Here is a 144,179-nt window from a genome sequence, read left to right as displayed (position 1 = left end):
AGGTTTTGCAGCCGTTTGAGCTAAGATTTTAAAATTATTCACATAATGAAAACCTATACTTTGTTTCAGGCGAGTTTCCCATTCAAATGCATGTAACAGTGAGAAGCGCATTGTCTTGGCGAAATAAAGCGTTTTTGAACAACTTCATATAAATCGCTGTAACTTTTGATAGAAGACTCAGACAAACATGTTTATGGCTTTATCTTATAGAACTCAATATCCCCGTGCTGGGCAAACAGAACAGGTTTTGCAGCCGTTTGAGCTAAGATTTTAAAATTATTCACATAATGAAAACCTATACTTTGTCTCAGGCGAGTTTCCCATTCAAATGCATGTAACAGTGAGAAACGCACTGTCTTGGCGAAATAAAGCGTTTTTGAACAACTTCATATAAATCGCTGTAACTTTTGATAGAAGACTCAGACAAACATGTTTATGGCTTTATCTTATAGAACTCAATATCCCTGTGCTGGGCAAACAGGTTTTGCAGCCGTTTGAGCTAAGATTTTAAAATTATTCACATAATGAAAACCTATACTTTGTTTCAGGCGAGTTTCCCATTCAAATGCATGTAACAGTGAGAAGCGCATTGTCTTGGCGAAATAAAGCGTTTTTGAACAACTTCATATAAATCGCTGTAACTTTTGATAGAAGACTCAGACAAACATGTTTATGGCTTTATCTTATAGAACTCAATATCCCCGTGCTGGGCAAACAGAACAGGTTTTGCAGCCGTTTGAGCTAAGATTTTAAAATTATTCACATAATGAAAACCTATACTTTGTCTCAGGCGAGTTTCCCATTCAAATGCATGTAACAGTGAGAAACGCATTGTCTTGGCGAAATAAAGCGTTTTTGAACAACTTCATATAAATCGCTGTAACTTTTGATAGAAGACTCAGACAAACATGTTTATGGCTTTATCTTATAGAACTCAATATCCCTGTGCTGGGCAAACAGGTTTTGCAGCCGTTTGAGCTAAGATTTTAAAATTATTCACATAATGAAAACCTATACTTTGTCTCAGGCGAGTTTCCCATTCAAATGCATGTAACAGTGAGAAACGCACTGTCTTGGCGAAATAAAGCGTTTTTGAACAACTTCATATAAATCGCTGTAACTTTTGATAGAAGACTCAGACAAACATGTTTATGGCTTTATCTTATAGAACTCAATATCCCTGTGCTGGGCAAACAGGTTTTGCAGCCGTTTGAGCTAAGATTTTAAAATTATTCACATAATGAAAACCTATACTTTGTTTCAGGCGAGTTCCCCATTCAAATGCATGCAACAGTGAGAAACGCACTGTCTTGGTGAAATAAAGCGTTTTTGAACAACTTCATATAAATCGCTGTAACTTTTGATAGAAGACTCAGACAAACATGTTTATGGCTTTATCTTATAGAACTCAATATCCCCGTGCTGGGCAAACAGGTTTTGCAGCCGTTTGAGCTAAGATTTTAAAATTATTCACATAATGAAAACCTATACTTTGTTTCAGGCGAGTTTCCCATTCAAATGCATGTAACAGTGAGAAGCGCATTGTCTTGGCGAAATAAAGCGTTTTTGAACAACTTCATATAAATCGCTGTAACTTTTGATAGAAGACTCAGACAAACATGTTTATGGCTTTATCTTATAGAACTCAATATCCCTGTGCTGGGCAAACAGGTTTTGCAGCCGTTTGAGCTAAGATTTTAAAATTATTCACATAATGAAAACCTATACTTTGTCTCAGGCGAGTTTCCCATTCAAATGCATGTAACAGTGAGAAACGCATTGTCTTGGCGAAATAAAGCGTTTTTGAACAACTTCATATAAATCGCTGTAACTTTTGATAGAAGACTCAGACAAACATGTTTATGGCTTTATCTTATAGAACTCAATATCCCTGTGCTGGGCAAACAGGTTTTGCAGCCGTTTGAGCTAAGATTTTAAAATTATTCACATAATGAAAACCTATACTTTGTTTCAGGCGAGTTCCCCATTCAAATGCATGTAACAGTGAGAAACGCACTGTCTTGGCGAAATAAAGCGTTTTTGAACAACTTCATATAAATCGCTGTAACTTTTGATAGAAGACTCAGACAAACATGTTTATGGCTTTATCTTATAGAACTCAATATCCCTGTGCTGGGCAAACAGGTTTTGCAGCCGTTTGAGCTAAGATTTTAAAATTATTCACATAATGAAAACCTATACTTTGTTTCAGGCGAGTTTCCCATTCAAATGCATGTAACAGTGAGAAACGCATTGTCTTGGCGAAATAAAGCGTTTTTGAACAACTTCATATAAATCGCTGTAACTTTTGATAGAAGACTCAGACAGACATGTTTATGGCTTTATCTTATAGAACTCAATATCCCTGTGCTGGGCAAACAGGTTTTGCAGCTGTTTGAGCTAAGATTTTAAAATTATTCACATAATGAAAACCTATACTTTGTCTCAGGCGAGTTTCCCATTCAAATGCATGTAACAGTGAGAAACGCAGTGTCTTGGCGAAATAAAGCGTTTTTGAACAACTTCATATAAATCGCTGTAACTTTTGATAGAAGACTCAGACAAACATGTTTATGGCTTTATCTTATAGAACTCAATATCCCCGTGCTGGGCAAACAGAACAGGTTTTGCAGCCGTTTGAGCTAAGATTTTAAAATTATTCACATAATGAAAACCTATACTTTGTTTCAGGCGAGTTTCCCATTCAAATGCATGTAACAGTGAGAAACGCATTGTCTTGGCGAAATAAAGCGTTTTTGAACAACTTCATATAAATCGCTGTAACTTTTGATAGAAGACTCAGACAAACATGTTTATGGCTTTATCTTATAGAACTCAATATCCCCGTGCTGGGCAAACAGGTTTTGCAGCCGTTTGAGCTAAGATTTTAAAATTATTCACATAATGAAAACCTATACTTTGTTTCAGGCGAGTTTCCCATTCAAATGCATGTAACAGTGAGAAACGCATTGTCTTGGCGAAATAAAGCGTTTTTGAACAACTTCATATAAATCGCTGTAACTTTTGATAGAAGACTCAGACAGACATGTTTATGGCTTTATCTTATAGAACTCAATATCCCCGTGCTGGGCAAACAGAACAGGTTTTGCAGCCGTTTGAGCTAAGATTTTAAAATTATTCACATAATGAAAACCTATACTTTGTCTGAGGCGAGTTTCCCATTCAAATGCATGTAACAGTGAGAAACACACTGTCTTGGCGAAAGAAAGCATTTTCGTACAACTTCATATAAATCGCTGTAACTTTTGATAGAAGACTCAGACAAACATGTTTATGGCTTTATCTTATAGAACTCAATATCCCCGTGCTGGGCAAACAGGTTTTGCAGCCGTTTGAGCTAAGATTTTAAAATTATTCACATAATGAAAACCTATACTTTGTTTCAGGCGAGTTTCCCATTCAAATGCATGTAACAGTGAGAAACGCATTGTCTTGGCGAAATAAAGCGTTTTTGAACAACTTCATATAAATCGCTGTAACTTTTGATAGAAGACTCAGACAGACATGTTTATGGCTTTATCTTATAGAACTCAATATCCCCATGCTGGGCAAACAGGTTTTGCAGCCGTTTGAGCTAAGATTTTAAAATTATTCACATAATGAAAACCTATACTTTGTTTCAGGCGAGTTTCCCATTCAAATGCATGTAACAGTGAGAAACGCATTGTCTTGGCGAAATAAAGCGTTTTTGAACAACTTCATATAAATCGCTGTAACTTTTGATAGAAGACTCAGACAGACATGTTTATGGCTTTATCTTATAGAACTCAATATCCCCGTGCTGGGCAAACAGGTTTTGCAGCTGTTTGAGCTAAGATTTTAAAATTATTCACATAATGAAAACCTATACTTTGTCTCAGGCGAGTTTCCCATTCAAATGCATGTAACAGTGAGAAACGCATTGTCTTGGCGAAATAAAGCGTTTTTGAACAACTTCATATAAATCGCTGTAACTTTTGATAGAAGACTCAGACAAACATGTTTATGGCTTTATCTTATAGAACTCAATATCCCCGTGCTGGGCAAACAGAACAGGTTTTGCAGCCGTTTGAGCTAAGATTTTAAAATTATTCACATAATGAAAACCTATACTTTGTTTCAGGCGAGTTCCCCATTCAAATGCAGGCAACAGTGAGAAACGCACTGTCTTGGCGAAATAAAGCGTTTTTGAACAACTTCATATAAATCGCTGTAACTTTTGATAGAAGACTCAGATAAACATGTTTATGGCTTTATCTTATAGAACTCAATATCCCCGTGCTGGGCAAACAGGTTTTGCAGCCGTTTGAGCTAAGATTTTAAAATTATTCACATAATGAAAACCTATACTTTGTTTCAGGCGAGTTTCCCATTCAAATGCATGTAACAGTGAGAAACGCATTGTCTTGGCGAAATAAAGCGTTTTTGAACAACTTCATATAAATCGCTGTAACTTTTGATAGAAGACTCAGACAAACATGTTTATGGCTTTATCTTATAGAACTCAATATCCCCGTGCTGGGCAAACAGAACAGGTTTTGCAGCCGTTTGAGCTAAGATTTTAAAATTATTCACATAATGAAAACCTATACTTTGTCTCAGGCGAGTTTCCCATTCAAATGCATGTAACAGTGAGAAACGCATTGTCTTGGCGAAATAAAGCGTTTTTGAACAACTTCATATAAATCGCTGTAACTTTTGATAGAAGACTCAGGCAAACATGTTTATGGCTTTATCTTATAGAACTCAATATCCCCGTGCTGGGCAAACAGAACAGGTTTTGCAGCCGTTTGAGCTAAGATTTTAAAATTAGTCACATAATGAAAACCTATACTTTGTCTCAGGCGAGTTTCCCATTCAAATGCATGTAACAGTGAGAAACGCACTGTCTTGGCGAAATAAAGCGTTTTTGAACAACTTCATATAAATCGCTGTAACTTTTGATAGAAGACTCAGACAAACATGTTTATGGCTTTATCTTATAGAACTCAATATCCCCGTGCTGGGCAAACAGAACAGGTTTTGCAGCCGTTTGAGCTAAGATTTTAAAATTAGTCACATAATGAAAACCTATACTTTGTTTCAGGCGAGTTTCCCATTCAAATGCATGTAACAGTGAGAAACGCACTGTCTTGGCGAAATAAAGCGTTTTTGAACAACTTCATATAAATCGCTGTAACTTTTGATAGAAGACTCAGACAAACATGTTTATGGCTTTATCTTATAGAACTCAATATCCCTGTGCTGGGCAAACAGGTTTTGCAGCCGTTTGAGCTAAGATTTTAAAGTTATTCACATAATGAAAACCTATACTTTGTTTCAGGCGAGTTCCCCATTCAAATGCATGTAACAGTGAGAAACGCACTGTCTTGGCGAAATAAAGCGTTTTTGAACAACTTCATATAAATCGCTGTAACTTTTGATAGAAGACTCAGACAAACATGTTTATGGCTTTATCTTATAGAACTCAATATCCCTGTGCTGGGCAAACAGGTTTTGCAGCCGTTTGAGCTAAGATTTTAAAATTATTCACATAATGAAAACCTATACTTTGTCTCAGGCGAGTTTCCCATTCAAATGCATGTAACAGTGAGAAACGCATTGTCTTGGCGAAATAAAGCGTTTTTGAACAACTTCATATAAATCGCTGTAACTTTTGATAGAAGACTCAGACAAACATGTTTATGGCTTTATCTTATAGAACTCAATATCCCCGTGCTGGGCAAACAGGTTTTGCAGCCGTTTGAGCTAAGATTTTAAAATTATTCACATAATGAAAACCTATACTTTGTTTCAGGCGAGTTTCCCATTCAAATGCATGTAACAGTGAGAAACGCATTGTCTTGGCGAAATAAAGCGTTTTTGAACAACTTCATATAAATCGCTGTAACTTTTGATAGAAGACTCAGACAAACATGTTTATGGCTTTATCTTATAGAACTCAATATCCCCGTGCTGGGCAAACAGGTTTTGCAGCCGTTTGAGCTAAGATTTTAAAATTATTCACATAATGAAAACCTATACTTTGTTTCAGGCGAGTTTCCCATTCAAATGCATGTAACAGTGAGAAACGCATTGTCTTGGCGAAATAAAGCGTTTTTGAACAACTTCATATAAATCGCTGTAACTTTTGATAGAAGACTCAGACAAACATGTTTATGGCTTTATCTTATAGAACTCAATATCCCCGTGCTGGGCAAACAGAACAGGTTTTGCAGCCGTTTGAGCTAAGATTTTAAAATTATTCACATAATGAAAACCTATACTTTGTCTCAGGCGAGTTTCCCATTCAAATGCATGTAACAGTGAGAAACGCATTGTCTTGGCGAAATAAAGCGTTTTTGAACAACTTCATATAAATCGCTGTAACTTTTGATAGAAGACTCAGACAAACATGTTTATGGCTTTATCTTATAGAACTCAATATCCCTGTGCTGGGCAAACAGGTTTTGCAGCCGTTTGAGCTAAGATTTTAAAATTATTCACATAATGAAAACCTATACTTTGTCTCAGGCGAGTTTCCCATTCAAATGCATGTAACAGTGAGAAACGCATTGTCTTGGCGAAATAAAGCGTTTTTGAACAACTTCATATAAATCGCTGTAACTTTTGATAGAAGACTCAGGCAAACATGTTTATGGCTTTATCTTATAGAACTCAATATCCCCGTGCTGGGCAAACAGAACAGGTTTTGCAGCCGTTTGAGCTAAGATTTTAAAATTAGTCACATAATGAAAACCTATACTTTGTCTCAGGCGAGTTTCCCATTCAAATGCATGTAACAGTGAGAAACGCACTGTCTTGGCGAAATAAAGCGTTTTTGAACAACTTCATATAAATCGCTGTAACTTTTGATAGAAGACTCAGACAAACATGTTTATGGCTTTATCTTATAGAACTCAATATCCCCGTGCTGGGCAAACAGAACAGGTTTTGCAGCCGTTTGAGCTAAGATTTTAAAATTAGTCACATAATGAAAACCTATACTTTGTTTCAGGCGAGTTTCCCATTCAAATGCATGTAACAGTGAGAAACGCACTGTCTTGGCGAAATAAAGCGTTTTTGAACAACTTCATATAAATCGCTGTAACTTTTGATAGAAGACTCAGACAAACATGTTTATGGCTTTATCTTATAGAACTCAATATCCCCGTGCTGGGCAAACAGAACAGGTTTTGCAGCCGTTTGAGCTAAGATTTTAAAATTATTCACATAATGAAAACCTATACTTTGTCTCAGGCGAGTTTCCCATTCAAATGCATGTAACAGTGAGAAACGCATTGTCTTGGCGAAATAAAGCGTTTTTGAACAACTTCATATAAATCGCTGTAACTTTTGATAGAAGACTCAGACAAACATGTTTATGGCTTTATCTTATAGAACTCAATATCCCTGTGCTGGGCAAACAGGTTTTGCAGCCGTTTGAGCTAAGATTTTAAAATTATTCACATAATGAAAACCTATACTTTGTCTCAGGCGAGTTTCCCATTCAAATGCATGTAACAGTGAGAAACGCATTGTCTTGGCGAAATAAAGCGTTTTTGAACAACTTCATATAAATCGCTGTAACTTTTGATAGAAGACTCAGGCAAACATGTTTATGGCTTTATCTTATAGAACTCAATATCCCCGTGCTGGGCAAACAGAACAGGTTTTGCAGCCGTTTGAGCTAAGATTTTAAAATTAGTCACATAATGAAAACCTATACTTTGTCTCAGGCGAGTTTCCCATTCAAATGCATGTAACAGTGAGAAACGCACTGTCTTGGCGAAATAAAGCGTTTTTGAACAACTTCATATAAATCGCTGTAACTTTTGATAGAAGACTCAGACAAACATGTTTATGGCTTTATCTTATAGAACTCAATATCCCCGTGCTGGGCAAACAGAACAGGTTTTGCAGCCGTTTGAGCTAAGATTTTAAAATTAGTCACATAATGAAAACCTATACTTTGTTTCAGGCGAGTTTCCCATTCAAATGCATGTAACAGTGAGAAACGCATTGTCTTGGCGAAATAAAGCGTTTTTGAACAACTTCATATAAATCGCTGTAACTTTTGATAGAAGACTCAGACAGACATGTTTATGGCTTTATCTTATAGAACTCAATATCCCCATGCTGGGCAAACAGGTTTTGCAGCCGTTTGAGCTAAGATTTTAAAATTATTCACATAATGAAAACCTATACTTTGTTTCAGGCGAGTTTCCCATTCAAATGCATGTAACAGTGAGAAACGCATTGTCTTGGCGAAATAAAGCGTTTTTGAACAACTTCATATAAATCGCTGTAACTTTTGATAGAAGACTCAGACAGACATGTTTATGGCTTTATCTTATAGAACTCAATATCCCCGTGCTGGGCAAACAGGTTTTGCAGCTGTTTGAGCTAAGATTTTAAAATTATTCACATAATGAAAACCTATACTTTGTCTCAGGCGAGTTTCCCATTCAAATGCATGTAACAGTGAGAAACGCATTGTCTTGGCGAAATAAAGCGTTTTTGAACAACTTCATATAAATCGCTGTAACTTTTGATAGAAGACTCAGACAAACATGTTTATGGCTTTATCTTATAGAACTCAATATCCCCGTGCTGGGCAAACAGAACAGGTTTTGCAGCCGTTTGAGCTAAGATTTTAAAATTAGTCACATAATGAAAACCTATACTTTGTCTCAGGCGAGTTTCCCATTCAAATGCATGTAACAGTGAGAAACGCACTGTCTTGGCGAAATAAAGCGTTTTTGAACAACTTCATATAAATCGCTGTAACTTTTGATAGAAGACTCAGACAAACATGTTTATGGCTTTATCTTATAGAACTCAATATCCCCGTGCTGGGCAAACAGAACAGGTTTTGCAGCCGTTTGAGCTAAGATTTTAAAATTATTCACATAATGAAAACCTATACTTTGTTTCAGGCGAGTTTCCCATTCAAATGCATGTAACAGTGAGAAACGCATTGTCTTGGCGAAATAAAGCGTTTTTGAACAACTTCATATAAATCGCTGTAACTTTTGATAGAAGACTCAGACAGACATGTTTATGGCTTTATCTTATAGAACTCAATATCCCCGTGCTGGGCAAACAGGTTTTGCAGCTGTTTGAGCTAAGATTTTAAAATTATTCACATAATGAAAACCTATACTTTGTCTCAGGCGAGTTTCCCATTCAAATGCATGTAACAGTGAGAAACGCATTGTCTTGGCGAAATAAAGCGTTTTTGAACAACTTCATATAAATCGCTGTAACTTTTGATAGAAGACTCAGACAAACATGTTTATGGCTTTATCTTATAGAACTCAATATCCCCGTGCTGGGCAAACAGAACAGGTTTTGCAGCCGTTTGAGCTAAGATTTTAAAATTATTCACATAATGAAAACCTATACTTTGTTTCAGGCGAGTTCCCCATTCAAATGCATGCAACAGTGAGAAACGCACTGTCTTGGCGAAATAAAGCGTTTTTGAACAACTTCATATAAATCGCTGTAACTTTTGATAGAAGACTCAGATAAACATGTTTATGGCTTTATCTTATAGAACTCAATATCCCCGTGCTGGGCAAACAGAACAGGTTTTGCAGCCGTTTGAGCTAAGATTTTAAAATTAGTCACATAATGAAAACCTATACTTTGTCTCAGGCGAGTTTCCCATTCAAATGCATGTAACAGTGAGAAACGCACTGTCTTGGCGAAATAAAGCGTTTTTGAACAACTTCATATAAATCGCTGTAACTTTTGATAGAAGACTCAGACAAACATGTTTATGGCTTTATCTTATAGAACTCAATATCCCCGTGCTGGGCAAACAGAACAGGTTTTGCAGCCGTTTGAGCTAAGATTTTAAAATTAGTCACATAATGAAAACCTATACTTTGTTTCAGGCGAGTTTCCCATTCAAATGCATGTAACAGTGAGAAACGCACTGTCTTGGCGAAATAAAGCGTTTTTGAACAACTTCATATAAATCGCTGTAACTTTTGATAGAAGACTCAGACAAACATGTTTATGGCTTTATCTTATAGAACTCAATATCCCTGTGCTGGGCAAACAGGTTTTGCAGCCGTTTGAGCTAAGATTTTAAAGTTATTCACATAATGAAAACCTATACTTTGTTTCAGGCGAGTTCCCCATTCAAATGCATGTAACAGTGAGAAACGCACTGTCTTGGCGAAATAAAGCGTTTTTGAACAACTTCATATAAATCGCTGTAACTTTTGATAGAAGACTCAGACAAACATGTTTATGGCTTTATCTTATAGAACTCAATATCCCTGTGCTGGGCAAACAGGTTTTGCAGCCGTTTGAGCTAAGATTTTAAAATTATTCACATAATGAAAACCTATACTTTGTCTCAGGCGAGTTTCCCATTCAAATGCATGTAACAGTGAGAAACGCATTGTCTTGGCGAAATAAAGCGTTTTTGAACAACTTCATATAAATCGCTGTAACTTTTGATAGAAGACTCAGACAAACATGTTTATGGCTTTATCTTATAGAACTCAATATCCCCGTGCTGGGCAAACAGGTTTTGCAGCCGTTTGAGCTAAGATTTTAAAATTATTCACATAATGAAAACCTATACTTTGTTTCAGGCGAGTTTCCCATTCAAATGCATGTAACAGTGAGAAACGCATTGTCTTGGCGAAATAAAGCGTTTTTGAACAACTTCATATAAATCGCTGTAACTTTTGATAGAAGACTCAGACAAACATGTTTATGGCTTTATCTTATAGAACTCAATATCCCCGTGCTGGGCAAACAGGTTTTGCAGCCGTTTGAGCTAAGATTTTAAAATTATTCACATAATGAAAACCTATACTTTGTTTCAGGCGAGTTCCCCATTCAAATGCATGCAACAGTGAGAAACGCACTGTCTTGGCGAAATAAAGCGTTTTTGAACAACTTCATATAAATCGCTGTAACTTTTGATAGAAGACTCAGATAAACATGTTTATGGCTTTATCTTATAGAACTCAATATCCCCGTGCTGGGCAAACAGAACAGGTTTTGCAGCCGTTTGAGCTAAGATTTTAAAATTATTCACATAATGAAAACCTATACTTTGTCTCAGGCGAGTTTCCCATTCAAATGCATGTAACAGTGAGAAACGCATTGTCTTGGCGAAATAAAGCGTTTTTGAACAACTTCATATAAATCGCTGTAACTTTTGATAGAAGACTCAGACAAACATGTTTATGGCTTTATCTTATAGAACTCAATATCCCTGTGCTGGGCAAACAGGTTTTGCAGCCGTTTGAGCTAAGATTTTAAAATTATTCACATAATGAAAACCTATACTTTGTCTCAGGCGAGTTTCCCATTCAAATGCATGTAACAGTGAGAAACGCATTGTCTTGGCGAAATAAAGCGTTTTTGAACAACTTCATATAAATCGCTGTAACTTTTGATAGAAGACTCAGGCAAACATGTTTATGGCTTTATCTTATAGAACTCAATATCCCCGTGCTGGGCAAACAGAACAGGTTTTGCAGCCGTTTGAGCTAAGATTTTAAAATTAGTCACATAATGAAAACCTATACTTTGTCTCAGGCGAGTTTCCCATTCAAATGCATGTAACAGTGAGAAACGCACTGTCTTGGCGAAATAAAGCGTTTTTGAACAACTTCATATAAATCGCTGTAACTTTTGATAGAAGACTCAGACAAACATGTTTATGGCTTTATCTTATAGAACTCAATATCCCCGTGCTGGGCAAACAGAACAGGTTTTGCAGCCGTTTGAGCTAAGATTTTAAAATTAGTCACATAATGAAAACCTATACTTTGTTTCAGGCGAGTTTCCCATTCAAATGCATGTAACAGTGAGAAACGCACTGTCTTGGCGAAATAAAGCGTTTTTGAACAACTTCATATAAATCGCTGTAACTTTTGATAGAAGACTCAGACAAACATGTTTATGGCTTTATCTTATAGAACTCAATATCCCTGTGCTGGGCAAACAGGTTTTGCAGCCGTTTGAGCTAAGATTTTAAAATTATTCACATAATGAAAACCTATACTTTGTTTCAGGCGAGTTCCCCATTCAAATGCATGTAACAGTGAGAAACGCACTGTCTTGGCGAAATAAAGCGTTTTTGAACAACTTCATATAAATCGCTGTAACTTTTGATAGAAGACTCAGACAAACATGTTTATGGCTTTATCTTATAGAACTCAATATCCCCGTGCTGGGCAAACAGAACAGGTTTTGCAGCCGTTTGAGCTAAGATTTTAAAATTAGTCACATAATGAAAACCTATACTTTGTCTCAGGCGAGTTTCCCATTCAAATGCATGTAACAGTGAGAAACGCACTGTCTTGGCGAAATAAAGCGTTTTTGAACAACTTCATATAAATCGCTGTAACTTTTGATAGAAGACTCAGACAAACATGTTTATGGCTTTATCTTATAGAACTCAATATCCCTGTGCTGGGCAAACAGGTTTTGCAGCCGTTTGAGCTAAGATTTTAAAATTATTCACATAATGAAAACCTATACTTTGTCTCAGGCGAGTTTCCCATTCAAATGCATGTAACAGTGAGAAACGCATTGTCTTGGCGAAATAAAGCGTTTTTGAACAACTTCATATAAATCGCTGTAACTTTTGATAGAAGACTCAGGCAAACATGTTTATGGCTTTATCTTATAGAACTCAATATCCCCGTGCTGGGCAAACAGAACAGGTTTTGCAGCCGTTTGAGCTAAGATTTTAAAATTAGTCACATAATGAAAACCTATACTTTGTCTCAGGCGAGTTTCCCATTCAAATGCATGTAACAGTGAGAAACGCACTGTCTTGGCGAAATAAAGCGTTTTTGAACAACTTCATATAAATCGCTGTAACTTTTGATAGAAGACTCAGACAAACATGTTTATGGCTTTATCTTATAGAACTCAATATCCCTGTGCTGGGCAAACAGGTTTTGCAGCCGTTTGAGCTAAGATTTTAAAGTTATTCACATAATGAAAACCTATACTTTGTTTCAGGCGAGTTCCCCATTCAAATGCATGTAACAGTGAGAAACGCACTGTCTTGGCGAAATAAAGCGTTTTTGAACAACTTCATATAAATCGCTGTAACTTTTGATAGAAGACTCAGACAAACATGTTTATGGCTTTATCTTATAGAACTCAATATCCCTGTGCTGGGCAAACAGGTTTTGCAGCCGTTTGAGCTAAGATTTTAAAATTATTCACATAATGAAAACCTATACTTTGTCTCAGGCGAGTTTCCCATTCAAATGCATGTAACAGTGAGAAACGCATTGTCTTGGCGAAATAAAGCGTTTTTGAACAACTTCATATAAATCGCTGTAACTTTTGATAGAAGACTCAGACAAACATGTTTATGGCTTTATCTTATAGAACTCAATATCCCCGTGCTGGGCAAACAGGTTTTGCAGCCGTTTGAGCTAAGATTTTAAAATTATTCACATAATGAAAACCTATACTTTGTTTCAGGCGAGTTTCCCATTCAAATGCATGTAACAGTGAGAAACGCATTGTCTTGGCGAAATAAAGCGTTTTTGAACAACTTCATATAAATCGCTGTAACTTTTGATAGAAGACTCAGACAAACATGTTTATGGCTTTATCTTATAGAACTCAATATCCCCGTGCTGGGCAAACAGGTTTTGCAGCCGTTTGAGCTAAGATTTTAAAATTATTCACATAATGAAAACCTATACTTTGTTTCAGGCGAGTTCCCCATTCAAATGCATGCAACAGTGAGAAACGCACTGTCTTGGCGAAATAAAGCGTTTTTGAACAACTTCATATAAATCGCTGTAACTTTTGATAGAAGACTCAGATAAACATGTTTATGGCTTTATCTTATAGAACTCAATATCCCCGTGCTGGGCAAACAGGTTTTGCAGCTGTTTGAGCTAAGATTTTAAAATTATTCACATAATGAAAACCTATACTTTGTTTCAGGCGAGTTTCCCATTCAAATGCATGTAACAGTGAGAAACGCATTGTCTTGGCGAAATAAAGCGTTTTTGAACAACTTCATATAAATCGCTGTAACTTTTGATAGAAGACTCAGACAAACATGTTTATGGCTTTATCTTATAGAACTCAATATCCCCGTGCTGGGCAAACAGAACAGGTTTTGCAGCCGTTTGAGCTAAGATTTTAAAATTATTCACATAATGAAAACCTATACTTTGTCTCAGGCGAGTTTCCCATTCAAATGCATGTAACAGTGAGAAACGCATTGTCTTGGCGAAATAAAGCGTTTTTGAACAACTTCATATAAATCGCTGTAACTTTTGATAGAAGACTCAGACAAACATGTTTATGGCTTTATCTTATAGAACTCAATATCCCTGTGCTGGGCAAACAGGTTTTGCAGCCGTTTGAGCTAAGATTTTAAAATTATTCACATAATGAAAACCTATACTTTGTTTCAGGCGAGTTTCCCATTCAAATGCATGTAACAGTGAGAAACGCATTGTCTTGGCGAAATAAAGCGTTTTTGAACAACTTCATATAAATCGCTGTAACTTTTGATAGAAGACTCAGACAAACATGTTTATGGCTTTATCTTATAGAACTCAATATCCCCGTGCTGGGCAAACAGGTTTTGCAGCCGTTTGAGCTAAGATTTTAAAATTATTCACATAATGAAAACCTATACTTTGTTTCAGGCGAGTTCCCCATTCAAATGCATGCAACAGTGAGAAACGCACTGTCTTGGCGAAATAAAGCGTTTTTGAACAACTTCATATAAATCGCTGTAACTTTTGATAGAAGACTCAGATAAACATGTTTATGGCTTTATCTTATAGAACTCAATATCCCCGTGCTGGGCAAACAGGTTTTGCAGCTGTTTGAGCTAAGATTTTAAAATTATTCACATAATGAAAACCTATACTTTGTTTCAGGCGAGTTTCCCATTCAAATGCATGTAACAGTGAGAAACGCATTGTCTTGGCGAAATAAAGCGTTTTTGAACAACTTCATATAAATCGCTGTAACTTTTGATAGAAGACTCAGGCAAACATGTTTATGGCTTTATCTTATAGAACTCAATATCCCCGTGCTGGGCAAACAGAACAGGTTTTGCAGCCGTTTGAGCTAAGATTTTAAAATTAGTCACATAATGAAAACCTATACTTTGTCTCAGGCGAGTTTCCCATTCAAATGCATGTAACAGTGAGAAACGCACTGTCTTGGCGAAATAAAGCGTTTTTGAACAACTTCATATAAATCGCTGTAACTTTTGATAGAAGACTCAGACAAACATGTTTATGGCTTTATCTTATAGAACTCAATATCCCCGTGCTGGGCAAACAGAACAGGTTTTGCAGCCGTTTGAGCTAAGATTTTAAAATTAGTCACATAATGAAAACCTATACTTTGTTTCAGGCGAGTTTCCCATTCAAATGCATGTAACAGTGAGAAACGCACTGTCTTGGCGAAATAAAGCGTTTTTGAACAACTTCATATAAATCGCTGTAACTTTTGATAGAAGACTCAGACAAACATGTTTATGGCTTTATCTTATAGAACTCAATATCCCTGTGCTGGGCAAACAGGTTTTGCAGCCGTTTGAGCTAAGATTTTAAAATTATTCACATAATGAAAACCTATACTTTGTTTCAGGCGAGTTCCCCATTCAAATGCATGTAACAGTGAGAAACGCACTGTCTTGGCGAAATAAAGCGTTTTTGAACAACTTCATATAAATCGCTGTAACTTTTGATAGAAGACTCAGACAAACATGTTTATGGCTTTATCTTATAGAACTCAATATCCCCGTGCTGGGCAAACAGAACAGGTTTTGCAGCCGTTTGAGCTAAGATTTTAAAATTAGTCACATAATGAAAACCTATACTTTGTCTCAGGCGAGTTTCCCATTCAAATGCATGTAACAGTGAGAAACGCACTGTCTTGGCGAAATAAAGCGTTTTTGAACAACTTCATATAAATCGCTGTAACTTTTGATAGAAGACTCAGACAAACATGTTTATGGCTTTATCTTATAGAACTCAATATCCCTGTGCTGGGCAAACAGGTTTTGCAGCCGTTTGAGCTAAGATTGTAAAATTATTCACATAATGAAAACCTATACTTTGTTTCAGGCGAGTTCCCCATTCAAATGCATGCAACAGTGAGAAACGCACTGTCTTGGCGAAATAAAGCGTTTTTGAACAACTTCATATAAATCGCTGTAACTTTTGATAGAAGACTCAGACAAACATGTTTATGGCTTTATCTTATAGAACTCAATATCCCCGTGCTGGGCAAACAGGTTTTGCAGCCGTTTGAGCTAAGATTTTAAAATTATTCACATAATGAAAACCTATACTTTGTTTCAGGCGAGTTCCCCATTCAAATGCATGCAACAGTGAGAAACGCACTGTCTTGGCGAAATAAAGCGTTTTTGAACAACTTCATATAAATCGCTGTAACTTTTGATAGAAGACTCAGATAAACATGTTTATGGCTTTATCTTATAGAACTCAATATCCCCGTGCTGGGCAAACAGGTTTTGCAGCTGTTTGAGCTAAGATTTTAAAATTATTCACATAATGAAAACCTATACTTTGTTTCAGGCGAGTTTCCCATTCAAATGCATGTAACAGTGAGAAACGCATTGTCTTGGCGAAATAAAGCGTTTTTGAACAACTTCATATAAATCGCTGTAACTTTTGATAGAAGACTCAGACAAACATGTTTATGGCTTTATCTTATAGAACTCAATATCCCCGTGCTGGGCAAACAGAACAGGTTTTGCAGCCGTTTGAGCTAAGATTTTAAAATTATTCACATAATGAAAACCTATACTTTGTCTCAGGCGAGTTTCCCATTCAAATGCATGTAACAGTGAGAAACGCATTGTCTTGGCGAAATAAAGCGTTTTTGAACAACTTCATATAAATCGCTGTAACTTTTGATAGAAGACTCAGACAAACATGTTTATGGCTTTATCTTATAGAACTCAATATCCCTGTGCTGGGCAAACAGGTTTTGCAGCCGTTTGAGCTAAGATTTTAAAATTATTCACATAATGAAAACCTATACTTTGTTTCAGGCGAGTTTCCCATTCAAATGCATGTAACAGTGAGAAACGCATTGTCTTGGCGAAATAAAGCGTTTTTGAACAACTTCATATAAATCGCTGTAACTTTTGATAGAAGACTCAGACAAACATGTTTATGGCTTTATCTTATAGAACTCAATATCCCCGTGCTGGGCAAACAGGTTTTGCAGCCGTTTGAGCTAAGATTTTAAAATTATTCACATAATGAAAACCTATACTTTGTTTCAGGCGAGTTCCCCATTCAAATGCATGCAACAGTGAGAAACGCACTGTCTTGGCGAAATAAAGCGTTTTTGAACAACTTCATATAAATCGCTGTAACTTTTGATAGAAGACTCAGATAAACATGTTTATGGCTTTATCTTATAGAACTCAATATCCCCGTGCTGGGCAAACAGGTTTTGCAGCTGTTTGAGCTAAGATTTTAAAATTATTCACATAATGAAAACCTATACTTTGTTTCAGGCGAGTTTCCCATTCAAATGCATGTAACAGTGAGAAACGCATTGTCTTGGCGAAATAAAGCGTTTTTGAACAACTTCATATAAATCGCTGTAACTTTTGATAGAAGACTCAGGCAAACATGTTTATGGCTTTATCTTATAGAACTCAATATCCCCGTGCTGGGCAAACAGAACAGGTTTTGCAGCCGTTTGAGCTAAGATTTTAAAATTAGTCACATAATGAAAACCTATACTTTGTCTCAGGCGAGTTTCCCATTCAAATGCATGTAACAGTGAGAAACGCACTGTCTTGGCGAAATAAAGCGTTTTTGAACAACTTCATATAAATCGCTGTAACTTTTGATAGAAGACTCAGACAAACATGTTTATGGCTTTATCTTATAGAACTCAATATCCCCGTGCTGGGCAAACAGAACAGGTTTTGCAGCCGTTTGAGCTAAGATTTTAAAATTAGTCACATAATGAAAACCTATACTTTGTTTCAGGCGAGTTTCCCATTCAAATGCATGTAACAGTGAGAAACGCACTGTCTTGGCGAAATAAAGCGTTTTTGAACAACTTCATATAAATCGCTGTAACTTTTGATAGAAGACTCAGACAAACATGTTTATGGCTTTATCTTATAGAACTCAATATCCCTGTGCTGGGCAAACAGGTTTTGCAGCCGTTTGAGCTAAGATTTTAAAATTATTCACATAATGAAAACCTATACTTTGTTTCAGGCGAGTTCCCCATTCAAATGCATGTAACAGTGAGAAACGCACTGTCTTGGCGAAATAAAGCGTTTTTGAACAACTTCATATAAATCGCTGTAACTTTTGATAGAAGACTCAGACAAACATGTTTATGGCTTTATCTTATAGAACTCAATATCCCCGTGCTGGGCAAACAGAACAGGTTTTGCAGCCGTTTGAGCTAAGATTTTAAAATTAGTCACATAATGAAAACCTATACTTTGTCTCAGGCGAGTTTCCCATTCAAATGCATGTAACAGTGAGAAACGCACTGTCTTGGCGAAATAAAGCGTTTTTGAACAACTTCATATAAATCGCTGTAACTTTTGATAGAAGACTCAGACAAACATGTTTATGGCTTTATCTTATAGAACTCAATATCCCTGTGCTGGGCAAACAGGTTTTGCAGCCGTTTGAGCTAAGATTGTAAAATTATTCACATAATGAAAACCTATACTTTGTTTCAGGCGAGTTCCCCATTCAAATGCATGCAACAGTGAGAAACGCACTGTCTTGGCGAAATAAAGCGTTTTTGAACAACTTCATATAAATCGCTGTAACTTTTGATAGAAGACTCAGACAAACATGTTTATGGCTTTATCTTATAGAACTCAATATCCCCGTGCTGGGCAAACAGGTTTTGCAGCCGTTTGAGCTAAGATTTTAAAATTATTCACATAATGAAAACCTATACTTTGTTTCAGGCGAGTTTCCCATTCAAATGCATGTAACAGTGAGAAACACACTGTCTTGGCGAAATAAAGCGTTTTTGAACAACTTCATATAAATCGCTGTAACTTTTGATAGAAGACTCAGACAAACATGTTTATGGCTTTATCTTATAGAACTCAATATCCCCGTGCTGGGCAAACAGGTTTTGCAGCCGTTTGAGCTAAGATTTTAAAATTATTCACATAATGAAAACCTATACTTTGTTTCAGGCGAGTTCCCCATTCAAATGCATGCAACAGTGAGAAACGCACTGTCTTGGCGAAATAAAGCGTTTTTGAACAACTTCATATAAATCGCTGTAACTTTTGATAGAAGACTCAGACAAACATGTTTATGGCTTTATCTTATAGAACTCAATATCCCCGTGCTGGGCAAACAGGTTTTGCAGCCGTTTGAGCTAAGATTTTAAAATTATTCACATAATGAAAACCTATACTTTGTTTCAGGCGAGTTTCCCATTCAAATGCATGTAACAGTGAGAAACACACTGTCTTGGCGAAATAAAGCGTTTTTGTACAACTTCATATAAATCGCTGTAACTTTTGATAGAAGACTCAGACAAACATGTTTATGGCTTTATCTTATAGAACTCAATATCCCCGTGCTGGGCAAACAGGTTTTGCAGCCGTTTGAGCTAAGATTTTAAAATTATTCACATAATGAAAACCTATACTTTGTTTCAGGCGAGTTCCCCATTCAAATGCATGCAACAGTGAGAAACGCACTGTCTTGGCGAAATAAAGCGTTTTTGAACAACTTCATATAAATCGCTGTAACTTTTGATAGAAGACTCAGACAAACATGTTTATGGCTTTATCTTATAGAACTCAATATCCCCGTGCTGGGCAAACAGAACAGGTTTTGCAGCCGTTTGAGCTAAGATTTTAAAATTATTCACATAATGAAAACCTATACTTTGTCTCAGGCGAGTTTCCCATTCAAATGCATGTAACAGTGAGAAACGCATTGTCTTGGCGAAATAAAGCGTTTTTGAACAACTTCATATAAATCGCTGTAACTTTTGATAGAAGACTCAGACAAACATGTTTATGGCTTTATCTTATAGAACTCAATATCCCTGTGCTGGGCAAACAGGTTTTGCAGCCGTTTGAGCTAAGATTTTAAAATTATTCACATAATGAAAACCTATACTTTGTCTCAGGCGAGTTTCCCATTCAAATGCATGTAACAGTGAGAAACGCATTGTCTTGGCGAAATAAAGCGTTTTTGAACAACTTCATATAAATCGCTGTAACTTTTGATAGAAGACTCAGGCAAACATGTTTATGGCTTTATCTTATAGAACTCAATATCCCCGTGCTGGGCAAACAGGTTTTGCAGCCGTTTGAGCTAAGATTTTAAAATTAGTCACATAATGAAAACCTATACTTTGTCTCAGGCGAGTTTCCCATTCAAATGCATGTAACAGTGAGAAACGCACTGTCTTGGCGAAATAAAGCGTTTTTGAACAACTTCATATAAATCGCTGTAACTTTTGATAGAAGACTCAGACAAACATGTTTATGGCTTTATCTTATAGAACTCAATATCCCCGTGCTGGGCAAACAGAACAGGTTTTGCAGCCGTTTGAGCTAAGATTTTAAAATTAGTCACATAATGAAAACCTATACTTTGTCTCAGGCGAGTTTCCCATTCAAATGCATGTAACAGTGAGAAACACACTGTCTTGGCGAAATAAAGCGTTTTTGTACAACTTCATATAAATCGCTGTAACTTTTGATAGAAGACTCAGACAAACATGTTTATGGCTTTATCTTATAGAACTCAATATCCCCGTGCTGGGCAAACAGGTTTTGCAGCCGTTTGAGCTAAGATTTTAAAATTATTCACATAATGAAAACCTATACTTTGTTTCAGGCGAGTTCCCCATTCAAATGCATGCAACAGTGAGAAACGCATTGTCTTGGCGAAATAAAGCGTTTTTGAACAACTTCATATAAATCGCTGTAACTTTTGATAGAAGACTCAGACAAACATGTTTATGGCTTTATCTTATAGAACTCAATATCCCCGTGCTGGGCAAACAGAACAGGTTTTGCAGCCGTTTGAGCTAAGATTTTAAAATTATTCACATAATGAAAACCTATACTTTGTCTCAGGCGAGTTTCCCATTCAAATGCATGTAACAGTGAGAAACACACTGTCTTGGCGAAATAAAGCGTTTTTGTACAACTTCATATAAATCGCTGTAACTTTTGATAGAAGACTCAGACAAACATGTTTATGGCTTTATCTTATAGAACTCAATATCCCTGTGCTGGGCAAACAGGTTTTGCAGCCGTTTGAGCTAAGATTTTAAAATTATTCACATAATGAAAACCTATACTTTGTCTCAGGCGAGTTTCCCATTCAAATGCATGTAACAGTGAGAAACGCATTGTCTTGGCGAAATAAAGCGTTTTTGAACAACTTCATATAAATCGCTGTAACTTTTGATAGAAGACTCAGGCAAACATGTTTATGGCTTTATCTTATAGAACTCAATATCCCCGTGCTGGGCAAACAGAACAGGTTTTGCAGCCGTTTGAGCTAAGATTTTAAAATTAGTCACATAATGAAAACCTATACTTTGTCTCAGGCGAGTTTCCCATTCAAATGCATGTAACAGTGAGAAACGCACTGTCTTGGCGAAATAAAGCGTTTTTGAACAACTTCATATAAATCGCTGTAACTTTTGATAGAAGACTCAGACAAACATGTTTATGGCTTTATCTTATAGAACTCAATATCCCCGTGCTGGGCAAACAGGTTTTGCAGCCGTTTGAGCTAAGATTTTAAAATTATTCACATAATGAAAACCTATACTTTGTTTCAGGCGAGTTCCCCATTCAAATGCATGCAACAGTGAGAAACGCACTGTCTTGGCGAAATAAAGCGTTTTTGAACAACTTCATATAAATCGCTGTAACTTTTGATAGAAGACTCAGACAAACATGTTTATGGCTTTATCTTATAGAACTCAATATCCCCGTGCTGGGCAAACAGAACAGGTTTTGCAGCCGTTTGAGCTAAGATTTTAAAATTATTCACATAATGAAAACCTATACTTTGTCTCAGGCGAGTTTCCCATTCAAATGCATGTAACAGTGAGAAACGCATTGTCTTGGCGAAATAAAGCGTTTTTGAACAACTTCATATAAATCGCTGTAACTTTTGATAGAAGACTCAGACAAACATGTTTATGGCTTTATCTTATAGAACTCAATATCCCTGTGCTGGGCAAACAGGTTTTGCAGCCGTTTGAGCTAAGATTTTAAAATTATTCACATAATGAAAACCTATACTTTGTCTCAGGCGAGTTTCCCATTCAAATGCATGTAACAGTGAGAAACGCATTGTCTTGGCGAAATAAAGCGTTTTTGAACAACTTCATATAAATCGCTGTAACTTTTGATAGAAGACTCAGACAAACATGTTTATGGCTTTATCTTATAGAACTCAATATCCCCGTGCTGGGCAAACAGAACAGGTTTTGCAGCCGTTTGAGCTAAGATTTTAAAATTATTCACATAATGAAAACCTATACTTTGTCTCAGGCGAGTTTCCCATTCAAATGCATGTAACAGTGAGAAACGCACTGTCTTGGCGAAATAAAGCGTTTTTGAACAACTTCATATAAATCGCTGTAACTTTTGATAGAAGACTCAGACAAACATGTTTATGGCTTTATCTTATAGAACTCAATATCCCCGTGCTGGGCAAACAGAACAGGTTTTGCAGCCGTTTGAGCTAAGATTTTAAAATTATTCACATAATGAAAACCTATACTTTGTCTCAGGCGAGTTTCCCATTCAAATGCATGTAACAGTGAGAAACGCACTGTCTTGGCGAAATAAAGCGTTTTTGAACAACTTCATATAAATCACTGTAACTTTTGATAGAAGACTCAGACAAACATGTTTATGGCTTTATCTTATAGAACTCAATATCCCTGTGCTGGGCAAACAGGTTTTGCAGCCGTTTGAGCTAAGATTTTAAAATTATTCACATAATGAAAACCTATACTTTGTTTCAGGCGAGTTTCCCATTCAAATGCATGTAACAGTGAGAAACGCACTGTCTTGGCGAAATAAAGCGTTTTTGAACAACTTCATATAAATCGCTGTAACTTTTGATAGAAGACTCAGACAAACATGTTTATGGCTTTATCTTATAGAACTCAATATCCCTGTGCTGGGCAAACAGGTTTTGCAGCCGTTTGAGCTAAGATTTTAAAATTATTCACATAATGAAAACCTATACTTTGTTTCAGGCGAGTTTCCCATTCAAATGCATGTAACAGTGAGAAACGCACTGTCTTGGCGAAATAAAGCGTTTTTGAACAACTTCATATAAATCGCTGTAACTTTTGATAGAAGACTCAGACAAACATGTTTATGGCTTTATCTTATAGAACTCAATATCCCCGTGCTGGGCAAACAGAACAGGTTTTGCAGCCGTTTGAGCTAAGATTTTAAAATTATTCACATAATGAAAACCTATACTTTGTCTCAGGCGAGTTTCCCATTCAAATGCATGTAACAGTGAGAAACGCACTGTCTTGGCGAAATAAAGCGTTTTTGTACAACTTCATATAAATCGCTGTAACTTTTGATAGAAGACTCAGACAAACATGTTTATGGCTTTATCTTATAGAACTCAATATCCCCGTGCTGGGCAAACAGGTTTTGCAGCCGTTTGAGCTAAGATTTTAAAATTATTCACATAATGAAAACCTATACTTTGTTTCAGGCGAGTTTCCCATTCAAATGCATGTAACAGTGAGAAACGCACTGTCTTGGCGAAATAAAGCGTTTTTGAACAACTTCATATAAATCGCTGTAACTTTTGATAGAAGACTCAGACAAACATGTTTATGGCTTTATCTTATAGAACTCAATATCCCTGTGCTGGGCAAACAGGTTTTGCAGCCGTTTGAGCTAAGATTTTAAAATTATTCACATAATGAAAACCTATACTTTGTCTCAGGCGAGTTTCCCATTCAAATGCATGTAACAGTGAGAAACGCATTGTCTTGGCGAAATAAAGCGTTTTTGAACAACTTCATATAAATCGCTGTAACTTTTGATAGAAGACTCAGACAAACATGTTTATGGCTTTATCTTATAGAACTCAATATCCCCGTGCTGGGCAAACAGAACAGGTTTTGCAGCCGTTTGAGCTAAGATTTTAAAATTATTCACATAATGAAAACCTATACTTTGTTTCAGGCGAGTTTCCCATTCAAATGCATGTAACAGTGAGAAACGCACTGTCTTGGCGAAATAAAGCGTTTTTGAACAACTTCATATAAATCGCTGTAACTTTTGATAGAAGACTCAGACAAACATGTTTATGGCTTTATCTTATAGAACTCAATATCCCTGTGCTGGGCAAACAGGTTTTGCAGCCGTTTGAGCTAAGATTTTAAAATTATTCACATAATGAAAACCTATACTTTGTTTCAGGCGAGTTCCCCATTCAAATGCATGTAACAGTGAGAAACGCACTGTCTTGGCGAAATAAAGCGTTTTTGAACAACTTCATATAAATCGCTGTAACTTTTGATAGAAGACTCAGACAAACATGTTTATGGCTTTATCTTATAGAACTCAATATCCCCGTGCTGGGCAAACAGGTTTTGCAGCCGTTTGAGCTAAGATTTTAAAATTATTCACATAATGAAAACCTATACTTTGTTTCAGGCGAGTTTCCCATTCAAATGCATGTAACAGTGAGAAACGCACTGTCTTGGCGAAATAAAGCGTTTTTGTACAACTTCATATAAATCGCTGTAACTTTTGATAGAAGACTCAGACAAACATGTTTATGGCTTTATCTTATAGAACTCAATATCCCCGTGCTGGGCAAACAGGTTTTGCAGCCGTTTGAGCTAAGATTTTAAAATTATTCACATAATGAAAACCTATACTTTGTTTCAGGCGAGTTTCCCATTCAAATGCATGTAACAGTGAGAAACGCACTGTCTTGGCGAAATAAAGCGTTTTTGTACAACTTCATATAAATCGCTGTAACTTTTGATAGAAGACTCAGACAAACATGTTTATGGCTTTATCTTATAGAACTCAATATCCCTGTGCTGGGCAAACAGAACAGGTTTTGCAGCCGTTTGAGCTAAGATTTTAAAATTATTCACATAATGAAAACCTATACTTTGTTTCAGGCGAGTTTCCCATTCAAATGCATGTAACAGTGAGAAACGCATTGTCTTGGCGAAATAAAGCGTTTTTGAACAACTTCATATAAATCGCTGTAACTTTTGATAGAAGACTCAGACAAACATGTTTATGGCTTTATCTTATAGAACTCAATATCCCCGTGCTGGGCAAACAGAACAGGTTTTGCAGCCGTTTGAGCTAAGATTTTAAAATTATTCACATAATGAAAACCTATACTTTGTTTCAGGCGAGTTTCCCATTCAAATGCATGTAACAGTGAGAAGCGCATTGTCTTGGCGAAATAAAGCGTTTTTGTACAACTTCATATAAATCGCTGTAACTTTTGATAGAAGACTCAGACAAACATGTTTATGGCTTTATCTTATAGAACTCAATATCCCTGTGCTGGGCAAACAGGTTTTGCAGCCGTTTGAGCTAAGATTTTAAAATTATTCACATAATGAAAACCTATACTTTGTTTCAGGCGAGTTTCCCATTCAAATGCATGTAACAGTGAGAAACGCACTGTCTTGGCGAAATAAAGCGTTTTTGAACAACTTCATATAAATCGCTGTAACTTTTGATAGAAGACTCAGACAAACATGTTTATGGCTTTATCTTATAGAACTCAATATCCCCGTGCTGGGCAAACAGAACAGGTTTTGCAGCCGTTTGAGCTAAGATTTTAAAATTATTCACATAATGAAAACCTATACTTTGTTTCAGGCGAGTTTCCCATTCAAATGCATGTAACAGTGAGAAACGCATTGTCTTGGCGAAATAAAGCGTTTTTGAACAACTTCATATAAATCGCTGTAACTTTTGATAGAAGACTCAGACAAACATGTTTATGGCTTTATCTTATAGAACTCAATATCCCTGTGCTGGGCAAACAGGTTTTGCAGCCGTTTGAGCTAAGATTTTAAAATTATTCACATAATGAAAACCTATACTTTGTCTCAGGCGAGTTTCCCATTCAAATGCATGTAACAGTGAGAAACGCATTGTCTTGGCGAAATAAAGCGTTTTTGAACAACTTCATATAAATCGCTGTAACTTTTGATAGAAGACTCAGACAAACATGTTTATGGCTTTATCTTATAGAACTCAATATCCCCGTGCTGGGCAAACAGAACAGGTTTTGCAGCCGTTTGAGCTAAGATTTTAAAATTATTCACATAATGAAAACCTATACTTTGTTTCAGGCGAGTTTCCCATTCAAATGCATGTAACAGTGAGAAACGCACTGTCTTGGCGAAATAAAGCGTTTTTGAACAACTTCATATAAATCGCTGTAACTTTTGATAGAAGACTCAGACAAACATGTTTATGGCTTTATCTTATAGAACTCAATATCCCTGTGCTGGGCAAACAGAACAGGTTTTGCAGCCGTTTGAGCTAAGATTTTAAAATTATTCACATAATGAAAACCTATACTTTGTCTCAGGCGAGTTTCCCATTCAAATGCATGTAACAGTGAGAAACGCACTGTCTTGGCGAAATAAAGCGTTTTTGAACAACTTCATATAAATCGCTGTAACTTTTGATAGAAGACTCAGACAAACATGTTTATGGCTTTATCTTATAGAACTCAATATCCCTGTGCTGGGCAAACAGGTTTTGCAGCCGTTTGAGCTAAGATTTTAAAATTATTCACATAATGAAAACCTATACTTTGTTTCAGGCGAGTTCCCCATTCAAATGCATGTAACAGTGAGAAACGCACTGTCTTGGCGAAATAAAGCGTTTTTGAACAACTTCATATAAATCGCTGTAACTTTTGATAGAAGACTCAGACAAACATGTTTATGGCTTTATCTTATAGAACTCAATATCCCTGTGCTGGGCAAACAGGTTTTGCAGCCGTTTGAGCTAAGATTTTAAAATTATTCACATAATGAAAACCTATACTTTGTCTCAGGCGAGTTTCCCATTCAAATGCATGTAACAGTGAGAAACGCATTGTCTTGGCGAAATAAAGCGTTTTTGAACAACTTCATATAAATCGCTGTAACTTTTGATAGAAGACTCAGACAAACATGTTTATGGCTTTATCTTATAGAACTCAATATCCCCGTGCTGGGCAAACAGAACAGGTTTTGCAGCCGTTTGAGCTAAGATTTTAAAATTATTCACATAATGAAAACCTATACTTTGTTTCAGGCGAGTTTCCCATTCAAATGCATGTAACAGTGAGAAACGCACTGTCTTGGCGAAATAAAGCGTTTTTGAACAACTTCATATAAATCGCTGTAACTTTTGATAGAAGACTCAGACAAACATGTTTATGGCTTTATCTTATAGAACTCAATATCCCTGTGCTGGGCAAACAGGTTTTGCAGCCGTTTGAGCTAAGATTTTAAAATTATTCACATAATGAAAACCTATACTTTGTTTCAGGCGAGTTTCCCATTCAAATGCATGTAACAGTGAGAAACGCACTGTCTTGGCGAAATAAAGCGTTTTTGAACAACTTCATATAAATCGCTGTAACTTTTGATAGAAGACTCAGACAAACATGTTTATGGCTTTATCTTATAGAACTCAATATCCCCGTGCTGGGCAAACAGGTTTTGCAGCCGTTTGAGCTAAGATTTTAAAATTATTCACATAATGAAAACCTATACTTTGTTTCAGGCGAGTTTCCCATTCAAATGCATGTAACAGTGAGAAACGCACTGTCTTGGCGAAATAAAGCGTTTTTGAACAACTTCATATAAATCGCTGTAACTTTTGATAGAAGACTCAGACAAACATGTTTATGGCTTTATCTTATAGAACTCAATATCCCTGTGCTGGGCAAACAGGTTTTGCAGCCGTTTGAGCTAAGATTTTAAAATTATTCACATAATGAAAACCTATACTTTGTCTCAGGCGAGTTTCCCATTCAAATGCATGTAACAGTGAGAAACGCATTGTCTTGGCGAAATAAAGCGTTTTTGAACAACTTCATATAAATCGCTGTAACTTTTGATAGAAGACTCAGACAAACATGTTTATGGCTTTATCTTATAGAACTCAATATCCCCGTGCTGGGCAAACAGAACAGGTTTTGCAGCCGTTTGAGCTAAGATTTTAAAATTATTCACATAATGAAAACCTATACTTTGTTTCAGGCGAGTTTCCCATTCAAATGCATGTAACAGTGAGAAACGCACTGTCTTGGCGAAATAAAGCGTTTTTGAACAACTTCATATAAATCGCTGTAACTTTTGATAGAAGACTCAGACAAACATGTTTATGGCTTTATCTTATAGAACTCAATATCCCTGTGCTGGGCAAACAGGTTTTGCAGCCGTTTGAGCTAAGATTTTAAAATTATTCACATAATGAAAACCTATACTTTGTTTCAGGCGAGTTTCCCATTCAAATGCATGTAACAGTGAGAAACGCACTGTCTTGGCGAAATAAAGCGTTTTTGAACAACTTCATATAAATCGCTGTAACTTTTGATAGAAGACTCAGACAAACATGTTTATGGCTTTATCTTATAGAACTCAATATCCCTGTGCTGGGCAAACAGGTTTTGCAGCCGTTTGAGCTAAGATTTTAAAATTATTCACATAATGAAAACCTATACTTTGTTTCAGGCGAGTTCCCCATTCAAATGCATGTAACAGTGAGAAACGCACTGTCTTGGCGAAATAAAGCGTTTTTGAACAACTTCATATAAATCGCTGTAACTTTTGATAGAAGACTCAGACAAACATGTTTATGGCTTTATCTTATAGAACTCAATATCCCTGTGCTGGGCAAACAGGTTTTGCAGCCGTTTGAGCTAAGATTTTAAAATTATTCACATAATGAAAACCTATACTTTGTCTCAGGCGAGTTTCCCATTCAAATGCATGTAACAGTGAGAAACGCATTGTCTTGGCGAAATAAAGCGTTTTTGAACAACTTCATATAAATCGCTGTAACTTTTGATAGAAGACTCAGACAAACATGTTTATGGCTTTATCTTATAGAACTCAATATCCCCGTGCTGGGCAAACAGAACAGGTTTTGCAGCCGTTTGAGCTAAGATTTTAAAATTATTCACATAATGAAAACCTATACTTTGTTTCAGGCGAGTTTCCCATTCAAATGCATGTAACAGTGAGAAACGCACTGTCTTGGCGAAATAAAGCGTTTTTGAACAACTTCATATAAATCGCTGTAACTTTTGATAGAAGACTCAGACAAACATGTTTATGGCTTTATCTTATAGAACTCAATATCCCTGTGCTGGGCAAACAGGTTTTGCAGCCGTTTGAGCTAAGATTTTAAAATTATTCACATAATGAAAACCTATACTTTGTTTCAGGCGAGTTCCCCATTCAAATGCATGTAACAGTGAGAAACGCACTGTCTTGGCGAAATAAAGCGTTTTTGAACAACTTCATATAAATCGCTGTAACTTTTGATAGAAGACTCAGACAAACATGTTTATGGCTTTATCTTATAGAACTCAATATCCCCGTGCTGGGCAAACAGGTTTTGCAGCCGTTTGAGCTAAGATTTTAAAATTATTCACATAATGAAAACCTATACTTTGTTTCAGGCGAGTTTCCCATTCAAATGCATGTAACAGTGAGAAACGCACTGTCTTGGCGAAATAAAGCGTTTTTGTACAACTTCATATAAATCGCTGTAACTTTTGATAGAAGACTCAGACAAACATGTTTATGGCTTTATCTTATAGAACTCAATATCCCCGTGCTGGGCAAACAGGTTTTGCAGCCGTTTGAGCTAAGATTTTAAAATTATTCACATAATGAAAACCTATACTTTGTTTCAGGCGAGTTCCCCATTCAAATGCATGCAACAGTGAGAAACGCACTGTCTTGGCGAAATAAAGCGTTTTTGAACAACTTCATATAAATCGCTGTAACTTTTGATAGAAGACTCAGACAAACATGTTTATGGCTTTATCTTATAGAACTCAATATCCCCGTGCTGGGCAAACAGAACAGGTTTTGCAGCCGTTTGAGCTAAGATTTTAAAATTATTCACATAATGAAAACCTATACTTTGTTTCAGGCGAGTTCCCCATTCAAATGCATGCAACAGTGAGAAAGGCATTGTCTTGGCGAAATAAAGCGTTTTTGAACAACTTCATATAAATCGCTGTAACTTTTGATAGAAGACTCAGACAAACATGTTTATGGCTTTATCTTATAGAACTCAATATCCCTGTGCTGGGCAAACAGGTTTTGCAGCCGTTTGAGCTAAGATTTTAAAATTATTCACATAATGAAAACCTATACTTTGTTTCAGGCGAGTTTCCCATTCAAATGCATGTAACAGTGAGAAGCGCATTGTCTTGGCGAAATAAAGCGTTTTTGAACAACTTCATATAAATCGCTGTAACTTTTGATAGAAGACTCAGACAAACATGTTTATGGCTTTATCTTATAGAACTCAATATCCCCGTGCTGGGCAAACAGGTTTTGCAGCCGTTTGAGCTAAGATTTTAAAATTATTCACATAATGAAAACCTATACTTTGTTTCAGGCGAGTTTCCCATTCAAATGCATGTAACAGTGAGAAACGCACTGTCTTGGCGAAATAAAGCGTTTTTGTACAACTTCATATAAATCGCTGTAACTTTTGATAGAAGACTCAGACAAACATGTTTATGGCTTTATCTTATAGAACTCAATATCCCTGTGCTGGGCAAACAGAACAGGTTTTGCAGCCGTTTGAGCTAAGATTTTAAAATTATTCACATAATGAAAACCTATACTTTGTTTCAGGCGAGTTTCCCATTCAAATGCATGTAACAGTGAGAAACGCATTGTCTTGGCGAAATAAAGCGTTTTTGAACAACTTCATATAAATCGCTGTAACTTTTGATAGAAGACTCAGACAAACATGTTTATGGCTTTATCTTATAGAACTCAATATCCCCGTGCTGGGCAAACAGAACAGGTTTTGCAGCCGTTTGAGCTAAGATTTTAAAATTATTCACATAATGAAAACCTATACTTTGTTTCAGGCGAGTTTCCCATTCAAATGCATGTAACAGTGAGAAACGCATTGTCTTGGCGAAATAAAGCGTTTTTGAACAACTTCATATAAATCGCTGTAACTTTTGATAGAAGACTCAGACAAACATGTTTATGGCTTTATCTTATAGAACTCAATATCCCTGTGCTGGGCAAACAGGTTTTGCAGCCGTTTGAGCTAAGATTTTAAAATTATTCACATAATGAAAACCTATACTTTGTTTCAGGCGAGTTTCCCATTCAAATGCATGTAACAGTGAGAAACGCATTGTCTTGGCGAAATAAAGCGTTTTTGAACAACTTCATATAAATCGCTGTAACTTTTGATAGAAGACTCAGACAAACATGTTTATGGCTTTATATTATAGAACTCAATATCCCTGTGCTGGGCAAACAGGTTTTGCAGCCGTTTGAGCTAAGATTTTAAAATTATTCACATAATGAAAACCTATACTTTGTTTCAGGCGAGTTCCCCATTCAAATGCATGCAACAGTGAGAAACGCACTGTCTTGGCGAAATAAAGCGTTTTTGAACAACTTCATATAAATCGCTGTAACTTTTGATAGAAGACTCAGACAAACATGTTTATGGCTTTATCTTATAGAACTCAATATCCCTGTGCTGGGCAAACAGGTTTTGCAGCCGTTTGAGCTAAGATTTTAAAATTATTCACATAATGAAAACCTATACTTTGTTTCAGGCGAGTTTCCCATTCAAATGCATGTAACAGTGAGAAACGCACTGTCTTGGCGAAATAAAGCGTTTTTGTACAACTTCATATAAATCGCTGTAACTTTTGATAGAAGACTCAGACAAACATGTTTATGGCTTTATCTTATAGAACTCAATATCCCCGTGCTGGGCAAACAGAACAGGTTTTGCAGCCGTTTGAGCTAAGATTTTAAAATTATTCACATAATGAAAACCTATACTTTGTTTCAGGCGAGTTTCCCATTCAAATGCATGTAACAGTGAGAAACGCATTGTCTTGGCGAAATAAAGCGTTTTTGAACAACTTCATATAAATCGCTGTAACTTTTGATAGAAGACTCAGACAAACATGTTTATGGCTTTATCTTATAGAACTCAATATCCCTGTGCTGGGCAAACAGGTTTTGCAGCCGTTTGAGCTAAGATTTTAAAATTATTCACATAATGAAAACCTATACTTTGTTTCAGGCGAGTTCCCCATTCAAATGCATGCAACAGTGAGAAACGCACTGTCTTGGCGAAATAAAGCGTTTTTGAACAACTTCATATAAATCGCTGTAACTTTTGATAGAAGACTCAGACAAACATGTTTATGGCTTTATCTTATAGAACTCAATATCCCTGTGCTGGGCAAACAGAACAGGTTTTGCAGCCGTTTGAGCTAAGATTTTAAAATTATTCACATAATGAAAACCTATACTTTGTTTCAGGCGAGTTTCCCATTCAAATGCATGTAACAGTGAGAAACGCATTGTCTTGGCGAAATAAAGCGTTTTTGAACAACTTCATATAAATCGCTGTAACTTTTGATAGAAGACTCAGACAAACATGTTTATGGCTTTATCTTATAGAACTCAATATCCCTGTGCTGGGCAAACAGGTTTTGCAGCCGTTTGAGCTAAGATTTTAAAATTATTCACATAATGAAAACCTATACTTTGTTTCAGGCGAGTTTCCCATTCAAATGCATGTAACAGTGAGAAGCGCATTGTCTTGGCGAAATAAAGCGTTTTTGAACAACTTCATATAAATCGCTGTAACTTTTGATAGAAGACTCAGACAAACATGTTTATGGCTTTATCTTATAGAACTCAATATCCCTGTGCTGGGCAAACAGGTTTTGCAGCCGTTTGAGCTAAGATTTTAAAATTATTCACATAATGAAAACCTATACTTTGTTTCAGGCGAGTTCCCCATTCAAATGCATGCAACAGTGAGAAACGCACTGTCTTGGCGAAATAAAGCGTTTTTGAACAACTTCATATAAATCGCTGTAACTTTTGATAGAAGACTCAGACAAACATGTTTATGGCTTTATCTTATAGAACTCAATATCCCCGTGCTGGGCAAACAGAACAGGTTTTGCAGCCGTTTGAGCTAAGATTTTAAAATTATTCACATAATGAAAACCTATACTTTGTTTCAGGCGAGTTTCCCATTCAAATGCATGTAACAGTGAGAAGCGCATTGTCTTGGCGAAATAAAGCGTTTTTGAACAACTTCATATAAATCGCTGTAACTTTTGATAGAAGACTCAGACAAACATGTTTATGGCTTTATCTTATAGAACTCAATATCCCTGTGCTGGGCAAACAGGTTTTGCAGCCGTTTGAGCTAAGATTTTAAAATTATTCACATAATGAAAACCTATACTTTGTTTCAGGCGAGTTCCCCATTCAAATGCATGCAACAGTGAGAAACGCACTGTCTTGGCGAAATAAAGCGTTTTTGAACAACTTCATATAAATCGCTGTAACTTTTGATAGAAGACTCAGACAAACATGTTTATGGCTTTATCTTATAGAACTCAATATCCCTGTGCTGGGCAAACAGAACAGGTTTTGCAGCCGTTTGAGCTAAGATTTTAAAATTATTCACATAATGAAAACCTATACTTTGTTTCAGGCGAGTTTCCCATTCAAATGCATGTAACAGTGAGAAACGCATTGTCTTGGCGAAATAAAGCGTTTTTGAACAACTTCATATAAATCGCTGTAACTTTTGATAGAAGACTCAGACAAACATGTTTATGGCTTTATCTTATAGAACTCAATATCCCTGTGCTGGGCAAACAGGTTTTGCAGCCGTTTGAGCTAAGATTTTAAAATTATTCACATAATGAAAACCTATACTTTGTTTCAGGCGAGTTTCCCATTCAAATGCATGTAACAGTGAGAAGCGCATTGTCTTGGCGAAATAAAGCGTTTTTGAACAACTTCATATAAATCGCTGTAACTTTTGATAGAAGACTCAGACAAACATGTTTATGGCTTTATCTTATAGAACTCAATATCCCTGTGCTGGGCAAACAGGTTTTGCAGCCGTTTGAGCTAAGATTTTAAAATTATTCACATAATGAAAACCTATACTTTGTTTCAGGCGAGTTTCCCATTCAAATGCATGCAACAGTGAGAAACGCACTGTCTTGGCGAAATAAAGCGTTTTTGAACAACTTCATATAAATCGCTGTAACTTTTGATAGAAGACTCAGACAAACATGTTTATGGCTTTATCTTATAGAACTCAATATCCCCGTGCTGGGCAAACAGGTTTTGCAGCCGTTTGAGCTAAGATTTTAAAATTATTCACATAATGAAAACCTATACTTTGTTTCAGGCGAGTTTCCCATTCAAATGCATGTAACAGTGAGAAACGCATTGTCTTGGCGAAATAAAGCGTTTTTGAACAACTTCATATAAATCGCTGTAACTTTTGATAGAAGACTCAGACAAACATGTTTATGGCTTTATCTTATAGAACTCAATATCCCCGTGCTGGGCAAACAGGTTTTGCAGCCGTTTGAGCTAAGATTTTAAAATTATTCACATAATGAAAACCTATACTTTGTTTCAGGCGAGTTTCCCATTCAAATGCATGTAACAGTGAGAAACGCACTGTCTTGGCGAAATAAAGCGTTTTTGTACAACTTCATATAAATCGCTGTAACTTTTGATAGAAGACTCAGACAAACATGTTTATGGCTTTATCTTATAGAACTCAATATCCCCGTGCTGGGCAAACAGAACAGGTTTTGCAGCCGTTTGAGCTAAGATTTTAAAATTATTCACATAATGAAAACCTATACTTTGTCTCAGGCGAGTTTCCCATTCAAATGCATGTAACAGTGAGAAACGCATTGTCTTGGCGAAATAAAGCGTTTTTGAACAACTTCATATAAATCGCTGTAACTTTTGATAGAAGACTCAGACAAACATGTTTATGGCTTTATCTTATAGAACTCAATATCCCTGTGCTGGGCAAACAGAACAGGTTTTGCAGCCGTTTGAGCTAAGATTTTAAAATTATTCACATAATGAAAACCTATACTTTGTTTCAGGCGAGTTTCCCATTCAAATGCATGTAACAGTGAGAAACGCACTGTCTTGGCGAAATAAAGCGTTTTTGTACAACTTCATATAAATCGCTGTAACTTTTGATAGAAGACTCAGACAAACATGTTTATGGCTTTATCTTATAGAACTCAATATCCCCGTGCTGGGCAAACAGAACAGGTTTTGCAGCCGTTTGAGCTAAGATTTTAAAATTATTCACATAATGAAAACCTATACTTTGTCTCAGGCGAGTTTCCCATTCAAATGCATGTAACAGTGAGAAACGCATTGTCTTGGCGAAATAAAGCGTTTTTGAACAACTTCATATAAATCGCTGTAACTTTTGATAGAAGACTCAGACAAACATGTTTATGGCTTTATCTTATAGAACTCAATATCCCCGTGCTGGGCAAACAGAACAGGTTTTGCAGCCGTTTGAGCTAAGATTTTAAAATTATTCACATAATGAAAACCTATACTTTGTTTCAGGCGAGTTTCCCATTCAAATGCATGTAACAGTGAGAAACGCATTGTCTTGGCGAAATAAAGCGTTTTTGAACAACTTCATATAAATCGCTGTAACTTTTGATAGAAGACTCAGACAAACATGTTTATGGCTTTATCTTATAGAACTCAATATCCCTGTGCTGGGCAAACAGGTTTTGCAGCCGTTTGAGCTAAGATTTTAAAATTATTCACATAATGAAAACCTATACTTTGTTTCAGGCGAGTTTCCCATTCAAATGCATGTAACAGTGAGAAACGCATTGTCTTGGCGAAATAAAGCGTTTTTGAACAACTTCATATAAATCGCTGTAACTTTTGATAGAAGACTCAGACAAACATGTTTATGGCTTTATCTTATAGAACTCAATATCCCCGTGCTGGGCAAACAGAACAGGTTTTGCAGCCGTTTGAGCTAAGATTTTAAAATTATTCACATAATGAAAACCTATACTTTGTTTCAGGCGAGTTTCCCATTCAAATGCATGTAACAGTGAGAAGCGCATTGTCTTGGCGAAATAAAGCGTTTTTGAACAACTTCATATAAATCGCTGTAACTTTTGATAGAAGACTCAGACAAACATGTTTATGGCTTTATCTTATAGAACTCAATATCCCCGTGCTGGGCAAACAGAACAGGTTTTGCAGCCGTTTGAGCTAAGATTTTAAAATTATTCACATAATGAAAACCTATACTTTGTTTCAGGCGAGTTTCCCATTCAAATGCATGTAACAGTGAGAAACGCACTGTCTTGGCGAAATAAAGCGTTTTTGAACAACTTCATATAAATCGCTGTAACTTTTGATAGAAGACTCAGACAAACATGTTTATGGCTTTATCTTATAGAACTCAATATCCCTGTGCTGGGCAAACAGAACAGGTTTTGCAGCCGTTTGAGCTAAGATTTTAAAATTATTCACATAATGAAAACCTATACTTTGTTTCAGGCGAGTTTCCCATTCAAATGCATGTAACAGTGAGAAACGCATTGTCTTGGCGAAATAAAGCGTTTTTGAACAACTTCATATAAATCGCTGTAACTTTTGATAGAAGACTCAGACAAACATGTTTATGGCTTTATCTTATAGAACTCAATATCCCCGTGCTGGGCAAACAGAACAGGTTTTGCAGCCGTTTGAGCTAAGATTTTAAAATTATTCACATAATGAAAACCTATACTTTGTTTCAGGCGAGTTTCCCATTCAAATGCATGTAACAGTGAGAAGCGCATTGTCTTGGCGAAATAAAGCGTTTTTGAACAACTTCATATAAATCGCTGTAACTTTTGATAGAAGACTCAGACAAACATGTTTATGGCTTTATCTTATAGAACTCAATATCCCTGTGCTGGGCAAACAGGTTTTGCAGCCGTTTGAGCTAAGATTTTAAAATTATTCACATAATGAAAACCTATACTTTGTTTCAGGCGAGTTTCCCATTCAAATGCATGTAACAGTGAGAAACGCACTGTCTTGGCGAAATAAAGCGTTTTTGAACAACTTCATATAAATCGCTGTAACTTTTGATAGAAGACTCAGACAAACATGTTTATGGCTTTATCTTATAGAACTCAATATCCCCGTGCTGGGCAAACAGAACAGGTTTTGCAGCCGTTTGAGCTAAGATTTTAAAATTATTCACATAATGAAAACCTATACTTTGTCTCAGGCGAGTTTCCCATTCAAATGCATGTAACAGTGAGAAACGCATTGTCTTGGCGAAATAAAGCGTTTTTGAACAACTTCATATAAATCGCTGTAACTTTTGATAGAAGACTCAGACAAACATGTTTATGGCTTTATCTTATAGAACTCAATATCCCCGTGCTGGGCATACAGAACAGGTTTTGCAGCCGTTTGAGCTAAGATTTTAAAATTAGTCACATAATGAAAACCTATACTTTGTCTCAGGCGAGTTTCCCATTCAAATGCATGTAACAGTGAGAAACGCATTGTCTTGGCGAAATAAAGCGTTTTTGAACAACTTCATATAAATCGCTGTAACTTTTGATAGAAGACTCAGACAAACATGTTTATGGCTTTATCTTATAGAACTCAATATCCCCGTGCTGGGCAAACAGGTTTTGCAGCCGTTTGAGCTAAGATTTTAAAATTATTCACATAATGAAAACCTATACTTTGTTTCAGGCGAGTTCCCCATTCAAATGCATGCAACAGTGAGAAAGGCATTGTCTTGGCGAAATAAAGCGTTTTTGAACAACTTCATATAAATCGCTGTAACTTTTGATAGAAGACTCAGACAAACATGTTTATGGCTTTATCTTATAGAACTCAATATCCCTGTGCTGGGCAAACAGGTTTTGCAGCCGTTTGAGCTAAGATTTTAAAATTATTCACATAATGAAAACCTATACTTTGTTTCAGGCGAGTTTCCCATTCAAATGCATGTAACAGTGAGAAACCCATTGTCTTGGCGAAATAAAGCGTTTTTGAACAACTTCATATAAATCGCTGTAACTTTTGATAGAAGACTCAGACAAACATGTTTATGGCTTTATCTTATAGAACTCAATATCCCCGTGCTGGGCAAACAGAACAGGTTTTGCAGCCGTTTGAGCTAAGATTTTAAAATTATTCACATAATGAAAACCTATACTTTGTCTCAGGCGAGTTTCCCATTCAAATGCATGTAACAGTGAGAAACGCATTGTCTTGGCGAAATAAAGCGTTTTTGAACAACTTCATATAAATCGCTGTAACTTTTGATAGAAGACTCAGACAAACATGTTTATGGCTTTATCTTATAGAACTCAATATCCCTGTGCTGGGCAAACAGAACAGGTTTTGCAGCCGTTTGAGCTAAGATTTTAAAATTATTCACATAATGAAAACCTATACTTTGTTTCAGGCGAGTTTCCCATTCAAATGCATGTAACAGTGAGAAACGCACTGTCTTGGCGAAATAAAGCGTTTTTGTACAACTTCATATAAATCGCTGTAACTTTTGATAGAAGACTCAGACAAACATGTTTATGGCTTTATCTTATAGAACTCAATATCCCTGTGCTGGGCAAACAGGTTTTGCAGCCGTTTGAGCTAAGATTTTAAAATTATTCACATAATGAAAACCTATACTTTGTTTCAGGCGAGTTCCCCATTCAAATGCATGCAACAGTGAGAAACGCACTGTCTTGGCGAAATAAAGCGTTTTTGAACAACTTCATATAAATCGCTGTAACTTTTGATAGAAGACTCAGACAAACATGTTTATGGCTTTATCTTATAGAACTCAATATCCCCGTGCTGGGCAAACAGGTTTTGCAGCCGTTTGAGCTAAGATTTTAAAATTATTCACATAATGAAAACCTATACTTTGTTTCAGGCGAGTTTCCCATTCAAATGCATGTAACAGTGAGAAACACACTGTCTTGGCGAAATAAAGCGTTTTTGTACAACTTCATATAAATCGCTGTAACTTTTGATAGAAGACTCAGACAAACATGTTTATGGCTTTATCTTATAGAACTCAATATCCCCGTGCTGGGCAAACAGAACAGGTTTTGCAGCCGTTTGAGCTAAGATTTTAAAATTATTCACATAATGAAAACCTATACTTTGTCTCAGGCGAGTTTCCCATTCAAATGCATGCAACAGTGAGAAACGCACTGTCTTGGCGAAATAAAGCGTTTTTGAACAACTTCATATAAATCGCTGTAACTTTTGATAGAAGACTCAGACAAACATGTTTATGGCTTTATCTTATAGAACTCAATATCCCCGTGCTGGGCAAACAGGTTTTGCAGCCGTTTGAGCTAAGATTTTAAAATTATTCACATAATGAAAACCTATACTTTGTTTCAGGCGAGTTTCCCATTCAAATGCATGTAACAGTGAGAAACACACTGTCTTGGCGAAATAAAGCGTTTTTGTACAACTTCATATAAATCGCTGTAACTTTTGATAGAAGACTCAGACAAACATGTTTATGGCTTTATCTTATAGAACTCAATATCCCCGTGCTGGGCAAACAGAACAGGTTTTGCAGCCGTTTGAGCTAAGATTTTAAAATTATTCACATAATGAAAACCTATACTTTGTTTCAGGCGAGTTTCCCATTCAAATGCATGTAACAGTGAGAAACGCATTGTCTTGGCGAAATAAAGCGTTTTTGAACAACTTCATATAAATCGCTGTAACTTTTGATAGAAGACTCAGACAAACATGTTTATGGCTTTATCTTATAGAACTCAATATCCCTGTGCTGGGCAAACAGAACAGGTTTTGCAGCCGTTTGAGCTAAGATTTTAAAATTATTCACATAATGAAAACCTATACTTTGTTTCAGGCGAGTTTCCCATTCAAATGCATGTAACAGTGAGAAACACACTGTCTTGGCGAAATAAAGCGTTTTTGTACAACTTCATATAAATCGCTGTAACTTTTGATAGAAGACTCAGACAAACATGTTTATGGCTTTATCTTATAGAACTCAATATCCCCGTGCTGGGCAAACAGAACAGGTTTTGCAGCCGTTTGAGCTAAGATTTTAAAATTATTCACATAATGAAAACCTATACTTTGTCTCAGGCGAGTTTCCCATTCAAATGCATGTAACAGTGAGAAGCGCATTGTCTTGGCGAAATAAAGCGTTTTTGAACAACTTCATATAAATCGCTGTAACTTTTGATAGAAGACTCAGACAAACATGTTTATGGCTTTATCTTATAGAACTCAATATCCCCGTGCTGGGCAAACAGAACAGGTTTTGCAGCCGTTTGAGCTAAGATTTTAAAATTATTCACATAATGAAAACCTATACTTTGTTTCAGCCGAGTTCCCCATTCAAATGCATGCAACAGTGAGAAACGCACTGTCTTGGCGAAATAAAGCGTTTTTGAACAACTTCATATAAATCGCTGTAACTTTTGATAGAAGACTCAGACAAACATGTTTATGGCTTTATCTTATAGAACTCAATATCCCTGTGCTGGGCAAACAGAACAGGTTTTGCAGCCGTTTGAGCTAAGATTTTAAAATTATTCACATAATGAAAACCTATACTTTGTTTCAGGCGAGTTTCCCATTCAAATGCATGTAACAGTGAGAAACGCATTGTCTTGGCGAAATAAAGCGTTTTTGAACAACTTCATATAAATCGCTGTAACTTTTGATAGAAGACTCAGACAAACATGTTTATGGCTTTATCTTATAGAACTCAATATCCCCGTGCTGGGCAAACAGAACAGGTTTTGCAGCCGTTTGAGCTAAGATTTTAAAATTATTCACATAATGAAAACCTATACTTTGTTTCAGGCGAGTTTCCCATTCAAATGCATGTAACAGTGAGAAACGCATTGTCTTGGCGAAATAAAGCGTTTTTGAACAACTTCATATAAATCGCTGTAACTTTTGATAGAAGACTCAGACAAACATGTTTATGGCTTTATCTTATAGAACTCAATATCCCCGTGCTGGGCATACAGAACAGGTTTTGCAGCCGTTTGAGCTAAGATTTTAAAATTAGTCACATAATGAAAACCTATACTTTGTTTCAGGCGAGTTCCCCATTCAAATGCATGCAACAGTGAGAAAGGCATTGTCTTGGCGAAATAAAGCGTTTTTGAACAACTTCATATAAATCGCTGTAACTTTTGATAGAAGACTCAGACAAACATGTTTATGGCTTTATCTTATAGAACTCAATATCCCCGTGCTGGGCAAACAGAACAGGTTTTGCAGCCGTTTGAGCTAAGATTTTAAAATTATTCACATAATGAAAACCTATACTTTGTCTCAGGCGAGTTTCCCATTCAAATGCATGTAACAGTGAGAAACGCATTGTCTTGGCGAAATAAAGCGTTTTTGAACAACTTCATATAAATCGCTGTAACTTTTGATAGAAGACTCAGACAAACATGTTTATGGCTTTATCTTATAGAACTCAATATCCCTGTGCTGGGCAAACAGAACAGGTTTTGCAGCCGTTTGAGCTAAGATTTTAAAATTATTCACATAATGAAAACCTATACTTTGTTTCAGGCGAGTTTCCCATTCAAATGCATGTAACAGTGAGAAACACACTGTCTTTGCGAAATAAAGCGTTTTTGTACAACTTCATATAAATCGCTGTAACTTTTGATAGAAGACTCAGACAAACATGTTTATGGCTTTATCTTATAGAACTCAATATCCCTGTGCTGGGCAAACAGGTTTTGCAGCCGTTTGAGCTAAGATTTTAAAATTATTCACATAATGAAAACCTATACTTTGTTTCAGGCGAGTTCCCCATTCAAATGCATGCAACAGTGAGAAACGCACTGTCTTGGCGAAATAAAGCGTTTTTGAACAACTTCATATAAATCGCTGTAACTTTTGATAGAAGACTCAGACAAACATGTTTATGGCTTTATCTTATAGAACTCAATATCCCCGTGCTGGGCAAACAGGTTTTGCAGCCGTTTGAGCTAAGATTTTAAAATTATTCACATAATGAAAACCTATACTTTGTTTCAGGCGAGTTTCCCATTCAAATGCATGTAACAGTGAGAAACACACTGTCTTGGCGAAATAAAGCGTTTTTGTACAACTTCATATAAATCGCTGTAACTTTTGATAGAAGACTCAGACAAACATGTTTATGGCTTTATCTTATAGAACTCAATATCCCCGTGCTGGGCAAACAGAACAGGTTTTGCAGCCGTTTGAGCTAAGATTTTAAAATTATTCACATAATGAAAACCTATACTTTGTCTCAGGCGAGTTTCCCATTCAAATGCATGCAACAGTGAGAAACGCACTGTCTTGGCGAAATAAAGCGTTTTTGAACAACTTCATATAAATCGCTGTAACTTTTGATAGAAGACTCAGACAAACATGTTTATGGCTTTATCTTATAGAACTCAATATCCCCGTGCTGGGCAAACAGAACAGGTTTTGCAGCCGTTTGAGCTAAGATTTTAAAATTATTCACATAATGAAAACCTATACTTTGTTTCAGGCGAGTTCCCCATTCAAATGCATGCAACAGTGAGAAAGGCATTGTCTTGGCGAAATAAAGCGTTTTTGAACAACTTCATATAAATCGCTGTAACTTTTGATAGAAGACTCAGACAAACATGTTTATGGCTTTATCTTATAGAACTCAATATCCCCGTGCTGGGCAAACAGGTTTTGCAGCCGTTTGAGCTAAGATTTTAAAATTATTCACATAATGAAAACCTATACTTTGTTTCAGGCGAGTTCCCCATTCAAATGCATGCAACAGTGAGAAACGCACTGTCTTGGCGAAATAAAGCGTTTTTGAACAACTTCATATAAATCGCTGTAACTTTTGATAGAAGACTCAGACAAACATGTTTATGGCTTTATCTTATAGAACTCAATATCCCCGTGCTGGGCAAACAGAACAGGTTTTGCAGCCGTTTGAGCTAAGATTTTAAAATTATTCACATAATGAAAACCTATACTTTGTTTCAGCCGAGTTCCCCATTCAAATGCATGCAACAGTGAGAAACGCACTGTCTTGGCGAAATAAAGCGTTTTTGAACAACTTCATATAAATCGCTGTAACTTTTGATAGAAGACTCAGACAAACATGTTTATGGCTTTATCTTATAGAACTCAATATCCCCGTGCTGGGCAAACAGGTTTTGCAGCCGTTTGAGCTAAGATTTTAAAATTATTCACATAATGAAAACCTATACTTTGTCTCAGGCGAGTTTCCCATTCAAATGCATGTAACAGTGAGAAACGCACTGTCTTGGCGAAATAAAGCGTTTTTGAACAACTTCATATAAATCGCTGTAACTTTTGATAGAAGACTCAGACAAACATGTTTATGGCTTTATCTTATAGAACTCAATATCCCCGTGCTGGGCAAACAGGTTTTGCAGCCGTTTGAGCTAAGATTTTAAAATTATTCACATAATGAAAACCTATACTTTGTTTCAGGCGAGTTTCCCATTCAAATGCATGTAACAGTGAGAAACGCATTGTCTTGGCGAAATAAAGCGTTTTTGAACAACTTCATATAAATCGCTGTAACTTTTGATAGAAGACTCAGACAAACATGTTTATGGCTTTATCTTATAGAACTCAATATCCCCGTGCTGGGCAAACAGGTTTTGCAGCCGTTTGAGCTAAGATTTTAAAATTATTCACATAATGAAAACCTATACTTTGTTTCAGGCGAGTTTCCCATTCAAATGCATGTAACAGTGAGAAGCGCATTGTCTTGGCGAAATAAAGCGTTTTTGAACAACTTCATATAAATCGCTGTAACTTTTGATAGAAGACTCAGACAAACATGTTTATGGCTTTATCTTATAGAACTCAATATCCCCGTGCTGGGCAAACAGGTTTTGCAGCCGTTTGAGCTAAGATTTTAAAATTATTCACATAATGAAAACCTATACTTTGTTTCAGGCGAGTTTCCCATTCAAATGCATGTAACAGTGAGAAGCGCATTGTCTTGGCGAAATAAAGCGTTTTTGAACAACTTCATATAAATCGCTGTAACTTTTGATAGAAGACTCAGACAAACATGTTTATGGCTTTATCTTATAGAACTCAATATCCCCGTGCTGGGCAAACAGAACAGGTTTTGCAGCCGTTTGAGCTAAGATTTTAAAATTATTCACATAATGAAAACCTATACTTTGTCTCAGGCGAGTTTCCCATTCAAATGCATGTAACAGTGAGAAACGCATTGTCTTGGCGAAATAAAGCGTTTTTGAACAACTTCATATAAATCGCTGTAACTTTTGATAGAAGACTCAGACAAACATGTTTATGGCTTTATCTTATAGAACTCAATATCCCTGTGCTGGGCAAACAGAACAGGTTTTGCAGCCGTTTGAGCTAAGATTTTAAAATTATTCACATAATGAAAACCTATACTTTGTTTCAGGCGAGTTTCCCATTCAAATGCATGTAACAGTGAGAAACACACTGTCTTTGCGAAATAAAGCGTTTTTGTACAACTTCATATAAATCGCTGTAACTTTTGATAGAAGACTCAGACAAACATGTTTATGGCTTTATCTTATAGAACTCAATATCCCCGTGCTGGGCAAACAGGTTTTGCAGCCGTTTGAGCTAAGATTTTAAAATTATTCACATAATGAAAACCTATACTTTGTTTCAGGCGAGTTTCCCATTCAAATGCATGTAACAGTGAGAAGCGCATTGTCTTGGCGAAATAAAGCGTTTTTGAACAACTTCATATAAATCGCTGTAACTTTTGATAGAAGACTCAGACAAACATGTTTATGGCTTTATCTTATAGAACTCAATATCCCTGTGCTGGGCAAACAGGTTTTGCAGCCGTTTGAGCTAAGATTTTAAAATTATTCACATAATGAAAACCTATACTTTGTTTCAGGCGAGTTCCCCATTCAAATGCATGCAACAGTGAGAAACGCACTGTCTTGGCGAAATAAAGCGTTTTTGAACAACTTCATATAAATCGCTGTAACTTTTGATAGAAGACTCAGACAAACATGTTTATGGCTTTATCTTATAGAACTCAATATCCCCGTGCTGGGCAAACAGAACAGGTTTTGCAGCCGTTTGAGCTAAGATTTTAAAATTATTCACATAATGAAAACCTATACTTTGTCTCAGGCGAGTTTCCCATTCAAATGCATGTAACAGTGAGAAACGCATTGTCTTGGCGAAATAAAGCGTTTTTGAACAACTTCATATAAATCGCTGTAACTTTTGATAGAAGACTCAGACAAACATGTTTATGGCTTTATCTTATAGAACTCAATATCCCCGTGCTGGGCAAACAGAACAGGTTTTGCAGCCGTTTGAGCTAAGATTTTAAAATTATTCACATAATGAAAACCTATACTTTGTCTCAGGCGAGTTTCCCATTCAAATGCATGTAACAGTGAGAAACGCATTGTCTTGGCGAAATAAAGCGTTTTTGAACAACTTCATATAAATCGCTGTAACTTTTGATAGAAGACTCAGACAAACATGTTTATGGCTTTATCTTATAGAACTCAATATCCCCGTGCTGGGCAAACAGGTTTTGCAGCCGTTTGAGCTAAGATTTTAAAATTATTCACATAATGAAAACCTATACTTTGTTTCAGGCGAGTTTCCCATTCAAATGCATGTAACAGTGAGAAACACACTGTCTTGGCGAAATAAAGCGTTTTTGTACAACTTCATATAAATCGCTGTAACTTTTGATAGAAGACTCAGACAAACATGTTTATGGCTTTATCTTATAGAACTCAATATCCCCGTGCTGGGCAAACAGAACAGGTTTTGCAGCCGTTTGAGCTAAGATTTTAAAATTATTCACATAATGAAAACCTATACTTTGTTTCAGGCGAGTTTCCCATTCAAATGCATGTAACAGTGAGAAACGCATTGTCTTGGCGAAATAAAGCGTTTTTCAACAACTTCATATAAATCGCTGTAACTTTTGATAGAAGACTCAGACAAACATGTTTATGGCTTTATCTTATAGAACTCAATATCCCCGTGCTGGGCAAACAGAACAGGTTTTGCAGCCGTTTGAGCTAAGATTTTAAAATTATTCACATAATGAAAACCTATACTTTGTCTCAGGCGAGTTTCCCATTCAAATGCATGTAACAGTGAGAAACGCATTGTCTTGGCGAAATAAAGCGTTTTTGAACAACTTCATATAAATCGCTGTAACTTTTGATAGAAGACTCAGACAAACATGTTTATGGCTTTATCTTATAGAACTCAATATCCCCGTGCTGGGCATACAGAACAGGTTTTGCAGCCGTTTGAGCTAAGATTTTAAAATTAGTCACATAATGAAAACCTATACTTTGTCTCAGGCGAGTTTCCCATTCAAATGCATGTAACAGTGAGAAACGCATTGTCTTGGCGAAATAAAGCGTTTTTGAACAACTTCATATAAATCGCTGTAACTTTTGATAGAAGACTCAGACAAACATGTTTATGGCTTTATCTTATAGAACTCAATATCCCCGTGCTGGGCAAACAGGTTTTGCAGCCGTTTGAGCTAAGATTTTAAAATTATTCACGTAATGAAAACCTATACTTTGTTTCAGGCGAGTTTCCCATTCAAATGCATGTAACAGTGAGAAACGCATTGTCTTGGCGAAATAAAGCGTTTTTGAACAACTTCATATAAATCGCTGTAACTTTTGATAGAAGACTCAGACAAACATGTTTATGGCTTTATCTTATAGAACTCAATATCCCCGTGCTGGGCAAACAGAACAGGTTTTGCAGCCGTTTGAGCTAAGATTTTAAAATTAGTCACATAATGAAAACCTATACTTTGTTTCAGGCGAGTTCCCCATTCAAATGCATGCAACAGTGAGAAACGCATTGTCTTGGCGAAATAAAGCGTTTTTGAACAACTTCATATAAATCGCTGTAACTTTTGATAGAAGACTCAGACAAACATGTTTATGGCTTTATCTTATAGAACTCAATATCCCTGTGCTGGGCAAACAGGTTTTGCAGCCGTTTGAGCTAAGATTTTAAAATTATTCACATAATGAAAACCTATACTTTGTTTCAGGCGAGTTCCCCATTCAAATGCATGCAACAGTGAGAAACGCACTGTCTTGGCGAAATAAAGCGTTTTTGAACAACTTCATATAAATCGCTGTAACTTTTGATAGAAGACTCAGACAAACATGTTTATGGCTTTATCTTATAGAACTCAATATCCCCGTGCTGGGCAAACAGAACAGGTTTTGCAGCCGTTTGAGCTAAGATTTTAAAATTATTCACATAATGAAAACCTATACTTTGTTTCAGGCGAGTTCCCCATTCAAATGCATGCAACAGTGAGAAAGGCATTGTCTTGGCGAAATAAAGCGTTTTTGAACAACTTCATATAAATCGCTGTAACTTTTGATAGAAGACTCAGACAAACATGTTTATGGCTTTATCTTATAGAACTCAATATCCCTGTGCTGGGCAAACAGGTTTTGCAGCCGTTTGAGCTAAGATTTTAAAATTATTCACATAATGAAAACCTATACTTTGTTTCAGGCGAGTTTCCCATTCAAATGCATGTAACAGTGAGAAGCCCATTGTCTTGGCGAAATAAAGCGTTTTTGAACAACTTCATATAAATCGCTGTAACTTTTGATAGAAGACTCAGACAAACATGTTTATGGCTTTATCTTATAGAACTCAATATCCCCGTGCTGGGCAAACAGAACAGGTTTTGCAGCCGTTTGAGCTAAGATTTTAAAATTATTCACATAATGAAAACCTATACTTTGTCTCAGGCGAGTTTCCCATTCAAATGCATGTAACAGTGAGAAACGCATTGTCTTGGCGAAATAAAGCGTTTTTGAACAACTTCATATAAATCGCTGTAACTTTTGATAGAAGACTCAGACAAACATGTTTATGGCTTTATCTTATAGAACTCAATATCCCTGTGCTGGGCAAACAGAACAGGTTTTGCAGCCGTTTGAGCTAAGATTTTAAAATTATTCACATAATGAAAACCTATACTTTGTTTCAGGCGAGTTTCCCATTCAAATGCATGTAACAGTGAGAAACGCATTGTCTTGGCGAAATAAAGCGTTTTTCAACAACTTCATATAAATCGCTGTAACTTTTGATAGAAGACTCAGACAAACATGTTTATGGCTTTATCTTATAGAACTCAATATCCCCGTGCTGGGCAAACAGAACAGGTTTTGCAGCCGTTTGAGCTAAGATTTTAAAATTATTCACATAATGAAAACCTATACTTTGTCTCAGGCGAGTTTCCCATTCAAATGCATGTAACAGTGAGAAACGCATTGTCTTGGCGAAATAAAGCGTTTTTGAACAACTTCATATAAATCGCTGTAACTTTTGATAGAAGACTCAGACAAACATGTTTATGGCTTTATCTTATAGAACTCAATATCCCCGTGCTGGGCATACAGAACAGGTTTTGCAGCCGTTTGAGCTAAGATTTTAAAATTAGTCACATAATGAAAACCTATACTTTGTCTCAGGCGAGTTTCCCATTCAAATGCATGTAACAGTGAGAAACGCATTGTCTTGGCGAAATAAAGCGTTTTTGAACAACTTCATATAAATCGCTGTAACTTTTGATAGAAGACTCAGACAAACATGTTTATGGCTTTATCTTATAGAACTCAATATCCCCGTGCTGGGCAAACAGGTTTTGCAGCCGTTTGAGCTAAGATTTTAAAATTATTCACGTAATGAAAACCTATACTTTGTTTCAGGCGAGTTTCCCATTCAAATGCATGTAACAGTGAGAAACGCATTGTCTTGGCGAAATAAAGCGTTTTTGAACAACTTCATATAAATCGCTGTAACTTTTGATAGAAGACTCAGACAAACATGTTTATGGCTTTATCTTATAGAACTCAATATCCCCGTGCTGGGCAAACAGAACAGGTTTTGCAGCCGTTTGAGCTAAGATTTTAAAATTAGTCACATAATGAAAACCTATACTTTGTTTCAGGCGAGTTCCCCATTCAAATGCATGCAACAGTGAGAAACGCATTGTCTTGGCGAAATAAAGCGTTTTTCAACAACTTCATATAAATCGCTGTAACTTTTGATAGAAGACTCAGACAAACATGTTTATGGCTTTATCTTATAGAACTCAATATCCCTGTGCTGGGCAAACAGGTTTTGCAGCCGTTTGAGCTAAGATTTTAAAATTATTCACATAATGAAAACCTATACTTTGTTTCAGGCGAGTTCCCCATTCAAATGCATGCAACAGTGAGAAACGCACTGTCTTGGCGAAATAAAGCGTTTTTGAACAACTTCATATAAATCGCTGTAACTTTTGATAGAAGACTCAGACAAACATGTTTATGGCTTTATCTTATAGAACTCAATATCCCCGTGCTGGGCAAACAGAACAGGTTTTGCAGCCGTTTGAGCTAAGATTTTAAAATTATTCACATAATGAAAACCTATACTTTGTTTCAGGCGAGTTCCCCATTCAAATGCATGCAACAGTGAGAAAGGCATTGTCTTGGCGAAATAAAGCGTTTTTGAACAACTTCATATAAATCGCTGTAACTTTTGATAGAAGACTCAGACAAACATGTTTATGGCTTTATCTTATAGAACTCAATATCCCTGTGCTGGGCAAACAGGTTTTGCAGCCGTTTGAGCTAAGATTTTAAAATTATTCACATAATGAAAACCTATACTTTGTTTCAGGCGAGTTTCCCATTCAAATGCATGTAACAGTGAGAAGCCCATTGTCTTGGCGAAATAAAGCGTTTTTGAACAACTTCATATAAATCGCTGTAACTTTTGATAGAAGACTCAGACAAACATGTTTATGGCTTTATCTTATAGAACTCAATATCCCCGTGCTGGGCAAACAGAACAGGTTTTGCAGCCGTTTGAGCTAAGATTTTAAAATTATTCACATAATGAAAACCTATACTTTGTCTCAGGCGAGTTTCCCATTCAAATGCATGTAACAGTGAGAAACGCATTGTCTTGGCGAAATAAAGCGTTTTTGAACAACTTCATATAAATCGCTGTAACTTTTGATAGAAGACTCAGACAAACATGTTTATGGCTTTATCTTATAGAACTCAATATCCCTGTGCTGGGCAAACAGAACAGGTTTTGCAGCCGTTTGAGCTAAGATTTTAAAATTATTCACATAATGAAAACCTATACTTTGTTTCAGGCGAGTTTCCCATTCAAATGCATGTAACAGTGAGAAACACACTGTCTTTGCGAAATAAAGCGTTTTTGTACAACTTCATATAAATCGCTGTAACTTTTGATAGAAGACTCAGACAAACATGTTTATGGCTTTATCTTATAGAACTCAATATCCCTGTGCTGGGCAAACAGGTTTTGCAGCCGTTTGAGCTAAGATTTTAAAATTATTCACATAATGAAAACCTATACTTTGTTTCAGGCGAGTTCCCCATTCAAATGCATGCAACAGTGAGAAACGCACTGTCTTGGCGAAATAAAGCGTTTTTGAACAACTTCATATAAATCGCTGTAACTTTTGATAGAAGACTCAGACAAACATGTTTATGGCTTTATCTTATAGAACTCAATATCCCCGTGCTGGGCAAACAGGTTTTGCAGCCGTTTGAGCTAAGATTTTAAAATTATTCACATAATGAAAACCTATACTTTGTTTCAGGCGAGTTTCCCATTCAAATGCATGTAACAGTGAGAAACACACTGTCTTGGCGAAATAAAGCGTTTTTGTACAACTTCATATAAATCGCTGTAACTTTTGATAGAAGACTCAGACAAACATGTTTATGGCTTTATCTTATAGAACTCAATATCCCCGTGCTGGGCAAACAGAACAGGTTTTGCAGCCGTTTGAGCTAAGATTTTAAAATTATTCACATAATGAAAACCTATACTTTGTCTCAGGCGAGTTTCCCATTCAAATGCATGCAACAGTGAGAAACGCACTGTCTTGGCGAAATAAAGCGTTTTTGAACAACTTCATATAAATCGCTGTAACTTTTGATAGAAGACTCAGACAAACATGTTTATGGCTTTATCTTATAGAACTCAATATCCCCGTGCTGGGCAAACAGAACAGGTTTTGCAGCCGTTTGAGCTAAGATTTTAAAATTATTCACATAATGAAAACCTATACTTTGTTTCAGGCGAGTTCCCCATTCAAATGCATGCAACAGTGAGAAAGGCATTGTCTTGGCGAAATAAAGCGTTTTTGAACAACTTCATATAAATCGCTGTAACTTTTGATAGAAGACTCAGACAAACATGTTTATGGCTTTATCTTATAGAACTCAATATCCCCGTGCTGGGCAAACAGGTTTTGCAGCCGTTTGAGCTAAGATTTTAAAATTATTCACATAATGAAAACCTATACTTTGTTTCAGGCGAGTTCCCCATTCAAATGCATGCAACAGTGAGAAACGCACTGTCTTGGCGAAATAAAGCGTTTTTGAACAACTTCATATAAATCGCTGTAACTTTTGATAGAAGACTCAGACAAACATGTTTATGGCTTTATCTTATAGAACTCAATATCCCCGTGCTGGGCAAACAGGTTTTGCAGCCGTTTGAGCTAAGATTTTAAAATTATTCACATAATGAAAACCTATACTTTGTTTCAGGCGAGTTTCCCATTCAAATGCATGTAACAGTGAGAAACACACTGTCTTGGCGAAATAAAGCGTTTTTGAACAACTTCATATAAATCGCTGTAACTTTTGATAGAAGACTCAGACAAACATGTTTATGGCTTTATCTTATAGAACTCAATATCCCCGTGCTGGGCAAACAGGTTTTGCAGCCGTTTGAGCTAAGATTTTAAAATTATTCACATAATGAAAACCTATACTTTGTTTCAGGCGAGTTTCCCATTCAAATGCATGTAACAGTGAGAAGCGCATTGTCTTGGCGAAATAAAGCGTTTTTGAACAACTTCATATAAATCGCTGTAACTTTTGATAGAAGACTCAGACAAACATGTTTATGGCTTTATCTTATAGAACTCAATATCCCTGTGCTGGGCAAACAGGTTTTGCAGCCGTTTGAGCTAAGATTTTAAAATTATTCACATAATGAAAACCTATACTTTGTTTCAGGCGAGTTCCCCATTCAAATGCATGCAACAGTGAGAAACGCACTGTCTTGGCGAAATAAAGCGTTTTTGAACAACTTCATATAAATCGCTGTAACTTTTGATAGAAGACTCAGACAAACATGTTTATGGCTTTATCTTATAGAACTCAATATCCCCGTGCTGGGCAAACAGAACAGGTTTTGCAGCCGTTTGAGCTAAGATTTTAAAATTATTCACATAATGAAAACCTATACTTTGTTTCAGGCGAGTTCCCCATTCAAATGCATGCAACAGTGAGAAAGGCATTGTCTTGGCGAAATAAAGCGTTTTTGAACAACTTCATATAAATCGCTGTAACTTTTGATAGAAGACTCAGACAAACATGTTTATGGCTTTATCTTATAGAACTCAATATCCCCGTGCTGGGCAAACAGGTTTTGCAGCCGTTTGAGCTAAGATTTTAAAATTATTCACATAATGAAAACCTATACTTTGTTTCAGGCGAGTTCCCCATTCAAATGCATGCAACAGTGAGAAACGCACTGTCTTGGCGAAATAAAGCGTTTTTGAACAACTTCATATAAATCGCTGTAACCTTTGATAGAAGACTCAGACAAACATGTTTATGGCTTTATCTTATAGAACTCAATATCCCCGTGCTGGGCAAACAGGTTTTGCAGCCGTTTGAGCTAAGATTTTAAAATTATTCACATAATGAAAACCTATACTTTGTCTCAGGCGAGTTTCCCATTCAAATGCATGTAACAGTGAGAAACGCACTGTCTTGGCGAAATAAAGCGTTTTTGAACAACTTCATATAAATCGCTGTAACTTTTGATAGAAGACTCAGACAAACATGTTTATGGCTTTATCTTATAGAACTCAATATCCCCGTGCTGGGCAAACAGGTTTTGCAGCCGTTTGAGCTAAGATTTTAAAATTATTCACATAATGAAAACCTATACTTTGTTTCAGGCGAGTTTCCCATTCAAATGCATGTAACAGTGAGAAGCGCATTGTCTTGGCGAAATAAAGCGTTTTTGAACAACTTCATATAAATCGCTGTAACTTTTGATAGAAGACTCAGACAAACATGTTTATGGCTTTATCTTATAGAACTCAATATCCCCGTGCTGGGCAAACAGAACAGGTTTTGCAGCCGTTTGAGCTAAGATTTTAAAATTATTCACATAATGAAAACCTATACTTTGTCTCAGGCGAGTTTCCCATTCAAATGCATGTAACAGTGAGAAACGCATTGTCTTGGCGAAATAAAGCGTTTTTGAACAACTTCATATAAATCGCTGTAACTTTTGATAGAAGACTCAGACAAACATGTTTATGGCTTTATCTTATAGAACTCAATATCCCTGTGCTGGGCAAACAGAACAGGTTTTGCAGCCGTTTGAGCTAAGATTTTAAAATTATTCACATAATGAAAACCTATACTTTGTTTCAGGCGAGTTTCCCATTCAAATGCATGTAACAGTGAGAAACACACTGTCTTTGCGAAATAAAGCGTTTTTGTACAACTTCATATAAATCGCTGTAACTTTTGATAGAAGACTCAGACAAACATGTTTATGGCTTTATCTTATAGAACTCAATATCCCCGTGCTGGGCAAACAGGTTTTGCAGCCGTTTGAGCTAAGATTTTAAAATTATTCACATAATGAAAACCTATACTTTGTTTCAGGCGAGTTTCCCATTCAAATGCATGTAACAGTGAGAAGCGCATTGTCTTGGCGAAATAAAGCGTTTTTGAACAACTTCATATAAATCGCTGTAACTTTTGATAGAAGACTCAGACAAACATGTTTATGGCTTTATCTTATAGAACTCAATATCCCTGTGCTGGGCAAACAGGTTTTGCAGCCGTTTGAGCTAAGATTTTAAAATTATTCACATAATGAAAACCTATACTTTGTTTCAGGCGAGTTCCCCATTCAAATGCATGCAACAGTGAGAAACGCACTGTCTTGGCGAAATAAAGCGTTTTTGAACAACTTCATATAAATCGCTGTAACTTTTGATAGAAGACTCAGACAAACATGTTTATGGCTTTATCTTATAGAACTCAATATCCCCGTGCTGGGCAAACAGGTTTTGCAGCCGTTTGAGCTAAGATTTTAAAATTATTCACATAATGAAAACCTATACTTTGTTTCAGGCGAGTTTCCCATTCAAATGCATGTAACAGTGAGAAACACACTGTCTTGGCGAAATAAAGCGTTTTTGTACAACTTCATATAAATCGCTGTAACTTTTGATAGAAGACTCAGACAAACATGTTTATGGCTTTATCTTATAGAACTCAATATCCCCGTGCTGGGCAAACAGAACAGGTTTTGCAGCCGTTTGAGCTAAGATTTTAAAATTATTCACATAATGAAAACCTATACTTTGTCTCAGGCGAGTTTCCCATTCAAATGCATGTAACAGTGAGAAACGCATTGTCTTGGCGAAATAAAGCGTTTTTGAACAACTTCATATAAATCGCTGTAACTTTTGATAGAAGACTCAGACAAACATGTTTATGGCTTTATCTTATAGAACTCAATATCCCCGTGCTGGGCAAACAGAACAGGTTTTGCAGCCGTTTGAGCTAAGATTTTAAAATTATTCACATAATGAAAACCTATACTTTGTCTCAGGCGAGTTTCCCATTCAAATGCATGTAACAGTGAGAAACGCATTGTCTTGGCGAAATAAAGCGTTTTTGAACAACTTCATATAAATCGCTGTAACTTTTGATAGAAGACTCAGACAAACATGTTTATGGCTTTATCTTATAGAACTCAATATCCCCGTGCTGGGCAAACAGGTTTTGCAGCCGTTTGAGCTAAGATTTTAAAATTATTCACATAATGAAAACCTATACTTTGTTTCAGGCGAGTTTCCCATTCAAATGCATGTAACAGTGAGAAACACACTGTCTTGGCGAAATAAAGCGTTTTTGTACAACTTCATATAAATCGCTGTAACTTTTGATAGAAGACTCAGACAAACATGTTTATGGCTTTATCTTATAGAACTCAATATCCCCGTGCTGGGCAAACAGAACAGGTTTTGCAGCCGTTTGAGCTAAGATTTTAAAATTATTCACATAATGAAAACCTATACTTTGTTTCAGGCGAGTTTCCCATTCAAATGCATGTAACAGTGAGAAACGCATTGTCTTGGCGAAATAAAGCGTTTTTGAACAACTTCATATAAATCGCTGTAACTTTTGATAGAAGACTCAGACAAACATGTTTATGGCTTTATCTTATAGAACTCAATATCCCCGTGCTGGGCAAACAGGTTTTGCAGCCGTTTGAGCTAAGATTTTAAAATTATTCACATAATGAAAACCTATACTTTGTTTCAGGCGAGTTTCCCATTCAAATGCATGTAACAGTGAGAAGCGCATTGTCTTGGCGAAATAAAGCGTTTTTGAACAACTTCATATAAATCGCTGTAACTTTTGATAGAAGACTCAGACAAACATGTTTATGGCTTTATCTTATAGAACTCAATATCCCCGTGCTGGGCAAACAGGTTTTGCAGCCGTTTGAGCTAAGATTTTAAAATTATTCACATAATGAAAACCTATACTTTGTTTCAGGCGAGTTCCCCATTCAAATGCATGCAACAGTGAGAAACGCACTGTCTTGGCGAAATAAAGCGTTTTTGAACAACTTCATATAAATCGCTGTAACTTTTGATAGAAGACTCAGACAAACATGTTTATGGCTTTATCTTATAGAACTCAATATCCCCGTGCTGGGCAAACAGGTATGGCAGCCGTTTGAGCTAAGATTTTAAAATTATTCACATAATGAAAACTACTTTGTGTCGGGCGAGAACTCCATTCAAATGCATGTAATAGCGAGAAACGCACTAACGTGGTGAAATAAAGCGTTTTTCATGGTCTTCATAAAGACAGCTGTAACTTTCAATAGAAGACTCAGAAATACATATTTATGGCTTTATCTTATAGAACTCAATATCCCCGTGCTGGGCAAACAGGTTTTGCAGCCGTTTGAGCTAAGATTTTAAAATTATTCACATAATGAAAACCTATACTTTGTTTCAGGCGAGTTCCCCATTCAAATGCATGCAACAGTGAGAAACGCATTGTCTTGAGGAAAGAAAGCGTTTTTGTACAACTTCATATAAATAGCTTTAACCTTTGATAGAAGACTCAGACAAACATGTTTATGGCTTTATCTTATAGAACTCAATATCCCTGTGCTGGGCAAACAGAACAGGTTTTGCAGCCGTTTGAGCTAAGATTTTAAAATTATTCACATAATGAAAACCTATACTTTGTTTCAGGCGAGTTTCCCATTCAAATGCATGTAACAGTGAGAAACGCATTGTCTTGGCGAAATAAAGCGTTTTTGAACAACTTCATATAAATCGCTGTAACCTTTGATAGAAGACTCAGACAAACATGTTTATGGCTTTATGTTATAGAACTCAACATCCCCGTGCTGGGCAAACAGGTTTTGCAGCCGTTTGAGCTAAGATTTTAAAATTATTCACATAATGAAAACCTATACTTTGTTTCAGGCGAGTTTCCCATTCAAATGCATGTAACAGTGAGAAACGCATTGTCTTGGCGAAATAAAGCGTTTTTGAACAACTTCATATAAATCGCTGTAACTTTTGATAGAAGACTCAGACAAACATGTTTATGGCTTTATCTTTCAGAACTCAATATCCCCGTGCTGGGCAAACAGGTTTTGCAGCCGTTTGAGCTAAGATTTTAAAATTATTCACATAATGAAAACCTATACTTTGTTTCAGGCGAGTTTCCCATTCAAATGCATGTAACAGTGAGAAACGCATTGTCTTGGCGAAATAAAGCGTTTTTGAACAACTTCATATAAATCGCTGTAACTTTTGATAGAAGACTCAGACAAACATGTTTATGGCTTTATCTTATAGAACTCAATATCCCCGTGCTGGGCAAACAGGTATGGCAGCCGTTTGAGCTAAGATTTTAAAATTATTCACATAATGAAAACTACTTTGTGTCGGGCGAGAACTCCATTCAAATGCATGTAATAGCGAGAAACGCACTAACGTGGTGAAATAAAGCGTTTTTCATGGTCTTCATAAAGACAGCTGTAACTTTCAATAGAAGACTCAGAAATACATATTTATGGCTTTATCTTATAGAACTCAATATCCCCGTGCTGGGCAAACAGGTTTTGCAGCCGTTTGAGCTAAGATTTTAAAATTATTCACATAATGAAAACCTATACTTTGTTTCAGGCGAGTTCCCCATTCAAATGCATGCAACAGTGAGAAACGCATTGTCTTGAGGAAAGAAAGCGTTTTTGTACAACTTCATATAAATAGCTTTAACTTTTGATAGAAGACTCAGACACACATATTTCTGGCTTTATCTTATAGACTTCAATATCCGCATTCTGGGCAAACAGGTTTTGCAGCTGTTTGAGCTAAGATTTTCAAGTTATTCACATAATGAAAACCTATACTTTGTTTCGGGTTAGTTCCCCATTCAAATGCATGTAATAGTCACTGTCTTGACGAAATAAAGCCTTTTTGTACTACTTAATACAAATAGGTGTAACTTTTGATAGAAGACTCAGACAAACATGTTTATGGCTTTATCTTATAGAATTCAATATCCCCGAGTTGAGAAAATAGTTTTAAAGCTGTTTGAGCTAAGATTTTCAAGTTATTCACATAATGAAAACCTATACTTTGTGTCGGGCGAGAACTCCATTCAAATGCATGTAATAGCGAGAAACGCACTAACATGGTGAAATAAAGCGTTTTTAATGGTCTTCATAAAGACAGCTATAACTTTTGATAGAAGACTCAGAAATACATGTTTATGGCTTTATCTTATAGAATTCAATATCCCCATGCTGGGCAAACAGGTTTTGCAGCTGTTTGAGCTAAGATTTTCAAGTTATTCACAAAATGAAAACTATTTTCTGTTGGGGTAGAACTCCATTCAAATGCATGTAATAGTCAGAAACGCACTGTCTTGACGAAAGAAAGCGTTTTTGTACAACTTCATATGAATAGCTGTAACTTTTGATAGAAGACTCAGACACACATATTTCTGGCTTTATCTTATAGACTTCAATATCCGCATTCTGGGCAAACAGGATTTGAGCTATGATTTTTAAGTTCACATAATGAAAACCTATACTTTGTCTCGGGCGAGTTCCCCATTCAAATGCATGTAACAGTGAGAAACACACTGTCTTGACGAAAGAAAGCGTTTTTGTACAACTTCATATAAATCGGTGTAACTTTTGATAGAAGACTCAGACACACATATTTATGGCTTTATCTTATAGAACTCAATATCCCCGTGCTGGGCAAACAGAACAGGTTTTGCAGCTGTTTGAGCTAAGATGTTAAAATTATTCACATAATGAAAACCTATACTTTGTTTCGGGCGAGTTCCCCATTCAAATGCATGTAATAGTCAGAAACGCACTGTCTTGACGAAAGAACGTTTTTGCACAACTTCATATAAATCGGTGTAACTTTTGATAGACGACTAAGACACACATGTTTATGGCTTTATCTTATAGAACTCAATATCCCCGTGCTGGGCAAACAGGTTTTGCAGCTGTTTGAGCTTTGATTTTCAAGTTATTCACATAATGAAAACCTATACTTTATTTCGTTAAGACAGTGCCTTTCTGACGATTACATGCATTTGAATGGGGAACTCGCACGAAACAAAGCGTTTTTGTACAACTTCATATGAATAGCTGTAATTTTTGATAGAAGACTCAGACACACATATTTCTGGCTTTATCTTATAGACTTCAATATCCCTATTCTGGGCAAACAGGTTTTAAAGCTGTGTGAGCTAAGATTTTCAAGTTATTCACATAATGAAAACCTATACTTTGTTTCGGGCGAGTTCCCCATTCAAATGCATGTACTAGTCAGAAACGCACTGTCTTGACGAAATAAAGTGTGTCTGAGTCGTCTATCAAAAGTTACAGCTAACTTCATGAAGCTGTACAAAAACACTTTATTTCGCCGAGACAGTGTGTGTGTGTGGGGGGGGGGGAGGTGAAAAGTGTGCTGGGTCCAGTTATCTTACTGCTGTTATGATCCCAGCAGTCTTCAGTGCGCCAGCGTATGCACAGTATAGTGACACAGCATTAGTTGATGTTCATAGGAAACTGCTGTCATCACCACCATAGCTTTCGGTTCCTGTGCTTTCACAGAATCATGATGTCATCCTTAGACTCCCTCTGCGCTGTCGATGGAGCTTGGCACACTCCCCTCATCCTTCAGGTGCCCATCTGTTGTCCACAGTCTCCTCTGTTGGCCTCTGGAAAGCCCCCTTTGGCACAGCTCTCATTCCAACTCATTTCATGGTCCTTGCTGTGGCTCCAAAGTCTGACCTTTGACCTCAACCACTGCCTGGGCTGTCAGCTGTGCCTGGAATGGTTCTCGCTTCTTCACTGGGCCTCTGAAGATTCCTCAGGAGATTACTGCTGCACCTGTATTTCCTTGCTAGGAGGAAAAACTTCTATTTGGAGGGCATGTCAACAATCATCAAACCACATTCTTTAGTTCAGTGAATTTCACTTATAGGCCATCAAAGCCTCATCTGAACATGGATGCACCACTTGCATAGGTTTAATACCCGTTGAATGAACTGTTAATCACACAAATCGCTGCAAAAATCATATAAAACAAAATTTAATGTTAATTCCAAAATTTAATGTTAATTCATTGTTTCATATTAATCCTGGATCCCTCATCTTGACACATGGACACTCCCATGAGTCAACTCATCAAAATCAGATTCCTGTCTTTAAAGAAAAAGATTAGCTAGATCATATCCCAGGTAACATCAGGGCATCTCCTCCCCTGGAGCAGCACAACCCTGGACCTATAATCCTGCAATAAAAATGTTAGTGTGTTTTGCATATTAAATTTGCTTAAAAACTGGCTCTGCCAGGAGCCTGCATACACACCATGATGGCCTGGAAAACAAAATCTGGAAATGAAATCAAACTTCACACTTATAAACAATTATATCATAAGAGTAATAAGCATTCAGCACTAGCAAGACAAGTGTCATGTGCAGGTTTTCTCAAATCAGTAAACTACAATTATTACCATAATTTGCCTCAGACATGGATCATCCCATGTACTCAGTCAACATTAATGTAATCAGTGACTTCTCTTAAGCAAAGTCACTATGAGCTCAATAGCCCATCTTCAACTATTCCATAAACACTGCATCCCTTATTTGTTTTTCTCATGTCACTTGTCCGCTTCTGCTGAATCTTCTACATGCATTCCATGTTTCCCTTTTTCCCTTCATCATAAAACATGTGACATGTTGTCATGCACTTCACAAAAGACGTTTGTTCTGATGTATTCAGAGTTATGTATCTAGGTACAGGATTCACTCGCACATCAAAACAGGAAACTCAGTGTTTTAGAGTCTCCACTCAACACACAACAAACATCCCATTCACTCGTGCTAGAATTCAGTCACCTTTCATTAATCTAAGAACGATCAACTAATTTGCATATCAGCTATTAACCCATTAAGATGACAGGACAACAGAAATGCATGTTCAAATAGAATTTCCCTCATACAGTAAATCACTTGTGCTGCATCAATCAAGCAGCAAGCATCTCCCAATTTACTATATTAACAACTAAATTTATTGTCTGATCACTGGTTGGTCAAACCAGAATCTTTTTTCCCACAAAGTTAAACTGTTGTCCTGAAACCTAGAGAGTCAATTTTTTTGCATTGGATAAATTCAGTATTTGATAACAAGTGTCTCCTAAATTTACACTATTTGAACACTGATGAAAAATAACAAGCTAATTTTCATTGCATGTGTGTTTGTGTTATTAGGCAGGTTTAATGCATGTCTGTGGAGCTGCATATCCAGCAGAGCATGTTCTTAAAGCTGCCTTTCCTACACACTTCTCTGCTATTATTTGATCATTTTGTAACTGATGTGCTATGAGTCCACTGGTCTTTGCATCGCACTAAGTGACTTGGACAAGATGATAAACAGACTCACATGCTTAAGATGTTGTCTAATCTTCATGAGCTCTCTTGTGTTTGGAAGTGTTAGTAGGGTTAATGCATGTTCTGCGTGTGTGTGTGTGATTTTGTATGTTTCTTTTTCGCAGTGTGTCAGACTCCTTCTCAATTTTCCAACTTAAGCAGTCAGTTTTGTTTTTCCCAGGTTTGCTAACCCAAAAATTTTGATTTCCCACATTTAACACCAGCACTCCTCTGTGTTCTACTTACTCACTCTGTTGTCCTCTCCCACTTCAACAGTCCAACAGCAGGCAGTTCTCCTTCAGCTTTGTCCTGTGTTCCACTGTCTCTTCTTGCCATTTTCTCCAATGAAGGCAAATGTCAAACTCCAACAGTCTCCTCAGTTCTCCTCAAAAGTTTTCTTCACATGCATAGTGAAGTTGCAGCTTGTTGTAAACACAGTGCCATTCATCCGATCAGTCAGGATAATGGGCTTGCTCTTCTTCTCTGATGCTGTTTGTCCACACTGCTGCTGCTTGCTGGGACTCTTTGCTCAGGACTTTGCTGCTGTCTCTTTATCTGCCATGTTATTGCTCTTTGGAGCTGCATTCCTTGTCTTCAGGGAGGAGTGAGAGCTGCTTGTGAGGTTGAGAGACACATGGTGCTGTAAATAAGTTAACCAGAAACTTGGCCTGCATGTTTCCAATGATGTTAAACTATGACTTTCTTCCGACTGCTGCATGTGGAAAATTGATTCAGGTCTGCTTTGCACCTGAAAGTGACAAACTAAGACATTTTCATTATTATCATCACTGCTTAATCAACACACATCTCTCTCTCTCTCTCTCGCTTTGTGTTTTTGTGAACAGTCCTTTCTTAAAAGCAGAAAATGAAATTGTAGTTGTTCTTGGCTGATCAACACAAAACCTTTTTCCTATGATTATTTTTCATCTACAATGTAAATTTTGTCTCTTCTTCACTCTTTTTTTTTAAATAGCTGGTGACCTGCAGAATCACCGCTCTCACAATCAAAGGCAATTACTTTTACACAGCACACAGAAGCACTGTGACATCAGACACATTCACACTCACTTTTTCATCTGCGTAAATAAATCATTTGGCCAGTGGCATGTGCCATGGTGATCCATAAATATGATCACAAGTTTATTTAATTATTTTTCAACCCATCAAAACAAATAAACAAAAACATAATGCTGATGCTATGAACACTCTACACATGAGTCAAGGTGCAGGAAAACTGCTCACGGAAACGCTGCACACTCCAGTTATCACAGTTATCATAGTTCTGTTTCCCTCTCTTTGAGGAGTTCTCAGACAGCTCTCGATCTGATGTTGTGTAGCTCGCTCATCAGCTCAGAAGAGACCGCAACGCAACCTCACAGTGGTCGCGTGCTTTGCCCCACACAGTGGCAAAGTCTTGCACTTTCATATTCAATTCAGCTTCTCCATCATGTACCTTTAGATGTTTCATACAGTTAGTTGTTTTCACAGGTGTGCTCTATATCTCAACCATGGCTCATAATAAGACGACAGTCTTTCAAACAGGTCAAATGCCTCTATGCACATCATTAGTTTAAATATTTACCTATTTCACTCCATGGCATATGTACTTAATTTGAGCAACCCTAAGCTTAATGCAGGTTACTTTCAACAGTTATCCACCTCACATCATAACTGACTGAGGTGCCTCTTCATATTAATATTATTTCATCATTAATGCTATTATTTTTATATAACAGCAATGGTATATTACAATATGTTATTTATATTTTACTTTGTATCCACCAAAAGTTGCGGGTGATCTGCAGTTTCACCCTTTCCCAAGCTGGAGACATTTTCCTTTTCACACACTTTCCTTGGCTGAACAATGACACAACCTTAATATACCTTATGCATCTCTCTATTTCATTTAATATGTGTTTGTGTGAATTATCTGCTTTCATTATTAATACCAGTTTATAGGTTGTTATCCTTGCTATTATTAGTTTGAATGCATTAAAATTAAGTTGTAATTTAGCCTTTTGTTTATTTTACTTTATTCCTCTTGTATTTATATCTATTCAGTCGGGTCTGTTTCCAACCCTTTTTTTTAACTACTTTAAACTACTGTGATCTCTAATTTTCACTGGGTGAGGGATTATTTACGTTCTTCCTAGTCTGAACTGCTCTCTTCACCTGAGCTGCTATCCTATTCTGAGTTACTGTCTTCTTTGTTTCGTATAGTCACGTACAAAATGTCCCTCTTTTCCACACCTCCAGCATGTAGTGTTAAAGCCACTGTTTGGTGTGTGTGTGTAGCTCTGCCTCTACCTCTTGCTCTTCCACTATGCATTCCTCTCTCTTTCTTTTGGATTAGTCCTGCTCCGGCTTGCTGTTTTTCTAGACATTTCTCATCAGGTGTCAATTTTACTTGTTTATCCCCCATTTTCAAAGATTTTGCTGGGCCGTCGCTGGCACGCTTGACTTCAGAGTGGTTTACTGATACGGCCTTCGACTTCACCCTAACGGTGAAGCGGTATCAGTTTTATGAGATGAAACTCATCCGTTCTCCGTTGTCACCAGTACGTGAGCCTCAGCAAAGAAAACAAAAATAGAAGTAGTTCAGCAGCGTATTGTGCTGTAAAATCAACTTACTTCCAGACACATACACACACATAGACATTTGCGCGCTAATTTGTCACGAAGTAATTTCAGCTACCTCTAAAACTAGTCAAAACACAGTTCCTTTTGGTGAACTTAAACCTAATTTGTCACGAGATAATTTCGGCTACCTCTAAAACTAGTCAAAACACAGTTCCTTTTGGCGAACTTAGACCTTTTTTATCACATTTCTTTAAACTTTTGCGGCCGTCTTATATACCAAAATAGTGTTTCTCACTCTCCGACGTCTCACTGGTGATTCAGATCATCGGACTGAATCCCACCGCCGTGGACCAGATTAAAAACACCGGCCTAGACCCGAATTTAACGTCCTGGGGCTCTCTCCTCGTCCAAGAGGGCTGTGCACAGGCTTCGGTGCTGGCTCCCCACGGCGTCAGGAATCAGTGCTGGATCCTGGAACGGAGTCACAGATAACAGTTCTGATATTTTCTGCTCCGGCTCGGAGGACCAAATAATGTTAAGGAATATATTCTAAAACACTTCTTCAGTAAAGACTCAGAGAAGAGAAACACACAGAACTTCTTGCAAGCAAGGGCAGTCTCCAGACTGAGAGACTCGCACTGAGAAACTGCCCCGGTCTTTATTTATACTTCAGTGAGCGTTTGTTCTTTACATTGGAATGTGGAGGTGTACGTGTGTGTGTGTGTGTGTGTGTGTGTGGGGGGGGGGGGGGGGGGGGGGGGGTTGGTCAGAGTGTGGCCCCATAAACAACTTCCCTTAACCTGCTGGTCTGGAAAATCCAACAGTTCATCTATATGTAAAGAAGGCACTTAAACTAAAACAGACATAGCTACGTTAATCCTACCGTAAAACAATAAGACAAGATACGACCTCTCTCATGCTCCCAGGATGTGGGTGTGCACGCCAAGCCTTTTGTAGCCTGCTAGAGATCACACATCCTGTCACTACACAATTGATTATATGCCTCTAAGTATACATGGTTGAATATTTCCTAATACAAATAACTACTTGCAGTATTCTACCATATGCAAACTTATATCACTAAAAGATTATACTGACTACTAAATACAATTTTCCATTGACAAATTCTATAAGATAAAGCCATAAATATGTGAGTCTGAGTCGTCTATCAAAAGTTAAAGCTATTCATATGAAGTTGTACAAAAAGGCTTTATTTCGTCAAGACAGTGCGTTTCTTGCGATTTCAATTCATTTGAATGGGGAACTCGCCCGAAACAAAGTATAGGTTTTCATTATGTGAATAACTTTACAATCTTAGCTCAAACAGCTGCAACACCTGTTTGCCCAGCACGGGATATTGAATTTTATAAGATAAATCCATAAATATGTGAGTCTAAGTCTTCTATCAAAAATTACAGCTGTCTTTATGAAGACCATGAAAAACGCTTTATTTCACCACGGTAGTGCGTTTCTAGCTATTACATGCATTTGAATGAAGTTCTCGCCCGACACAAAGTAGTTTTCATTTTGTGAATAACTTGAAAATCGTATGTTGGAGGTTCCATTTTTTAGGGCAGAAATACCGTGGTAACTCGCATATCTCACGGAGGAATAAACCACATACACGTTGTGAAGAGAAATTGTAGAAGGCAAAGGAACTCAGACTCAAGATATCTTTTTCATGTGAACACATGGACGATCCCCCCCTCATCCCCCGATCCATCCTGCAGCAACGTGTGCAGGACAGATTTGAGAGAGAGGAAAGACCGCCCAGGGCTTTCAGAACTCTCTTTATTTATACTTAAACGAGCTTTCAGGGAAGTAGGAGTGGCAAAAACATTTCCATAAAAGGAGAGACTGTTCGCTTGTCAACTGAAACAGGAGATAACTTTGTATGTATAGATTCCCATATAAGGGGAGCGAGAGAGAGAGCGAGCGCTAGTTTGTCTTCACAGGAAATAGTGTCGTATGTCACAGCATTCCTCTGCACATACGTCTCCACTCCCCCTCTCTATAGTGGTTCCAATTCACAAGCTCTTCTTCCTTTAAATGAAGCTACAACTAAGCATAATCACAAAACTCAAAAATCTTTCATCACACGTTGTTAGAGTTTTACATCAGAGGCACACGCCGTCCTCTGCGCCATCATTTATTGCACACACACTTCCGTATTTATACCTTTCAGATTAAGAGCACATACATATGATAGGGCAACACCCCCACTTGCTCTTAACACTATACATCACACATTTACATGATATACATATTTACATGAAATCCACATATCAACATTTATGTTCCAAACAAAATATGCGTAAATCTATCTATTTTCACTTTACTTACAGACTTAGTCATGATGTCTGCTACCATGTCTTCTGTTGCACAATATTTAACTTGTACTTCCTTCTCAGTTATAGCAGACCTAATAAAGTGATACTTGATATTGATGTGTTTACATCTTTGACGGTTTATAGGATTTTTGGACAATGCAATTGCACCTTGATAGTACAAAACAATAACCCGTTGTACTTCTCCTGTTACTCAAATCTGTTCCCCAATCTGCATCGCTGTATGCTATAAGATTTAGGTTTCCTTCTATCCTTTTATAGCACAGCTCTTTGTTTAGTGTCCCCTTAAGGTAACGTAATACATGTTTTGCTGCTGTCCAATGATGCTCTTTTGGCTCAGACAGGGATTGTGACAGTTTGCTCACTATCCAACTCAAATCTGGTCTTGTACATGTCATTAAGTAAATCAAACTGCCCACTAATTCTCTATATTTTCCTGAATCAACTGATTCACCATGTGCACCAAAGTCATTTTTGAGTTCACAAGGAGTAGAACGTGGCTTACAGTCAGACATTTTGAACTTTTCCAGGATTTTTGTGACGTACCGTGTCTGGTTTAGTCTTATCTCATGGTTCTCTTGTCAATACCCAAGAAATGTTTGAGCTCACCAAGATCCTTCATTTTAAATTTCTCATCCAACATTTGTTTCACGTTTCTGATAGCGTCTTCACCGTTGGCAGCTATGATTACATCATCAACCCAGATGATAAGAATCACTGTCTCACTCGCTGTCTGTCTGGAATATACACAATGGTCTACAGGATTTTGTTTGTAACCTTTTTCACATAAATGGTCATGTAACATCTTATTCCAGTTCCTGCCAGATTGTTTCAAGCCATATAGTGATTTGTTTAGTTTACAGACCAGTTTTTCACCTGAAGGTTTTGAAGTAACCAGAAGGTTACTTCAAAACCTTCTGGTTGCTGCATATACACCTCACAATCGATTGGGGCGTGCAAATAAGCAGTCTTCACGTCCATTTGGTGGAGTTTAAAGTTGTACTGTACTGCTAATTGCATCAGCGTACGCACTGATGTCATATCTGCAGTCGGCGAAAAGGTTTCTTCGTAATCAATGCCTTGAACTTGGCTATAGCCTTTAGCAACATATCTTGCTTTAAATGTTTTAGTCCGATTTGAATTCTATAAGGCAAAGCCATAAATATGTGTATGTGAGTCTTCTATCAAAAGTTACAGCTGCCTTTATGAAGGTGATGAAAAACGCTTTATTTCGCCAAGACAGTGCGTTTCTTCCGTTCCCATGAATTTGAATAGAGTTCTCACCCGAGACAAAGTATAGGTTTTCATTTTGTGAATAACTTGAAAATCTTAGCTCAAACGGCTGCAAAACCTGTTTGCCCAGCACGGGGATATTGAGTTCTATAAGATAAAGCCATAAATATGTATTTCTGAGTCTTCTATTGAAAGTTACAGCTCACATGTGGCTGTTATTTTTCTTTTTTTTTCTTTTTTTTTTCCATTCAACCCTTTATTTCATTTTTAAATGAAAATCACAGAAAACGTGTTTATAAACCACACCGTGATAATGTCGCATGAAGATGCAAACACAAAAAGCTAGGTTTATATGTTACCGTTTGTTCCCATCATTACTGAAAAATAAAGAGTTTTTTTTCCCACAAACAAACAAACAAACAAAAAACCAAAAAAAAAGAAAAAAAAAGAAACCGCCCCGCCCCCCCCAAAAAAAAGAATAAAGAAAGAAAAAAAAAGCCTCCGTTTCCCATTTAATTTTGATATAATTGGTTGATTGATCCTTAAGTGATTGTAAGTTTAGCAATCAATTTGTTTTTAATCTGACATTTATAAGCTTCGGCTCTTATTTTTCTTAAAAACAAAAATAAGGTAAAAAAAAAAAAATCTGGTAATTCTTTGTTTTTATATTCATTGGGCCCCAATCAGCCCAAATATCAAAGAGGAATTAAAAATGCATGCCGTGGAAGAGTTCGGGTCTTAGGAGGTTAAATGAAAGAAACAGGAATGAGACAGAGACTTTACGTGTGAGTCGAGGCCCAAAGAAGAGTCAAATACTACTCGACTTAGCAGAAGAACAGAAAGGGGCAAGAACCTGACTGATTTTAGAATATAGATCAGGAGGAGCTATGATCATTGTCTCTGTCTTGTTCATGTTAAAACAAGGTAATTGTTAGAAAGCCAATCAGAGATTTGAGTTAAAGCCTAGACTAGGGTGGACAGCCTATCCAGCTGATGAGGCTTAAAGGACATATACAGCTGAATGTCATCGGCATAGAAATGATAAGACAGGTCACTAAAAGACTGAATAATGCCAGCTTAAAGGAAGCATATAAAAAGAAAATAATAATGGACACAAAACTGAACCCTGTGGAACCCCGCAGGTTAGGGCAGCAGTGTTAGAGGAGAACCTATCAGTCCTAACAGAAAAAGTCCTGTCTTCATCAGACAGGAAGAAAACCAGTCTAAGACGGTGCCAGATATACCAGCCAGAACCTTCAGCCTGTTGAGTAGGATTTTGTGGTCGATGGTATCGAAGGCTGCGCTAAGATCTAGCAAAATGATCACGGAACAATTTCCTGCATCAGATGCCATTAGTAGATCATTATTGACCCTTAAGAGAGCGGTCTCCATAGAGTGCTGCTTTTGAAAGCCAGACTGAAAAGGGTCAAAAATCTGCACCAAGCGTTGACTCCGGCTCATGAGAACAGTGTCCGACAGTCAACGCCTGAAGCCTTTTGACGTTGCTCGTTTCAAGGATTCAGAAATGGCCAGCCAGTTTCGATTGGAGCTTCAGATCCATTTTGAGGCCCTGGCACAAGAGGAGGACAACTCTGTGGAAAGCCAGTGGGATCGGTTCCGGAGCACCGTGGTCAACAGTACCGCAACCTTGATAGGCCGCAGGCGTGGCATGTTTCATGAACGATGGATCCAGAGAGACATGTGGGACCTTATTGATGAGCGGAATAAGGCAAAGCAAGTACGTGATCAAGAGCCACCGGGACAAGTCTTGGATGCAGCGGATATGCGTTATCGGCTGATGGATGGTCAAACGAAATTACCGTCAAGATAAACGGGATTGGATTGAATGGAAAGGACAAAAAGCGCAAGAGGCAGCGATCAAGAACGAACTGACTGGTGCTCTAAGCGGCAGACAAGTACCAATCAAGGGCAAGGACGGCCGCCTCTTAACAATGGCAGAGGAACAAGACCGATGATGGGTCCAACATTTCAAGGAAATCCTGAATCAACCGGCGCCTGTCGAGGAAACCCGAAGACGCCTCCGCCCCATGGATGACCTCCCAGTTAACGTTGGTCCAATTACCGTTGCGGAGACAAAAGCTATCATTCAGTCAATGAAGGTTGGCCGGGCCCAGGGTTGGACGAGATTTCGGTCAAGATGTTGAAAAATAGCGGTGACCTTATAGTCGGCCCTGCTCAATTGGCCCTGCTCATTCACTGCTGGGAGACGACGACAGCTCTGAAAGATTGGAGGAAGGGCGTCATCGTGAAACTGCCAAAGAAGGGTGATCTTGCTGATTGTAACAACTGCCATGGGATAACTCGGCAGTTGTTACAATCGGTTCTGTGCTCCGTGCTACTCTGACGTCTTCGCTCGACGACCAGCTGCTGTGAGAAGAACAAGCCGGGTTCCGGAATGAACGATCCTGTTCAGAGTAGATTTTTGTGCTACGGACAATAATCAAACAAAGTGCCGGAGCTACAGCAATAACTGTCAATCAACTTCATAGACTTTACAAAAGCATTCGACAACGTCCATCAAGAAACAATTGCCAGGCATACTAACTGAATACATGGGACAATCCCCCTTGCCTCCTAAAAAAATGGTTCAGCCCATAGCGTCTCCTCCAACGTGTTGTCAATAGCTACCAATGCTATGCTCTGATTGGTGCCATGGACATTTTGAATGAACACCACGCACAGACTGTTGATTTGTATACTCTAGAAATTTCATAAAGGTAAGTGTTATTAGCGCAATTAAATAATGAAAACAAGGTTTATATTTCTGTGCATTCACTGATAGTTTTCCTGTACTTAATGTTTTATTTAATGTTGTTTAGTATAACGTGAAAGCTACGGTTAGCAATAAAAAAATATGCTAATCATAAGGCAAACTTTAATTTGTGTAATCCAGTGCATTTTAGTTTTAGTATTAATGGAAAGGGCCATTACACCAAACGTGTTGCATAAAGATGGCATAAAATTCTGAACTGTACAATGAAAACTTGATGTGTAACCTATATATATATATATATATAGTGAAAGTGACTTGTAATTGTGACAGCCCTGACACTTTGATTGACATAAGTACTTGCTTTTGATGAATATATTATCTGTTTTGATTAAGGGACTTGCTTTTGAAGCATTGACTACTTATTTTGAGCAACTGACTTGCTTTTGAACAACTGACTTTTCTTTTTGATGAAGTGACTCACTTTTGCAAGTTATCTACCATGTTTTGCAGTTTGCACTAATTGTTTTGAGAAGAGCCTTAGTAGTGGTGCAGAGATCAATTCTGTTGTGAGAAATGCACCAAAGCAACTGAGAAAAACTGTAAAAAACTTCAATTTAATCAAAATGAAATGTTGCTGAACTCTGATGGATGTGTCTTTCAATCTTGTCAACAAGACTGCGGTACCAAATCAACTTGATGAAGATCTCCTTTGAAAAATACATACTCACGAGACAAATTAAAAGCAGTGCCCTCACAGCTGGTAATACAAAACACAGTGACAACTTGTGTATTAGATACCCTCACTCCAAAAGCATATATCTATATATATGGAATCTCCAAGAATATCATCCTAAAATGGCATTCAGCGGGTTGTTACAGTAAAATAAAATTTATTTTAAAAAGAAAATTTTCATCTGAAAATGTTGAATTTTAGTAAAAACAATGCTTTGTAGCTTGATACTGTCGTTACAGACAAAGTGGATGTTTAAAAGTCTTTTGTATGAAGCATTTGAAATGCAAGAGTTGGGAGTTCGCCTTGTAATCGGAAGGTTGCCGGTTCGAGCCCCGGCTTGGACAGTCTCGGTCGTTGTGTCCTTGGGCAAGACACTTCACCCGTTGCCTACTGGTGGTGGTCAGAGGGCCCGGTGGCGCCAGTGTCCGGCAGCCTCGCCTCTGTCAGTGCGCCCCAGGGTGGCTGTGGCTACAATGTAGCTGCCATCACCAGTGTGTGAATGGATATGTAAAGCGCTTTGGGGTCTTTAGGGACTAGTAAAGCGCTATATAAATACAGGCCATTTACCATTTACCAATACGTCTCCTTATCAGCTGGAAATATTAAAGCCAGAACTTACAACACGATACTTTGTACAGGGTTTCCAAAATAAGTTTTATTTCAAGTAAACAAATACATTTAATTCAGGTAAAACAGATCATCACATTTATTCTTGTAAAGGGTTTTCTAAAAAGTTTTATTTCATGTAAAGCGTTTCCAAGGCTGTTAGCCGCGTTGCCATGTATTGAACTTATTTACAGTGTGTCAGTAAAGGCTAACATGCACTTCTGGCCCCTGTGTGGAATGAGCCCATGTTGGGTTTGTGAATTTGACAACTTAAGGTTTTGAAGTTGGGGATACATGCTCCTGGTGAGCATAAGATGTCCAGTGTTGGGAAGGTTACTTTTAAAATGTATTCCACTACAGATTACAGAATACATGCCCCAAAAGGTATTTTGTAACGTATTCCATTACGTTACTCAATGAGAGTAATGTATTCTGAATACTTTGGATTACTTAATATATTATCAGGCTGTTTACAACTACATGAATATGATTTATTACTATTACTGAAGGTCCGCGGCTCCGAACCATAGTAAAGGGACCTCTGGCTAGCTGAAAATTAGCTTTACTTTGTGGTCTGGTCAACTTTGCTAGCGAGAGACAGAGAGAGGCGTTGAAAGCCTGCTCCAACGATACTTATTGATTCGGAGGAAAACAAGAACACGGTGTACAGTCGAGTCTTAATTAGTGATGGGATTTCTGGCTCTTTTTAGAGAACCGGCTCTTTCGGCTCCCAACCGGCTCTTCAGGTTGTTTTGTTGCTTTAATTAATTTACTATTAACAACAATGTAAAATTATACACAAAAGGAATTACTAATGTAAAAAAAAAAACGGTGGTTTTATTTATAAATGTTTATATATAAATATATACGGTGGCCCCTAGAGACAAAAAACGTACAAACTCCAAAAAGCACGTACAAACTCCAAAAAGCACGTACAAACTCCAAAACACATTTCTAGCGTTAACTGAACTTCCAAATCAGAGCTACCTAGATCACTTAAATTACACAATTGAAAGCATATTTGTATTGTTTGTGTATTTATACACAAGCACTCATATATATTCAAATAATTTAAAAAAATGTTCATTTACCTGTTACTACCACACACCAAATCTGGTCGTTGGTACTTCCTGACTTGTGTAGCCACTAGGTAACAAAAGCTCAACACTGCCCCCTAGCATCCTGGAGCACTTCTGTTGTGTTTTGTACGTGTTTTGGAGTTTGTACGTGCTGCTTTGTCTCTAGGGGCCACTGTAAATATACTTTTATTTATTCACTCCACATAAAACGTCATAAATAAATCATATAATACAAAGACCAATTATTTACATTTCAACTTTTAACTATTTACATTTTCAGCTTTTTCCTTTTAAACAGATTTAAAGTGAAACAACACAAAACACTGCAAACCACAACACAATTAAATATAAATAAAAATATGAAAACAAAAAGAAGATGCACAGTCTCTGTCATATAGGCCTGCATGAATAAACTTTTTGAATCCTTTATCATCTGCAACTGAAAATAGTTGTGGATGATTACTATACCTTTCTAATGTGACATTGTTGTCCCTGGCTCTCTTTCTCTCCAGCTCTGTTCCTGTGCTATTGCGAGTGTACCTACCGCCCCACCCCCTCCTCCCAGCACAAAGCACAAGGCTGCGGAGTGAAGCGAAAAAAAGTGCGAGGAGAGAGAGAGTACGGAGCCCCTCTGATGACACAATAAATAAATTGTGGCCACAAAATACTACTTCGAGGGCACGAAATAGGTATAACGTGCCCACGAAATACTTATTTGTGGACACTAAATACTATTTCGAGACCACGAAATAGGTATAACGTGCGCATGAAATGCTAATTTGTGGGCACGAATTGGGTATAACGTGGCAACGAATTCTGCATTTGTGGCCACGAAATAGATAACGTGCGCACATCATATTGATACAATTCCTGGACAGCTGCGTAGAGACACAAGCATAAAAGTAGGCTAAACCTATACACTATGGACAGAGACAGTCTGATTGAGTTTTATTTTAGGCTGGGAATGAGCTACAAATGCATTTTGAAAAGCCTGGCAATGCAAGGAACCATCATTACGGAGAAACATTTAAACCGGATATTGAGAGCCAAGTCGCTTTACAGACGTAAGTATGACCTGGACGCCGGGATAGATTTTATTGTGAACCAACTGCAAGGGCCTGGGAAGGAGCACGATTATCGGTGGATGTTTACAAAGTGCAAACAACACGGCATTGCGATCAGGAAAGAAGACATCAGGATCCTCATCTCTTTACTGGACCCAGTAGGTTCCCAGGTTCACCAGACCAGACGTCTCAGAAGGAGGCAATATTTTGCTCAGGGGCCTAACTTTGTGTGGCCCCATAGACTCTTATGACAAACTGAAGCCATATGGGATATGTATTAATGGATGCATCGACGGTTTCTCACACAACATCATTTGGCTGTGGGCCGCACACACTAACAGTGACCCAGAGGTTATCGGCGGTTACTTTGTGGAAAGCAGTGGAGAGTCGTGGGAGTTTCCCCAGGCTCGTACGAACGGACATGGGCACTGAGAACGTGTTGGTCAGAGACCTCCAGCGTTATTTACGGAGAAATGACGGGCATGATAGAGCAGGAGACAGAAGATACGTCACAGGAGCAAGTACCACAAACCAGAGAATTGAGAGCTGGTGGGGAGTGATGAGAAAAGGAGTCGAGCCATGGATCACGCTTCTAGGAGAACTGAAGGACGAAGGATTCTTCTTTGGGGATTTCATTGACAAAGCTCTGTCACAGTTCTGCTTCATGCCAATCATTCAGGTAAATGGCCCATACTATAATAACCAGTGGTGGTAATTAATTACATTAAATTACACTGTTGAAACAAAGCCACAAAAACACAATGTCCATCAAAAACACAGGAGCGCAGGGAACAGTTCACAACTCCTCAGGGGGCCGACCCGGAGGGTGACGGTCCAGAAGTCCATAGTTCATTTGATCAGGGGGCCGTCCGTGCGGACGGCAACGGCGGCGACACGGAAACGGTTCAGGGGGCCGACCTCGACGGCGGTGACGTGGAAACAGTTCAGGGGGCCGGCCGTGCGGAAGGCGACGGCGGCGGCGTGGAAACAGTTCAGGGGGCCGGCCGTGCGGAAGGCGACGGCGTGGAAACAGTTCAGGGGGCCGGCCGTGCGGAAGGCGACGGCGGCGACTCAGGCGATGGCGATCCGGGGGCCGGCCGCGCGGAAGGCAGCGGCGGCGGCGAAGGAGACGGAGCAGTTCAGGGGGCCGGCCGCGCGGAAGGCAGCGGCGGCTGCCAAGCGTCAGGCGTACCGGCCGAGGCTTGGAGGACACAGGACCAGGCGACGCTGAAGCAGAGGCTGAGGCGTAGCAGAAGCCGGACCAGGCGTAGCAGAGGCCGGACCAGGCGTAGCAGAGGCCGGACCAGGCGTAGCAGCAGCACAGGCAGAGGCCGGACCAGGCGTAGCAGCAGCACAGGCAGAGGCCGGACCAGGTGTAGCAGCAGCACAGGCAGAGGCCGGACCAGACAAAGACGAAGACTCTGACGAGGCTGGACCAGACGAGGACGAAGACCCTGATGAGGCGGCCGCAGGTGGCAGCTGGACGGGCTCCTCGAGCCCTCCAGCTGACGTGGCGTGGGGCTGAACGGACCCCTCGGACCCTCCAGCGGAGACAGGCGGCTGAACGGGCCCCTCGGACCCTCCAGCGGAGACAGGCGGCTGAACGGGCCCCTCGGACCCTCCAGCGGAGACAGGCGGCTGAACGGGCCCCTCGGACCCTCCAGCGGAGACAGGAGGCTGAACGGGCCCCTCGGACCCTCCAGCGGAGACAGGAGGCTGGTGCGGTTCTCCTGAACCCCCAGCTGACGTGGCATGAGGCTGGACGGGCTCCTCGGGCCCTCCAGCTGACGAGGCATGAGGCTGGACGGGCTCCTCGGACCCTCCAGCTGACGTGGCATGAGGCTGGACGGGCTCCTCGGGCCCTCCAGCTGAGGTGGCATGAGGCTGGACGGGCTCCTCGGGCCCTCCAGCTGACGAGGCATGAGGCTGGACGGGCTCCTCGGGCCCTCCAGCTGACGAGGCATGAGGCTGGACGGGCTCCTCGGGCCCTCCAGCTGAAGCAGTGGCAGGACCAGTAGGTGCCGAGACTACTGGCTGAACAAAAGGCTGAGCAGGTGATGGAGCAAATAACTGAGCTGAACAATGGGGAGCTGGCTGAGCTGCACAGTGGGCTAAGGGCTGAGCTAATGGAAGCACAGGAAAGTGAACTATGGACTGGGCTGCTAACAGAGCTACTGACCGAGCTATAGACTGAAAAGCATGCAGTAGTGATGGTGGTGATGGTTGTGGACTGAATTCTCCTGAGCCCTCAGTAGAAACAGGGACGGGTGCAGGCACATGCCGGACACTAGCCACTCCCACCCGAGGAGTAGGTACGGGTGCGGAGACGGGCTGTATCCTGGCTGCCCTCACCCTGGGGACCGGAACAGGTACCGGCAACGGCTGGGCAACTGCCCTTCCCACCCGAGGAGCTGGTACGGGTGCAGAAAAGGTCAGAGCCACTTCAAACAAAAGCAACAGGCCACTTCAAACAAAAGCAACATGTGAAAAGCCGCGGCAGGGAATTAAAAGGAACGGACTTCAGCGTGAACGACCAGTTCCCCAAAGAGATCTTGGAACGACGCAGGGTCCTCTTCCCAATCCGACGCGGCTTCATCCAGAAGGGCTCCCGCGCTGTCATCGCTGTGGACCGGCTGTACGTGGACGGACAGCTCCACCGCGACCCCAACATCACTCCGTGGCTGTATTAACCTCACACCAGATAAGAATCAGCTACACCATTTCCCTATCCACTCACATTAACATCTGTTTAACTTACCAGTATCAAATCGCATCTTAAAGTGTGATTTCATAGCAGAATTAACACCGTCACTCTCCGTCAGTGATTTAATTGGAATGTTTACGTTTTGTTTCTGGTTTTTTTTTGTTTTGTTTTTTTCCTCCTCTCTTTTCCCCCTCTTGGTTTTATGCTGCTCACCCCTGTCCTTGGTTTCTTTCTTTATTCCTTTCACTGCCTCGATCACCTGCTTCGACACTCATCCACAAACATCCTTTATTTCGACACATACGCACCATGCGCTCAACGGCAGCACATTTACATCAGTCAGACAGCGCACACAGTCGTTTAGGATACACATACATATGAGTATGCCAAGCCTACTCATATTAGTAACTATGCATACACAAAGTCAGACTCAGGGAGCATCTCGCCACACATTTTTTCTCTCTCTCCTTCTCTTTATTTATGAACAAGTGACGTATTCTCTCCACCTGTCTAAGCGACGCACACAGCATACATCCCTAGTTATACACAAACATCTATGGGTACACTGAGGTTCATTACATGGAATATAAATGGAGCTGGCTCCAGAGAAAAGAGGTTAAAAATATTTAACCAACTCAAAAAACTACAGGCGGATGTTGTCCTATTACAAGAGACCCACAGACCTCTTAGAGGTTCGAATGAACTTAAAACACCTGAGTTTCCCAATGTGTTCTCAGCTTGTTATAATTCTAGACAAAGGGGAGCAGCAATTTTAATACATAAAAATATTAATTTCACAGTACTCGATACAGTTATAGATCCAGAGGGCAGATTCTTAATCATTAAACTATCTATACGTGATAAAAAGCTATGTATTGCAAGTGTATATGTAGGGCTGCTCGATTATGGCAAAAATGATAATCACGATTATTTTCACTGAAATTGAGATCACGATTATTTGACGATATTTATTTAACCCTTTAAGACCTACTATAGAACCAAGTCCACCAGAGCTTATATTATTTTTTTACATGCTGTAGTGCCATTTGTGGGAGCATTTCAAGTTGCTATACATCAATACAACTGTTATAGCCCATATTTTAATAATACGTATGCATTAAGTCCATAGTAATTACATAAATTGCAAAAAAGTGCAATAAACTACAAAAAAAATTGAAAATCGCTTTTGTTTTGTTTACATATATTTCTACTTGGAGAAATTTAAGAGGTTTATCCCTCAAAACTTTAAATACAATAAAGTTGCAAAAAATAGTTTACAACAACAGGAAATTTATTTTGAGTGTCTTCATAGTTTTATTTTGGAGATACAGCAATTTTTATATACTGCAGGAAAAACAAAAAACAATCCTATGATGCAAATTTGCAAAGAAAACAGCATGTGCATCAATTCACTGTGGGAAGTGTTACGAACAGCTGATGGATCGGCAAAACGTGTTTCTGGAATATTATGTTTTTGTTCCTGCAAGCGCTTTTTATGCAATTTTTGCAAAGCTATATGTGGAAGGAAACCGTGACCGAGGACAAGCTGATGGCATCAGATGTAAGTACAACTCCGGTTTCATATGCAAAACAAATTATTGCGCTAGCTTACGTGGTTCAGGTTCTACAGGGATTTAACAATAGTTACGCAAAACGGAGCGTGCTGCTCTGACCGGCTTTAAAGGGTTAACAATGACTTTAAAAAAATAATATAAAATAGTGTGCAACACCACTGAAGTTTTTTTTTAAACTCTCTTTTCAACCAATGGCAGTCACTCTCCAAATAACTTCTGCTTAGCTTTCCGAGCTTCCCTCGGGTCCTCTTAATCAGCGGTCTCCAACCTTTTTTGCGCCACGGACCGGTTTATGCCCGACAATATTTTCACGGACCGGCCTTTAAGGTGTCGCGGATAAATGAGGGAGGGGCTAATAATCGGCTCAGTCATTTTTAATGATCGTTGAAAGCCCAGATCGTAATCGTGATTAAAATTCGATTAATTGAGCAGCCCTATGTATATGGTCCAAATGTTGATGATCCCTCATTCTTTCACGGTTTTTTCAGTGCACTCTCTGAACACTTAGATGGCACACTTGTTCTTGGAGGTGACCTCAACCTTGGACTAAATGAAGACATGGATAGGCTCAATACAGCGGGAACTCAGCGTAATTGGCAGTCCACAAATATAATCAAACAGTATATGAGCGACTTTGGTCTTTGCGATGCATGGCGCTCCCTTCACCCCACCAGTAAGGAATATACTTTTTTCTCACATGTCCATCACTCCTACTCTCGTCTGGATTATTTTTTGGTCAGTAGCTCACTGCTGAACGACATTTCAGACACTGAGATTCACCCTATAGCTATCAGCGATCATGGTCCTGTATCTTTAACACTAATGCACAAGAATAATACTACGCCAAGAAAAAACTGGAGATTTAATATATCACTACTTAAAGATGAAGACTTTATTAAATATTTTAAAAAAGAGTGGACTTCATATTTGGACTATAATGACACTCCCGAAACATCAGCTTCTGTTCTATGGGAAGCAGGGAAAGCTGTGATGAGAGGTAAAATAATTTCTTTCTCATCACATAAAAAGAAAAAAGAAAACAAAAATATTCAGGAATTAGAAAAAAAACATCAAATCACTAGAAGAAGCCTACGCGTCCCACCAAGATCAGGAAACATTGAACAAAATACGCAAAACAAAACTAGAATTAAATGAGATAATTGACAAAAAAAACAAAATTCTTAGTACAAAGACTACGCCTACAAAATTATGAACATGGTAATAAATCCGGTCAATTTCTAGCAAACCAGCTAAAAATAAATAAAGAAAAAACAACTATATGTGCTGTTCAAGATTTATCTGGGAACACATTATATGAACCGATACAAATAAGCAACATTTTCAGGGATTTCTATAAAACGTTGTATTCACCACAAATAAACCCATCTAAAAAAGAAATTGATCAGTTTTTGGACAACATAACTCTTCCAAAATTATTGGACACTCAAGCAATGGCACTGGATTCACCACTGACACCAGGTGAACTCCAGGAAGCCCTGATAAGTATGCACAATAATAAGGCTCCAGGTCCAGATGGCTTTCCTGCAGAATTCTACAAAGAATTCTGGTCGATTCTAGCACCAGTTTTCTACAGAACGTTGTTGGAAATTAAAGAAAAGGGCAGACTTCCATCAAATATGAATTCTGCAAACATTAATCTCCTGCTAAAACCAGGCAAAGACCCTGTATATCCCTCAAGCTATCGTCCAATATCCCTTATAAATGTAGACCTTAAAATAATCTGCAAAGCTCTCTCAAAGAGACTGGAGAAAATAACCCCCCTCTTAATTCATCCTGACCAAACTGGTTTCATAAAAGGTAGGCACTCATCAACAAATACACGTAGATTACTTAATTTGATAGACTACTCATACAGTAAAAACCTAGAAACTACAATATTCTCTTTAGACGCAGAAAAAGCATTTGACAGAGTTAACTGGAAATTTCTATTTGCAACTTTACACAAATTTGGTTTTGGATCCTCTTTCATAAACTGGTTAAAAATATTATATAATTCCCCAACAGCTTGTGTTAGAACAAATGACCAGACATCCTCCAGCTTCTGTCTCTTGAGGCAGGGATGCCCACTCTCCCCTTCACTATTTGCAATTTTTATTGAACCACTAGCAGCAGCAATTAGACAGAATTCAGTAATTAAGGGCATAAAATGCAAGAACGTGGAACATAAAATCAGCCTTTATGCGGATGATGTGTTACTCTTTCTCCAAAATTCACAAACCAATATCTCTGGGGTGATTGAATTGATAAACTCTTTTGCAAGAATATCAGATTACTCAATTAACTGGTCAAAATCTACAGTCCTACCGATTAATTGCTCCTTCCATAATTCCTCTTCTACACCACTGCAATCGGGAAATATAAAATATTTAGGTATTAATGTTTCTCCCAAGCTTGCAGATCTAACTAAATTAAACCATATCCCACTTTTAAAGAAGGTAGAAGATGATCTGGCTAGATGGAAATGTCTACCCATATCACTCATGGGAAGGGTTGCCGCTATAAAAATGATGGTCTTACCAAAAATAAATTATTTATTCTCAATGATCCCAACTAAACCGCCACAAGATTGGTTCAGATCTCTAGATTCATGTATGTCCAAATTCCTTTGGAAAAATAAACCCCCACGTATAAGCTTAAAAACACTACAAAAGACCAAGGATAAAGGAGGACTAGAAATTTTCAGCACTACTTCTTAGCCAACAGGCTTCAGTTTATCTCAGGATGGCTAAAACACACCCTCTTAGATGAACCTTGGCTAGATGTAGAACAAGCACTCTGCAATAATCTAGAGATCTCAGACCTACCATTTATCAGCTCAAACATCCAACGACATGAATGCTTTAAAAGCATCAACATCAGCTCTTCTCTGACAGCATGGTGGGAGTTTCTAAAATTGACGGCGTCTTCATTAATCCCATGCAAACGTACACCTATCTGGAACAACCCTGACATATTACAAAACAATAATATGATAAACTTTTCAGATTGGAGTGATAAAGGAATCAAATATTTAGAACATATACTAGAAGGAACAGAATTTATTTCATTTGACGGACTAGTTACACAATATGGGATCAACAAGAAAAGATTTTTAGAATATCAACAAATTAAATCCATAGTAAAAAAGAAATTTAAACCGGGTCAAGTTGAACTACAAACACCACCAAGTGTGGTTCAATTTCTTACTCTTAAACCCCCCAAATTACTATCCAAAATATACAGAATGCTTTCTAAAACAGATGAATCAATATCACTTCCTATTGCAAAATGGGAAGCGGATTTATCAGTTAACTTAGACCTAAACTTCTGGTCTCAGATTTGCTTAAAAACCTTTCATCTAATTAGAAATCCCAGTCTTCAATTAATTCAATACAAAATATTACATAGAGTGCACTATACAGGTCATCGGATGTTCAAGATGGGCTTTACGTCTACCAACAACTGCTCACACTGCCAAACCAATTCACCGGACAATTATATCCACGCTCTTTGGTTCTGTCCACCAGTTCAGAAGTTTTGGCGCGAGATATGTGAAGACTTATCAAAGTGTCTGAAATGTAACATTCCAACTTCCCCCTTAGTGTGTTTGTTGGGCAGCTTAGATAATGTCACTTCAGAAAAGAATATCGCCCATATGGTTTTCACTGCCCTATGCATAGCCAAGAAAACAGTCCTCATGAACTGGAAAAATAAAAATAATCTTAATTCTAACCAATATAGAAATTATCTATTAGATTACATTAGTCTTGATACAGCCTCTGCCACCACATCAGATCAATTGCTCTGGGCTCCTTTGATCAGCTCCATCACCTAGTGGGGGTGGGGGGTCATAGTTTGGTCCCGCCTTCACTGTTGTGATTGGTGTGGGGGTAGGGACAGGCTTAGGGCGTCGGGGGGTTCCCCGGAGGCATCTTCCTTGGGGGGCTCAACCCGGGGTAGCGGTCATGTCCGGTTAGGGGCTCTGTTGGCTCTCAGGTGACTGTTTCCTCGCAGCTGCGTGCAGCGGGGCTAGGGGAGGGTCTGTGCTGACGGACGTGGGTTACTGACCTGGTAGCCTGGCTGCCCCTGGGTGGGTCCGGGATGGGCGTGAGGTTCTGGGGGCGCTCCGTCTCTGGGCTGGGAACCGGACCGGGCCTCGGGGGCTTGGGTCCTGGATGGTGTGTTGCCGGGGTTGTGGGCGGGTGGGTGCATGGGGGCCCAGCCCTGGAGCAGGGTGCCGCCGGTGCGTCGAGCCACCTGGGGGGCTCTTCAACTGGTGGGGGAGATTGTCACATCTTGCAGGAGCTTTCCTCTCCTCAGGAGCTCCCTCTGCAGGAGGGGGAGATACAGGAGAGGTGGAGGAAGATCTCAGCCTGGGTGTTTATTGTCTTATGTAGTCTGGAAGATGAGTGGATGGTGGGGTGGGTGCAGTTTTCTCTGTGGTGGGGTTGGGTGGACTGTCCCGGGCTCTGTGGGGCCGGGCGGCGCTGCTGCACTGGGCCCGGTCTGGATGGGCCTGGGCCCCCTTTCCCTGGCGGGTCGCGGAGTATGGGGGTGCCTACTGGGGTCAGCGGGGGAGCTGGCCCCAGGGAGGGGTCACTTGCCCCTCCCTTCCTTCCCTCCCCATCTCCAGCTGCCTCCCTCTTCCCGCTCCACCACAACCACCCACACATGCAGGGCCTTGGAGTAGGGGTATGTCACCAGGGTGCAGAGGAGGCTACCCCCCCCCCCCCCCCCCCCCCCGCTGTCCCCTTCTGGCTGCCTCTGCCTCAATTTTATCCCACAACTTAGACATTCACATTACTCACACTCTCATTACACATACATATAGGATCTTGGGGGTGGGCACGATACACGGAGTCCAAAGTACCATCAGGGTGTACACCCCACCACTGGCATCGTTGCCCACCTCTCAATTTTAAATACACGTAGACATTGAGGGCTAGCAGGAGGGACCATGCGCTTACCTGCTGCTCTCTGGCAGGTAGCTCCAAGCCCTCCTGGGTTTTAAATGCACCTTAGAACACCTTAGAGTGTGGAGCCTTCCTGCTGCTGCGGAGTCGGGGCGGTCTGCCTCCCCCCACCACAGGGAAAAGGGAAACACCACCTGGGTCTGGGTGCAGTTCCCCCCTCCAGGGGCGGGGGCACCTAGACCCGGTTTGTAGAGTACGCTTGGGGAGTGTGATCGTGTGTACAACGTCTCTTTATGTCTGTCTCCACGTTGGTTGAGTGTGGAGTAAGTGCATATTCTCATATGCATGAGGGTGGGAATGGATGTTTGTATCTGTGTGTGCCTGTATGTCTGTGTCTATATGTCAGGTTGGGTGTCAGGCGCCACCTCTCTGGGGACATCTCAGGCCCTCCAAGGTTTGGAGGCCTATCTCCCCCTACCACCACTTCCCCTGCCAGTGGCGGACCCCCTCAGACATCGGTGCGTTGGTGGTTCCTTGTGTCCGGGGATGGGCGTCCAGGTACACACCGGCTCACTCCTTGGCGGCCGCTTATCGGGGCCTGGAGCCTGGGGCTCGCTCGGGCCACTTCGGAGGTGGGGTGCCCCCGGCCTCTCGGCCTGGGGCTCGGTCACTCAGGCACAGCTGGCTGCCGGCGGAGCTCACGGGCGCGTCACTGCAACTCCCCCTGGCTTCTGCTCCGCGGCTGCTGAGTGAGCCCTCATCTGGGACTCTCCTCAGCTCTTTCCGGGACAGTGGCGCAGCTGCCCCTCTGTTGGTCTTCCTTGGTCTCTTGTGTTCTGGGGGCCTCTGGATGTCTGGAGTTTTGATCTCCTCCACACCTGCTTCACGCCCTGGAGGACGGGGCTGTGGCCCCCCCACACCCTCTAGCAGATTATTACATGAAGGAACCTTTTAAAAAACAAAAAACAAGCGCGTCCATGCTCACAGGTGTACACACGGGTGATCACACCCACAAACTACACCCTTTTTGGCTCCTACCTCAAAGCACACTGTGTTCTGTTGATCTTATGTGCTGCACAATAATGTTTAACATTTAGTATTTACTGTCATATTCCCATATATCATTGTGATGTTGTTTATTCTATTACTCTTGTTCTCTTCTGCTTGCTTTCTTTTTTCTTTCTCAGCAGGTGATCCAGGTGATTGATATATGCATTTTTTTTTCTCTGCCCGTTCTGTTGGTTTTTGTCTTTTGCCCTTCTCCCCCGTCCCTCTTCTCAGCTGTTTCTCTTTCCCTCTTTCTTTCTCCCCTTCTTTCCCCCAGTCAAGTCTGTCCCGTATTCAGTAAGTGAAAATAAAATAAACAATAAAAGGTGAATCAAATGGACCATTACGGCAAGGCTGGGATGGTCAGTTTGGTAAAGTAAATCCGTTGGGCATCTTTCTTTGCCTTTAGACAACAATTCTGATGGCAAAAGAGCCAAACGGGACAGGCCAAAAAGAAAAAAAAAAAAAGGTCAGAGCCTCAGCCGGCCTGGAAACCAGAGCGGGAGCCAACTGGGCCTCAGTCTCCCCCACCCGAGGAACAGACACGGGTGCAGAGGTACGCTGGGCCCGAGCTGCCCCGGGGGGAGAAACACGAGCAGGAAAAGGATCAGGCTCAGAAAAAACAGTCCGAGAAACGGCAGGCTCAGGGTCGACAAAAATAGATCTATCAAAAATGAACCCGCCGTCCACTTCATGATTTGCAGTCTTAGTATTAGCAGTCCTTGTTTTCATAGTTTTTGAAATCCTTGGGTTAACAGTTGTAGAGTGAGCTGACTTGGGGATGACTGAACCAGACTTAACAAAACCTAAACTGACAGAACCTGAACTGAGTGTTTGAGACCTGGTGGAGTGGTTCACAGTTTTTCCTTTAACCGCATGTGCAGACTTAGGCGAGCGGGTAGTGTCTTTCATCTCTCCCTGTGTAGAGGGAGCAAAGCAGAATAACTTTTCCCAGTCCGTGTCATCATCCATAAGGGAAGTTCCCCACGGATCAGAGGTGAGCTTATTGTTCTTTTTAGTTATGGCTTCAGGTGGGATGTGTGAAAGGCAGTCATTATAACTCACCACCGGGAGTTGCTCAGCAAATGAAAAGTGACGGCGGCGTGAGCGTGGCTTCCTCTGAGGTGAGGAAGCAGACGGGGCATAAAGCTGAGCCTCTGACGTGCGGAACGGCAATGCAGAGGCTGGAGCGTGAGCATCCGAAGAAAAATGGAGCACTCCCACCCGAAGCGGCCGAGGCTTGGGTGCGAGCGGGGCAACAGGCGGAGGCTTTTGGCAACTTCGGGGACCTCCAAAAGCCAGCCGAGTTCCGCGGAATAAGTGCTCATAATCCGGAGCGCGCCACGGCTTCCAGCGGAGCTCCTCCTCCAGCTGGGCGAGGGCTGCCTCCTGGCGCTCATAGAGCTGAGAGCGGTTTGCTGGGTCCATGTAATGGTCGTAGTCTTCTGTCATGATTCGGCTGTGTGGCAGGCAGGAGAGGACCCAAACGCAAACTCAGAGTCAAAAGGTAAACTCAAAAAAAACACAGCTTTATTGCTGGCGTGAAGTGGGACACGAAAAACAATACAAAATAAACTAAACTGGGAAAACTAACGCACAAGGAGCCACAGGGAAAGTCACACAGCTATGATGGAGACTACGACACTGACAAAGAGAAACACAGGGCTTAAATACACAGAGGGATAACGAGGGAATGAGACACAGAAGGAGGGCACAGCTGGGAGAAATCAGGACTGGACGAGACAGAGACGCAAAACTAGAAACACTCACATGAGGCATGGACCTTCAAAGTAAAACAGGAAGTATCACACAGAGACGCGAACTAGACACAGTGGAGACAGCAACTAAGAAACAGAGACAAACCATAAGGCAGAGGTCTAAGAACCAAAATACACAGAGGGAAATACTCAGCTTTGAACACAAGAGACTAGACTAGAGGGAGTAACAAAAGACCAACCATGAGAACATAATGCACAATGCAGGGTGACAGAAAACAAGAAACTCAAACATGCAAAGACACACACTAAACAGAACAGAGGGGGCACAGAGAGACATGAAGGGCAGGGGAGACTTAACATGGGTTGAAACACAAGGGGGAACTAATAAGCAAATGAACATAGGAGGCCTAATGAGCTAAACATACTATAAACATCAAAATGAACTAGAACTCAAAACACTGGGTCCTAAGACCCAGGATCGTGACATGCACTTTTGTTTGTTCAGTCCCATGTGATGTGCAAGTGTTTGATTTGTGCACAATAATAATGGAGGAATCAAGCTTGGAATTCCCATCTACTAGAGCAGTGCGATATGGCCAAAAATATTTATCACGATATATATTTGAAAATTTGCGATAACGATATAACTGACGATATAATTGATGCGAGACAAAATACAACTCCACAACATTACTAGCGCAAAAAGACAACCTTCCATTTATTTTCACTTAAACAAGAAGCTGGTTTTTATGTACATTAAAGCTTTATACAATTTTAACAGTGCAAATGCAAATTCCTTGCTGAAAGTTTAACCAAAAGGCATTTCCAGTAGAAATGGGCTGACATATCCTCAGCATAACCATGTATAATATCCACTGAAGTTAAAAAGAGGTGCTTTGCAACATTAAACTGCAGTGTGCAGTACGTATTTTTCGGACCATAAGGTGCACGGGATTATAAGGCACATTAAGCGAAACAAAGCAGTCAGATAAATCAAACTTTATTAAACTCATTCTTCTTGCTTCCTCCACTTCTGTACCATTGATTCATTAATGTTGAATTCTCTGGCAGCTGCTCTATTCCCATGTTGTTGCAGTATATTAATGACTAACCTTGTATTGTGGATGGATTATCTCAGTTGTTCTCCTGACTGAAGTTTGGTCCATTTACAGCATCCTGCCATGCGATTGCATTTGTCTCTAACCATGAGGAACCTTCACGTTAACTTTTATAAGTGGAAAAGTGTTAGTGTTCGTCCTCCAGCTTCACTGTTTATGTTATGCTAACATTGCTGTGTCGCTAGCGATCACGTAGCACATCATTGTATACCAGCTAGCCCAGGGGTGTCAAACTCAAATACACAGTGGGCCAAAATTGAAAACTGGAACAAAGTCGCGGGCTAACGTTAATATTTATTGAAAAAAAAATCTTCCTCCAGATATAAGAATGAATCTTTTCTTATGGACTCAAATAAGTTTAGCTGGAAAACTGAATATGGAACAAGCAAAGCTTAATACTAAACAATATATATATTAGCTGTATAATACCAGCAGGCCAGCTCTAATAGTAATTTTGTATGGCTTCGCGGGCCAAATGTAATTAGGCTGCGGGCCAAATTTGGCCCGCGGGCCAGAGTTTGACACCTATGAGCTAGCCCAACTTCAATAACCCTACAAACGTCACTGCTGTTTAGTTTCCTGTCTTCATTTATGTTGGAAGTGATCAGAAATCTCTCAGTCAGAACATGCAATATCATGCTTAGGTAACTAGCGAAACTAGCGAGCTAACTTCCGCTAGCTTCCTGCTAACTTCTAACTCCGTTAAATGTAATACATTTTGTTTTCATGGATGCCTGGAAGTTAAACTTCATAGTTACACCTGGTAAAGCAGCAATGCTGATCGTTTTATTAAAGATGAAAGAATTTAGACAGTTTTTAACTCTCAGTGATGCTGCAGTGTTCGTTTGACCTGAAAAAGACGGAGTTCAGGGCCCAGATTACTCCCAGATTTAAGAGCATCTTAGTCCGACAAATACGACAATAACGACGGCCGCTTGCATGTTCTGCAAAAAAATGTGCTTTGTCGTGTATCTGACGGACAAACACCAAACCAGTTCCACATCACTGAAGTTGCACCATTTTTACAAACCAATTCTGGTTCATCTGTTTCACTCAACAATCAGCCATGTGCGTATGAAAACAAAGGCACTGCACATGCGCGTTTTACTCATATTCTATCGCGATATTTCATTTTCCTATCGTTGCCTAACATTATACCGGTATTACCGTGAACGGTATAATATGGCCCAGTCCTACCATTTACCATGTCCCAGGCCCTTGATTTATATTTTCATCTCAGGGATACAGTTCGTTCACAGTTATTTGAGGCTACTTAAATGGACACAAACATACAAATTTAGTACATTTTGTACTTTAGTACGTATTCCTACAGCTTAATGTACTTATTAAGTAATTATTTTTCTCCAGTGTGTAGTTATCTTGTTTTTGTAGCAAAATTATCAGAAATGACTGTATAACATAATTTTAATTTTATCCATGTCAGTAAATTACCGTATTTCCCGGACTACAGAGCGCACCTGAATATTAGCCGCACAAGCTAAAATCAGGGGAAAATCCTGTTTTGTACATACATTAGCCGCACCTGACTAAAAGCCGCAGGTGTTTCAATGTTAACTTATCATATGTAAGAGAATATGCACAAAGCGAATTGTCAGGAAAGAGACGGCTGTTTGGAGACATCACTTTTATTAATATTTTGAAAAACAAGTTATGGGTACATATTTGCATAACTTTTTAGGGTACATGTACAAGTACCGGTAATTACAAGTACAAAACATGTACTGTGCTTCATAAATGAGTAACAAATGTAGTACATAATAACCTACAGCACACCAGAAAAATAGATTCAGACTACCTTTTAGGCTCAGGTGCAGTGACACGGCTTTATCAAGAAGAAAAGTCAGTCATTCACCATCTTTCTCTTCTTCCTGCGCACTAAAACCACCAAAGTCCTCTTCTCCAGTGTCGGAAACGAACAGGTTCAGGATGGCTTTGTCATCCACTCTCCGCTTCTCTCTTTCATTGTCACTTTCAAAACCAAAGAAATCCTCGTTGTCAGTGTCAGAGTCGAACACCCTCAGAAGGGCCGTGGCGGTGTCCTCCTCTCCATCATGCAGCAGTCCAGCCCTTCGAAATCCGTTGGTGATCGTGGATGTTTTCACACTTTTCCACGCTGTCAGAATCCAACGGTGGAGTTGAGCATAACTTGCTTTTCGCAAGTTTATCACCGCTCATCATCCACGCCTCCAGCTGAACGCGTAGTGCTACTTTGAAGTTTGTTTTTCGCGCTACTTCGTACGGCACTACGTTGCCTGGCGGATGGACATGTGACCAACATACCACTCTTGAACCTTGATCCTTCCGCCAGGCAACGTAGTGCCGTACAACAGCGGAACAAACAAAACAAATCCGCTCATGAACAATCCATAGAAAAGCCGCACCTGACTAAAAGCCGCAGGGTTCAAAGCTTGTGCAAAAAGTAGCGGCTTATAGCCCGACAATTACGGTAACTCAGGGCAGACATGAAAACAGGGTCATTATTAAATATGCAGATGACTCTGTTATTGTCAGCTTACTGAAAGAGGGTGAAATTAACCACGGTCCAGTCATTGATGACTTTGTTCAGTGGTGTGAGGAGTCTTATCTCCAGCTGAACATATCTAAAACAAAAGATATGGTTGTTGATTTTAGGAAACAACAAAATGGGCACGGAGTCACTTTAATTAAAGGTCAGAAAATAGAGCAAGTACAATCATATAAATATCTTGGGACCATAATAAATGAAAAACGGAACTTTGATCAAAATTGCAAATCAGTTTGTAAAAAGAGTCACCAGCACCTTTATTGCCTTAGGAAACTTGTTCATTTCCACATTGACCAAAAAATTTTAACTTTGTTTTATCGTTCTTTTATTGAGTCTGTTTTATCCTTTTGTTTGGTGGCATGGTTTGGTCAGACCTCTGTCACAGAGAAAAACTCTCTAAATCAGATAGTGAGATGGTCCAGTCGTCTGATAGGTGAGCCACAGTCTTGTTTAGCCTCCCTGTACTCTAAGGAGGTACAGTGGATGGCTTTATCAATCCTTAAAAATGGTTCCCATCCTCTAAGGGGTGAATTTCAGCTTCTTCCCTCAGGACGGAGGTTTCTATTTCCGAGATGCAGGACAAAGCGTTATAAAAATAGCTTTGTCCCCGTTGCTGTCACTGAATTAAATAATGATTAAAATTACTATATATGTGCCACAGTGAGCTTTATATATTTACTAGGTATGTGTGTTTTTAAAGGGATGCCAAATGCTGTCATTTTTCTGTAAAGCAAATTTACCTTGCCTTTGGGTATAAATAAAGTTACCTTGACCTTGACCTTATAGAATGAGTAGTTAAATAACTTTCAGCGGTGTCATTAGACATGTTCATGTTTAAAGATGTATAGAATGTAACAGAGAGGACAATGTTTTGTACAAATGAGAATGGTTTACTGGTGTCTTTCAAAATACACCATACTCAAAAACAGGTTGTATTTTGCATATAATAACAGGATAAAATAACAGTTATTTCTAAAATGTTATACAAACCTCTTTACAATGTAATCAATCTCTGTAATTGACAACTTTTCTTCTAAACCCATTAGGAACATAAAGGTTCACATTCTTGTTTCTATTAAGATTTCTGCAAACATCTGAAATACTTTAATATAGAACATGCTTAATCGGTTGGAATATAGTATTTGTAATGGTGTTGTACTTATGTTTGTATATACAGTAGACAGCACTCAGCAATCTTCCAGTTTGTAGAACTGTTACTGTATGCTATATTGGAAATATTTGTTACTCTTCCTGTAGTAAAAAATCATTAGAATGTTAAAATTAGTAATTTATTTTGGCACTAGCCAAAAACACAGTAACAATGTGTGCAGCAGGAACAGATGCACTTCTATGTTTAGTGTACGGATTCCTACCAGGTGAAGCACTGAAAATATTATTTAAATATGTATATGTATTTTCAACTGGTGTTGTTTTGTGGTCTCATTCCCCAAGCAATTTGTTGCCTTATTTTGTCCCCAACACTCACTGCTGTTTCTGCAAAGTCAGCGTGCTAAGTGCTGTCTACTACAGGTAACTCCACTTCAAAAAACCTGAACATTCCCTTTAGCTTACTATTTTAATTGGGGGGAGAAACTAAGAAAGCACTTACAGACCAGATGAAAAAAAGGCTGCACATGAAAAAGGCACAATGGGCTACACTGTTAAGAGAACTTAACCACCCAGTCTATTGAACAGTCACATTCATTCCTTCATGTTACTGTTAACTACACCCGTGTTTCTATGAACTGTTAGGGTGGAAAACCTAAAACGTGTAGGGCAGAGTGCCTTGAGGACCATGGTTGGGTAACACTGACCTACACCACATCCATCACCCACATAGAACTTGTGAGAATGCTGTTAAATTCACTGCGAAAGTCTGGATAGCTGTGATAACCAAGGGGCAGCTTTAGTACACATCCACATGTGTGGGATTGTGGTCTGTGGAGGAAATCTGTAGTTTCTATGAACTCAATTAGTATGGCTTTAGCCAACAGATTGGATCCTGTACAGAACCGCAGGAAAATCTGAAGATAATTGAAATCAATTTCTCCAATGTACCTTTTCAGGTAACGAGAAACTGTTGACTGGGTAGCGGTCATCTCCTCTGGAAAGATTAGAAGCTCCTTCACTGTTTTTACAGTTGTTTTTTTTTCTGCAATGAAATGATGCAGTCCTTCTGGTGGGAGTAAACCAGCTACAGAACCCACAACGGGACGCCAGCACTTGATTACAAACATTGGGGCCTGAATAAGTACTTTGTGTCCTATCTGTGCCAAAACAGGGAGCAGTGTGTCCTTGGTAGGAACCTGCTTGCACTCATGTGCATCAAGTACTTCCAGCAATTCATCTGTATCCACTGAATTGAAGTCATCCAAAGCCTTCAGGAGAACAGATCGCTCTTCTTGTGAGACGCACAAAAGAAAGGAATCTTTTAAACTACTGGTTGTCGAGCCGTACAATATCTCCTCCAGAAAGGGTATTGCAAGCTTCACTGGGAAGTAACCAGCTTGTTTCCACCCTACAACAAACACTCTAGCTATAGCCTGCCATTCTTCACACTGAAAGTCATGCCGGATGAATGGGACTTTCACCTCAACTCCCAATGTGCAGCTGTCATAGAAATCCATCCAAAATTATGTCAGGCAGTCTCGCAAAACACCACTTCCTTCCCCCTGTTCAAGCTCTCCATTTGGTAACAACATTTTGATATTGACCTCAGATGAAATTCAATTCAATTCAATTCAATTTTATTTATATAGCGCCAAATCACAGCAGAAGTCACCTCAAGGCGCTTCATAGATACAGAGAAAAACCCAACAATCATATGACCCCCTATGAGCAAGCACTTTGGTGACAGTGGGAAGGAAAAACTCCCTTTTAACAGGAAGAAACCTCCGGCAGAACCAGGCTCAGGGAGGGGCGGGGCCATCTGCTGCGACCGGTTGGGGTAAAAGAAGGAAGACAGGATAAAGACATGCTGTGGAAGAGAGACAGAGGTTAATAACAGATATGATTCAATGCAGGGAGATCTATTAACACATAGTGAGTTAGAAGGGTGACTGGAAAGGATAAACTCAATGCATCATGGGAATCCCCCGGCAGCCTACGTCTATTGCAGCATAACTAAGGGAGGATTCAGGGTCACTTGGTCCAGCCCTAACTATATGCTTTAGCAAAAAGGAAATTTCACAAGCTATGGGATGTGGTATAGGGAAATTTATTAGCAACAAAAACAAAAACATAGTATCCATGGTGTAAATTGCAGCATAATTGTTTTTTCATTGGATCTTAATAACTTAAGTTCTTAACAATAATAATAATAATAATAATAATAAAATTCATTTAATATAAGGCAAAGACCCTACAATAATACAAATAAGGAAACTAAGTGCAAGTAATTATATTTGTACTGAGAAAGGAATTCTGAGTTTATTCACAAAGGAAAAACTGAAGCAGAGTGATGAAGGAGTACATCACACAATATGCCATTATTATACACTTCAAACTTACAAAGTTATTTCCGTCGATGCAAGTAGAAGCGTTGCAGTCTCCTGGCTTTTGTCCTGGCATCAATAGGCCATATTTCTATGACTTTTGCCCTGATGAGTCTGTAGGAGCTGGCGCAATAGGTGGGTGTTTTGCAATAATGAATCAGAGGGAAAACAGTTTGAGGGTCTGTGGAGGCAAAATATAATTCATACTCAAGGCATTTGTGTGCACTTATGTGTAACAACTGTATGTTAAACTAATTGTTAAATGGCCTCTTAGCCAGATCACTCTTGAAAAACAGAACTTCAATCTTAATAGACCTTTACCCGGATGTTACTATTATTCATATTATTTTTAATTATAGAAACTTTGTGAGATTAACCCTAATCAGACTAACATAATATCATTAACATTAAATTTTAATGTAGATGTAATATGGTGTAAAATATATACTATAAATACATATAGAATGTATTTTGTGAATTAAAGGTAAAGTTGTATCTATTCTTATCAGTTTAATTAGGTGCTTTCAATATAAAAAAAATAACAATAAAACTCAGAGGTGTGTACCATTCTGGGATTGCTGCTTCTTCATGTGTCCATCAGGTGACTTCTTTATGGCATCAGGGACTGATTTCAGCAGAATGCTTGAAGACTGAGCCTGATTATTGTTTCTTTCATCTTTAGTCTTTCTTTCTTCTTGCTGTCTCCTGTTCTGCACCTCTTGTCCCGCAGATTGTTTTTTCATTTTCCCCTGTCCCATGTTGGCTCCGTCAACAGTTGTGCTTGTGTCTTTTCCACCGTTTGTCTCTTTGTCTTCTTGGCTATGTTCCTCTGCCATCTCGGTGACCTTTACCTCCAGGTCTACAACTGATATACCCAAACAAAATTGTGTTTCATTTAATTCAGACGGCTTGACACTGACAGATATTCCGTTCAATTTCATTACAATCCAATAAGCATTTCATCTTCACTTACCTTTTTCAATTCAATTCATTTTTTATATAGTGCCAAATCACAACAACAGTAGATCCTACATTCACTATGTACCTACACAATAATCTGCATCTAATTTTTAGTAGTAGCAAAACCTATTTGAACATTCCTGTAGGAATGGATCTAGAAGACATATTTATGGTTTAGAGAAATATATTATTTATGTTAATTTAGAAAGATCAATTGGGATCGCTGTGAAAACAGAATACACTTCAACAACAGCTAAATTCAGTTGCTACTCATTGTCCACCTCGTACTCGGTTTCTATCTGATTTCTCAGACAATTTGCCGATTTATTGCTCTGTTCTAAAAAATAAAAAATTATTGTAAGTGATTTTAACATCCATCTAGATGCTAAAAACAACAGCCCTAACCTTGGATTTAATGATTCTATTGTTATAATCATTTAGCTTGTTTCAAAATGCGAACCCACCACTCATCACGAACTCCAGACCTTATTCTGATATACAGCATAGAAAATAAAGATTTAACTATATACTGTATTAAGTGAAAATCTTTTTGTGTGATTGTTTCTTAATAATATTTACAATAATTGATTATATAACAGTGGGGAATACATTTCATTACAGTAGCAGTCTTTCCTGTAGCAAAAAATAAGGATGGAATTTCTCCACTGTTAGCTTCCTTTAATATCATGTACACAATGCAGACCAGCTAACTAAACACTTACTCCCTCAGTGGTTGTTTATTTGAATCAGAAATCAGATACAGAAATTGTGTTGCTGAGTTTTGTGACACGATGTAGTTAGTTGTTGTTAGGACAAGAATAAAGTTGGAGTTGGATTAAAGTGAGAGCTCTCGTCTGTGTTTACCTCCACATTGGTGACCCCTGACTTGAACATCTTACGAGATGAAGATGATGCCCGCTCCACTCTGGATGCATCAGCAACCGCTGGCCCTTCGCCTCCTGCTGCAGCTGTGTTTGCTGTGGCGCTTAAGCTGCCGGACTTTTGGCTCCACGATCCCCCGTCGTGGTTCGTGCACGTGGAGGCTCAGTTTGCCCTTCGCGGCATCTTGACTGACGATACAAAGTATCACCATGTGGTGGGCTCGCTCAACCATCGTGCGATGACCCTCCTCTGGGACCCACCCACCCTTAAAGAGATCCTTCTTCGGCGCTACGCCCTCTCCAACGTGGAGCGAGCCGAAAAGCTGGAGAAAGGGCCTCGTGCTGGAGGGCAGGTCCATATGGGAGGGAGGTCCTCACCTGCTTTGTGACGTTTCCACCGGCTGCTCACACCCAGTGGATCCCCTTTCATGGTGTCGTTGTGTTTTCAACTCAATACATGCCCTCTCTCCTCCAGGCGTCCGGGCCTCGTTTAAGCTGGTGAGTGCCACGTTCATTTGGCCGGGCCTTCGCAAATCGGTGAAGGACTGGACAGCGGCGTGTGCTCCATGCCAACATGCAAAGATCAATAGACACACACACAGGAGCCCCTCGAACCCTTCTGTGTCCCTGGTAGGCATTTTGATCTTGTTGGCCCTTTGCCGCAGTCACAAGATTTCACACACCTTTTGATTGTGACGGCCTAGGCTGTCAGGCCGTCAAACCACGGCTTACCACCCGCAAGCCAACGGGATGTGCGAGCGGTTTCACCATTAACTCAAGGCCGCGCTCTGGAGGGCTCCACCCATTGTACAGGAAGTGTGTTGCTGAGTTTTGTGGCACAGTGTAGTCAGTTGTTGTCAGGTCAAAAATAAAGTTGGAGTGAGAAGTGAGAGCTCTCGTGTAGTCTCTGTTTAGCTCCACACTGTAATTGTTACCTTCAATGTGCATATGACCTCTTTCTTGCATTTGGATATAATCTCTTAAATTATAGACATCTTGTCTGACAGGGATTCAAAAGAGAATATTTGTACCAAATTGACTTCTCTTTATATGCTCCCTATAATCCAGAATCAAATTTAAAATCCATCTCCTCACATACAGGGCCTTGAATAAACAGGCCCCTTTTTCTCTTAAAGACCCCATAGTCCCATATCAACTTGACAGAGGTCTTTGCTCTGAAACTGCAGGATTTAAAATTAGAATGGGAAATTCGGCTTAAAACCGTCCTTTTTGATAAAGCTGAATCAGGTGACCTAAATTCTCTCTAGTTAGGCTGTAAGGTTCAGGCTGCTAGAGGTTTTCCCACTGTTGCCAAGTGGACTCATCAGATTGTTGTGTTTTTCTCCCGAATATTGTAGGGTTTTTATCCTACAACATAAAGTGTCTTGAGGTGGCACTTGTTGGAATTTGGTTCTATATAAATAAAACTGAATTAAAGTTCAAGGAGTATTTGGCTCAACAGAGTTAACTGACTGTCTAAATTGCTGCCAAAAAAACAGGGGTTGTTCCTGTTTTCCTCAATATGAGACAAATAGTAAGATGTCCTAGCCTGGAAAAGTATTTTTACAGGCCAAACAAAGAGTGCAACACAATTTCCTCTCTAGCTTATGAATCATCTCTCTTAAGGTCCATATTTTTGAGCTATAGGGAGTCAAGCATCTCTGGTTTGTTACCTTCCTTTTAAGAGGAGCCCCAATATCCAAGCTTGTATGCAGTGAGCATATAACACTATTAACAAGATCATCAACCTTTTCGGGAGTAAAGTTAAAAGTAGCTGCTCTGCATTGTGCATGCTTTTGAAGTGGAGGAAAAATCATTCTCCTGAATTAAATGCACAAGGTATATAACATTAATGTTCACACACAGCCTCTTCTAATTAAAACCACAGTGTCTAAAACCCTATGAATGACAGTACATTGAACATCCTGTGCTTGGACGGTGGGAAGAAGACAGCCTAACCTGCAGTTCATAAATTTGAATTAGAAAATCTGGATTTCAAGGCAAAAATGGAAGTGTATTCTAAAGGTCAGTTATATTGTGTTCCAGCTACCTTTTCCTGCTTGGTCCCTCCATGTCTCCCTGTTTTGATGAATTTTTTGATTCCATGTACCCCTGAAACCTTTGAAGTCCACTGTGGTCAGAGAGCAGCTGCCTTCTGAGTGTGTACTCTTCATGCTGGACTGCTTTCCGTCACTTCCAGTACTGTTGAAACTATGACAGGACACAAGTATAATGTTAAATATAGTTAAACATAGTGAGTAGTTGTTAGTTACTGCAGTTAATGGTAAAAATTAGCCAACAGTAAACTTAAAGGACGGAGTCTAGGGAGCTTGAAAAGAAAAGCGTCTGGACTTCTTTAAGTTTCCTCGAAAACATTTCATCTCTCATTGGAGATTCAGATGGACAGCCAAGTCTTGTCCCGTTTAAAGGAAAAAGGTCAGTCTTTTGAGGATGCCAATGTTCACATTTTAGACCGAGAAGACAGTAGGTTTTAAAGCGGAGTGAAAGAAGCCCTCTATGTCCACTGTGAATGACCATCTTTGAACAGGTGGCTTACGACACCAACTGTCTTGCCTACATAGACAAAAAATAATAAGTAATACATTTTAGTAAACGGTAAATTTAACTGTAACTCTATCTATCTAGATATATATGGAGCGATATAGATATATAATAGGGGTGCAACGACACTCGTATCGATATTGAACCGTTCGATACAGTGCTTTCGGTTCGGTACGCGTATGTATCAAACAATACAACATTTTTAATTTATTTTATCAACTTTCCTTCTGACGATGCTGTCTGTGTTGAGAGCTCAGTGGATCTGCGTTCGACTTATCCGCCTAGGCTGCACTGTCGAGCGCAGATCCACTGAGCGCAGCACAAGCTAGCGAGACAGAAGCTAAGCTCGTTGCAACATGCCAAATTGAACCTCCCCCACCCTCAATCAGATCTGGCGTTTGGAACTATTTTGGTCTTCATGTGACGCATGACCCTAAGGGTAAGCGCGTCATGAACAAAAGTAAAACAGTATGTTGGATGTGCCACGCAATGCTCAATTGGTGGGAACTAGTACGTTAGCACAGTTTGCTCGCACGTGTTGACGCCGTCCAGCCCCACGCACGGGGCGATCCGCGGTAGCTCGTTAACGGAGATTTGCCGTGTTGTGGCGTTGATGTCATTTCAACGAGATTAACGCTGACAGCACTAGTGGGAACACAACGAATATGACTGCACATTTACGCCAATATCATCCTAGTGCAAAGACAAGTGGAAGCAGACAAAAACAACAAGCACGCATGCTACAAACTTTACCCGAGTCATTTAGACAGCTGTTAGCACATGATTCTCCTTATGGGGGCCTGATATGTTTAATATGCTGCTGAGAATATAGCCCAGAAGAAGCATATAGTATAGCTTTTATTTTGGAAAGAGCCATTTCTCTGTAATAAACTCTCTTTTTCCAAAGAAGAGTGATTTCTCGATCAGATAGATTTATTTTTTTATTACTTTGTTGTTTCAGCAACATTAAATTTAAAAACTGTACTTTTGAGTTAAAAGCTATTATATTGAAAAAGATTACATGTAAGAGCCCCAAGCGCTACAGGGGTGGCTGTAGCTTAGGAGGTAGAGTAGGTGCTCTACTACTTGGAAGGTTGTTGGTTCAGTCCCTGGGTTCTGGAGTTTGCAAATATCCTTGTGCATCCAACGCATCCAATATCCAACGCATCCATCGGAATGTGAACATTAGATAGCAAGCATAGAAGAAGTGAATAAGGCAAGTTGTATTAAGCACTTTAAGTGCTCAGAGTCAAATGGTACTATATATTAATCAGTCTCTTTGTTAATACAACATTGAGAGACAAATGTTCTCAATTAAAAAAAATGTTTATTGACCTAATCGGACCATCTCTCCCTGTTCCTCACACCTCGGTATTCACCACTCATCCAACGTGTGAAACCTGCTGTGAGGACAATTAAAGTGTGGCCAGAGGGGACAGATTTAAAAACACAGACTGGAATATGTTCACCCACACAGACCTGGACCAGTACGCCTCATCTGTACTGGATTACATCTCCGAAACCACAGACAGTGTCACCACCCAGAAACGGATCACCATGTACCCCAACCAGAAGCCTTGGATGAACCGGGATGTTCGTCTCCTCCTGAAGGCCCGCAACACCGCTTTTAGGTCAGGAGATGCACACGCCTACAGCACAGCCAGGGCTAATCTAAAGAAGGGCATCAAAAAAGCCAAACACCATTACAAAAAGAAGGTAGAGGAACACTTCTCCAACTCCAACCCCCGACGCATGTGGCAAGGACTCCAGACCATTACAGACTACAGGACCACCAAACCCTCCCCCGCATCCTCTGATGTCTCCTTCCTCAACGAGCTCAACAACTTTTATGCTCGTTTTGAGCGAGGGAACCCCACAACCACAACCAAAGCAGACATGACGCCAGACCACCAACCTCTGACTCTCTCCCCCACCGATGTAGGAGCGGTGCTGAGCAGGATCAATGTCCACAAGGCTGCAGGCCCTGATGGCGTGTTCTCAGAGCGTGTTCTGGGGAGCTTGCAGGAGTGCTCACAGACATATTCAATCTGTCCTTGGCCCACGCTGTAGTACCGGCCTGCTTCAAATCCACCTCCATCGTCCCGATACCCAAAAACTCCAACCCATCTTGCCTCAATGATTACCGCCCAGTAGCACTCACCCCCATCATCACTAAGTGCTTAGAGCAGCTGGTCCTAGCACACTTCAAATCCTGTCTCCCCCCCACCCTGGACCCCCACCAATTCGTATACCGCCAGAACAGGAGCACAGAGGATGCAGTCTCCATCGCACTGCACTCTGTCCTCTCACACCTGGACAACAACAACACCTACGCCAGAATGCTGTTTATAGACTTCAGTTCAGCATTCAATACAATCCACCCCTCACAACTCATCAGGAAACTGACAGACCTGGGCATCAGTTCCCTCATCTGCAAATGGTTACTGGACTTCCTGACCAACCGCCCCCAACATGTCCAGCTGGATAACCACTGTTCATCTACAATCACGATGAACATCGGTGTACCACAAGGCTGTGTGATGAGCCCTTTCCTCTACTCCCTTTTCACCCACGACTGCAGACCTGCTGATGGTTCCAGCACCATCATTAAGTTTGCAGATGACACCACGGTGATTGGCCTCATCAGTGACAACGATGAAGCCGCCTACAGGGAGGAGGTGGATTGTCTGGCTGAGTGGTGCGACACAAACAACCTGCTGCTTAACACCGAGAAGACCAAGGAGCTCATCGTGGACTACAGGAGGAATGCTGACCCACATCCACCCATCCACATTAAGGGGACGGCTGTTGAGCGTGTGAGCAGCTTCAAGTTCCTGGGAGTCCACATCTCCGAGGATCTCACCTGGACGACCAACTGCTCCAAGCTGGTCAAGAAGGCTTACCAGCGCCTCTTCTTCTTGAGGACTCTGAGGAAGAACCACCTGTCCTCAGACATCCTGGTGAACTTCTATCGTTGCACCATCGAGAGCATCCTGACCAACTGTATAACAGTCTGGTACGGGAACTGCTCTGCCTCGGACCGGAAGGCGTTGCAGAGGGTCGTGAAAACTGCCCAGCGCATCGCCGGAGCACCACTTCCTGCCATAAAAGACATCTACAGGAAGCGGTGTCTGAAAAGGGCTGGGAAAATCATCAAAGACCCCAGTCACCCATCACATGGACTCTTCACCCTCCTGCCCTCTGGGAGGCGTCACAGGAGCCTCCGGACTAAGACCACCAGGTACCGGAACAGCTTCTTCCCCACAGCTGTCAGACTCCCGAACTCTGCCTCCTGACATCTGACCCACATTAAACTCATGGACTGAACATACACACACCCACAATGGACAACTGTACCCTCAAACACACAATAATAACATGGACTGAACCACCACTCACAACCACTAGCACTTTATATAGCCTCTGTAGAAACTATCTACACCCTCACTTATCTTAACTGCACTACTGTATAGCTCTGTGTAAATAATCATTCTGTACATACGATAATTTTTAACCCTACAACTGTTTACAACTTGCATAGTTCCCATTTCTGTATAGCTGTATATCTCAGATTCCTGTAAAGTTATTTATTTCATATTCTGTATAGTTTTTCATATTTATATCCTGTTCATATCCTGTACATAGCTTGTACTCACTACAGCCTGTACATACTTATAGTTATAGAATATTCACAACATACTTCATACCGTGTACATTATAACATACCATAATAGACCCATTTCTGTAATATACTCACATATCTATATTATTGCTAATATATATTGTAATATATCTATATCACTAAAGCACTTCTGGATGGATGCAAACTGCATTTCGTTGCCCTGTACCTGTGCATGTGCAATGACAAAAAAAGTTGAATTCTAATTCTAATTCTAATTCTAATGTAAAAGCTAAACAGAAATGTTTTTAGGTGGTAGAACTGTATTTTAAGTTAACCAGTTCTACTTTTTGCTCTTGCATTTCAAAAAGAGGCTTTGTGGGCATTGTGGTATTGTGGGGGTTGATGCCTATACTTGAATTGGCATCAACCCCCACAATGGCATTTCACACTAATGTCTACTTTAGGGGATTCTGGATGAAGACAAGTCCGGTAGCACAGGTGCCTTATAAATATGTATTACTCTTCATTTTTCTCTGGCCTATAGCCCGACAATACTTTTAGTTCAGAGTAGTTGTACTGGTTTTTATATAGAATACACACAGCAACTGAGACAGATTCACACACATTAACAAATAATGAGACTGCACTGAAAGTGAGAATTTTGTGTGGATCACCTGTACTGTCTGAAGACAAGCAATTCAGAGCGAGAGGTCTCCTCGATGAGTGGTGTCACAATATTTTCGATCATTTCTGTCAACACAGTGAATGTTGGCTCCACAATGAAATCAATGAATCCTACAAAAACAGACATTCATAATTGGCACAGTTTTTTTAAATTCTCCCACTTAATTCAAGAAACAAATGTTTATTAGAGCCTTCTATATTACACACAAAAATTGACATTTATAGTTAGTTTCATCATATGAATAATCACATGGAAGGAGGAAGCAGAATCATAGATTCATCACATTTTCAAACCTATGAAGTTAGGGACAAGAATTCCTGATCAAGTACCAATTATTAGCAGCCCCTAAGAGAACGACAAATTGATCATGTATAATTACAACCTGTAATGCAAACTTTAAATGGTAAATGGCCTGTATTTGTATATCGCTTTACTTAGTCCCTAGTGTAAAGTCCCTAAGTACCACAAAGTGCTTTACACTACATTCAGCCATTCACCCATTTATTCACATTCACGAACCGGCAACCTTCTGATTACAAGCCACGATCTCAAGGTCACAAACCTAGCGAACTGGCCCATGCAACACTTGATTTGAGGTCTTGGCTTGCCTCATATGTGACATGTCTAAAATAAATGCACCACAAATTTCCCACGTGTGGGACTAATAAAGGTTATCTTATCTTATCTTATCTTATAACCAATGTTCCCTCTAAACTGCGCGCCTGTGCAATCTGTGCTCACTGCTCGCACGGTCTCTGCGCACAGAAAATCTGCGTTGTGCACAAAAATAAAAATCTAACCTGAATTAAAATTAAAATAAATACATTAACAATTCATTCTGTTTTGCAGTGGAAGTCAGTAAGTGACCAGCGACTGGCTGCTCCAGCCAATGATGCGATTCACATTCATATATACGCAGCAAATCAATATAGTTGACAGGCTATGACAGCGTCCTTATGTGCCGACACTGGCGTTTTAGCTAGCAAAGCGTTGTGGCTGATGTGGAGTGAAGCCACGTTAATGATAACGTGTACAACCATTGGAGATGTGAGTAGGACAGACGGAACAATTGACGGAAAACATGTGGACTTTTTACCAGTTTATAAATTGTGTTGATCGGCCACGTAAAAACAGAGTTATGATAAAAAAATATCTGCAATGTCTGTTTTTTTCTGAATACTATATTTACTTTATTTACTTATATATTTTATATTTACATAGTTTATATTTACTGCGGGAATTTATATATAGTTTATATTTAATGTGGGAAGAAACGGTAAAAACAGCGTTTTATAAGGAAAGCGCTCAAAAGCGCTCTCCGCCTATGAGCAAAAACAAAACCAAAAAACCCCACACCCTTTCCTATTAGTGGAAAATGTACCATGTCAACCAACAGAGATACTGCCCATCTCTGTTGGTTGACTGTAATCTTTGTAATCCAATTAAAGTAAGGGATTACTATTGCAAAAAAGGTAATTCGATTACGGTTACTTTCCCGTAAGCACGCTGCGTTACTGCGTTACTTAAACTGTGATTTTTTTGCGAGAGTGTCTCATGACAATGACGTAAGCGAGTGCAACGTTCGTGGCAACAGCTGTGGCAACAATGGATAATATATCGAGTGCGGGAGAGAGTATGAGCTTTTTTCAAGTAACGTGACCAACACTGTCGACCAATCAAAAAATGATATGGCAACATGGCATTTAGTTGTTTAGGAAGGGGGGGAAGTTTTAGGAGTTATGGCGGTGTTTTGAGATGTGAGAGATTTGCGACGTTTACTCATAATACAAGTCAGAGCTTTATAAAAAAAAAAAAGAAAATTGTGTTTTCAAAATTGGAGTTCAAGTTAATTTTACCAATAGTGTTAACATACTACACAGGTCATGAAGAAGACTTTTTAAAATTTTCATAAGTGGGCTAAAGTACTTCATTAAAAGTAATCTAGCATAAATGTAAATGCTGTAATTTGATTATTTTAATAAACCATGTAACTTGGATGGATTCGATGCTGGCGTGACCACAGTGCACAAGTCTAATGTTGCTCATAGTGGTCCAAGGGACCGCTCAGGGAGTTTGTGTGTTTGCTCAGATACATGAACAATTAGAGGGAACATTGTCCATGAGACTGCTAATTAACTACTACCAATCCACCATTGAGAGCCTTCTGACCTACTGCTGCACACTCTGGTTCAACTGTTATACTGTGGAGGATAAGAGGAAGCTGCAGCAGGTGGTAAATTGCTGGCTGTCCAAAAAACGGTGAGAGCTTTATAAATGGTATATTTTAGCTGAACAGCTGAGAAGCTCATTGGAGCCTCTCTTACCTCCAAACTGTGAAACAGTTTCTTCTCCCAGACTCTTGAACACTCACAAACTGGACTGACACACATAAACATAACTTTATACATTTCATCACATTTATACAGTCTTAGACAGTCTTAGACTGTATAAATAACTGTATACTGCATACGGCACTGTATAAATACAATTTAATTGAAAACTGAAACTGAATTGAATATTAACTCTTTTGACTTACTAGTATTTTTGTTTCATGATATTCAGATTCCACATTTATCTGTAGGCACTGCAATTCTTCCAAAAATGAACTTGAAAAAATATTATTATATTCACTTGGCTGTTATTGGTCACTGACTGCTGCTTGACAAAACTTAAAATGTATCCAAAATATGCTAATCATTTAGAAAGAAGCATTAACTGTATTTAAGAACTTTACCTATTTGGGACTGGGCCACCATGGTGGATTTGCGGTCACAAAGAGGGGAGAAAGGTAGACCCAGCTCTGCTTCCCTATCTCCCTGAAAACAAATGACACCGCTATGTTTACAAAGACAGTTGGCCTCAATAATGTACACTGTAATTCAAATTCGGAAGACTTTATTTATCCCCAAGGGGCAATTAAGAGAGACTGACCTTGCCGACCGTACATACAATACACAAACATCACATTGGGGAGACAGGTCAGGCTAGACAGCTGTTACTTTAGCTGGCCGGTCAGCCGCACGAGCAGCGACCCGGAACCGAACAATGGAAAAATGCACAACATCAGGAAGGACAAGGAGAAAAAAGAACTCACTCCAGACTGAGCTCCTACTGGGAGATCAGTTTGAGAACAGAAAAAAACCCTCCTCCGCGCATAGCACATGAAAAAATCTTAATACACCACTGAAACGCATGACAAGCAACAGGGAAAGGTAAAAGGTGAGAGACAGCCAGTGTAGACAGCGCATCCGGGCCTGCAGAATATGCGCTGGTCCCCTTTGATCCACCATCTGCATCAGGAGGGAATAAGCATCGAAGGCGTTTGGAAGGGGAGGGGGGGATGAGTGTATATCTGCATGTGTATATGTAAGAGTTATTATGTGTACAACTAACCAATGCAATTTCCCTGAAACACTGTTTTTAATTCTATTGAATTAGAAAAGTAATGAAGTGACTTAAAAACTTTTATAAAATAAAAGTTCTTTTATTTTATGCCTTTTATTAGACACTATGAACTGAGACGGAATGCAAGCCTCCTCTGAAAACCACATCGACTGAAATGGGAAACAGACTCCACCACAATAGGAGACTAAACAAAATGTTTGTACCTGGCAAGAAATGTTTCTATTTTGTTATGTCAAAGCATAATTTTTTCACCCTATGTCTAGTTGGCTGTTGAAGAGTAATGTTATCTGCATGGTAAACTACTGTGGTCCAATAATTAAGTTGCAATAACATTACTCATACCTTTCTGAAATACCGTATTCAGCTGTAATACAACTTGCACATGTGAAGTGTTTAAGTTTAATTAAAGAACTGCAGTAGATTAATATTCCTATTTTTGCAGTCAGTCCTAAACAGTAATTGTTTTCCTGTCTGTGACTGTACTGTAATTGCAGATGCAGATTACAGCAAAACAAAGCTCAAGGTCTTTTTTATTTGTTTGTTTCTTTTTTGGCAGCATATGAAAACTTCTAGGGTCCTTACTTCAGTAGATGGGCAAGGTGTAAATAAGTCTGTGCATACTTCTGTTCCATTTTTGACTTAATGATTGAGTGGTTATTTCATGTCACAGAAATTTTGTTTGAGCATGTGTGTGTACAAGTATATCCAGCTAGCTGTGTATATGTATATATTGGTTTGTTTGTTTTATGTGTCCGATAAAAGGTTATCATCATTATAGTATGGCTCCCACTTCCTTTACACAATAAAGTGTCAATGGAGGGACTAGGAGGTAGGTGCTAATTTTTCAGGTGACTACCTGTCTGAAGAACTCCTCAAGCAGGGATGTTGTCCAGCGATGATGGAGGTCCCAGCATTTGGCAGGATGGCTGATGTCAGCAGTGTGCAGCAGCAATGATAAAGCCTTTGGTTTGTCAATCCTGTGAATAAAGAGTGGTTAGTCACTGGTGGGTGTAAACAAACAGCAGCTGTTCAGCTCCCAAAGAAAAGTACATTAAAATTGGGTAAATATGAGTGTACTTTTTGAGTGCAATGAAACTTCCGAGAGTAAGATCTAGAGAGAAACCATGATTGCTAAATCAGTTTCATCTTTTCCAAGGGAAAAAAGAATTATTGAAAGTAAAGCTAAAGATTGGCCATTGGCTTTTGGATATAGAGACTCTGTAAATAAGATCAGAATTTTCCTGATTTTCAGCAAGCATCCATCAAATATGATAGCTACACATTAACGTTGCTGACAGTATTTAACAAAAATATCTTTATCCCAGTCTTTCATACTTTACTGCTGATTATAATAAGAGTTTGGAAGCCATTACTCACGCCTCAGACTGCTGCAGGAGGCTTTTCATGGCTTTGATCTGCTGAAAGTGGCAGGACATGTCAGTGGCCAATACCATATCCACTACTAAGGCTCGCAGTTCTCTGAAAAAATAAATGTAGAAAGTAAAATATTCCAGAATTAGAAATAATAGCAATCTGAAAGGATTAGGATTCAGGAACTGAATCTGAAATCTGTCATTTAACAGAATTTTTCATAAATGATACAGTATTTTCCTGTTATTTTTAAATATGTGAAATATCAACACGATTATTTAAAAAAAAAACTGTCAAAGTCTGTAAATTAACGTGAGTAATAAAAAATAAAATAAAAAACCTGTACCTGTAAATAAACATGTTTTACATTTTTAAATAAACTTTTTACACAGAAAAAGAGTGCAAAAATACAGTTGCAAGTTTAACATAATTTCATATATATTTACCTTGTTTATTTAAAAGATAAAACTGTTGAATTCTAATTTTGTGCACTAAATACACATTCAAATGCACATTTGGTGCATTGAGCGTAAAATGACCCCAAAATGCTACTAAAAGAAGTAAAGTTTCTGTAATTTTATGTGGGTTTGTTAACTAACAGGTATGTTGTGAAATTATAGAAGTTTGGTGGGGAAATGATATGAATGATTTTTTCAAGAGTATATAACATCTACTAGTAATCTACAAATGGTGTATGCTATATTACCAAAATTGGTAAAATAACAGAAAAATAATACAAATAGAAATACATATTAATTATTATTTTTAAGATATCACCTTATTTTATGTCTTGATGCATGTTCAATCATACAGTTAAGTAAATCCCAAAAAGTTGATTTTGTTCCTTTGGACGTAGAGTTTTCATTCTTATAAACAATACATTTGCACAGTAACTGAAACCAGCCCACTGAATGAACAATGGACTGTGAGGTCAATTCGTTAATCATTGCAAATTCTCATGACCACCTACAACGACTGATCAAAGCCTATTGATCATTGATCAAAGTGATCAATGGCCATGAGTGCATTGACAGAGAGTTGGGGAAGGGCTGGAATCACAGCACTGTAAGATGGCTAAAGATGTACTGTTAGGCCGCCTCCTCGATTCAGAGATGCCCCCCGACCTTACACACACAACACAGACATCACATGGGGATACAGGTCGGAGATCGGTAGCGTTACAGAAAAAAAAACACACTGAAATATACACTACAATGGGAAAAAAAGAGACCTCTGCTCATGCTGGGCTCCTGGGAGGACAGCATGAGAACAGGAAACGAAAAAACTCCTCTGCACAAAAAAGCACATAAATGTCCACAGCACGACATTATGGAGCACGTGAAAAGCCACAGGGTCGGGTGGGGGGTGAGGAGTAATCTGAAGCAAACACAGCAGCCATCCTGCCCAGCGCTACCATTCCAGCGCGGGCTCAGACCTGCCGTGTTCCCAGGAGGGAACAAGCAACGAAGGCGTTTGGAAAGGGAGGGGGGATGAGTGTGTGCATATCAGTGTATATGTATGTGTGTGCGTGTCCAGAGTTCAGCTGAGACAGCGTCCTTCGCCCTGCTAGGCTAAGTAAACAGTCTACCAGCCAACCCAGGTGGCCTTGCATGGAATGGGAAGGAACAGACTAAACACAGTCGTTATCAGGGTGTTTTTGTTCGGCTCCAGCCTTGCAACCGCAGCTGGCGCCAAAGGGGTATCCGCATAAGTGATGGTGCTTTTTACTTTAGTGCGAACAGCTAATATGAATTTCAAAGCAGTTCTAACAGTCCAACACTGGTCTCTCAATCTCCCGTTGGAGAGCCGCGAGCTTCGCCATGATGTTACCCATATGGAAAAGATATATATAAATCTTATAAAGTTTTTATCTGTCTTGTATGAAACTTGTATGAAAAGCATACAAGAGTGAAAACACATATAAGATCCCTTGAAAAATTATACAATGAAACTTGTATGTTTTGTATACTTACTAAAAAAATATATGAAAGTAATGAGAAAGTGCCCACTTTCATGAGTAAATCATGTAAGCCTTATATGATTTATATATGATTTACTCATGAAAGTGCCCACTTTCATGAGTAAATCATATATGTTTTTACTATTTCTTTTCCATATGGGTATCAAATTTGCGCTCTGTGATGTTGTCATTCTTGTGCTCAAAGAGCCGATTCTGAAAACTCACGACCACAGTGAGCCTTCCCAAGATGTCATCCAATTTGCGCTCAGAGATATTATTCCGAGCGAGCCCTTCCAAGATGTAATCCAGTCTGCTCTCAGAGATGTTATTCTGAGTATTCACAGCAGCCGTAGCCTTTCCAAGATCTTATCCGTGCTGTACTCAATGAGCCCATTTTGAGAAACTCACGCCTCTCCCATCGTCTCAATCCCAGCGGGCAGCCTTGTGGGGGTTTGAACAGCCGGTTCCGCTTCCTTAATTCTTCGATAAGCCAGGGCCAAGCCAGCTCCGATCAGCAAGAACCCTGTTACCATAGTTCCGAATAGGTAGATATCTTCAGCACTCAGGCTCACCCAAGCCGAAACTTCTCGTTGAGAAAGGGGTGTCAATTGCATTCAGGGACCAGTTGATCCAATCCATAATTCCTCTTTTAGGTTTTAGAGAACAGACTGTGAGAGAGTGTTCCAGGGAAAAGTAGTACAAAAAAAACACGTGACTAGACAAGGACATAAGAGGCTAAGCAGCGAAGCTAAGGGAGGGGAGGAGAGGAGAAAAGTGCGACCGCCTTCGCCAAGAGAAGGCGAAAAAGAGGATGCTGTGATTTCAGCCATTCCTCTTGGGAAGTTGGGCAACTGCAGGGACACTTTATAGATAAATATGAATGGAAAGTACTGTTAAGATGACAGCATGCATAGATGCAGCGGCTTACTGTTCTTCATGTTTGATGCTTTGTTTTCTATATTTTATACATGTATATGTGCGGGTGTATGTGGCTTTTTACTACTGTATGTCTGGCAAGGTCGTTAGGGCCTTCTGAGTTTGGGATTACACTGTGCCAGGAACATCAAGTGGGACTATCATCACTTCCACAGCATTCCAGAGGATATAATAAGAACTCCACAGTGTCAATGGTTGGTTCTTCCCAGTGGCCAGCAGAGGAAGTGTAAACATGGGAGGCAAAGGCGAGGCTGCAGGGTGGGCCCACTAGCAAGGCTAAAGAAAGCCACTGCTTCTGAGCATTTTCCTCTCCATTAAGTCCATAATCAACAGAATCAATGAACTGAGAACACGGGCTCCAGTCAACAACTGTGTACGGGACAGTAGCATTGTATTACTCACAGACACTTGGCTACAGCAATCAATACCAGACTCAGCTACTGAGTTAGCATGCTGCACTGTCCACCATCACGACAGAAACAGCCACTCCAGTAAGAACAGAGGAGAGGGTTTATGCTTATGTATGCATCTACATCAATGCAAACATTGGAAGGCAGGAGCAGCCCAAGCCTAATGGTGCAGGAATATGCTGGCCTAAGTCTTCACTAAGATCTTCAATGCTTCAATCCTGCCAAGCCTAAAGTAGTCCACAATCGTCCCACTGCCTAAACAGACCAACATTAACAGCCTCAACGACTACCGACCAGTTGCTCTAACACTCGTTGTAATGAAGAATTTCGAGAAACTGGTCTGACGCCACATCATGTCCTGCCTGCCACCTGCACTCGACCTACTTCAGCTGACATAATAGATCAACTGAAGATGCTATTGCTACAACGCTCCACACCACCATATCCCACCTGGAACAACAGGCAGGGCTCTAGAGTGCGACCAATTTGGTCGCAAATGCGACCAAATTTTTCAGTGGTGCGACTAAAAAAAAAAATTTGGTTGCACCTGTGCGACCAAATGTTCGGGTAGCAAAAAAAAAAAAAAAAAAAAAATCTGCAACCTTCCCTGTGGTCAACAACAGACACACATTATGCCCCTATCGTGGACTAAACCAATCAGAGATAGTAAGGGGCGGGACCTCTCTGATTGGCCGTGGTCCAGTTGAAAGTGCAGGTGGAAGTGGGAGGTGAGTAGCTTGAATAAAGCGATATCAATTCATTAAATCCTGAATCGACTTTTAAATATAACTGTGTTTGGCCAGAAACGCCAGATTCTCAGATTAAAGCTCACAAAACCATTTCAACAACAACCAAACAGCAAATGAGAGCAGGTACACGGATTCCACACAAAGACGTAAACACAGAGGACCGACGCATCAGAATCAACTTTGTCTTTCTCGGCTTTCTCACCCGACGGCCCGTAGACGGACACGCTATCGGAGCTTAGCGATTCTGATGCGTCCGGTCCGCGCTGTGTTTACGTCTTTTTGCGCTGATTCTGAGCTGCAGGTTTTGTCTCTCTCCAACCAAAATTCACCAAGCCAGCAGCAAAAGAAGCGGCAAACTGCGCTTCACATTTGATCAATGTCGTCATGAATTTTGCTGTTTTGCTTCCACGACTATTAAAATCACAATTCATGCACAGCTAGCTCTCTCTCTATCTCTCTCTATACTTCAAGAACAGTTTCCCGTCTCCAATCTCTGTTTTCTGTATTATTCATTCGCTTATTACCCACCAGTCTACCGTTGTTTACAGCGCTGTCGGCTGCTGTCTTTTTCTTTTCTTTTTTCACTTAAATGACCTCGGACAAGAAAGCCTATTTTTTCTGTTGTTCAATACCAGAGATGGGCAGTAACGCGTAATCTGATTACTTTTTTCAAGTAACGAGTAAAGTAAGGGATTACTATTGCAAAAACGGTAATTAGATTACCGTTTTTGCGTTACTGCATTACTAAAACCGTGATTTTTTTTGCGAGAATGTCTCATGACAGTGACGTAAGCGAGTGCGCCGTTAGTGACAACAGCTGTGTGCAGATCAACAGTGGATCACATATCGATTGTGGGAGAGAGTGTGAGCGTGCAGCGTTTAAAGCGTGGAAGTACTGACCTTACTCTGAGTTTGATTCCATAAAAAGTGACAAAAACATTAGCGTCCATCGTGTGTGGGAAGAAAACTTCTTTTTACAGCGAAAAAAACCCCTAAACTTCCAAGCAAGCACCGAGTGCGCAACGACGTAATGCGAAATTCACAGAGAAACTCGCGGATTCTTCAACTGACCGTGGCACACCTGCACCAGGGTAAACCTCCGCCTACCGCAGTCCTGCTTTACAGGTGAAAACAGTGGCGTGTCTAGAAAATTTTTGTTGGGGGGGCCAGGTAGGGGCACAGATTTGGAGAAGGGTGGCAGATGTAATTGGCAGATAATGTTTAAAAAAAATTCTACCAACCATTAACCATAATTCAATAACCCTATAAACCTAATAACCGAATGCGCTTTTAACTCTTATTAGAATGAGATTTTAACCACTATGGTGCAAAGTTTTTAGATACTGCGTTGATAAAGTACAAGAGATACAATCAGTCAGTGTTTACTCAGCATTCAAGGACAGCAATATTTGAATAGTATTTTTACTGACATATGGTGCACATATGTTTTGGGCAAAAACAGTTTTGAATATTAAAATACAAACATTTGTAACAAACAATTGACAAATTAGCCAATGCCAATGTAAAATTTTATCTGCCTATTTAAAAAAAAGAAGATAATCTTCTCACAAACTGGTGATTTTGAAACAGGAAAAAAGTGGGGAAACAACTGAAAAGACTAACATTTGAATAAAACCTGAAAGCAAGTAAATACTTGCTATGCTGCCTTATGGTAAACTTTGGTAATATTGATCAAGAACAACACTGGCTGATGATGAAATACAGTCAGCTGGCATGGTGACACTGCCAGTATTAACCTGCAGGGCTGGACCGGGACAGAAAATCGGGCATTTTGACTAGAGACCGGCCCACCAGGTATTAAAGCCATAAAGACTTTGAATGAAAACAAATGCTGTTGTGACAGTGATGTACACTGTCTTGTTGGTATATGTATGATTTCTATACATTTTACATCAGATAAAAACTTTGGTTGTAAGATTTAGATAATTATTTAATAAAAGCTAGATATTTTAAATGAGAGTAAGAAAGAAAAGTATTTCTTTGTGCCCCCCTCTCCCTGTTAATGCCCTACCTGGCCCCCTGGCAAAACTTTCCTAGATCCACCCCTGCACAGTTACCAGCTGTCAGCTACAGTACATAAAAAAGGATCCTGGTGTTATTTGTCTCCAAGAAACAGTTCATAACTTCCCTTCAACTCATTCATGTCACCTAAAAGGTAAACCTGTTTCTCCATCACCTGTTCAGCTCTGATGATTCAGTAAGGACATCTCCTGGTTTCATCTTCATGTTTCCCTCTCACCACATATCCAAGCCGACATCATGACCTGCAGTTTTACAGCTGTGGCTCCAGCAAACATCAGCTGATACTAGAAATTAATATTAAATAAATTCTAACAACAGCTGATCAAGCTTAAACGTGCTGCTGTTGTTTAGCGCGACATCTGCTAGTTTCCTCTTTCTGGCGCAAAGTGGGCGATAAATAAACAAGAGAGAAAAGCCGATCAGCTGATCATTGATCAGTTTCATGATTGAAGTAGCAACAGGAGAGGCAGGGGGAGAGAACGAGAGAAGAAGAGGCAGCTGTGCAGCATAACGACAGAATAACTCCAGCTTTGTGTCTTTTTTTCATTATAGCGAAAGTCCGGGACAAACTGCGTCTCTTCTCAGCTCAATACGAAATATTGTATGTAATATTTTCTCTGAATGAGGGACCATCCCATTTTTTTAAGGAGCCGTTGGCAACTCTACTAACTAACCTTATGAATAAAATAAAGTTCACTATCAGTAACATCATAGCACCCACCCAGTTGTATAAAAACTCCGTCAAGCTGGCTAGAACGCAGTACGAGTTATTGCAACTGAGGGTAAATAGTCAGCACAACGAAAATAAACTACACCTAAACTTGGTTTATATCTGACCCAGATAGACTGCAGATCATAACTTCTTACCTGAAGTTCAGTTCACCTGACACTCGGACTGGCGGCTGCCTCGGGGCTCTCCTCCTGCCTCCCCTTCCCTCATCCACCTGCTGGCCTCTGTGGAAGCACCGCCATAGCCACCACCAAACAACTGAGTTATTTTTACACATCGACCTGCATCTGGCCAATCCACCACCTCTCATTGTTCATGCCATTACAAAATAAATAAATAAATAAGTCACCGGGCACATGCCCGGTATGCCCGATGGCCAGTCCTGCTATGTTAACCTGCAACCAAATCTGCAGCTCCATACAGCAATGTTACAACTTAGATTATATCTTATAACTCATAACTCTTATCTTAGCTCCCCTCAGTAGCATACTGTCTGATATATTCGATGGCTGCAATAATTCTTTAACTGTTATTTTTTCTTTGGTATTCTAATTTCACCGAAGTTTACTAAACTCAACAAACTTAATATTACTTACCGGGACATTTATTCTGTCCTCATTTTCTTTCACCGAAAAATTGTTTCCTGCGGTGCCGTCTTTCGTGCTTGGCTCTCCTACCTTTGCTAACGTGATGCACATAGCGCAGAAGCCGATGCTGCATTCACTTACACTCGGATATCTGAGCTTCACCGTGAAAACATAATCGGACATTTGATATTTGATTGAATTTTATTGTTTTGCCTTTGGGGTGGCACCTGGGGTGGCCAGTCTGGTTGGGGGGGAAGCCTGTGCCCCCCCAGGCCACCCCGCTGGACACGCCACTGGGTGAAAATAGAGCAACAGGACCGCTGAGTCTTTGACTTTATTTATGTTCTGCTGTGTTTTACTTGCATCTATTTGAAAGAGTGAGTGTAAACACAAAAAATATTTTATTTTATGTGCTGGAATGTGTAGAAAATAGGTTTAAATGTTAAACTAATTTATTCAACTCAGAGAATGTTGCATATAATTAAATTTTTGCTTGATGCATAAAGTTAAAAGATTAAAACTGATAAAACAAGTTAAAAAAAAAGAGACTTTTCCATTTGATTACATTTTGTATGATGGATTATGTAGAAAAAGTAGAATTGGGCTGAAAGATCTATCGCTTTATCACAAAAAAAAAATATATATATATATATATAATATATCTAGTAATAATATTGTGCAAAAGAGCATTTACAGGTTGGTGTGTGCGATGGTTTGGTGGTGTAGGTCAGTGTGTTTGCGCCTGTGTTGGTTAGTCAGTCCAGTCTCAATGTTTTTGAGGTATTTGAGTTAAGCTGAGTGATAATGTTAGTGTATGTGTGTGTGCGTGTTTATCAGTCAGTCCCCCTTTTTTTTTTTTGCTGAGGAGACGGATGGCGCAAACACACTGACCTACACCACCAAACCATCGCACACACCAACCTGTAAATGCTCTTTTGCACAATATTATTACTAGATATATTATATATTATTATTTTTTTTGCACTAACTTGTCTTGTAGCACCTTCGTTCCTGGAGGAACGTTGTTTCGCCTCACTGTGTATTTTTAAACTGTATATGGTTGAAGTGACAATAAAGTTGAACTTGAACTTGAACCTCTTCAGGTTGTAAATCGTGTTTTTAAAAAGTAACTAAGTAACTAAGTAATTAATTACTTTTGAAAATAAGTAATCAGTAAAGTAACGGGATTACTTTTTGGGGGAAGTAATCAGTAATTAGTTACTGATTACTTTTTTCAAGTAACTTAACCAACACTGTTCAATACTGAAGAAATTTAAACTTTATATGCAGAACATTGTAGAATATTTTTAAGGTTATCTGCTATAAAAAGCCAGACCAGGAAAATCTCCTTCATCTTTTTCTGTGTTTTATTCTCAGTTACTTTCACACAAAGGCATCTGCTGTGATGTTCACAATTCTGATGAAGTCAGTACTGATAAATGATCAGAATTATAATATTTCTAACTGTCTGAGGCTAAGTTGAATCGAATCAGGACTTTGAAAACCGGAATCGAATGGATTATAGAAATCAGTGATGATACCCAGCCCTAGTGAGCAGCCTAGGCACGACAGAAGTGGTTGTAGCTGTAATAGGAAAAGAACTATTGCTAACTTTTCTGTTAAGTTAAGGCCTGATCCTTCTGAAATTCATAGCCAGTGCTCTGACACGGTGTCATCAATCTTTAAATGCTGAAAAAGAACAGTGTATCCAGAAAAACACATTATATTATATAAATTATTATAAAATTTGTGTGCGCTTAACTTTTGTGCCAGTACGCCTAACTTTGAAAAGTTAGGCGTACCAGTACGCCCATGGCAAAAAGTTAGTCTAGAGCCCTAACAGGGGAGTAACACCAGGCTGCTCTTTGTTGACTTTAGCTATCTTAAGATGTATGCAGTATGAAGTTTACTTCCAACAAAGGAAAAGGAAAACAAAAAAGCTGAAACTTATGGAACCTGAACTGGAAATATAAACTAGGAATAGGAAACGCTGGGAAACATGAGAAAAGTAAACTCTCAGGAGGTAACAGGAGGTAACTGATCCTTGAAATACAAGGACCAGGGGCCTGTTCTTCGTACCGCGCTAAGTGAGTTAGCTGGATGAGATTGTTGACGATTTCGCGTGATCCTGGATCGTTCGGTTCCCCGAAGCCCATCCGGGACTTGCTGTCATAGCAACAGAGCCGTAAGCGTAAAACTGCTGGGGAGCAGGTTTACTTTATGTAAACAGGATTAGATCGTGGCCACGCAGGTATGTCCGCGTCATTCATACGAAAGCAACAGCGATATTCCACCACTGTTTCACCATAAATAAATAACATCAATGTAACTAAAGATAATGCAGCACTTGATCCTTTTATTGATTTCACACAGATACATACAGGTCATTCCCTAAAAAAGGGAAATGTACTATTAACATTCTATTACATGTATGTGATTATTACAGATGTAATTCATATTTCAGAGTAGTAATTGTAAATTACTTCGTGTAATCAAGATGAGAGACCACGGCTATAAAAGCGAAGGTGGATTTGGGAAGTCTGTCGCAGCCATGTCCTGTCCGTTTACGCGAGCAACCCATTGCGGAAGGTGCAAGATTGATAAGGAGAGTCCTCAGAATTCAGCGTATATTGCGGGATAGACAGGATCCTTTAGCTCAGCGCGACAGTGTGCTCATAGAGAGATATCGATTTTCCCGTGAGGGTATTATTCACTTAACCAACTTGTTGACGAGGGGGTGCAGGACCACCACCTGTCTTTTTTTTTGCTCTGCCCTTTTCTTGGTTGCTGTTATGAACAAACAAACAGAGTATTCCAGGGTCTCTTTCCAAGAGACGACAAGCAATATAAGTGATAAATATTACCATTCTGTAGAATATTCTTATATTTCACTTTTACTTGTTCCCATGTTCTAGTGGGTCCTGTTGTGGCTCTAATGTGAAAGGGGATATAATATAACATATTATAATATAATATAATGTAATATAATATTGGATAATATGGTGTGATATGATAAATCTACCCTACCGCCTACTGGTGTTGGCCAGAGGGGCCGATGGCGCAATATGGCAGCCTGGATTCTGTCAGTCTGCCCCAGGGCAGCTGTGGCTACAACCGTAGCTGCCTCCACCAGTGTGTGAATGTGAGAGTGAATGAATAGTGGCATTGTAAAGCGCTTTGGGTGCCTTGAAAAGCGCTATATAAATCCACTCCATTATTATTGTTATTATTGGATTACTTACGAGTTTGATTTGTCAGCAACTTTCTGCCAGCCCTCTCTCCTTGCTTTTGCAGCCTTTGCAGTGTTCCCTTGCGTTTTAATTAAACTCTGAAACTCCTGAAATCCCTCACTCAAGAGTTCTTGCTCTGCTGCCGAAAAATACCGAGCGCGCTCCTTCGACATTTTCGCCGACCAATCAAAGGGTTGCCGATCAATGTTTCTACTATCGATGCGTAGCCCCTGTTGGGCCACCCAGTGATCTCACATTACTTCATCCAGCTATACTAATCGTCAACAACAGGTGTGTTCGGGGAACCGGAATAGCGAGCTCAGAGTTAGCGCGATGATTTGGTCTTGGATGTTTCATTTGATTTTGGATGTAGTAAGCGACGTACGAAGCACAGGGCCCAGGACTAAGATGCATGAGCTTGACTTAGAGTGAGACAATGAGACATGACTGACTGGTACAGGAGGCATTGACATAATAGAGAAAAGAGATTAGGATAGACTGGAGACAAAAGGGTACTAACACAATCAAACACGAATCAAGAACAAGAAATATAGATAACAAAAGCATTATGTTTTTTCACAAAATTAAGACCAAATAATACAAGCACTGAAGAAAAGTTTCTTAAATTGAAAAGTCCACAACAGAAACTCAAAAACTGGGACAGGACCATGACAGATGTGGAGCAGCTACACAAATTGAGAATATTTGAATACTGTTTACTGTTTACCTCCACTCTTCCTTTGAAAGATTAGAGAGAATATTCATTTCCTCATTATCATGTAGAAGGCGATAGACAGCGCTGACGTGATGGTTCTCCAAAACAGCTCGGTCATTGTAAAATAGCGCCGTGTCTGACCTGCAAATGCCACAGAAAATTTGTCATCACAGATTTTTTTCTTGTTTGGTAATATATATATATATATATATATATATATATACACACACACATATATACATATAGGTGCAGTGACTCTCAAGCTAGGCGAGTGGCTCCAGCAGATCTCGGGAACAACATCGGACATCTCTGTCCAGAAGAGCACAGTCCTAGGAACGATACTGTGCAGGTCCCTCAAGCTCCCAAGCCTCTGGTAGAGGACCCGATCTTGAAGGATTGACCGCCCGCAGGGGCGAGCGGGGAATTTTTTTTTTTTTTTATAAAAACAATATTATGACTTTAAACACTTTATTCCACATGGTTAAGTATTGTAGAGTAGGTTAGATATAGGCAGGGACACCCAGGCAACATTAGACAATAGACAGCTAGAGAGACCCCTCTCTGGTCCTTCAGGAAGAGGGGGCCTCCCTGGGAGGGCGTTTTACAAGTAAAATTATTTACGACTTTTAAATAACACTAGAGCCCCTCAGAAACTGCAATAATTTGAATGTTGCTCAGTAGGAATTACCTGGTCTGAATATGGAAGTTATTAGTAGTCCCTGTATGCTCATAGTCATGGATGGCAGCTGCAAAAATAATGGCAAAGATCTCCAGCTCAGTTAGCCAGTGCTGAAAGAAAGTGAGATGATGCATTTTGTATGTAGTAACAAACAAACAAGCAATAAATATGAATATAATATTGCTTTACACAATTGTTAATATAAAAAAAATTCAATAGCCACTTAAATCTAAGGCTTCATGAGTTCTGTGTTTAGAATTGCTTTAAAAGTATACTGGTCTTTCTTGAACTGCAAGATTAATGGACTCCCCAAAGACAAACCTAAAGAATGATCAAAATCTGTACAAAAAAGACAAAGGTATACCGACTATTGGATTGCAGCAGTGTTTCCCCTTTAATGTTTTATCAGGATGTGGGGTAGTTTTAAGGTTTTAAATGTTGTGGCTTGCTAGCAAGTCATAACAGTAAAGAAAAAAAAGAGTCCATTACTTCAAGATATGAAAAAGTCTCTTTGAGAACTCGAAAGAAGCAAAGCAGTTTTCCTGGTTACATTTTAAATCACCATTAACCAAGCAAGACTTACCATTATTCCACTCTTAATGAGCAGGTAATGGACCGTTTGTGTGACATCAGCAGCATGTATCAAGTTGTGGTAGGGGTTTTTGTATTTGCTGTATCCCATTTCCAGTGACTCCACAAATGATGTGAGTGCAGAGGTAGGAATCTGATATTGAGACAATGCAGGAGAGAAGCATGATGACTGCAAAATTAAGTCGTATATGATTACATCACTTTAAAAGATAACACCACATAAAAAACAAAACAAAAAGTCATTTATAGTCTGTATGGGAAATTTTTTCACAAGGTTATTAAAGTATTGCACTTCTTAAACAAAACTGCAGACCTTGTTGTTTTAGAATTAGAAATTCCCTTTAAAACTTAAAATAATATGAGGGTCAATCATTTAAATGATATATGGAAGCTGTCTTTATTTGAGTTTACCTTGAAACGATTAATCAGGTTATATCTGTTGAGCAGTTCAAAGAAGACAATTTTCAGAGCATGGTTTCCGCTGGCATCATTCAGTGCAAACACATCAAACGACCACATATCTACATGCTACAGACACATAGAAACCAGTTTTATTATCATTTGAATAACATAAACGAGTGTGTCCTTGTGTACCTTGTCTTACCTAAGTCATACACAAAATGGCAGTTTTTGTTCCTGCATATTAGTATGGTAGATAGAAAACTTTTCCCCTGGCCTTAATCTGTTAACTCTCTATTGTATAACTTGCTCATGACATTTTAATACTGAGATTAAAACTGAATGCAGACTCACATACATGTCACTGATTTTATTTTTAAAGAAATCACCAAGTACATGTGCATTTATACCTTAAGCATAGTGATGACATTTAGGGAATAACTGAGACCAGTCATGTTGGAGGTTCGTCTGAACATCCTGTAACCCACAGACAAAAGTACACAGCAACACAAGCACACACCAAATGAACAAATGCACTATGCCCAGTATGGTAACTCATTTATTAATTTGAATATGTTACATTTATTTTGGAGAAGGAATAATCAGAGGCAATTTTTTTTTTCTTTTTAAATCCATCCCCAAAATAGAAGATCCCCAGAGTTTTGAAGCAGTACTGCAATATTAGGCCAAATAATAAAGAAAGATTAACTTTTGTTTATTCTAAATTGTTATTCAGTCTAAGGGGAAAATAAATCTATTCTATTAAAACCTTGTCAACCTCAATTTTTTTTACCATTCCATTTTCTATATTGATAAAGTAATGTTTATATTTCTGGCATTACTTCTATAATCTGCGTAATTTATTTTGAGAATAATATGTGTTGTACTGAGTGGTTCGGATTGGCTCCCAAGCCATTCTAATATAATATCTGTTGACCTGAGTTGCGGCCATAATATGCTATTCAAAGGTAAAGGGGTAATTCAAAGCTATTACTAGGTACTAAATAGATTTTCTCTGATCACTCCAGTATCCCAAGAGCTCAGAGACAAGTTGTTAGTTTAACTGCTGATTCTTAATTAACTTTTGGGATGTAAGATAGCTGAAGAACATCAAGATAGATTTAAGATTAATTCTAATTGGTGGATGTGACTGGTAGTGCAACAAGTGTTCATCAAGTCTAGAGAAATGATATATATGCCAGTCCATTTCTATTGTTTGTGTCTTATCCATGGAAACAAAATGATGCATCTCGGGGCCTTATCCAAATTGTTCACTGTATGTTAATCAAAACCATTACAAGAAAAAAGTACCATTTGGCCGAACTTCTCAACATATGTTTTAGTTACAGAAATGTGTGATGCTTTTTTTTTTCAAATAAATAGACAAGAAAATAGAAAAACAAATGTACACACTTTTTATTGCTACCTAGGCTTCTGTTCTGTTACTATGCTGACTTGTTAAACTGACTTGTATTTTTTATAGCTGTCTTAAGCCAAACCTCTCCACAAAGATCCCAGCCTGTACTGCACGGACGATGCTGCGGAAGTGTGGTTTGTCTTCACTGTGGTGTAGCAACAGGGTTCTCTGCCGTGTAAAAGTGGAGGCCAACCAGTCACGAACCTCCAGTGGTACAGAGTCTGACTGGATATCACTCAGCTCATCATCTTGGTGCCCCAGTTGTCTGCAAGACCATTCACAAAAACACTGAATGTACATTTTCATCTTCTAAAATAATTAATCTATCATCCTCATCTTAAATGAACCAAGCCAAGCCAAGTTTAATTAAAACAGCACTTTAAAATGGCAAGTTGTGACCAAAGAGCTTCACATTAAGGACAAAATAAAATGAAATAAAATAAAATAAAATATTTGTAGAGAAACCTGTGAGTGACAATGCTCAGGACTTTTTATGCGTATGCTGTGGCCAGTGCCATCCTCTATGCTGGTAAAAGAGACACCTTTGAAACTTCAGGTCAGGAGCATCTTTATCCAGAAAAGTTCCCTAGGCTAGACCCCCCCAATGTAACCAAGACCACACCACAGTGAACAGTAGATGCTTGGATACAAGATAGACAGCCACAAGGAGCAGTACTGTCATACCTGAGGCCATGAAAACTGGTAAAATGGGAGACGCCCCCTAGGCTAGTCAAGAATGACCAAGCTAAGATCCTGTGGGACTTAAAGATACAGACGGACAAGCTGGTGATGGCTAACCACCCGGAAATAATAGTGGTGGACAACCAGAGGAAGACGGCTGTAGCGATAGATGTAGCCATACCAAATGACAAACACATCAGAAAGAAGGAACATGAGAAGCTGGAAAAGTACCAAGGGCTCAGAGAAGAACTCAAGAAGAGTGAAGGTAACAGTGGTCCCTGTGGTAATTTGAGCATTTGGTGCACTGACCCTAAAGCTAGGTGACTGACTCCAGCAAATCCCAGGAACAAAATCCTAAATCTTTGTCCAGAAGAGCACACTCCAAGGAACAGCAAAGATACTGCGCAGGACCCTCAAGCTCCCAGGCCTCATAATATGTTTGGCATAGCGCAACATATAAAAAAGTTTTATTGCATTGTGAGTATTACATTGTCTTATTGAAATACTGACTATTTTATTTTTCCACCACTGATTAAAGTCTATACATGGGGAAATTAGCTAAAAGCTCCTTACCTGTTTTCCTCAGAACAGAGAGATTCAAGGAGACAGGCGGCAAACTCCAGGTTTTTCTTCAGTTCCACCACAGATGCTTCTCCCTTCTCCAGCTGTTTAACAAGACACCGTAACCTAGAACAAATAGCCCATATCTCAGTATCACCTCAAAACTGTTAACACACCATGTGCTTGAGATCTTAACTCTCCCGGAGAACAAATCACTTATTGCCAAAACCAAATGGGAGAAAGGTCTGGAGTATTCCTTTGAAGATAGTGCTGGGTTAACCTTCCAAACCTCCCAAAAATAATGTGGGCTTTATAGATAATTGAGAAATTTTGAGAAAACCTTGGTCGCAGCAAAGGGCTGCCCCTCCCTGAACCTGGTTCAGCATTTTCTCGTGCACAGGGTCTATTGTCTTGATGTGAGCTTTCTACTCAGGGTTTTTTCTTCCAGTTCAGAGCAGAAATGTTTCTGTTAAGAAAATGGCTGTTGTTTCCCCCCACCCAATTTTAATTATAAGCTAAATATATTTCTACTAATGTAATTAGTTTGCTAACAGCAACAGGGATGAGTCAGTGAAAATTTCGCTTTTTTTTTTGGAATAGTGTGTGCAGTGGCGTGTCTAGAAAATTTTTGTTGGGGGGCCAGGTAGGGGCACAGATTTGGAGAAGGGTGGCAGATGTAATTGGCAGATAATGTTTAAAAAAAAAATTCTACCAACCATTAACCATAATTCAATAATCCTATAAACCTAATAACCGAATGCGCTTTTAACTCTTATTAGAATGAGATTTTAACCACTATGGTGCAAAGTTTTTAGATACTGCGTTGATAAAGTACAAGAGATACAATCAGTCAGTGTTTACTCAGCATTCAAGGACAGCAATATTTGCATAGTATTTTTACTGACATATAGTGCACATATGTTTTGGGCAAAAACATTTTTGAATATTAAAATACAAACATTTGTAACAAACAATTGACAAATTAGCCAATGCCAATTGCAAAACTTTGTGCCTATTAAAAAAAGAAGATAATCTTCTCACAAACTGGTGATTTTGAAACAGGAAAAAAGTGGGGAAACAACTGAAAAGACTAACATTTGAATAAAACCTGAAAGCAAGTAAATACTTGCTATGCTGCCTTATGGTAAACTTTGGTAATATTGATCAAGAACAACACTGGCTGATGATGAAATACAGTCAGCTGGCATGGTGACACTGCCAGTATTAACCTGTAGGGCTGGACTGGGACAGAAAATCGGGCATTTTGACTAGAGACCGGCCCACCAGGGCCCTATTTCAGGAAGCCAGTTTAGAAAACTCAGAGTGAAAAACGATACTCAGGGTTGAGTAACCCCGAACTGTCCAACTCGGAATATTCGGTTTCAGAAAGGCTGATAACAATTAGTTCAATCAACGCGGAGTTGCTTTAACCCCAAGTTAAGCACGCGCACGAGGATACATAAAGCCCTGATTAGTGGAGCACAGATTAAGCGAGTCACCATGGAGACGGAGGGAAAGAAGGCGCGGTCAATGTATTTTACAGCGCTTGAGGCCGAAATTCTGATGGCAGCATATGCCGATAACATGCAAATTCCACAGAAAAAAAGTAACACAGCCTCAGCTGCAAAAGAAAGGGAGCATGCACGGCAAAACAAAGCCGACAGAGTCAATGCGTGAGTGTTAATTTAAACATTGATCTAGGGATTTCCACCCATTTAACACGTTATTTTATTTTATTTTATTTTATTTTTTATTTCATACATTTTATTTTGTGATGTGATGTGAGCGCAGGTGCAACCCAACAGGCCCCAAACGTTCCTGGCAGCAAGTAAAAATGAAATATAAAAATATAGTCCAAACAGGTAAGGTGTAATTGTATTATGAGTAGGGATGGGTATCGTTTAGGTTTTATCCGATACCGGTGCCAAATCGGTACTTTTGAAACGGTGCCGGTGCTTAAACGGTGCTCGAACCGGTGCTTAAAGAATGGAGAACACAAACTTTGTCCAAAAACCTCTCATGTTCAGCTGGTTTTTTTTGTAAAAAGATAACAATGTGTGCCTTTTCTGCAGCTATGTGGCATATATGTTTAACTGTTTCCCACTTTTTCTTTGGTCATTTTAGCCTTTTTGGCCAGGGTGAAGGGAGTATCTGCCATCAAACAAGAAGACAGCCGCATGTAGCTATGATGATGTTTGCTAGTTCACCTTACATGCATTAATGTAATAACGTGGTTAGCCTACTCAACGTAAATTACACACGAACAACATGAAGCTACTCATGCAGAGAAGAACGGCTGCTGCTGCATCATCATCCTCATCATTTCTGCTACACTGGCAGGGCTAGGGGCCAGGACTCTATTCTTCGGGTTTTTGGGGGATGTTGCTCCGGGTCCGATAACTGGCAACCCACCCGACGTGCACGGTGTGAGGTCTCACAGCAAGCTATCAAATATGGCGCATTTCTCGGCTTTTAAAAAAAACGCTATGCGTCGCCAGCTGTTTAATCGGATTCTTGGTGTTACCTCCTTTGACAGTATCACAGTATCAGCTTAAAGCATTTGTTACAGGCTGCTGAGTTTGCATATTTTGCTGTGAAGTACAGCCAGACTTTTGACCGCTTCGCCTTGGACATTTTTAATCTGTAGCTCTGCTCTAACTGAACGTACGTACCTGGCCCCGCCTACTATCCTCGGAAACGTAAAATGATTGGCTAGAAGTGTATCACAGCTCAGGAAAAAAAAAGCACCGAAATAAAGCACTGAAATGTGCGCTGCTTTTCGGTCTGCTTACTACCGTTTATGTCATGGCACCGGACACCGGTACCCATCCCTAATTATGAGCCATAGTGCTTGGCTGTTTGTCCTATATAAATCAATTGCAGTTAGAGGTTACATTAATTTCCCCTCTGTAAGCACTTATTGAAATTATCTGAGCACATTACAAGTACATATTTGCTTACTCTGTATGCTCAAATGTGACCCGTTATAGCCAACAGAAAAAAGCGGAGGCCCGAAAAACAGGTGGGGGTCCTCCACCACCACCACTCACAGAGGCTGAGCAGTTGGCTTCCACATTTGTGATAATGTTGGCAGCATCACATATGATCTTCACAGTGCAGAGAACACAAATTAGCATCCATTACTATAATGAAATAATTTGTTAGTTTGAAATGCTACAGGGAACTATGTACCTGTACATTAATGCTGTGGAAAGACTTCCTGTTCACATAGTCTCCTTCATTTACTGAAGGAGCAATGATTGGAATGTGAGTGCCATCTATACAGCCAATCACGCCTGGGAACCGTGAAAATAAATGTAAAATTTAAGTAGTAGTTCAAGTATCACCACATCATGAATTAAGTTTTGTTCATCCTGATACCTGCAATTTTGTGGAATCCCTCTTTGATAAATCTTGTGGGTCTATGACCGGGGAACACCACAAACGAGTACAGGAGACGTTTCAGTGCAACTGTAACATTCCTGACTGCCCGACAGACGGTAGCCTTGGAAACGTGCTCAGCGTCACCAATATTATATAGAAAGCTCCCGTTTGCAAAAAACCGAAGTGCAATACAAATAATATGTACAGAACTGAGAGGATGTCCGCGATGTGTCACATGAGCAATATTAGGCCTGAGGATGTTATTCAAATAAATTATAGATTGTGCTGAAAAACGGTAACGTTCACACAGAAAATCATCAGGAAATGATAACATGTCCGAACGCGCTCTAATCACTCTCTCCCGGCGGAGAGCTCTGCGGAGAATTTGGGCTTCAACATCTACTGGCTCTTCAAGGAAGGGGCACGCCATGTCTGACACTTCCTACAGTCAGGTTTCCGACAAAGAGGCGGAGAAGGTCAGGGTTAGTTGAAGTAAACCTGCTAGGGGGCACGTTAGCTTCACGGAGTGTGTCGTCATAGTAACTCACTCAGAATTAATCTAAACTCGCTTTGTGAAACCGAAAACCCAGAGTTTTCGTTAACTCAGGGTTTACTTACTCAGAGTTTGCACTAAACCGGCTTCCTGAAATAGGGCCCAGGTATTAAAGCCATAAAGCCTTTGAATGAAAACAAATGCTGTTGTGACAGTGATGTACACTGTCTTGTTGGTATATGTATGATTTCTATACATTTTACATCAGATAAAAACTTTGGTTGTAAGATTTAGATAATTATTTAATAAAAGCTAGATATTTTAAATGAGAGTAAGAAAGAAAAGTATTTCTTTGTGCCCCCCTCTCCCTGTTAATGCCCTACCTGGCCCCCTGGCAAAACTTTCCTAGACCCGCCCCTGCACAGTTACCAGCTGTCAGCTACATAAAAAAGAATCCTGGTGTTATTTGTCTCCCAGAAACAGTTCATAACTTCAACTCATCCATGTCACCTAAAAGGTAAACCTGTTTCTCCATCACCTGTTCAGCTCTGATGATTCAGTAAGGACATCTCCTGGTTTCATCTTCATGTTTCCCTCTCACCACATAACCAAACCGACATCATGACCAGCAGCTTTACAGCTGTGGCTCCAGCAAACATCAGCTGATACTAGAAATTAATATTAAATAAATTCTAACAACAGCTGATCAAGCTTAAACGTGCTGCTGTTGTTTAGCGCGACATCTGCTGGTTTCCCCTTTCTGGCGCAAAGTGGGCGATAAATAAACAAGAGAGAAAAGCCGATCAGCTGATCATTGATCAGTTTCATGATTGAAGTAGCAACAGGAGAGGCAGGGGGAGAGAACGAGAGAAGAAGAGGCAGCTGTGCAGCGTAACGACAGAATAACTCCAGCTTTGTGTCTTTTTTTCATTATAGCGAAAGTCCGGGACAAACTGCGTCTCTTCTCAGCTCAATACGAAATATTGTATGTAATATTTTCTCTGAATGAGGGACCATCCCATTTTTTTAAGGAGCCGTTGGCAACTCTACTAACTAACCTTATGAATAAAATAAAGTTCACTATCAGTAACATCATAGCACCCACCCAGTTGTATAAAAACTCCGTCAAGCTGGCTAGAACGCAGTACGAGTTATTGCAACTGAGGGTAAATAGTCAGCACAACGAAAATAAACTCCACCTAAACTTGGTTCATATCTGACCCAGATAGACTGCAGATCATAACTTCTTACCTGAAGTTCAGTTCACCTGACACTCGGACTGGCGGCTGCCTCGGGGCTCTCCTCCTGCCTCCCCTTCCCTCATCCACCTGCTGGCCTCTGTGGAAGCCCCGCCATAGCCACCACCAAACAACTGAGTTATTTTTACACATTGACCTGCATCTGGCCAATCCACCACCTCTCATTGTTCATGCCATTACAAAATAAATAAATAAATAAGTCACCGGGCACATGCCCGGTATGCCCGATGGCCAGTCCAGCTATGTTAACCTGCAACCAAATCTGCAGCTCCATACAGCAATGTTACGACTTAGATTATATCTTATAACTCATAACTCTTATGTTAGCTGCCCTCAGTAGCATACTGTCTGAAATATTCGATGGCTGCAATAATTCTTTAAGTGTTATTTTTTCTTTGGTATTCTAATTTCACCGAAGTTTACTAAACTCAACAAACTTAATATTACTTACCGGGACATTTATTCTGTCCTCATTTTCTTTCACCGAAAAATTGTTTCCTGCGGTGCCGTCTTTCGTGCTTGGCTCTCCTACCTTTGCTAATGTGATGCACATAGCGCAGAAGCCGATGCTGCATTCACTTACACTCGGATATCTGAGCTTCGCCGTGAAAACATAATCGGACATTTGATATTTGATTGAATTTTATTGTTTTGCCTTTGGGGTGGCCAGTCTGGTTGGGGGGTGGCCTGTGCCCCCCCAGGCCACCCCGCTGGACACGGCACTGAGTGTGTGTGTGTGTGTGTGTGTGTGTGTGTGTGTGTGTGTGTGTGTGTGTGGTTCGATAACGTGAACCACAGTATTGTTTCGAAGTCTCACCTTGCTGGTTACTGTACTTCTGATGTTGACTCTGCATTGCTACCCCAGAGTGGCGTTATCTTGAACAGCACTTAGAATCACCATACTGGTTACACTAATATTATCAGCTACAGATGTTAGTGTGCAGAGAGGTGGTGGCAATGGTTAATGTCCTTACCCTCCAGATGTTCATAATAGGTTAGGCAGCACACAGATCAGCAATATACCCTCTTTTAACACGTAAGAACTGCATGCACATATTGATTGAAGAGACATCTCTGTCAATATTCCCTCTAAGCTGCGCACGTGCGCAATCTCTCCCGTATGGGATTAGAACGATGCCACCTTATCCCATAGTCCAGCCAATAATGCGATTTACATTCGTATATACGCAGCTAATCAACGTCGCTGACAGGTTATGACAGCGTCCTTATGACAGCGGTGTTTTAGCAAGCAAAGCGGCATGGCTGATGTGGAGTGAAGCCACGTTAATGACAACGTGGACAACCATTGGAGATGTGAGCAGGACAGACGGAACAATTGACGGAAAAACGACAGGAGAGGTCTCAGTGTCTCACTCCAACTTTGTTGATAGGCCACGTAAAACCAGAGTTATAATAAAAAATATCTGCAATGTTTGGTTTTCTTCCTGAATACTGTCGTTGTTTATATTTACTGCGGGAAGAAACAGTAAAAACGACGTTTTATAAGAAAAAAGGCTCGAAAGCGCTCTCCGCCTGTGAGCAAAAACAAACTCCATCCCCGTCTCCCTTTCCTATTCGTCCAAAAAAGTACCATGTCGACCAATCAAAAAATGATATGGCAACGTGGCATCTAGTTGTTGTTTTTTTTTTTTTTTCTTTCTGCCTGTCCCGTTTGGCTCTTTTGCCATCAGAATTGTTGTCTAAAGGCAAAGAAAGATGCCCAACGGATTTACTTTACCAAATTGACCATCCCAGCCTTGCCGTAATGGCCTATTTGATTCACCTTTTATTGTTTATTTTATTTTCACTTGCTGAATACGGGACAGACTTGACTGGAGGAAAGAAGGGGAGAAAGAAAGAGGGAAAGAGAAACAGCTGAGAAGAGGGACGGGGGAGAAGGGCAAAAAACAAAAACCAACAGAACGGGCAGAAAAAAAAAAGAAAAAAAAATACATATATCAATCACCTGGGTCACCTGCTGAGAAAGAAAAAAGAAAACAAGCAGAAGAGAACAAGAGTAATAGAATAAACAACATGACAATGATATATGGGAATATGACAGTAAATACTAAATATTAAACATTATTGTGCAGCACATAAGATCAACAGAACACAGTGTGCTTTGAGGTAGGAGCCAAAAAGGGTGTAGTTTGTGGGTGTGATCACCCGTGTGTACACCTGTGAGCATGGACGCGCTTGTTTTTTTTAAAAGGTTCCTTCATGTAATGATCTGCTAGAGGGTGTGGGGGGGCCACAGCCCCGTCCTCCAGGGCATGAAGCAGGTATGGAGGAGATCAAAACTCCAGACATCCAGAGGCCCCCAGAACACAAGAGACCAAGGAAGACCAACAGAGGGGCAGCCGCGCCACTGTCCCAGAAAGAGCTGAGGAGAGTCCCAGATGAGGGCTCACTCAGCAGCCGCGGAGCAGAAGCCAGGGGGAGTTGCAGTGACGCGCCCGTGAGCTCCGCTGTGCCTGAGTGACCGAGCCCCAGGCCGAGAGGCCGGGGGCACCCCACCTCCGAAGTGGCCCGAGCGAGCCCCAGGCTCCAGGCCCCGATAAGCGGCCGCCAAGGAGCATCTAGTTGTTAAGAAACGGGGGGAAGTTTTGGGAGTGACGGCGGTGCTTTGAGATGTGAGAGATTTGAGACGTTTAGCGCAAATCTTGTGTCGTTAGTGTGTAGTGTAGTTTTGTTGTGTGTGTCAGAACAATGAGGCGACTGCTGAATGTTACAGATGTTACAGGAGTGATACATCTCCTGTTGTCAGGCCTGCAGGTATCAGGCTGTTGTTCTCCTTTATCTCATAGTGGACAGGGTGTCCATTTAACGCTAAGTTCCTTACAAAGACATATTTTCAAAAAAGGGAAGTATTTTTATAATCCAACCATATCTGAGCAAGAACATGAAAACACACATGAGAATCCACAGAGAGACAGAGGTTAATATTAACTATTGACTGAATGCTTTGTGCTGCATAAAGAAATGGTGAGTGAAAAAAGTTGAAGGAGAAACAATACTAAACTTAACTTAACTTAAATATCCTGAGCCACAACTGAGCCAGCAGTCTGAGTAAAGATCTACATCTGTGATACCATACTATAAGCTCTTTAAGATGAGATGGGTCCTGATTATTGATGTGTAGAATGATTACAAATTTATAGTTTGGATTTAAAAAACTGAATTATTGATTTGGAATGATCAATTATTATCTTACCATTTAGAGAAGAGCTCCTGTCCAATCTGATGGTGCTTTTCTGTAACAGTACCTCATAAAACTTGAAAGTGGCAAAAAGGGCTGATCTACAATATTACTAGAGCTGGGCGATAGAACGATAACGATATGTATCGCGATATAACTTTTACTCGATAGAGAAATTAAGCTATCGCGATAGACCTCGCCGCTCTTGTCCTCTTAAAAAAAAAAAAAAAAAAAGGTCAGCCAATCCAAATTAAGTAGCGCAGAGCCGAACCAATCACAGCCGCAGCGTCACGTCGCGTGACTTGTTACGTACAGCACAAGTGCCAAGCTGCACGTGTGTTTGTTTGGGAAGCAGCCAGCGGGTAATGGAGCCAGCGCGTAATGGAGGAAATGAGTGTGCCGACTAGAAAAATCAACCGAGCGTGACCGAAGAGAAAACAGATGATGGTTCCAATGCCGGAGAGATTGTCGAACGGAAGAGCCATAGAAGTTCCGTAGTGTGAAGGTATTTCGGCTATTTCAAGTCTGACAAAAAACAGAGTAGCGTGCACTGTAAATTGTGCCGAAAGCAAGTCTGGAAATACAATAAACTGGTGCATGCGTCACACTGTGCGTCACGTTATTGTTTCGGTGAAATGAACTTCTACAATACTGTTACTGTTAATTGTACTCTCTGCAGTGTTTAAATGCTTACATATACACACAGTCCACACATACGACTCTGTTCTGCTTCTATGCCCCAGCTTTGTTTACTTTTTCCCACCGAGGCTTCTGATTGGCCAACATTTCTGCACGGTTAGGAATCTAGCGCCACCTGCTGCTTTGGCATGTTCATAGCAGCGTTTTCTTTCATTTCTCCCTTTATGTGTGGACGGGATTATTTTTAAAACGAAAACGGAAAATCTCCGTTTTCAAAAATACCCGTGTACGTGTGGATGTAGCCTCAGTCTCTGACTGGAAGCGCTAATTCGTCATTCGGCTTTTGTCAGACTAAAGTAACTGTTTGAAAAGCTCAGCTATACAACAAGGAGAGATTGAGAATTTCCTTTTAGTTCTCAGTTTATTTGATATTGACAAAAGTTAGTCAGTTTTGTCTGTTCTTCTGTAAAACAAACTAAGATTTATTTTTAGAATTAATATTTTGTTTCTAAGTGGAATTGACAATTTAGTCTGTTTCGTTTGTTCTATTTTGAAACTTAAACGCTTTAGCCGCTGCCTTTTGTGTAGTTTGCAATATTTGCCTTTATCTATCTGAAAAAGTCTCATGTTCCTTAAGTACATCTACCCTGTTGAACTTATTATGGGAAATAAATATTTAAATAAAAACAAGCTGCTGATTATTTCACATTTTACTTGTGAGCAACGGCACATTTAAATCTTATAAATACAGTTATTTGGCTTATATCGTGATAGATATCGTTATCGCCTGAAATGAAAAAAACATATCGTGATATGAAAAAATCTCATATCGCCCAGCTCTAAATATTACCCATTAAAAATGTTATGTGGCATTAAAATGTCATATTACAACATCAGTGCCATATCAACACCAAGTGTTTATGTTACCTAGGTTTCACAATAATGAAACAAGCCCAGGCATAACTGATAGCAAATGTCATTCACCATTTTTCAACAATGTAGAAACTAAAAGGAAGCTACTTTAACAACTGCCAACCAAGTACTTTCTAAAATATGCAAAAAAAAAAAAAAGGTTCCTGTTAAAAGTATAAACAACAAATTTGTTTCACCACTTAAGGCATAAACACCATTGAGTAAAACTTAGCTATGAAGAACGAGGTGATGTCCTAAGCAAACGTAAAGACAACTACACCAACTGCTCCTGAAGTACTCCCTAGTTGCACTACAAAAGAATAAGAAAAGCAAAGATAGAAATTACTGATGTGGTTACATGTTGCAAAAGCAGTGGTTTAGGCAGCTGGTTTAAAAGCCTGAACCAAAATATAAAATTCCAGGCATCTTATTTCAACAGAGTCGCTCTTCAAATTGGGTAGTGTCTCTTCTCTCATCCCAACCGGTCGCAGCAGATGGCCCTGCTGGTTCTGCCAGAGGTTTCTTCCTGTTAAAAGGGATTTTCTTTTCCACTGTCGCCAAAGTGCTTGCTCATAGGGGGTCATATGATTGTTGTCTTTTTTTCTCTGTCTACCTTACAATATAAAGCACCTTGAGGCAACTGTTGTTGTGATTTGGTGCTGTATAAATAAATAAATTGAACTGATTAAAATTGAATCATTGACAGTAACTCAGTAGAAAAAGAATAGAAATGCTCTACCTTTATTTTTATTTCTAAATGCTGCTGCCTACAAGCATCAATAAAACATTTTTCAGGATTACTTTCTTCTACATTTTCAAAAATGTTGTTATTGCATTTTTTTAAAAATATTGTAATGCATTTTTGAGGCACACTTCTACTGACTGGAAAGAATCTTTTTGTCAGTATCTTAACTATCTAACATGACAATGATCCAAAACACACTGCCAATGCATTATTCCTGGTTGAAAAACCACATCGACACATTTTCAATATTACTGAAGCAATCTGACAGAGACAGAGAATGGAAGAAGAGGCAGCCAACAAAGAAAGAAGAGAAGAGATTTGAATGCCGTTCAAGAAAAACATTCTTTAAGACCATTTAAAGAAATAAACGATGTGTGTCTATCTATTTGATAGTTATTTTTATGTATGTGTCCAAATCTGACCTTATAGCAGTCTTCTCAATGCTGTCTGGTGCATCAAGGATTGGCAGTTCATCAGCCAGGATCTCATCAGCACTGCGTGGGTCGATCAGAATTTCTTTGGAGTCAGTGACACCTGTTTGAGCTGTGACATCAGTGCACAGTGCATTCTGGGACCGTGAACCTGGACAATTTTAATACAGATTGTTACCAGTAACACACACCACATTAACGTAACTCCTGAATATCCAGAGACTTTTATGTATTTTAGTGAGCAAAATACATATATTCATCATGGCCTAAAGACACTTTCAAGTATATAGAAAATTACATATACTGTGCAGAACTTACGTGAAAAGAGGGGTAGTGGGCGCTGGTTGTTGTCCCCTGCCTCATTGGCAACTGTGAAGCATAATTGTAATAAATACTCTTAAAATTGTAATTCTTAATATAAATCAGAAATGTAAAAGTTTGAAACTTTCATAATTCAGATATTTGAATCTATTTTTCTTGCCTGTTCAGACCTTCTGTCCAAGATTCATCCAATAAATTAAGTATAATTTGTAGTCTGTTACAAAAAAAATGGATACACCTTAACCAATGCATTTTGACTGCGGAAGACTGTTTTGTTATATACTAAGATACAGCTTTGTCTTATGAAAGATGTTGGAAGACACATGCAAGTTGTCTTAAAAGCGTTTTTGTATCAACATGAAACCTCTAACTAATTTGCTTGGAGTAAAATCTTATGAAAATCATAATACTACCTTACACAGAGAAAGGCTTTTGCTGTTCAACTGTGGGGTCGAGGAATGCACATAAAAGCTATCATCACGTTTAATGCAGGAACAGATGTTTAAAAAGTTGCTTTCTAAAGACAACGCTAGCAAGCACTCTGCTTGTGAGCAAAAAGACAAAAACAAAAAAACCCACCTGTTCTCTATTGGATTGAGATGTGAGAGATTTGTGACATCTAGTGCGTTTGAAGTGTCTAGTTAGTGTGTAGTGTACTCGTTTTTTTGTGTGTGTGTCAAAACATACTCAGATTTTGGGGGGGGGGGGGGTTGTCTGATTTTAGTTCAATTGTCTTAATACCATATGTCAACTTGAAAAAATAACTGTAAGTTCAGACGTGAGATTGTATAGAGGTAAAATGAATCAAAAACAGCTAATTTTACCCTAGAACCCAGAGGGTTAAATACACTTGTTTGTTATCTAAACCTTGTTTTACAAAATGGTAACACTGTGATTGTGTGTGTGTGTGTGTGTGTGTGTGTTCTATGCAAAGCCTTTTTTCATTGCTGAATGAGGCAGGTTGTATAGAGCGCTTTGAGTGCTCAGGTAGAATAGAGAAGTGAACCAGTTCATATACCATTTATGAATGAAATTGCCCAAAATGTCTTGCTATGCTAAAGCAGAGTTCGTTTCAGTGGAACTAAGAGCCCAAGCCCAACTTGTGAAAAACAACCCCACACCATAATCCCCCGTCAACCAAACTTTACACTTGGCACAATGCAGTCAGACAAGTGCCATTCTCCTGGCAACCACCAAACCCAGACTTGTAATCCAATTTGCGAAATGATGAAGCGTGATTCATCACTCAAGAAGACATGTGTCCACTGCTCTAGACTCCAGTAGTGCGGTGCGTTACACCACTGCATCTGATGCTTTGGATTCTGCTTGGTGATCTAAGGCTTGGATGCAGCTGCTTAGCCATTTAATGAAGCTCTCCCCAAACACTGTTTTCAAACTAATCTGAATCAGTATTGTGGATGAGTGAGTGAATACGTAATATAGTGTGCCCCCAAATGTGTCTATGTGAGTATGTGTGTTCAAGCACACATCTCTCTGTGTGTTTGTGTTTACATACCGCAGTATCCATGAGAACCAGAAGGCATGGGAAATGACTATGTCATCATTTTGACTGGTCCAATTAAATATGTGTTGTCAGTTGTTAGGATACTGAGCTCAGGGAGTTATTATCACTAATTGTGAGGCAGAGATAAAGAACAGGCAAATTATCCTTTGTGACCATTTTCTGCTGTAGTTTTCATCAATTCAGAGAAAAATATACTGGCTTACATTCATTTGACAAATTCCCAACAAAACCCTAATATCTATACCCTGACCAAACACACACACACACACACACACACACACACACACACACACACACACACACACACACAGAGGGATCTAGTTCTGTTAATGTAAATATAGGCAGTACCTCATTCACAATATAATTTCATCTCAAAATTTTCATATTGAAAAGGTTGTGATAATCACATTCTGATTAAAGAGTAGTCATTTAAGAATTCATAAGCTAGATAGAAAACTACTAAGCATTAACACAGAAATTATGCTTCAGTGTTGCATAGACCCAAATATGAGATCATACCGTGTTTAAATAAATAAATAAATAAATAAATGAATGAATATATATATATATATATATATATATATATATATATATATATATATATATATACATATATATATTTTTGGGGTTTTTTTTCAAAGTCTCTTACCAATTGTAAAGCTGAAGCCATCAATGCTGAACGTGGCACTCCGACATTTTTTAAATCCATGTTTTTTAGATTTAGATTCTGCCATCGTGACTCTTGATTCTCCTGTACACTCCTGTAATACCTTGTTTGTGAGTGGATTAATGTTGAAAGCAGATCACTGTTTCCCAGGAGGGTTGAGACCCAGGAGGCTTTTTCCCCTCAAGTGGGTGTAACCTTGGCTTTGCTGATAGTCATTTCAGATGCTGGAGGCGGTGCTGAGCTTTGAGCAGTTGTTTTAAGATAAGATGAGATAAGATTACCTTATTTCATCCCACACATGGGGCATTTGTTTTGTTACAGCAGAAAGTGGACAGTGCAAAGTTATATAGCAAAAATTAGAGAACACTGGAATACAATAAGAATAAGATACTGTATAGAATAGAATAAAATAAAATACTATATACAATAGAATAAAATAAAATAATATATACAATAGGATAAAAATAGAATACAAATGCTATAATACAACTTTGTCAGAAAAAGAGTATTGCACTTAGTCTTATTGCACATTTGTGGGTTTGTGTGTTTGATCAGCTGCAAATTCTTTGTTGTAGAGTCTAAAGCAGAGGGGAGGAAAGACCTGCGAAATCTCTCCGCCCCACATGTGGATGTATATTATGAACAATATTATATTCAATTTAGCAAGAGGGAAAGGAAACACTAACATTAAAAAAATGAAGGAAAAACAGAAGGGCTGGAGCACTCAAGTCCAAAGGTTTTATTAGGTGCAAAAAAAGGAAAGAAACTAACGTTTCGACACAGTGTGTGTCTTCGTCAGAGTAACTCTGACAAATGTCATTACAAACTGAAGTTCAGTTGGTATCTAAAACCCAGCTATGTCCTTCAGGGCCAAATACAGTTCTGTGGCCGATTCCCAGTCTTGTGGCTGCTGCAGTGTGTTTTGTTGTACAGCCTGTTGTAAATATTCCTCAATGTTTGGATCACCACACAATCCAACCGGTAGCCCCTCCTCGGGAAACACATCCAGTTCCCTCTCCTCAACAGCAAATCCACAGTCTCTTGAACCATATCTGCAAAATGAAAATAGAACAGTGAAGGATTTTTTGCTGACAATATGGAACTATATAAATCAACGCATGCAGTGACATGTTATAAACTGCTGTATCATACTTATGTGTAAAATTATGAATATATATTAACCAACTTAAGCAATAACAACACCTTGCATTTAGTTTGATGCAAAAGGTTAATTCATTTTGTTAAGAACTCAAATACCTGTGAGGCAAGAGATAGAGTTCGTTTGGAATCCCCCCTGGACACGATGCAAGTCTGCTTGGCCGGATCCTGTGTTTGTTCCAGAGGTCTTTGCATTCATCCAGGTCTTTCTGTAGAACCCCTCTGAAGCAGAATCTCAGCAAGCATTGGTGTTCGTGGCTTCCATTTAAGTTTCCAGAGTCTCTTAGGTCTCCAAACAAGTCCATCCAAAACTGAGACCTGGGTATATAATTAATATTTAAGAATCAATTTAGCTTTGTTCTTGGTCATTTTATAGGGTTTGTTACATTTTGGTCCCATTTAAAACATGCCACAAATGGATGTCAAACAAAGTAATGCATATTAGTTTTCCATAAATATTGTAGCGACCCTGCAGTAATGTTCTTGTTAAAAATGCTGTATTCTTTTCACTCTGTTCTGTGTGTTGATTGTGAGGAGTGGAGAGTTTGGTCTGAGTTTTTCATTTTGTATTGGCGTCGTTAAATCTAGGCAAGCATGCTCATTTCGGCACAACAGCTGACAGTGACCATTTTGAGTTCCTGCAATAAAGTGACGGCTGTTAACGTCTATCTCATCCAACTTTTCAACACGTCCAGCAGGACGCTACTCTATTTTCTTAATAAATGCATGTAAAAAAAAAACGATCTGATCAGCTTTCACTGTAGCTTACACCTACCAGACACAAATGTACCCACCTTCCTCTTCTGAAATAAGACCACCATGACTCGATGCGCTGATTCCCAGTAGATGATCCGTAACTGTGGCTTGACGATCCAGCATAATAGTCCGTGTGCGCGTGACGGAGGGTACACTGTATTGCTGCCACAGTCCCATTCTCAGTCCCGAAGTCTGTTCGTAATCTCATTGGTATCACACCAAGACTCTTTACACAGTTTATATAATTGTGAGCTATAACAGCCGGGTTGTTGTTTGTTGCTCCACACACAAGCCACATCAGTCTTCTTGAAAAGCCATCTATACATCCTGACAGGGCCAAGCCAAAGGGTTTCAGTTTATCATAGCCATCTACATGCCATATGTAATTGGGCCCCATGGAGTGATACGTGCGTCTTGTGAACCTCCTTCGAGTTCTCAAAGCGATTCCTTGAGGATTTAGTTGTCTCAACAGCCTCATAACTACATCACGCTTGACACGCAGCTTGTGTTTTTGTTTGAGAACTTGCCACATGGTCCGATATCCAAACAATTGTCCTGGTCCTCGAAGCTCGGCCAAAATGGCACGCCTCACCTCAGGAAGTGGAGAATAGTTGCCTCGTCTGTACAGTCCAGATTCTTTTAAATGCGTTTTCAGTGTACGCATACTAATTGAAATGTCACGATTACACTTGAGCATATCCAGTATCACCTCGTATGTATGTCCTGAATCAAAATATTCTCGAATAGCGACAGCTATGTTTGGGTCACCGCTAATGTTCATGTTTGAAAAAAATGCGCCACAGGCAGAGTAACTTCCGGTTCCAAAGATGAACAGCGCGGACGTCCAATCAGTGATGTCTCCTGTTGCCGACTGGTACCTACCCTTTCCGGTTTTCTTAATGTAATTGTGCTTCTCAATTTGTTTTTGTGATTCTTCTTTTGTTTTTGTGCTTCTTGATTTGTTTTTGTGATTCTTCTTTTGTTTTTGTGCTTCTTGATTTGTTTTTGTGATTCTCAGTTTTGTTTTTGTGCTTCTCAATTTTGTTTTTGTGATTCTCAGTTTTGTTTTTGTGCTTCTCAATTTTGTTTTTGTGATTCTCAGTTTTGTTTTTGTGCTTCTCAATTTTGTTTTTGTGATTCTCAGTTTTGTTTTTGTGCTTCTCAATTTTGTTTTTGTGATTCTCAGTTTTGTTTTTGTGCTTCTCAATTTTGTTTTTGTGATTCTCAGTTTTGTTTTTGTGATTCTCCATTTGTTTTTTTGTTTCTCAATTTTGTTGTTGTGTTTAGCAATTTGTTGGTGTGATTTGCACTTCAGGGCCACCGTATGTAGCTCCTGTGAAAACTAAGGTCTCAAATCAGAAGTACCTGACTCCGTGGTATAATTCTCAAACACATAGCCTAAAGCAGATGACTCGTAAGCTGGAGAGGAAATGGCGTGTCACAAATTTAGAGGATCATCATTTAGCCTGGAGAAATAGTTTGCTGCTTTATAAGAAAGCCCTCCGCAAAGCCAGAACATCTTACTATTCATCACTGATTGAAGAAATAAGAATAACTCCCGGTTTCTCTTCAGCACTGTAGCCAGGCTGACAAAAAGTCAGAGCTCTTTTGAGCCAACCATCCCTTTAACGTTAACTAGTAATGACTTCATGAACTTCTTCACAAATAAAATTTTTATCATTAGAGAAACAATTACCAATAATCATCCCACAGATGTAATATCTACAGCTACTCTTAGTACCATTGATGTTATATTAGACTCTTTTTCTCCAATTGATCTTTCTGAGTTAACTTCAATAATTACTTCCTCCAAACCATCAACGTGTCTTTTAGACCCCGTTCCTACAAAACTGCTCAAAGAAGTCCTGCCATTAATTAATTCTTCAATCTTAAATATGATCAACCTATCTCTAATAATCGGCTATGTACCACAGGCCTTCAAGCTGGCTGTAGTTAAACCTTTACTCAAAAAGCATCTCTAGACCCAGCAGTCTTAGCTAATTATAGGCCAATCTCCAACCTTCCTTTCATATCAAACATCCTTGAAAGAGTAGCTGTCAAACAGCTAACAGATCATCTGCAGAGGAATGGCTTATTTGAAGAGTTTCAGTCAGGTTTCAGAGCTCATCACAGCACAGAAACAGCTTTAGTGAAGGTTACAAATGATCTTCTTATGGCCTCTGACAGTGGACTCATCTCTGTGCTTGTCCTGCTAGACCTTAGTGCAGCATTCGATACTGTCGACCATAATATCCTATTAGAGCGATTCGAACATGCTGTAGGTATTACAGGTACTGCACTGCAGTGGTTTGTATCATATCTATCTAATAGACTCCAATTTGTACATGTAAATGGAGAGTCCTCTTCACACACTGAGGTTAATTATGGAGTTCCACAGGTTCAGTGCTAGGACCAATTCTGTTTACACTATACATGCACCCCCTAGGCAGCATCATTAAAAGATATAGCATACAATTTCACTGCCATGCAGATGACACCCAGCTCTATCTGTCCATGAAGCCAGATAACACACACCAATTAGTTAAACTGCAGGAATGTCTTAAAGACATAAAGACCTGGATGGCCGCTAACTTTCTGCTTCTTAATTCAGATAAAACTGAGGTTATTGTACTCGGCCCTGAAAAGCCTAGAAATATGGTATCTAACCAGATTCTTACTCTGGATGGCATTACCTTGGCCTCCAGTAACGCTGTGAGGAACCTTGGAGTAATTTTTGACCAGGATATCTCCTTCAACGCACGTATTAAACAAATATGTAAGACTGCGTTCTTCCATTTGCGCAACATCTCTAAAGTTAGAAATATCCTGTCTCAGAGTGACGCTGAAAAACTAGTTCATGCTTTTATTACTTCCAGGCTGGACTACTGTAATTCATTATTATCAGGATGTCCAAAAAACTCGCTGAAAAGCCTTCAGCTAATCCAAAATGCTGCAGCAAGAGTCCTGACAGGGACTAGAAAGAGAGAGCATATTTCTCCTGTTTTGACTTCCCTTCAAACCCAGAATTGAATTCAAAATCCTGCTCCTCACATACAAGGTCTTGAATAATCAGGCCCCATCTTATCTTAATGACCTTGTAGTACCATATCACCCCATTAGAGCACGTAGAGCACTGATCCTGAATCCTCCCGTAGTTATGCTGCGATAGACGTAGGCTGCCGGGGATTCCCACGATGCATTGAGTTTTTCCTTTCCAGTCACCTTTCTCACTCACTATGTATTAATACAGCGGTCCCCAACCCCCGGGCCTCGGTACCGGTCCATGAGTCGTTTGGTACCGGGCCACGAGAGTTGAGAGTTGAGGCTCAGGTGTGAAATGTATGGTTTTCAGGATTTTTATCATTTTTTTAGCGTTATTTTGTTATCGTTTTCATCGTTAACTCGGTTTTCCTGGGTCTTTTCACGTGTGTTATGAATAAATCTTCTTTTTTACGGTACCGGTACTAGGCCAGTCCGTAAAAATATTGTTGGGCATGAACCGGTCCGTGGCGCTTAGGGACCGCTGTGTTAATAGACCTCTCTGCATTGAATCATATCTGTTATTAACCTCTGTCTCTCTTCCACAGCATGTCTTTATCCTGTCTTCCTTCTCTCACCCCAACCGGTCGCAGCAGATGGCCCCGCCCCTCCCTGAGCCTGATTCTGCTGGAGGTTTCTTCCTGTTAAAAGGGAGTTTTTCCTTCCCACTGTCACCAAAGTGCTTGCTCATAGGGGGTCATATGATTGTTGGGTTTTTCTCTGTATCTATGAAGCCCCTTGAGGCGACTTTTGTTGTGATTTGGCGCTATATAAATAAAATTGAATTGAATTGAATTACGGACTAAACCTGGGACATTTGTGGCCCCAGTGCATGTGCCCTATCTGCCTTGTTGGTGTCCTTGATTTTTAAAAGTAAAATGTCTTATTATGCTATAAATAAAGCCAGAGAGTGAAATCTGTGCTACACACAGTGGGACACTGCCATAGACTGGTGACCTGTACAGGGTGTACCTTGCTCAGTCTGTGACAGCTGCTCCAGCCCTTCATGACCCTGAATCAGATACACCATTAAAAAGGGGGTGGATGGATTGACAGGGGATCAGAGGTATGGTGGACTGTAACTAAATAATTAAATAGAAAAAAATTAACTGTAAAAATAAATCTGTTAGGGTGCCTGGGTTCGTTGACCCAAAATTTTGAGTTTTACATTATTATTGAACTTTGATTTTGCCATTATTTATCATTTCTAGTCTTTTGGTTTCTTAGAGTTCTGTCTTCTGGTTTCTGTCTCTGTGTTACATAGTTGTTCTGTCTCCCCCTGTCTGCTGTATCCCCTCGTCAAGTCCGCGTTGTCTGTGTTATGTTTCCTGTTTTACTTTGAAAGTCCATGTCTCATGTTAATGTATCTGGATTTGCTTCCCTTGTCTCGCTACCCTTATTTGTCCCAGCTGTGTTTCTCTGTTGTCTCCCATTCCCTGATGGCTCTCTCTGGGTATGTAAGCCCTGAGTTTTCTTTGGTCTTTGTCGCGATCTCCCTCATCCTATGCTGTGTGTTCTGTTTGGCTGCCTGTGTAAGTTTCTTTTGGTATTCTTGCTTTTGTTATATTTGTGTTTAGCGTTAAAGCTGTTTTAAGTTTACACTTTTACCTCCAAGTGTCTGCACATTGGGTCCACAGTTCCTGCCTGCACACAACACATGACAAAATCATTGTGTAAAAACAAAACAAAATGCTGTCTTCTTTATTGACCATTTACCGTCAAACACATTTCAACTATAAGCTTTCATCAGTGCAAACCAAAGCCACATCCCCAGATATAGAACCATGGGAGGTTTAAACACTAATTAGTGTGAATGCTTGAAAAGTTAAATCAGAAGAGCAGGCTGTCTTTACACTGTCACCACGTCCATATAATAAACTCCACAGGCATGAAAAATGAGAATTCAGTAGACATGACATATGTGAGTGAAGTTGCCCCCCCAACCTTCTTCAAATCCAACAAAAGTGGTATCAAACGTTTGTGCTGGTTTGTGCTGTAAAAATTGTCGTTTGTGCTGCTATCATTTTAAAGATATTCAAGAAAATTTTTAGAGGTCATCAGAGGTCAACCAGCCCCCTCACATTAATTAAATCAAACAAAATGGGTGTCAATCAACTGTGCTAAGTTTGTGCTGGTTTGTTCTGCAAAAATTGTCGTTTGTGCTGCTATCATTTTAAAGATATTCAAGAAAATTTTTAGAGGTCATCAGAGGTCAACCAGCCCCCCCACATTAATGGAATCAAACAAAACTGGTGTCAATCAACTGTGCTGTGTTTGTGCTGGTTTGTGCTGCTAAAATTGTCGTTTGTGCTGCCTCTGTTTTAAAGATATTAATGAAAATGCAAACGTCAAAAGGTCAACCAGCCCCCCCACATCACCCAAATCAAACAAAAGTTGATGTCACAGGTTTGTGCTGCAAAAAATTTTGTTTGTGGTGCTATTATTTTAAAGATATTAATAAAATTCCATCCATCCATTTGCTTATCCTTTTAAGGGTCGCAGGGGGTGCTGGAATCTATCCCAGCTGTCATAGGGCAAGAGGCAGGGTACATCCTGGACAGGTTGCCAGTCTGTCACAGGGCCAACACACAGGGACAGACAACCATTCGCACTCACATTCACACCTATGGGCAATTCGGATTAACCAATTAACCTCTCACCACAAGCTGCATGTCTTTGGAGAGAGCCCGGAGAGAACCCACGCAAACATGGCGAGAGAACCTGCAAACTCCACACAGAAAGACCCTGGCGTGATGGTGGAATTGAACTCAGGACCTTCTTGCTGTGCGGCAACAGTGCTAACCACCGTGCTGCCGTAATAATAACATTAAATAACATTTATGAAGAAATTAAAAGGGGCATGCCAGTAGGTGCGTATCAGTTTATAATTGGATAAGGTGTTTTGAGCCATTAAGCATGTGAGTGAAGTTGGCCCCCCCACCTTCTTCAAATCCAACAAAAGTGGTATCAAACGTTTGTGCTGGTTTGTGCTGCAAAAATTTACATTTGTGCTGCTATCATTTTAAAGAAATCCATACAAATTTCTGGAGGTCATCAGAGGTCAACCAGCCCCCCCACATTAATGGAATCAAACAAAACTGGTGTCAATCAACTGTGCTACGTTTGTGCTGGTTTGTGCTGCCTCTGTTTTAAAGATATTAATGAAAATGTAAAGGTCAAAAGGTCAACCAGCCCCCCCCCCCACATTAATGGGATCAAACAAAATTGATGTCAAACGTTTGTGCTGGTTTGTGCTGCTAAAATTGTTGTTTGTGCCGCCTCTGTTTTAAAGATATTAATGAAAATGTAAAGGTCAAAAGGTCAACCAGCCCCCCCCACATTAATGGAATCAAACAAAACTGGTGTCAATCAACTGTGCTACGTTTGTGCTGGTTTGTGCTGCCTCTGTTTTAAAGATATTAATGAAAATGTAAAGGTCAAAAGGTCAACCAGCCCCCCCCACATTAATGGAATCAAACAAAACTGGTGTCAATCAACTGTGCTACGTTTGTGCTGGTTTGTGCTGCCTCTGTTTTAAAGATATTAATGAAAATGTAAAGGTCAAAAGGTCAACCAGCCCCCCCCACATTAATGGAATCAAACAAAACTGGTGTCAATCAACTGTGCTACGTTTGTGCTGGTTTGTGCTGCAAAAATTTACGTTTGTGCTGCTATCATTTTAAAGAAATCCATACAAATTTCTGGAGGTCATCAGAGGTCAACCAGCCCCCCCA

At 39.3% G+C, this 144,179-nt stretch overlaps 1 protein-coding gene and 1 long non-coding RNA gene across 2 annotated transcripts; both read right to left on the bottom strand.

Moving 5' to 3' along the window:
* Positions 1-92,036: 92,036 nt before the first annotated feature.
* On the bottom strand, positions 92,037-127,675 carry pde1ca (phosphodiesterase 1C, calmodulin-dependent a). Its single transcript, XM_076887912.1, has 17 exons — positions 127,505-127,675; positions 127,046-127,132; positions 121,930-122,043; positions 120,758-120,940; positions 119,669-119,735; positions 119,271-119,387; positions 118,852-118,992; positions 118,278-118,378; positions 117,602-117,730; positions 106,236-106,337; positions 105,715-105,835; positions 104,188-104,269; positions 101,443-101,563; positions 96,635-96,795; positions 93,309-93,608; positions 92,760-92,924; positions 92,037-92,226 (listed from the first exon to the last, which is right to left on the bottom strand). The coding sequence occupies exons 1-16, from the start codon at positions 127,510-127,512 to the stop codon at positions 92,764-92,766; spliced, it is 1,995 nt and encodes a 664-aa protein (XP_076744027.1). The 5' UTR covers positions 127,513-127,675; the 3' UTR covers positions 92,037-92,226; positions 92,760-92,763.
* An 8,551-nt stretch (positions 127,676-136,226) lies between these two features.
* Positions 136,227-137,928, bottom strand: LOC112434217 (uncharacterized). The gene is made up of 3 exons (XR_003023945.2): positions 137,445-137,928; positions 136,750-136,968; positions 136,227-136,544 (listed from the first exon to the last, which is right to left on the bottom strand). It is a non-coding gene; the product is annotated as an uncharacterized LOC112434217 (long non-coding RNA).
* Positions 137,929-144,179: the final 6,251 nt, after the last annotated feature.

Source organism: Maylandia zebra, linkage group LG9 (assembly GCF_041146795.1).
Source record: "Maylandia zebra isolate NMK-2024a linkage group LG9, Mzebra_GT3a, whole genome shotgun sequence".
NCBI classification, from domain to species: domain Eukaryota; kingdom Metazoa; phylum Chordata; class Actinopteri; order Cichliformes; family Cichlidae; genus Maylandia; species Maylandia zebra.
The sequence above is the reverse complement of the archived record's forward strand: the minus strand, read 5'-3'. Positions and strand labels throughout refer to the sequence as shown.

Excerpts from the sequence above, each read along its gene's own strand:
- pde1ca (XM_076887912.1), bottom strand. Across the intron at positions 118,993-119,270 it reads ACCTGATTAATCGTTTCAAG|ATTCCTACCTCTGCACTCAC; the intron begins GTAAACTCAAAT and ends TCTCAATATCAG. Across the intron at positions 118,379-118,851 it reads TCATTAAGAGTGGAATAATG|CACTGGCTAACTGAGCTGGA; the intron begins GTAAGTCTTGCT and ends ACTTTCTTTCAG.